The 144,179-nt window shown below is 45.1% G+C and overlaps 1 protein-coding gene and 1 long non-coding RNA gene across 5 annotated transcripts; both read right to left on the reverse strand.

Moving 5' to 3' along the window:
• Positions 1 to 16,140: 16,140 nt before the first annotated feature.
• On the reverse strand, positions 16,141 to 84,718 carry RabGGTa (Rab geranylgeranyltransferase subunit alpha). Of its 4 annotated transcripts, none has more exons than XM_050195075.3 (13): positions 84,412 to 84,718; positions 80,179 to 80,289; positions 79,978 to 80,102; positions 65,566 to 65,750; positions 64,727 to 64,921; positions 60,166 to 60,249; positions 54,435 to 54,517; positions 47,218 to 47,310; positions 43,756 to 43,910; positions 42,995 to 43,083; positions 35,678 to 35,806; positions 34,308 to 34,580; positions 16,141 to 16,874 (listed from the first exon to the last, which is right to left on the reverse strand). In XM_050195075.3, exons 1-13 carry the CDS (start codon positions 84,412 to 84,414, stop codon positions 16,714 to 16,716), a joined length of 1,686 nt encoding a protein of 561 aa, XP_050051032.1. In that variant the 5' UTR covers positions 84,415 to 84,718; the 3' UTR covers positions 16,141 to 16,713. The 4 variants fall into 4 exon arrangements, with proteins under 4 accessions (XP_050051032.1, XP_054918782.1, XP_054918781.1 ...); XM_055062807.2 differs by lacking the exon at positions 84,412 to 84,718 and adding an exon at positions 83,915 to 84,011; XM_055062806.2 differs by lacking the exon at positions 84,412 to 84,718 and adding an exon at positions 83,647 to 83,881.
• Positions 28,526 to 34,297, reverse strand: LOC140218482 (uncharacterized). Its single transcript, XR_011894751.1, has 2 exons — positions 33,180 to 34,297; positions 28,526 to 29,488 (listed from the first exon to the last, which is right to left on the reverse strand). It is a non-coding gene; the product is annotated as an uncharacterized lncRNA (long non-coding RNA).
• Positions 84,719 to 144,179: the final 59,461 nt, after the last annotated feature.

The following is a 144,179-nucleotide window of genomic DNA, read 5'->3' on the forward strand; positions in this document are numbered from 1 at the left end:
ACTCTAAAATGCCGGGTAGTCCATGTTGCTGTGTTGGCTGTGGCAGCAGATGCCTGCGTCACCCGATTGCTCCGCTATGCAAGTTGCTCATCTTCAACGGCAACTGTCGGTTCAAACAGGTGGGACACTCTGTCCCAATCTGCTTGCGCTGCTGGTTGTCCCTCATTACCAGACCACCACGTGTGACGAAGGCAAGCACAATGCCTCTAGGTAGGCGGCTGAATGTGCCGCAAACGACCCGTACATGTACGTGAATGCTCACTGTTGCCATATGGATCTTAGCCAATGCATTGTCTGAACCTCATGCGGTGATTGGTTGCCGTCTTATTTCGCTGTTATCTCACTCGGTTACGGTTGCCATGTTACGTTTCTCTGATTTGGCAGCCTGGTCATTTGCAATGGGAAGCGGTCTCTCGAGGTAAGCATTTGCTCCTGCAGTCCGCACAGCGACATAGACTCCCAAATTACATGCACCGTGATTAGTGTCCCCGTTCGTCCTTTCCTGCTGCAGCCGTGGGCAAATTGTTCCTGTGGCCTTTCTCGGCCGCAATTAGGCATGAACGGGGACTACAATACGTGCTCACATGATCCAACGTGTATAAAGTTGATAGCCACATGGGTGGAAAGGCCTGCAAAAGTGGCTGCTAAATGTGATGCCCACAAAACTGATTTGTCCGTATTGAGACAAAGTGGGGCACCAAGTGCGAGCCACACATTAGCGGCCCCCGAAAGAAACATGCAAGTTGGAAAGGAGTTAACGCTAAAATGCTGGGTAGTCCATGCCGCTGTGTTGGCTGCGGCAGCAGATACACGCGCCACTCGATTGCTTCACAATGAAAGTTGCTCATCTTTAATGGCGACTGTTAGTGCAAACAGGCGGGACATTCTGTCCCAATCTGCTTGCGCTGCTCGTCGCTCGTTACCAGACCGCCATGTGCGAACACCGTGAGCCCTTTTACGAGCTCGCGTCAATGATTGCAGCATATCTTGACATGCAAATTTTATTTCTGCTCTGACACAAGAATGTGGACTGCTTGTCTTCTGCAAATAAAGTCACGCATTCTTATTCTGTTCACTCACTTGCGGCTTGTTTGCATGGGCTTCAGTAGAGGCTCTTTGGTCTCCTGGCAATTAGAACGCACCGGCTACGCGGCTTCCAAGGCAATGAGGCATGCCACATAGCCAGCAGGGCGAGCATGGCGCATACCAACGCACGCTACTGGTGAAAAGCAACCATATTTAAAAAAAAAAATTCCGTTTCCTGTTTGAGCAGCGCCATCTGTCATCCACCTACACAAGTTCCATGCGCGTGGCGGCAGTTGGGGTGGCGGTTGATTGTGCAGCAGCTTGCATTTCAGCTTTTTTTTTCAGGGATTTCGCATTCCATTACCTTTCAGCATGGACACCCAGCAGCCAGACTTCATCGTTATAACCGATAATTCGGCATGGGGACATTGTAGTAAGTGGGTGATTTCTCCATAGAAAGCATACAAAAGTTGACGGTGCAGCAGCTTTTCATTGCTATAACCAATATATTGTTAAAACCAGTATCGTTATCAGTGGTTTCGACTAAAGTGCATAATTAGTGCATTGTTACCGGGATCAAAAATATTCGTGTTACCTGCAGAAGTTCATGAAAGAGGAGTAAAACTACCATTTCTTCTGCAACATGCAAAATATTTCCGACCAGCACTGCAGTCAGTTGCTCTCTTCCCCGCTTACTGATCATACCATTCTGTATGCCACACAGTATGCCTCAGAGCTACTAAGTGAGGAATACACTGGCCTTATGTGGAAAAGAATGTTGCCTTAACCTGACGCATGCTCGTGCAGTAGTGAAAATCAAAAAGCTGTTTGCTGTATTCGGAGTGGCATGGCCATGTGGCGTTATTTTACTGCAATCACTCTGATAAGAAGTAACAATAATCTGCTGCTGGAGTCAATGACACTTCTTTGGGTGTAGTGATGACAGAAGTAGGTTGCCTTCCCGAGTGACACCACTGTTAAGTAGTCCGCACGACTTTCTTTCACAAGCACAATGTGAAGCTCATTGTTCATTTTAAATACGATATGCTTATAGGACTCCTCCTTCACAAATTCCACTTATGTTTCGAATAAACCTGAGAAGCAGCTCTGAATAAATCTGTCTTATGTCATGCTAGAAAAAAAAAAGCACCAACAGCCGATTTCAAGAATCAGGCTAAGCATGGCTACATTTAGGCAGTCATTGGAGGTTGCTCACTGTTTATATTAAGGCATTAATAGTAGATCCTTTCCCTTTGTTTGTTCAGACAGCAAACATACTCTTAAAAAAAATGAAGCTGCATAGTGCACTTGGCAACAGATGGTTTCTTTGGTGAAGAATAAAAATTTCTCATTCTTTATTGCACCCTTCACATTTTATACGCAGATTGAAGAACAGTGGGTGAACAAGAACCTGGAGCCAACATTGGAAACTTGTCTTTTTCCCATTGTCGAAACCTTGGCGATGGGCTGAGGTTCCCCTTGTTGGGTTCCTGGTCATTGATCCAAGTCTCCATCTTCCTTGACCCGTTTGTATTGCTTGGCTAACACATCTAAAGTATGTTTACGCCTTACGGCTGCACACGTTACGAGGAACACTGCAGTGAGGGGCTCCAGATTAATTTTGACCACTTTGGGTTCTTTAATGCACACCTAAATGTCAGTACAGAAGCGTTATTGCATTTCACTGCCATGAAATTTCAGCCGCTCAGGCCGGGAATAGAACACAGGGTCTTGTGCTCATCAGCGAAATGTCATAGCTACTGCGCCAGGTTTTTCCCCCCAATGCCATCCACTAACCTGGCTCATCTAAATACCATATTTACTCGCATAATGATCGGACTTGTGTAATAATCGCACCCCTGAATTCTGTCGTCAAAATTCGTTTTTTTTTTTCTTTCCCGTGAAATGATCGCACCCCGAACTTGGTCGCAGCGATATGTCATGTGCCAAGTCTAGCTAATGATGATCGCGCTTACTATTTGTCGAATGCTGTCAAATGCTACGCGAACGACTCTTGAAGACATACCAAGCGGTCAACACGCACCAAACATTCTTAAGCAGATGCCCCATTTCATTCCTTTCATCACTTTCCGCACTTCCATGAAAAAAAAAAAGCTACAACCAAACTTGCCTTGGCTTTATTACTTATAGGCTTCATAATGGTTTTGGCCAACAACAAAAAAAGGCGCCTTTCGATTCTTCTCGTCTGCACTCGTGGGCACGCAACAAATCGCGAGCGGCAACTATAGTGGCCACATGCAGTTACACTAATACATTAGAAGTGTACCCTGTTCATACGCCGACGCTTGTAACACAGCTAAGATATTCGCCCACACTTGGCGGAAACGTGCCGTATTAGGATAGCAGTGAAGACATATGCCACAGTTTCCGCAGCATGCCTGCCATGTGTTCCTATGTCACTTGCAGCTATGCGCGCCTATCTCTGTTTCTGTCCCCTCAAAGTGGACACGGCTACGTTATTGTCGCAAACTTACCGATATTAACGATATCATTCATTACTGATATGGAAGAAACCGTTTCAATGCCCGTAATGTGCTCACAAGAACAAAAATCGCGTTCGGCTTGCTCCGCCGGCCGCCATATTTGTTTTGGTGTCCCGCACTGTTACTATGTCGTGTTCCTGTATTTCCTGCGTATGCTCCCACAGGTAGCAGAGTTGCGCATAACTTTTCCGGCGCCGCTCGCACCGCTATTCACCGAGCGCTTTCACATGGTACAAAAACGACGTCAAATGATCAACTGCGTTGCTGCAAAGCCAACTTCACCGGCACGGCGCCGGCTCGTTTCTGTCAGTGCCATCGAAATTGCAATCGGCAATCAAGCGTGCGTTGCACCGATCGGCTCCGGGTTGCAGGTACGGTGTTCGACAATATTAACTTAACTGGTTAAATGGTAAGAAACACATCATTTTGAAACTTGCATTCCAGTATGACGGGGTGCAGCGCACCAAACTGCACAAATCGCACGGAAGGTGGCAAAGCTTTTTACGCGGTGCCGTGCGAACGGAGACCGGCCAGCTCCGAAAGGGACCAGGATATGCCGAGGTGCGTTCGCCTTGTTTACAGAGGTGAGTTCGGCTTTACACTAAAGCAGCGTTTATATGGTGCAACACTCCTGTACACGCTGAAATGCGTACGTCTGGCATGAGAGGTTGTTCACTTGTGCAATTTTTGGAGCATATGTGCAGCGTGACACAGACGCGAGACAAAGAATGGACGACACGTCTGTGCCGCGCTGCACATATACGCCAACAATGTTAACTTACCAACTAGCCCAATTCGCTGTTTAGCTTGTACGATTGTTCTGACTATGCTGCTCTATAACAGTAAGTTCAAAACACAGTAAATACTAGCATGCAGATACAATTTGGCCGCTGCATCCTGGGTTTTCTGTTTCCTTTTGTCGGCGTTCTCATTTTTCATGTAAGGTCGATTAATGTACTCGCGTTCATTGTTTTGTAGTATACGAAAACATCGTGCGCTCCCGCTGATGAGACAGCTGTGATAGCTTCAGCATTTACCGCCCGCAATATGTTGTTTGTTCGATCAGCCTTAGTCGACGTGAGAAATGTAAAATTTTTGCAGGTTTAATACGTGCTGTGTTATAGTAATTTAACCTGAGTAGTATGATGAGATAAAGAAAATTGTGTTGTCATATTATAGTCTGCAATGTGTGAATAATTGCTTTGCAAGTTTGCCATCTTATGTGATTATAGTGCAATAAAAATAACCTGTTGTTACTCTTAATAACTTGTTACTTTTCAAGTGGCTTTGAATTCTGCCCCCAAGGCTCCAAGAACCAGCACTCATCCCCTGCTGCCACCAGCCATTGCTCATCCATTCCCTTGTACGAAATAAATTTGATCTAGAAGCTCGTGCATCTTGAATCTTTTTCTACTCACAAGTTTGCTGCTACGAAGCAGCTGTTAAGTTTGCGGTATGAATTGTAAAAATAAGCTCTGCATTTGAAATGCGTTTAAATATACGTGTCTGTACCGCATATATAAAAAACGTGCCGCAGCTGTGAATGACGGTCACGGTTAATGGTCACTGACATAACTGCAGGCACGATAGTTCTTTTGGCCACGATCATTATTCATCTGATTTCGGCAGGCAAAATGTGCTCACATAATTGTCCACCACACATGTGCGAAGTTTTCTTTAAACACCCTTTAAAGCATCTCTTGCCTTCCGGCCTCCGCGAGAAAACATTAAATGCATGCTGAAAAGCATTGCACCACTTTTCGTTGCAAGGTAATGTGCATCTACACGCGAATGTTTTAGCTATTCGAGTCACGGGAACACTGCGCTGCATTTGCCTCCTGCGCGCTCGAGGAGTTGCTTCACTGCAGAGCTGGAGCACAACGGCGGACCTCTGCGCAACTCTGCTGCCTGCGGGAACATATCATCATCATCATCATCATCATCATCATCATCAGCCTAGTTACGCCCACTGCAGGGCAAAGTCCTCTCCCATACTTCTCCAACTATCCCGGTCATGTACTAATTGTGGCCATGTTGTCCCTGCAAACGTCTTAATGTCATCCGCCCACCTAACTTTCTGCCGCCCCCTACTACGCTTCCCTTCCCTTGGAATCCAGTCCGTAAACCTTAATGACCATCGGTTATCTTCCCTCCTCATTACATGTCCGGCCCATGCCCATTTCTTTTCTTGATTTCAACTAAGATGTCATTTACCCGCGTTTGTTCCCTCACCCAATCTGCTCTTTTCTTATCCCTTAACGTTACACCTGTCATTCTTCTTTCCATGGCTCGTTGCGTCGTCCTCAATTTCAGCAGAACCCTTTTCGTAAGCCTCCAGGTTTCTGCCCCGTAGGTGAGTACTGGTAAAACACAGCTGTTATACACTTTCCTCTTGAGGGATAGTGGCAACCTGCTGTTCATGATTTGAGAATGCCTGCCAAACGCACCCCAGCCCATTCTTATTCTTCTGGTTATTTCAGTCTCATGATCCGGATCCGTGGTCACTACCTGCCCTAAGTAGATGTATTCCTTTACCACTTCCAGTGCCTCGCTGCCTATCGTAAACTGCTGTTCTCTTCCGAGACTGTTAAACATTACTTTAGTTTTCTGTAGATTAATTTTCAGACCCACCCTTCTGCTTTGCCTCTCCAGGTCAGTGAGCATGCATTGCAGTTGGTCTCCTGAGTTACTAAGCAAGGCAATATCATCAGCGAATCGCAAGTTGCTAAGGTATTCTCCATCAACTTTTATCCCCAATTCTTCCCACTCCAGGTCTCTGAATACCTCCTGTAAACATGCTGTGAATAGCATTGGAGATATCTCCCTGTCTGACGCCTTTCTTTATTGGGATTTTGTTGCTTTCTTTGTGGAGGATTACGGTGGCCGTGGAACCGCTATAGATAGCTTCCAGTATCTTTACATATGGCTCATCTACACCCTGATTCCGTAGTGCCTTCATGACTGCTGAGGTTTCGACTGAATCAAACGCTTTTTCGTAATCAATGAAGGCTATATATAAGGGTTGGTTATATTCCGCACATTTCTCTATCACCTGATTGATAGTGTGAATATGGTCTATTGTTGAGTAGCCTTTACGGAATCCTGCCTGGTCCTTTGGTTGACAGAAGTCTAAGGTATTCCTGATTCTATTTGCGATTACCTTAGTAAATACTTTGTAGGCAACGGACAGTAAGCTGATCGGTCTATAATTTTTCAAGTCTTTGGCGTCCCCTTTCTTATGGATTAGGATTATGTTAGCGTTCTTCCAAGATTCCGGTACGTTCGAGGTCATGAGGCATCGTGTATATAGGGCGGCCAACCTTTCTAGGACAGTGTTCCCACCATCCTTCAACAAATCTGCTGTTACCTGATCCTCCCCAGCTGCCTTCCCCCTTTGCATAGCTCCCAAGGCGTTCTTTACCTCTTCCGGTGTTACTTGTGGGATTTCAAGTTCCTCTAGACAATTCTCTCTCACCTTATCGTCGTGGGTGTTACTGGTACTGTATAAATCTCTATAAAACTCTTCAGCCACTTGAACTATCTCATCCATATTAGTAACGATATTGCCGGCTTTGTCTCTTAATGCACACATCTGATTCTTGCCTATTCCTAGTTTCTTCTTTACTGCTTTTAGGCTTCCTCCGTTCCTGAGAGCCTGTTCAATTCTATACATACTATAGTTCCTTATGTCCGCTGTCTTACGCTTGTTGATTAACTTAGAAAGTTCTGCCAGTTCTATTCTAGCTGTATGGTTAGAGGCTTTCATACATTGGCGTTTCTTGATCAGATCTTTCGTCTCCTGCGATAGCTTACTGGTTTCCTGTTTAACGGCGTTACCACCGACTTCTATTGCGCACTCCTTAATGATGCCCATAAGATTGTCGTTCATTGCTTCAACACTATGGTCCTCTTCCTGGGTTAAAGCCGAATACCTGTTCTGTAGCTTGATCCGGAATTCCTCTAGTTTCCCTCTTACCGCTAACTCATTGACTGGTTTCTTATGTACCAGTTTCTTCCGTTCCCTCCTCAAGTCAAGGCTAATTCGAGTTCTTACCATCCTATGGTCACTGCAGCGCACCTTGCCGAGCACGTCTAGATCTTGTATGATGCCAGGGTTCGCGCAGAGTATAAAGTCGATTTCATTTCTAGTCTCACCATTCGGGCTCCTCCACGTTCACTTTCGGCTAACCCGCTTGCGGAAAAAGGTATTCATTATCCGCATATTATTCTGTTCTGCAAACTCTACTAATAACTCTCCTCTGCTATTCCTAGAGCCTATGCCATATTCCCCCACTGACTTGTCTCCGGCCTGCTTCTTGCCTACCCTGGCATTGAAATCGCCCATCAGTATACTGTATTTTGTTTTGACTTTACCGATCGCCGATTCCACGTCTTCACAGAAGCTTTCGACTTCCTGGTCATCATGACTAGATGTAGGGGCGTAGACCTGTACAACCTTCATTTTGTACCTCTTATTAAGTTTCACAACAAGACATGCCACCCTCTCGTTAATGCTATAGAATTCCTGTATGTTACCAGCTATGTTCTTATTAATCAGGAATCCGACTCCTAGTTCTCGTCTCTCTGCTAAGCCCCGGTAGCACAGGACGTGCCCGCTTTTTAGCACTGTATATGCTTCTTTTGGCCTCCTAACTTCACTGAGCCCTATTATATCCCATTTACTGCCCTCTAATTCCTCCAATAGCACTGCTAGACTCGCCTCACTAGATAACGTTCTAGCGTTAAACGTTTCCAGGTTCATATTCCAATGGCGGGGTATACAGGGACACTATTACTATGGTGTATGGAATGGGGCAGTGTGTCGTCTATGGCGTCGTCCATACGGAAAAACAATGGGAGAACTGGGGAAGCTTCTGCGATGACGCCACCAACAGGGCGCTGCGATCGACCGGCGTGCGTAGCGCGCGAAATTTAAATAAGTTGTGCAAAGCTTTCCGTATTTATAAACTAAAACGCTCTTAAAACACAACTGAAATTCTTATAATATGCAAAAAAATAAATAATACAAACTGTTAAGAGGAAGCTTTAGCTCGGGTGCTCCTGTCTAAATACATGTAAACGGAGAATTCGTTTTTCTTGGCAACCACTGCACCAAATTTGACGAGGTACACTCTTAGGCAAAGTTACACCCTTTGGCTTGCCCCTTCTGCCACACAACAATAATCGTTATCTGCCTTGATGCGTTTCCTTTCTTTAACGCTGCGAGCCCGGAACTTTCCAGTAACGAACGGCACGCGCGTTATCAGAAGGGGCACTCCAAAGGGTGTAAACTGTTCTATGCTGATTTTTTTTTATATTCATGTGTAACATATGTTACACATGAATATAAAAAAAAAATTAGTAGTAGGGAAACACAACTTTTGCAGAACCCTTGTTACCAACGTAACAAATGCACGTAAGATGTGAAATGACATATCGAATTTGTCCGCTTTGAATGGTCTAATGGATGCCGTTTACAGAACCGCGATATCAGTTCTTTATGCAGAACTATGAATTTGGAAACTTCGTGCTTCTATTTTTTTTCAAACGGTCAAATATTTGAAAATCGTTTTAAGGAAATTCGAGCCCTAAATCGAAATTTCGCTTCCAACAGTCACTAGAATATAACTTTCTCTTTCAAATGCAACAAATTTCATTAAAATCGGTCCAGGGGTTATCATAAAAACGTTTTTTTTTTGCGTTTTACATGCATTTGAATAGGCCGCGTCGGAGTTGGGCCCGAGCTAAAGCTTCCTCTTAAGATACATCGATAACGCCGTCTATGCTTGCACGTTTCCGACCACAGATCATGTAGTGTTCCTGATCGTCTGCTCAGCCAATGGCTCAGCGTTTCGGTTGCAGAAGACAAACAAAAACTTGCCTTCTCGTTCCGTTCGGTAAGCACGCATATGCTTTTAGTATTTCGAAAGACACGACGATGAAAAGCCCGGAAAGAGCACCTGCACTGTGCCTGGTCGGTTTCACGGGATTCCTTTCATTTTGTATCAGCCAGAAAAGCGGTCGCCAGGTTTCACTGAAAAAAAAATACTGTTCTGTGACGAATGCAGCCGCTAACGTTTAGCTATTTCGCTCTGTAAAAGGGCGCCGAAGGGCAATACAGCCAATGTTCTCAATGTGCTCGACCTGAAGCAGCCCAGAGTTGTTGTGATCGTTATGCAGGAACCTCAATGCTTCCACGCGCGCACGCACGCACGCGCAAACACACACACACACACGCACGCACGCACGCGCGCGCGCGCGCACACACACACACACACACACACACACGCACACACACACACACACACGCACACACACACACACACACACACACACACACACACACACACACACACACACGCGCGCGCGCAAAGTACATTGTTAAGAACGGCCCGCTGACGTGCAAGTTTTGCCAGCCTGTTGCGACAGCGGGCGTCAACTTTTCCTGGGACGCCACCGCAAACCTCTAGCCACGGCGTCACTAAGTCAACTGTGTGTGGAACAATACGCGCGTCCTCGACTCTCCATCGCTGGAGCCAAGATGAGTTCGACGAAGCAGGCTTTGTGCCTGAAACCGCCACTGCCGACCTGGTCTGCTGTGAACGAGGGAGTCCCCGAGGGAACGTAGTTCGAGGCCCCTTCCCACGCGCCGTTCAAGACGCAAGACAATGGGCAACCGGCGGGCGCGCTGCGGGGGTCAGCTCGGGGAATAAAAGGCACCTTTCCTGACGTAAACCCAGAGTTCTACGAAGTCCGTCTGACGTCGGTTGAGGACCGTGAACCTGTGCGGAAGTGTGTGTGTGTAATCCCTGGCGCAGAGAGGAGACTTGTTTACGATGATTGATCGAACGTTTCCCTCAACTTGGGATCGAGGGAGGACCGAGTGTATAAACCGCTGTTGTGCGGCTGCTCAGTGTACTTTCTCTCGCAGTCATGCTAGACTGATGAACTGCATCGTCCTTATGTAAATACTGTAAATAAACCCATACTTCTCGTTCTCGATGAGCAGCAGTCATTCCCCTCAACAACGTCCTCAGCGTGGATAAGTTGGACGACGGCATGGGCCAGCTACCTTCTAATTCATGCCCGACTCAAACCTTGACAACTGATTACGAGCGATGGGATTGAGACCCCAATCCTTACATTTGCAAACCCAGCGCTTGCCGTGCACATAAAGAATGATGCGAACGCGGCAGGAAAAACCACCGCAAGCAATCCGCGAGCTCCAAACGTACATGCATTACCTCTGCGACAACCATAACTGCCAATCCGGAGGCCCTGGGTTGCACCATTAGTTTTCCTCTTGCCAACAACGACTCCAGGCTGCAGCGACAGATGGCGCTGCAGTAGACCGGCGTGAAGGTTGGTTTGGATTTTGTGCCGAATGGACGTGCTTTTGCTTTTCGGGGCTCCGTGGCAGCGACGAAATCATAAGTTTTTGTGCATGCTTTGAGCTTGCTTCTGTTTTTGATTTGCTGATTTTTTGCTTTTAAATAGTAATTGGGTGGGTTTTCTTTTTCTTTCCTTTTTGTCTCTTGTATTTCGGGTGCGCTGGTGTGTTTCGTGCACATTTGGTTTTGCAGGATTGTTAGAGCGTCCTTTCGCGCCAAGTGCTTCAACACGTGGCAGCCGGTTGGGACGTTGAGTGTTTGTAGTCTTTAAATGGTAGCTTGGAGGTGGCAAGATTAATAGCTATTAGGTGGTTTTACTGTGCGTGTTTTTGGTAGGAAAGTGAGAGCGTGGCAGCGTGGTTGAGCGCGTGCGAGAGCGTGTCATACCTTCGGTCTCCGCGGCTTGATTGCTTTGGAAACAGTGCTCAGAATTGCTTTGCGACATTTTGAGGATTTGGTTCCTGTGCGTATCGGTTCTGGCTAAAAGGCACGTGCTCTGCATTGATATAGTGGTACAGCATTGTAGTATTTGCATCAGTAGTAGCATTATTATAGTATTTGCAAAAAGCCGTGCAATACATGGCAAGAAAGCCGGGAAAGCAGGCAGTGCGCGGGGGGTCCCTCAAGGCAGATGAGGATACGGATGAGAATGGAGAGGGCATCGAACCAATCGGCACACAATGTGATGTCGATACTAGGCTGCAGAAAATGGAGGCTTTCCAGGAAGAGCTTGTCAAACAGGTGCAAGAGCTCAAAAATGAGCTAAACAGGGAGCGTGATGCACCGAAGGAAGTTGAAAAGGGACTTGAAGCAGCCGAGGAAAAGCTGAACAGGGCCGCCATTGTGAACGAGAATGTGCGTGACAATGGAACGCAGACCTCCGACGCGACAGGCGAGGGAGTGTCACCAAGGTACGTGGAATTCGTGCGGCATGATGAAGGTTAGCTGGAAAGAGCGGCAGCTACCTCGAGGCCGCCGCGCGGAAAAAGCAGGAGCCGAGGGGACAATGCCCCTTGACGAGTTCGAATCACGCGGAAAAGGACAGAGGGAAGCAGGGAGAGGTAGGAGAGTGAAAGGGTGATTATCGCCGGCGACTCAAACATGGCTAGTTGCTCAAAAGCAATTGTGGAGAGGGTGAAAGGCGATAAACGAGTGGCGGTAGGAACATTTCCAGGGCGGACACTGGGTTCTGTCATGGAGCGAGCAAAAGAAAAGCTCGCGGAAAATGCCCACGTGCGCAACCTTGTCATAAAAGCAGGTGGGCTAAATGACATCCTGAACAGGAAAGGGACAGGACTAGCCCAGTGCTTGGCGAAGGGGATGGACGACTTGCGCGAGCTATCCCCTCAGGTGCAGATCGTGGTGTGCACGGTGCCGGAGGTGCCTGTATGCGACAGTCATGTATAAAGAGCCGTAATGGTTGCTAATGAGGCAATATGGAAAATGAGTCGAGAGAGGCTTCGAGGTGGTCGAAGTAAACAGGGAAGTGAGAAGGTGTGGTGGTTTTAAACGAGGCGAGATCCGCTTCAATTGCAGGCTGGCACAAGTGGGCTGGCGAATTGGTGGTCGCGCTGTTGCTTTTTTAGGGGGCCCGCGGGCGCCCAGGAGGCCAGAGTAGATAGTAATGAAGAAGGTCCCCTTGGGGAACCTCGGAAGAGCATCACCGCCGATAGCAAGAAAAGGAGGAAAGCAAGAGAGCTTGCCATGCAACAGGCTACATAAATAGGCAGGGCCGCAGAAGGAAAAGTGGGCAGATATTGAAGAGCAGTTAAATAGAGAACAAATAGGGGTGTATGCGGTTACAGAAACGCACCTTAGAGACTCAGAAGAGCCGCCAGTTATTGAGAATTATGTTTGGGAAGGGTGCAACAGAACTAAGTCGGAAATAAAGGGAGGGGAAGTCGGAATGCTCATCCATCAGGGAGCCAAATGGAAAAGAGTAAATTCAAAATGTCAAGGGCATCTTTGGTTATCAGGTACAATGAGTGGGAAAAAAAACTTGGCTGGGCGTTACGTATTTGTGGACAGGAAATAATTGCACAGAGAAGAATAAAGAGTTAGTGGAATGCATAAGCGCTGATATTAAGGGTTTCGGGAATGGTGCTGAGATTGTCCTATTAGGTGACATGAATGCCCACATACAGGATTTAGATGGCTATACCGACAATAACGGGAAGTCAATGCTAGACCTTTGCGAGCAACATAACCTCGTGATCGTGAATACAGGGCCTAAGTGTGAAGGACAGATCACGTGGGAAGTGGGAAACCGGCAATCGACCATTGATTACTGTCTGATGACAGAAGGAATTCATGATAAGTTGAGAGAAATGGTCATCGATGAGGAAGGGTTTAACAGCATAGGGAGTGACCATAAACGCATCATTTTAAAAATGGAATATGAAGTTGGGAAAGAGAGCAAGGAGCGCAAAATGGCCAGTCCAAACTTGAGGGCTGTACAAATAGCAAATATGGTCACTAGAGTCGAGGAAGAAATTGGCAAATGGCCAAGTAAAGAGTGGGAATATGGTGAACTGCTAAGCGTAATAACGACAGAAATACGGAAAGAGAAACAACATGTTCGTTGGAAAGGAACAAAGAAACCGAAAAGCTGGTGGAACAGGGAGAAAGGAGAAGCGATCGCAGAACGACAGAAAGCATCTCGACAGCACAGGCAGGCAAAGAAGGAGCAGTTGCCGCAGGATGAAGTAATCAGTAAATGGGAAATATACCGGGAGAAAAAGTCTATGGTTCAAATACTGGTGCAAGCAAAATTAAAAGGTGAAAGTGAACGTTGGTTGTCAGAAATACGTGAGAAAAAGAAGGCCGCATCTAGAATATTTTGGAACCACATAAAATTATTAGGCAGGAAGTCAACAACAATACAAGAACATATCCTAGACGAAGATGAAAACAGACTGGAAGGAGAAGCGGCAATAAAATATATCCGAAAAATAATAGCCGAATGTCTCCAATGCAATGACGAGGTTGTATTTGAAGAAAAAAAAGAGCATGAAAGAAACCCAAGTGGAAAAGGAGCTGGTGCTGACAAATTTCAACTGGAAGAAAGTGGAAGAGAAAATGTTTAAGCGCACAGTCACAGGGCTAGACGAGGTTCCTGTTAGGCTGATAAATGAACTAAGACCAAAAAGTAAGGAAGCTCTGGTGCAAGCAGTGTAAAAAAAACTTTAAAACATAGACGAATGCCAGACAGTTGGCGACAAAGTAGGATTAATTTAATTTATAAAGGTAAGGGGGAGAAAGACAGAATTCACTCGTATAGACCATTGACCATTACATCGGTAATATACAGGCTAGCAATGCAGGCAATCAAATTAAAGCTTCAAGCATGAGCAGAGAATAACGGCATTTTGGGAGAGCTTCAGAATGGCTTCAGAATAGGTAGGCATTTGGATGATAACTTGTTTGTTCTTACTCAGTGTATTGAAATATCAAAAGTAAAAAGCAGACCTTCTTATGTGACCTTTTTATACATTACAGTAGCATATGACAACGTAGACCGCAATATTTTGTGGGATATTCTGGAAGGGGAAGGCTTAGGTGTCGATTGTCTACAGCTTTTGAGATAGATTTACCTAGAAAATACCGTTTGCGTTGAATGGGAAGGGATGAGAAGCGAGGAGAAAGTTCATATCAACAAGGGACTGAGGCAGGGGGGCCTTTTATCCCCGCTGCTGTTTATGATGTACATGGTGAGGATAGAGAGGGCGCTAGAAGGAAGTAATATCGGGTTTAATCTCTCATACAAACAGGCAGGTACAGTAGTACAGCAGCAGCTCCCAGGTTTATTTTATACGGATAACATTGTGTTGCTAGCTAACAAGCAAAGTGATTTGCAACGTCTGGCTAATATCTGTGGACAGGAAGGCAACAACTTAGGTTTGAAATTTAGTGTTAGAAAATCAGGCGTTATGGTATTCAATGAAAACAGTGAACAGACAGTGGAGATACAGGGCCAGGAAATACCTCGGGTAACAGAATATAAATACTTTGGTATATGGATAAACAAGGGCAATGGATACATGGAAACACAGGAAAAAACAATAACAGTGAAGGGGAAGAGAAATGCAGCCATAATGAAGCACAGAGCGCTATGGGGATACAATAGGTACGAGGTCCTCCGAGGTATGTTGAAAGGTCTAATGGTTCCAGGACTTACTTTTGGAAACCAAAGGTCAGTGGGTCGCCTCGCATTGGGCACTCACGGGAAGACTACAAATGAAGCTGTACAGGGTGATATGGGCTGGACTAGTATTGAAGTGAGGGAAGCTCGGAGTAAAATTGATTATGAAGAACGCCTGAGGAATATGGAAGAAAGTAAATGGCCTGGGAGAATGTTCAGGTATCTGTACAGGAAAAACATTGATTCACAGTGGAGGAAAAGAACTAGGAAGCTTACCAGCAAGTATGTGGCCTGTAGGGTGGGCAACACAGCAACAAAGACGGTCAAGCGGAAAGTCAGAGAGGCTGAAATAATCTCATGGGTGGCGGCAATGGAAAGGAAACCTGCCATGAGTAACTACTTAAGAGGAAAAAACGAAATCAGGAAAGAAACAATTTATGATAATTCAAAGGGGAGCTCATTACTTTTCGAAGCGAGATCGGGATGCCTTAGAACACGCGCCTATAAAGCGAGATATAAGAAGGAACAAGAAGCATGTGCTTGCTGCGGTAAAGCTAGGGAAACTATGGAGCATCTTTTATTAGAATGTGAAGACGTCTACCCAGCGGTCGATTTAGGCACCACTGGCCTCCTTGAAGCCCTTGGGTTCAGCGGGAGCAGTGAAAAGTAAACATGTCCGCAATAGGCATTAGTAAGAGGCGATTGCAGGATTGGTGGATGAAAAGTAGGGAAACGACAAAAAACAGAAACCTACAAAAGCACAGTTAGCAATGGGGGATCAGAAAAATAGGGTGTGGGATTTCATAGTGTTTATTTTTTAAATTTTTATTGTTTAACTTAGGTAGGACATTAGGCAGTATGATAGCAAGAGCTTGGTGGCGCAACCCACCGCCCCGTTCCAAAGGGGACGCTCATAACATCCATCCATCCATCCGTGCTCCAGCACTCCCGGCCGTCATCGCAAAAAGAAGCACGTTTTCACCACCGGACGACACACTACCCTATTCCAGTACACCATACTGCTACAGCAGCAGCCGCCTGCTTGTTGACCTGTTGTCATCCCGCAGCAAACACGAGATCAAAAAAAAAATTTTATTTTCACGGAAAATTTAACTTGCATAATGATCGCACCCCTGAATTTGCGTGAATTTTTTTTACACTAAAGTGCGATCATTATGCGAGTAAATACGGTATATCTCACAAATGCAACCATTCTCCACACATTACTGTGCCAACTCGTGAGGCCATCACACACATGCAATTGGAAAAATTGTGATGCCATCAAATAGCAGGTGCCATGCACCACCTGAATGCAAAATTTTCTGTCAAAAAATTCAAATTGTATTGTTTTGCTTTGGACTATACCTAACAAACTAAAATAATAAAAAAACTCAGCATAAGTTGTTTGTATATAACTTACATTGCATAAGCACCACCATTCACAAAGACTTCAGAAAAAAATTGAAAAAGTATGTTTAGATTCTGTCCATACAATAATAGCACCTCTTTTAAGGTTATTAAGAGAGCCACCCTCAAGATATTTTGTCAGGATAATAGCAAATGAGAGCACAAAACACAATGAGATATACCATAGAAGACAAAAGTTGCACCGTAGGTAGTCAGGCTGCAGAACCATTTAAACACTGTGGAACTAGACTCGGCCTGACATAGAAAGTCCATCCAGAAGTTTAACCTGAGGAAGCAAACTCTGAACATAATCCTTGCACTTGGAGATGGGGTTTCCCTCCAGGTTCAGCTCAGTCAGCAATAGGCAGGTCTCCAGAACAATTAGGCAGTCCTTGTTGCGAATCCCTGGGGAAGTTGTTAAGGCTTCTAAGTCACAAACAAAAATGTTGTTCCAGTGGCATAAACAATGTTTTGTGCATTCCCTAGAACTCGTAATTTCGGTTCAGTATATTTGGCTAAACCAAAAAAATACAGAAGTTATGCTGAACTTATTTGATGACATTCAATTCTTGCAAAAAAAAAAACAGTATGTTAAGCAATTACATAAATTTCAAGTTTCATCATTGGAAACAACATAGATTTAGCTTGGGAGTGGGAAGCACTAAAAGGCCAACAGCAACGAAATTTCACTTGTGCTTAACTTTTAAAAGTGCATAATATGCATCACAAAAGCAATCACGGCAAAGCTGTAAAGGTTGCAGATGCATGATATTTTAATTAGCAATGACTAAATAGCCTTCTACAAGTGAGGCAAACACCCTGGCTGAACGTGGTGTAAGCTTAATACAGTCAAACTTCACTATAGCTAACAGAGACATAACGAATTATCGGATATAATGAAGTAAATGTAACATTTAGTTGGTCATGCTTTATTTTATACGGGTGTCACACGGTACACTTCTGATCGCGATCAAGCCCTATCAGGATCGAATTTCTCGGTCGTGATTGGCTCCTTTGCACGAAATGCACGAGAGAGCCAATCGCAGTCGAGAATTTCGATCCGGACCTGTGCCGATTGAGATCAGAAGTGTACGTGTGACACCAGTATTAATGGAGCATTCTGCTGCTATAACGAAATCGAAAACGCAATATCTGACATGACATCGGTCATAGCGAAGCAAATTTTCGCTTGTACATGCCTCAAAATGTATATTTTGGTAGCGAAAATGTCAAATACAGCTACCGACAGCTTTTCAGAAGTCTATTTTTTTTGCCTCAATGATTCTTGCGGAACCACCCCCTACACCTAGCACGAATGTAAACAGCAATAACTGAAATTTTTAACGCGGCATGGTGTTTCGAATTTGAACTAAGCAAGCAATGCCGCAAACAAGGCAGCAATAAACAAAGTTATTGCCATGTCAACTGGTATGGAACTGCAACTTTGGTCGCCGACTCCCGACAAAGTGTTACTGGTTAGGCCTAGTGGTCTAAGAGGTGCTGCGGCTGGTGACAAGTCATCACAGGAGACTGTCATCGTGTTCGCCCTTGTAGACCTATCGGTGATCAAGCGTGAGATAAGACGCACAGGCTAGAATGACAGCCATAGTAGCAGAGTACAGATCCACGTGCGATCCCTTTCGTGTTCTAAAGTCTGTCACCAGCACGCACATTTTTACTTTTGCACTCGTAGACTTCATTAGAGATCGAGCACGAGATAAGATGCACTGGCTGCATGGGCCACTCCGTTGGCAATGTACACGTTTTGGCCAGTGGCTTGGCTTGGTTAGCTGCTCTCAGTGAGCCGATATCATGTGATAACACCAATGCATGGTTGCATATTCGCGGTGGTGCAGAGTGTGTGTATGTAATTCACTGTTGTTCCCGTGGCTCGCATTGGCATAGCAAGATGGCGACAGGTCATCAAAATCCACAGCAGACCCTTTGCATCGGAGGCACCCTACTTACGTTTCTTTCGCATAGACCTGATCCCTATCTTTCTTTTTGTCAATATCTGCTAGTATGCTTATAATGAACATCGGATATAATAATGGTATTTTCATATCCAATGCAACTTCATTATAACGGGGTACAACTGCATGAAAAATCCCAGAATGCACGGCTTCCCAGGCATGACAAGAAAAGCAGTTTGTGACAGTGAGTACTACACTGCTGTAAACTTTACATTTACGCTATATGGGAGCAAGTGGTGCTGGTGTCACCAGGAAAAACTTTACAGGTATCACAGAGCTATAAATATGAATGAAAAGCATTGACACTGCCCTTTGTGGTCCATATTCAAATAGCATATTTTTACAAAGCCTCCCTTGAGCAAATGTGCACCATTTCACACATTACATTGAAGGCTACAAGTTGATGTGCCATGTATCAAGGTCTCAGTTTCGGTATCACAAACATCAAAGGGACCCTGAAACAATTTTGACGATTTTGTACAAACATACTGAGTCGTTAGAGTAGGCCCTTCTGATCATTAATTGACGCATCTAAGTGCTCCGCGTAAAGCGTGTAATTTATTATAAGGTTTTAAAAATGCACATCGCTGCCGATCGCAGCACACTGCTCGGCGGAATTTTAAGCCGCCCCTACCCATATGATGTAAATCACCCATACGACGTCAGTGGGGCGAGCTATCCGATTGGCTGACCAGGGCACATGATCGATAATTTTTCCACCTTTATGGTGAACAAATGATCTTCGTAATAGTTGGAATGTTAGTTAATTTGTTTTTATAAAAGGAAAGTAACGGAAAGAGAATGCACAAGAAAGATTTTTCCGTACACTTAAGCACTTCCGGCACACAGCAAGTGTCGTCTGCTTGTGTTACAACGTGCTCCGTCTTTGACGAGAGCTCTGCCGTCAGTGTCGGTCTGTCTTTTCGCGAGTGCTATGATTAGACTTTGTTGCGTTGTGGACTGCAAACGTAGCGACTGGCAATATGTCAAGCTGCAACATGTGTCCCTCTGCAAGCCAGTAGACGAGCGGACTGGCTGCAGCGCATCGGACTGCCGCTATCCGATCGGCACCAGGATTTGCGCGATTGCGGCCGTCACTTTACACCGGAAGATTACTAACGCAATAGTGTTTCGTGAGTCCGGTATTAGGGTAAACGCAAGCGCAAGGGGACAGGGCCTGGCCGTGTCCCCTTCCGTGTCGTTTCAGGGGATGAAGAGAAGCGCAAATGTGAATGGTCTGCACGGTGCAGCCACCTGGCGGCACAAAGCTCAACCACACACAGTAGCAGTAACAGAATGTATTCTTCTTTGCTGCTGGTGTAAATATTTCGCATGAGTGTAATCGTTAACACATTGTTTTTGTAAATGTTTAAAATGCTTTAAACTTGGTTAGAGCAATATTAGCTCTTTCTTTGGCTGGTTAAGCTCAGCGCCAACGGGTGGCTGGACCATGGAGACCGATCAGGCAGCTCACGTACGTCTACGATAAAGTTCCTTCATCAGCTTGAGTTTATGTCTCCGCCGTTCCATCGAGCTAGTGTGTGATTACCGGAATATCAGACACATTCGGCGCTACGACAGAATGATCGCAACGCACGCTGCTTCGATAGCTCTCCCTTAGGGTCGACGGCCAAGCGGCTAGCAGAGAGGTTTCGCGCGGGTGGGGGCGGGCTCCAAAGCAACCGGAAGTGGACGATGTGACGTTGCATCATGACGCAGAACCAGTGAAGGCGGAGCTTAGCCCCGATCGCTCGGCGAACGAGTTGAGGGGGAAAAGCATGGCTAGGGAGGAGAGTAACTTGTAATCGCTTGTAGCTCCATTAATACGTAACGCTTCACTTAAATTGTCGTGTGAATGTTCTACTTAAGCTGTACCCTACGCGTCTACAAGATTTGTCCGAACCGTTTCAGGGACCCTTTAATCACTGCAAGCTTTCAGTGAAGTATCTATCTGCACTTCAAGTGAACTGAGCTTTCTCTGTATATCTAAATAATTAGGAACAACAATTTGTTATGCAGCACAAAATTGCTATGCGGTTGGCCTTCAGGCTAAATCATAAATAGTGCACTTGCAACAGCTACTTTATAAAGTGGTTGTGATTGGCAGAAAAATATCACCATGGTTACGATACTCCCTAATGTGAAATGTGAGTGCAGCTCTATATATGTTTTCATTTTGCGATATAGTATTATGATATATATGCATCTAGCTTTTGCTTGATATATAAGCATCTAACGATTTTATGCATCTAACATAATTATTGGGACATGCACTCCTTACTGTAGTTCAAAATTCGTTACTTGCCAATGCTACATGTTTTCCTGCTCAAATTAATATAAGCGCCAGTTAGTTTAGTCCAAGCGCCAGTCAATTTAATTCAGCTGACGCACATTTAATCCCAGTGCCAAATAATTTATTATACGCGCCACATATTTTAATCGTAACACCAGTGAATTTAACCCAAAGTAAAGATACATTTGTGGAAGTGTTCTAGGAAGTTGAAAATAACAATATGTTATAATTTTGTGCTGACCAAAGATAACTGTAGAGACTTCTTGAAGAGCGTTGTCATGTGACAACAAAAATGCCTTTTTCGTGCAATACAACAACGAAATAATGTGCTGTTATGGATATTATATTATTGCCATGAACAGGTCATGCAAAATGCAGCTATTTGATGACTTTGCTGACATGCATTGAAACAAAGGGGCATCCAGCAACAAACCGTTGATTTCTAAAGCTGATAAAAACAGGCTGAAAAGAGCATCACATGACATCTGATCATTTTGTTTTCTACAAGCCCCGTTGACATGAATATCAAATTAACAAGCTTTCAACAATCTCCGCGATTATAGCCATATCCCATCTCAGACGTTACATTCACCAGCCTATTCCAGATTCCCAACCATATTGACATGGATATCAAACGATTGGGCTTTGAGGGAGCTCTGTGATAGTACCCAAGCACGGCACGTCAGACCACGTGGTAAAGAATGTCACATGACCTTGTTGCATAACTTTCGGAAGCCCACATGTGATTCACAACACACTGACATGTCAAACGAACGGAAATCGCAAAAGCTATGCAATGGTACACACATAGCGAACATCAAACCAGATAAGAAACTTGAGAAAACGAGCGAAAAAATTGAGACACAAGCATGACGGAAAGAAGAGGCACCAGAACGCTGGATTAGCAACTCGCATATATTTGAAGAAACGAATCAACTCTCGAACATCAACCGCCAATGCATGCGCAATGTTCTTAGCAAGGTACGAAAATCTTAAAATAGACGAACACACCATTGTGCCCTATTTATTTCTATTTCTACTTCCTTGTCTTTAAAGCTCAACCTTTTAGAAAAGCTATCTCTTTATCACTCAGAGAGATGTACACTGATATAAAACGCCTCAAGTATCTCTCTTTTGGTTTTCGTCCTACCTCTGTCAAGAATCGTCACATTTTCAAAAACACTTTCAAAAACAAAGGCATCACATGAACTTTTATTTTTTCTTTGTTTTTGACGGATTTTTGGTCACCCTTGTTCTGTCTCTTAAGCTTTACACATAGGCTCTCAGCTACCGCCTTAAGCACTTGTGCAGGAAACCCCGCTGTAGTTAGCCTCTGAACTTGATGGTCAAGGCTTTCCACAATATCAAGAAACCCAACCGTGCCGACATGAATATCAAACGAACGGCAATTGAAGAACTATGTGGCGTTGCCCACATAGCGAACATCAGACTGCATGGCGAAGGGTATCACGTGACTTCACATAACTTTTGCAGGCGCATGGCTGCTTTCCAACCATATTGACGTGGATATCATATGAACAGGTGTCGTTGGAAGAGGTAGCCGCTGTAGCCACGGTTTATTTAGGCTGGCCAGCCATGCTACAGCGGGATCTCGGGAGCGGCCGATACGCTGCCCCCAAGGTCGAGCACACTAGGTCGAACACACTAGCGTGTTCTATTCTCGCGCTACCTGCACGTGGGCCCATCTTCTTCTTCGCCTGCTTCGGAGGCAATAGTCACACCCCTACAGGGCCCCCCTCCTAGTGCTAAGCACAACTGAAATAAAGCCCAATGGTAAAGTACAGGTAAACTGTGCAGATGGTTTGTCATTGGTAGCATCAGGTTCACGCAATCCAGGAGATGTACCAGGCAGCACCAGAAGCATAAGTTATGAGCGAGGCACAGCCACAGTGATGCTGTAGTGTGAAATCAGGACATTTTGCAGGTTCTCATAGATGCGCGGGCCTGGTAGAAGTCGGAGCTTCGAAAGAAGACCGTCTGGCAGCTCACCACTTGCGTGAAGATAGCACAAGCTTTGGTCACTCACGTTGTTGACGCAGAAGTGATCCTTGAGCTGAAGAAACCAGATGGCAGAGCTGCTTCTGCAAAACTTCAATAGGCCATGCATCCGCGGGAGGTGTGAGTACAGAACATCGGAAGGCTCACCTGCTGCTGCTTGCGGTAAAATCTCGAATGCCGATAGCATCAGGGTTGTGGTGGTCGCTGAATGCATCGCGAAGGTTGTGCTTGTGACGTTGCCATGCCTACGAGAGTGAAATTTGTGCCAAGTAGAGCTGGTGGGAGAGCCTCTGTATCGGTGATGAGTGAGGTGCCCCCAAACGGAAAGCGGACAGCTTATGGGAACGTCCAAGAAAGGAGAGCAGTAGGCCGTAGAATAGCTGAAAGAGCTTATGATTGGCCCAGTGAATTTCAGAAGAGTTGTTGCGCAGCTGGCTTTGAGCTCGGGAGAAGGCTTTGATGCATGTCGATGTGGAATTCCCAGACACCCTACCACCATGAGACGTCTGCCAGACTGCATGAGGCTATGTCACTCGCCTTGGTAGAGTCGGTGCGCTGACGCTGGCATGGCTGGGCTCAGTTGTTCGGTGTCACCAATTTGCGGGTTGATGCTGGCATGGCTGGGCTCGTTGTCTGGTGTCACCAATTTGTGGGAAGGCTGGGTGGGCTCGGTCACCCGGGTCACCAATTTGTGGGTCGACGCTGGCATGGCTGGGCTCAGTCGTCTGGGTCACAAAATTGCGGGTTGACGCTGGCATGGCTGGGCTTGGTCGTCCAGGTCAGCAATTTGTGGGAAGGCTGGGTTCGGTCGTCCAGGTCACCAATTTATGGGAGGCAGCGCGAAGAGGTAGCCACTGTAGCCACAATTTATTTAGGCCGGCCAGACAGGGTGCAGTGGGATCTCGGAAGCGGCCGACACTATGGCCGTCCAGGTTGAGCATGCGTGTTCTGTTCTCGCGCTATCTGCACATGAGCCCAACTTCTTCGTCTACTCTGGAGGCAATAGTCACACCGCTACAGTTCGATATCCATGTCAGTATGGTTGGGAATGACCCATAAGCCTAGTGAAAGACATGTAAGCTCACGTGACACCCTTTTCTGTCTGATTTGACGTTCGCTATGTGCCTACTGTCACATAGCTTTTACAATTCTCGTTTGTTTGATACCCATGTCAGTGTGCTTGTGAATCATGTGTGGGATTTCAAAAGTTACTCTAGGTCACGTGACACCCTTTACCACCTGGTCTGACAAGTCGTGTGTGGTTGCCATCACAGAGCTTTTTCGAAGACCATTCGTTTCATATCCATGTCTGTATGGTTGGGAAGGACCCATGAGCCTGGCGAAAGTTACGCAATGTCACGTGACACCCTTTACCACGTGGTCTGACGGGCCCTACGTGCGTACCCATTCAGAACTTCTTGTAAGCCCATTAGTTTGATATCCCCGTAAGGATTGTTGGGAATAATGCATGGGCTAGTGAAAGATATGTGAGGTCACGTGACACCCTTTCCCACATCATTTGATGTTTGCTACCTGGGTACGATCGCATAGCTTTTGAGCTTCCCGTTCATTTGATATCCATGTCTGCATGGTTGAGAATTAACCATGGGCTGGCTAAAGTTATGTCATGGCCGCTCGATGCAAAGCAAGGTGCGGCCAGCTACGTCGCGCCGCGGACAATAGGCGGGCGCGTCTCGGCCAAGTTTACAGTTGCGACCGCTTTTATTGGTGAGGGCGCCACTGCTCGGGGATGCTTTCGCGACTTCGCGCCGGGGCTAAGCGGGCGTTGGTTCTCGCATCAGAACGTGTTTGCTTCGTGCTCTATGCACTAATCTCGTGCTTTTTCGCGTGCGTGTGTGTGAGCAAGTTGGTTCGCGTCAGAACGTGTTTGCCTCGTGCGATATGCATTAATTTCGTGCTTTTTCGCGTGCGTGTGTGTGAGCAAGTCAGTTCGCGTCAGAACGTGTTTGCCTTGTGCGATATGCATTAATCTCGTGCTTTTTCGTGTGCGTGTGTGTGAGCAAGTTTGCCTGTGCTTGCTGTGCTTTGTTAAGGCTCTTCGGTGTGCGTGTGTGCAGTAGGCAGCCTCGTTCGTTAAGGCTCTTCGGTGTGCGTGTGTGCAGTAGGCAGCCTCGTTCATTTGGCGCGATGCCGCGCAACTGTTGTGTGCCACTCTGCGACACAAATGCCAAAAAGGACCCGACTGTGAAATATCAAGAGTTCCCCTGCGACTTGGAGCGTCGAGAAGCGTGGCTAAAAAATATCTCTCGCCAAGGAGTGTCGGGAAAAGGAAGCAAGTGGGAACCGAGCGATAGGTCTCTGTTATGTTCCCTGCACTTTAAAGAAAGTAACTATAAAAAGAAATGAAACATAGGCTCCTGTTTCCAAATGCGGTACCGACCGCGTTTTGCAAATATCCACAGTACCTGCAAAAAAGATAATGTGCAGCCCAAAAAACGCCATCGAAGAAACTTTACTGATCACACAGTAGTTGAGGCAAGCGATAATTGCGGCAGCTCAGGAGAAAGCCCCAACATCGAAAGTGCCTTGCAGTTTCTCAGCGATGAGGTGGAAGCTCTACTTCCAGAGACTGCCTTAGAATCATGCTCTGAACGTAGTTTTTTCTGTTGACCAGGCCTGCCAAACTATATTAGATATTGTGGACGTCCTAGAACAGTCAAAGAAAGCAGTCAAGAGATTGCAAAAAAAAGTTGCCCGTCAAGGAGATGAGTTGAAAAAAATTGCAGTCCGAACGGGACGAAATGAAAAATCGCCTCTTAGTTTATGAAAACAACAACGAAATTCAGTCCTTTGTTCAGGTATTACAAAGAGTGGAAAAAGGAGACAAAGCTGCTGTTTTTATCAGCAACCAAGTGGCCACTTCAGAGAAAAAAAAACCTGCCTACAATGAAAGAATCCTGCGGGAATGTGTTTTATGGAAAGCGTGCTCAAATAAAGGGTATGAGCATGTTCGAAGCAGAGGCCTTTTGAAGCTTCGTTAAAAGGGGCCCACTCCTTAGATAACCTCTAGCATCACTCAGTATGCTTCGTTTTCATGAGAAACAATCTACTGATGATTACTTGCAGTGATAAGCGTTTTTATTTAATCTAGGTTAGTTTGCATTACTTGGAAAACTCTGTACAAGTTCTCCCTATGTAAAGTTTTTACTTTGCGTACATGTTCACGAGAAGTGAATAAAAGTACTGATAGATTGCTTCAAGCAGAACCTCTCGATGGAAGTGCACCACCCGGTCGTGCATCGTACGGGCAACCGTCACGGATGGCGTTCAGGCGTATTCTAGAACAGGTTTCCACCCCTGTGACAATCTGTTGGCGTTTGTGGCGTAATCAGCACTTCCAATGACAACTTGAAAGATTTTGTCTGCAATTTCCAAATATAAAACACATTATTTACGCCTTGACTGGAGTGGAGATCGCGCGTGCCGACGCAGCTGTGAAGGCGCTCTCTATCAGCAGCCATCCCCGAGCGGTGGCGCCGCAGCGGGCGCACGGAGAACTAGGCCCGAGACGCCGTTCAGGCGCAACGCAGCGGGCCACACCTTGTGCTTTTGGATCGAGCGGCCGTGGTTATGTGATTTCACATGACTCTTTCACATGGTCTTAAGTACACGACATGAGTACCATTGTAGAGCTTGATTGAAGCCCGATCTTTTGATATCCTTGTCAATATGATTGTAGATCAGCAATAAGCTGACAAATGTTACGGGAGATCCTGTGACACCCTGAGAACAATTTACTTTAGCATATTCCATAGCCATCTATCCTACTGCATTGCATCTTGGGGTAATACGTACATTTCATATGTTGAACCTATCATACTTCTTCAGAAAAGGGCCTTGCGATTTATGACTTTTTCGGACTACAATGCTAAATCAATGCCGCTGTTTCAAAGTTTAAATATACTGCCTCTTAATTTATTACTGAATCTTAAAACTCTATTGCATACTCATAACAGCATAACCACTAACTGTCCTTTGAGTGTATCAAATTTTTTACATTCAAGAAGCAATACACGCAGCGCACTTAAGGGAAATTTTCTCTTGCCAAAAATGCATAATGTATATGGAAGGCGAAGGTTAAGCAACACTGGAGCACTCCTATGGAACAGCTTACCAACAGAAGTAAAACAAGCAAAATGTTTTTCACTATCAGTGAAATCCCATTATCACTCATTACTATTATCTGCATAGATTTCATCTGGATGGTGTACACATGTTTACCTTTTTCACTTGCAGTGTATAATTTACTAAATACAAATTCCTTTCTGTGGGTTTCTCGTAGCTAATACACGTACCCTGCCTTGTGTTTTAAATGAATGTTTATGTATATAGACTTACTTATACTTCTTCGTATTGATGTTAATATTGTGAATTAATAACTAGCATGGATCCCAACTAGCCTTGAGCTAGGGATCCAGATGTCCTGTACAACATTTCCTGTGTACTTTCCTATTCTGAATAAACTTCAATTTCAATTTCAATTTCAACCCTCTTCCACGTGACCCGAGATGGGCCATGTGGTTATAATAGCAGAGATTTTTTCGAAGCTCGTTCATTTGGTATGCATGTCAACGGGACTTGTGGAACAGAAATGATGAGATGTCACGTGACACTCTCTGCAGCCTGTTTTTACCAGCTTTAGAAATCAACGGTTTGTTGCTGGATGCCTCTTTATTTCAATGCACATCAGCAAAGCCACCAAATAGCTGAATTTTGCAAGACCTGTTCATGGCAATAATATAATGTCCATAACAGTGCATTATTTCGATGGTGTATGACGAGGGAAAGGCATTTTTGTTGTCACATGACAAAGCTCTTCAAGAAGACTCTTCAGTTATGTTTGGTCGGCACAAAATTATAACCTTTTGTCGTTATTTCGAACTTCCTAGAACACCTCAGCAAATGCATCTTTAGCTTAAATTCACTGACGTTAGGATTAAAATATTTGGCATGGAGATTAAATTATTTGCCACTGGGATAAAATGAGTGGCACCTGGATTAACTTGACTGGTTCTTGGGACTAAAATAGCTGGCGCTTGGATTAATTTGAGCGGGAAAACCTGTAGTTACCACATATCTAAATACATGAAATCTATTTCACTGTTCGCACATGCTGTGTCTCCTATGTCTGATGACACTACGACAGTGCCACTTAAACCAGCTTTTGGAACATTCCCTTGCATGTCACATGCCCACTACCTCTATGCATTCTGGCTAATTAGCAATTATATCCTGGTCAAGATATGGGAAGCAGCAGTTAATTCCAGCTGTAATGACGAAGATCGCCCAAACGTTACTGCGGCCACATGGCTCCTGAAGTGAGGAAGATAAAGACCAAAGGGTCGGTGTCGCTGCTTTGGTTCACGCTGTCGTTTGGCCGGGACTGCTCGGCAGCTCTCTGCACTGGACTCGCTAACCGTCAATAAATCTCATAGCACAGTACATGCCCCAATGCCAATATCTTAGTTTATCATTACATTTAACAATGAAAAGTTTGTCTACCATCATGTGTGCCATACAGTTACATATACATACAACCATTTTTTTTTAAAGGTAAGGCAGCAGTGAGATATTTAAGTAAAGCCAGTTCAGTATGTACACTTTCATGCCACTTGTCCTGCACTGAGCAAATGCAACAGGGGCAATAAAAATGTGTAATGCTGATATGCCAAATTGCACAGTGGGCATCACACTCACCTAGAGTTTTCCACCAGCACTGTGCTTCAGAATGAATGAATGAAGCTGTATGATTTTAGAGTGTGAGAGAGTAGCCTTTATCAACAGGAAGGATTAAGACGATTACATTCACGGCATCACAACAGCGGAACCGGCCATCGTTGCTCGGCTCCCGCGAATCACACAGTTGCCAGACTATTTAGTCACGGCAGGTTAAACACAGCTGTCTGACTGTTCTGACAGAGCAGTCTCACATCCCACCCCACCACAAGTCCAAGTCCTCTTGGAAGAAAGACACTACTCATCAGATAAGTCACAGTACAGAAGGTGTCGGGGCATGACACGGTGATGCCGGGGTCTTTGGTCCTGTTGGCTATCTTCAGAGTCAGGCTCCGCCATTTGGAGAGGAGTGGTTGCACCTGCAGTCTTGAAAACTTCTAGTGTCTGTGCTTGGTCTTCCCATGCAGATGCAGCAAGGATAGGATCGAAATATGGAGGATTGTACTTTTTCATTTGGCTTACGTGAGTGACTCTGGTTTCTGGTATAGACATTGTTGAGTTGGTGAAGCAGGAGATCTCTTATGTCAGTGGTGTCCTCTGCCGAATAACTTGATATAGGCCTTCGAACTTCGGCGCAAGTTTCTCACTAGCATGAAGTACCGGCTCCTGTCTTCGAATCCACACAAAATCGCCAAAGCTGAATGATACACTGCAAAGAGTTCTATCATAGATGATCTTCCTGTCTGCTTGTGCCTGTTCTGAACTGCTTATAGCTTCGCTACGTAGATCTGGAAGAGCTAAAAGCCTACCGGAGGAGTCAGAAGCTTGAGGTGGGCGAACTTTTTGGTGAGGGAGCTTGGGAAGGAATCCAAAAAGTAGCTCAAAAGGGGAAAACCCAGTACTGCTGTGATGGGTGATGTTGACGGCAAAGGTGTCCTCTTGCAGTTCAGTAGCCCATAGTGACTGGTCACTGTTGCACATCTTCCTAAGCACTGTCAATAGTGTGCCATTGGCTCGTTCAATGAGTCCATTGCTGGCTGCATGATAAGCAAGCAAGAAATGCAGATTGACACCATGTATATGCACAAAGTTTTTGAACTGACTGGATTCAAATGACTTAGCATGATCACACGAACAGTTATCTGGGGCTCCAAATCTAAAAAATACTGAGAGAAAATGCTGCAGCACATCTTTCGTAGATGTTGTTGGCACAGTGGCGAGGGCAATGTGCCTGGTCGTGCAGTCGATGGCGTTCAGAATATATTTCTCTTCCTGAACTGCCGTCATTGTGATGTGATCCAATGCCATGGCACTGAAAGGGATCTCGCTTGTTGGCATAATGCACATGGGGCCGACTGACTTCATTGTGGGTCAGTTATGTACTTGACAGATTTGACACGATCGAACGTACTCAGCTGCTGTAGTGGCCATTTTAGGCCACCAATAGCGGTCTTTCAGCTTGCTGAGTGTACGTGACATGTCCATGTGACCACTCGCATCGTGGGTGAGCTCAAGTACTTGCTGCTGCATTTTTGCTGGGACAACAATCATGCAGCGCTCAGGACTGGCAAACTTGCAGAAAATGTCATCAATGATGACAAAGTGTCATGTGTCCTCTCCTGACATCAGTCGAGGGCGGATGGCCTTACATGTCTCATCTTCAGCTTGCATTTTGATAAGCGTGGTGGTTTGTGACACTGTAACACACAAGTAACGTGATACCATTTCAGCTACCTGGTTTTGTCGTCCTGGTTGGTGCTTGACAGAGAAGTCAAACTCTGAAAGGTCAAGCAGAATCCTTGTAAAGCATTGGGAAGGCTTGAAATTCGTAGTTAGACAGGCCATTGATCAGTTATCAGTCAGCAGGTGGAAGCGTTGGCCCAGTAGGTTGTGTCTGAACTTTTCCGTAATTGACCAATGCAGCAGGGCCAAAGCCTCCCAAACATTGCTGTGCAGTTTTTGCTCGGTTTCTGTGAGCAAACTGCTAGCATATTCTATGACGTCGTCCTTTCCATTTTGCCTCTGAGTAAGCACAGCTCTCAGGGCTCTTGCTGAAGCATTGGTGGTGACTGCGGTAGGTGCATCCACGTCAAAGTGGGTCAGTATTGGGGCTGACGTGAGGGCCTTTCGAATTGCCTCGAAGGTGTGTTGGCACTCGGTGGTCCACTCAAAGTCAGTTTTCCAAAGTGCAGTTTGAAGTGGCGCTGCAATCTTCGAAAAGTTCTGGATAAAACGTCTATAAAGGTTTCCCATTTGGAGCCAAGATAACAGGTGCTTCAATGACTGTGGGATAGGCATACGCAAGATTGCTTCCACCTTCGACGGATCAGGCTGCTTGCCTTGCTGAGAGATGACAAATCCAAGGAATTTCACGGACAACACAGCAAACTTGCACTTTTGCAAAGAGACTTTGAAGCCAGCTTGTTGCAAAAGAGTTAGTGTTTCACCAAGAATGTCCCTGAACTCAAAAAAGTCATCAGCAAAGATGATTATGTCATCAAGGTATGTACAGACCCCGGATTTAGACTGTCGCGGCTCGAGGTCTGAAAATATCTTCTGCATGGCTTTTTGAAACGTCGATGGTGCGTTTTTAAGGCCAAAAGGCATCCGTGTCCATTTGAAGGTGCCTTCATGTGTTATGAATTGTTTTTTCTTGATCTTCTTTCACTCTAATCTGCCAATAGGCACAGCATAGGTCCAGGACTGCGAACAGGCAGCTTCCGCCAAGCTCGCCAAAAGTGTCGGCACGGGGCAGTGGCTGTAGGACATTTACAGTCATGCCGATTAAGGGGTACGTAGTTCACACAAAGCCTTTTTTTGTCCTTCTTAGTCACTACAATGGCTGGGAATGCCCGTGGTCCAGATGATAGTCGTATTATGTCCTTCGCTAGCAATGTTGCCGTCTGGGTCTCCAGAAACTGTCAACCATTCCTGGTGTAATGATAAGGCTGTCGCCCATATGGTTTGGCATCTCGTTGGAACTTTATCTCATGCTCAATGCCTTCATAAAGTCCAATGTCATCAGGACTAGCGGTGAAGAGAGAGGCATGCTGTTGCACTACACATTTCACAGCCTCCTGCTTTTCAGGTGTAAGTTGTGGGCCAACAGGGATACCAACAAGAGGCTCGCTAGTGGGATCTGTAGATAGTTGCTCTCCTCTGGAACTAGCTTGCACGATGGCAGTAAAAGGTGCCTGTTGCACGTCAGCTACGGTTGCATTATTGAGCTTGCTCTACAATAGCTCATTCTCATCTGGTTCGTGTTTCATTTGAAGTGGTTCTGCTCCACAACACGGAAGGTCGAGGTGTACTAAAGCTGACATGTTGATGATCACAGAATTTGCCATTCACGGCATCAGTTCCTCTTTGCATTGCACCGAGACATTCTTAGAAGGCTAGAAAATAACAGGTAGCTGAGGGGGCTTGATGTGGAGTTTCTCTTGCGCAGCAGCGTAGAACCAGTCCTCTCTTAGAATTAGTGGAAGGGCATTATGTCTGAGTACAGAAGCTTCAACAATTGCAGACAATGGGCTGATATTGTTCAGGAATGTACATTCTTCTGGCATCACTGAGCTTCCTCCCACAACAAATGGTGGTTTGGTCCACGTTTACACTTTGAGATTCGTTGGCAAGTGTGTGGCAATGATAGTTACATTCAACCCACTGTCTGGAAAGGCACTGACTTCTCCAAGGCCTTGCACATGCGCTGTTACTACGGCACATCTGAGCTTGGAGCCCAGCAAGATATCTCCAACATGGCCAACGTGTGCCATCGAGGTGACCTTTCTTGCTGCACTTGTAACAAACAGCATCTTTCAAGTCTTCACCTTTTCAATATGCTGGAGCACTATATTTGGATGAAATGGCCTCGTACCTGGCTTCCTGTTCAGATGGTGGCAGGTTGGCAATGCGCGTGTGTGGTGGTGATACAGGCTGAAGAAACGCTGGCTGGCTGCCGTGCTGGTTGGTGACAGAACGGTCCACCTTTGCTACTTGGGTGGTGTGTGGTTGGGTCCTTGGAAGAGACTCGGTGCTCCGCGAAGTGCGGGCGACGCGATTGTGGTTTATCACACGATTCACCTCTGTCACAGTGCTCATAAACTCATCCACGGTCCTTGGTCACTGTACCGTGATTGCCACAGTCACTTGGTCGTCGTGGATTCCCTGTATCAGATACTCAATGCGTTCCTTGTCAGTTAAGTGAACAGGGCACCTGCGGATAATTTTCAGTTTTGCGAGTGCATAGTTGACCAACGTCTCGCCTCTTGCCTGTGTACGAGCTGCTACACGTTCCAACTGCTGAATGAGCGAGAATGAGCGAGAGTTGCTCACCAAACTGATCGAGGAAGGCTTTCTTCCACTTGGGCCACGTTGTGAATTGGCTGCCCGTAGTGACTCTCCAGTCTGCTGCAAGGCGGCGGAGCTTCCCCAGTGCTATCGCCAGAAGCGTTGCAGGCTCCGAAGATGTGAGCTGTTGGGTGTGCTCAAGGTAGTTCACACAGCGATGAGCTGCGAGGCCTTCGTCACCGCTAAACGTAGGCAGAGTTATGGATAGGTCGGGTAGCGTCGTCACATTTAGAGTTTTGTTAGTCGTTTGCAATAAGGTCAAGGCTAATTGTTGTTGCATAAAGACAGTCAAAAGTTGCATGTTTTAAACAGGGTCGTACATGAATGCTGGCATCGTTAGTACTGGTGGCTGGGCATCGGCAAGGCCATGAGAAGTCTCACCCTGTTCTGGCATCATGGAAGCTGGTGACGAGCGGGTGCGTTTCGTGTCAATGTCGATGAGAAGGCGTTGAATAATGTCTTTAGAGCCCGTACTGTCGATATGGCGGCGTGATAGTACCTCTCTGATGAGCTCGGCGGTGAAACCGGCGAGATCAGTGGCGGTGGCTTCATCCCAATTGATGAGCGGCATGGCAACGGCATGGCAGGCTGGTTTGGCTTGGGCCGAGGCAAAATAAGGCTTGTGGCTAACCGTTTGCGAAGGCTACTTCCGGGTTCTTGAGGTCGACTGTACCATATGTGAGAGAGTAGCCTTTATCAAAAGCAAGCATTAAGACGATTACATTCACGGCATCACAACAGCGGAACCGGTCGTCATCGCTCGGCTCCCGCGAATCACACAGTTGCCAGACTACTTAGTCACAGCAGGCTAAACACAGCTGTCTGACTGTTCTGGCAGAGGAGTCTCGCAAGAGAAAATGCCTGAGAACGAGTGTAGCACCTAGTACTCAGCAGATGCTGCTGTATTTTGGTTTATTTTCTCTGCAATGCTATGCTCGATCACTCGAAGCAAGGATGGCACACACTGTAATAAAGCACATTGTGTACAGATGGTACTTGCCATCATGCGGACATTCCTACTTTTAGGCATGAGTGGCTTTTGCAAATGCTTACAAAGCACACACCTCGAGACCAGAAAAGTTTGCTTTCCGTGGAACGTTGTTATAGTTTGTTATTGTCATGGACCCTCGCCATATGGTAGCAAGTTGCTCGGTAGCAATAACGAACTGGAATAGATTATTGCATTAAATATTTATGCTTCTTTTGCTCTGCACTATGAACAAGAAGCAGGAAGTCACCATCCACAAGGTATACTAAGAGTATGAGTGAGTGAAAATGTGCTATTAAGTTTATCAAGTTGAAGTGTGTCACTCAATGCAACAAAAACATCAGCAGTCATAAAGCAAATCATACAAATTATGTTCAAAAGTAAGCTAATCAGCAGTAACAAGCAACTTTTCACAAGAAAACGTTGATCAGACATGTTGTGTATGCCCAATAATATGACTAATAAAGGTACGGCTAAACGTATCACGGCATGCCCATTCAAACAACCTCGAAAAAGGATACTGTTGTTTCGAAGCGAGAGGAGGGTCAGCGTGTGTAGTGAACCAAGGCCCTCACATGTCTCTATGCAGTTATCATCTAGTATAAGGTTGCGAATGCTCAAAAGGCATCCAAGTGGCAGTATTGACTTGATCTGGTTTCTGCTGAAGTCTACTTCACGCAAAAGGGCCAGGTGATTAGTGTGGCGTATGCTAGTCAGGCACTGGCCAGAAAAGTCTGCAGTCAAGTCATTTTCGTCCAACTGTTCAATGACACTCTCTGCAGCAAACTTTGAATCTGAAAAAGTAGGTGCCAATGGTAATACCATTTCACATTATTACTGAGAGGCATAGTTAAAAAGCAATAATCATGCGCACATTAAAGTGCACTTTCTGTAACTTCTTATACAGGTGTCCCATGGTGAGCTTTTGATTGCGATTGAGCCCGATCCAGATCAAATTTCTCCACCGAGATTGACTCCTTTCTGCAGCTTGCACTAAAGAGCCAATGGCAACTGAAAAACTTGATCCTGATCGAGCTCAATCATAATCGAATGTGCACCATGTGACAACCCTATTCCTAGGAGGCTTAGACATTTTTCATAAACTCTTCACAATCAGATTCTCTAGGAAAAGAAAAAGAGAAGAAGAACCGAGGTTTTAGAACCAAAGCCACAAGCTGGTTATGAGACACTATGAGAGATGCTCCAAATTCATTTTTACAACATGGGTTTTTAATGTGTACCCAAACAAAACTTGGTACATTAGTATTCTTGTATTCCATCACCCCAGCAAAATATGGCTGCCACAGCTGGGATTCAAACGCATAACTTGATGCTCAAAAGCAGAATGCCATAGCCACAGAGCCACTGTAGCAAGCCAATTCTCTAGCAACCGTTTTCCTAGGTACTCAGAGGCAGTTAAAATGAGGGCAATAGATGGCTGTAACTGAAGGTGTAAAATGCGTCTGTATAATTTGTGGAATACAGACTGTCTTGGAATTTCTCTCTGCCTTGGAGTATGTGCCCAGATTTAAAAAGTGCAATAGAAGTTTATGCCAGTATGGCTTGAAGCCTCCAGCTACCTGATCTTTAGAGCTGAGCACAGAGAACAGATTTTCACAAAGCAAAGCTACAAGCATGCTGCTATTAAAAGGCAGCTTTAGAGGAAAGATATTGACTCTCGAAGAAATTTAGCAATATTGGAAGGTGAACAGGCTGCTATAAAAAGATATGCATGCCACAAGACCTTTACAACAAAAGTAAAGGATCAACAACATAAGTGCTATGCTTTGAAAGATGCAGTCCCAGCATTACTTAAGGTGTGAATTCAACATGACCGTCATATACATAAAGAAAATGCCTGCCACACTGTTCACTTATTCAAGAAACTTACTTAGGTCATTGTAATAATTTCGCCTCATAGGATCAACAGCAGTCAACTTAACCAGGAAATTTTTAATATCCATTCTAAACTTGCATCCATCCAGCGCCCTCATAAGCAGCACACAAGTGAGGATAGGCCCTGAAAAGAAACAATATTAGCAATTATAAAAAAAAAAACTGTGTACAAGTACCAGTCCACTAAAATGCTATCTATGACCCATTAACTGTTGTACTGCCTACACCACTTATGCAAACATTTAAAAATATGTACACTCAGACATTATGCAGGAAATGTGGAAAAGTAAAATAAATTGTTGGGTTTGACAGCCCAAAACTCCAAAGCACTTAGGATTAATTTTGGGCAACTGGAGTTCCTTAACAAGAAATAAAATTAACTATACGAGGATTTTTCGCATGATGCCTCCATTGAAAAGCAGCCATTGCAACCAAGAACCGAACTCGCAGCTTTATGCTCAGCAGCAGAAAGTCAGAGCCACAGAGAGGGGCAGTGTGACAGTACAAAACAACATTCTCAAGAAAGATTTACAACGATGATGCCCATTTACTTCAAAAAAACAAATTTGTCTGTTTATATCCACTGTTAAAATTAAGTTGTAAATATGTGCATTCATGGTTCAGGTAAAACAGTTACTGCCTGGCTAAACATCACATTGCATTTTGCTAATTAAATTTATGATGACACTTAAATACTGTTAGTTGTGTTCAGATAAACGCAACATGCAGGCCAGTTGAAATGTTTAATTCATCTAAAAAAAATTATGGTCCAAATATTAAACCTGCGAGTACACAACTTTTGTAAAAAGTGCTACCCACCTACCAAAAAATTAAGGTGCAAAAGCCACCAACAGCGATATTACGTAAATTGCATTGATTTCTGAAATTTCAACGTTTGTTAATAAAGGTTGATTGATGTCTTAGCCAACCGAACCAGAGGTGAAATATCAATGATCACTTCAATTTCTCATCTTACAACAAAAATATCTCTAAGAAAAAAAATTTGCAAACTTAGAACAATGCTGATCTCGTCATTAATTTACATTTCGATTTTTGAAGACATGAATGCTCAAACTTAAGACAAGTTAGCTACAAATCCTTAACCTTTTTGTGTAAGGTGTTTCTGCCCACTGCATACAAGAGGTTTTAAAGTGATAGCACCAAGGGCCGCGTGTTGCAGAAAACCCGGTGTTGGTGTCGGCGTCTGGTGCCGGCGTCCCCATGAACAAAAATTCCCATACACTTCTAGGTGTATGTATATATGCCATGCCTTGCTATGCCACGCCTTGCTATGACATGCAGTATATATGGAGTATATATGGGTTATATTGCCACACCTTTTTTATCACTAAAGTTGCTCACACCTTGTCATATATTCTTGACAAAGTTATTCCTAGAAATTTTGAGAATGACAGCCCACAAACAAATGTTATGAAACAAAATATCAATAGCACACGCCTTTTAAGTTAAATCTCAGACTGAAATATTAAAAGTGTGAAAGAATAAACCTGAAAATGATGTAATGTTTTTGGCATGGCTGTTCATTACCTCTGGGGTCGGTCCAAGCAAGAGGCCGCGTTTCTACCAGAAAGCTCACCTTCAGGCATAGCGTTCGCCGCCAGTGTCTCCTGGTAAACATTATGGTTACATAAGCTGCAGTTGCAGGGAAGCATGAGAAGCATTCAGGAATCTTTGAATGCTATCGCGTACCACTATTAATGGCTAAGCTTAAGCGTCCTAAGAGTTTCTGTTAGGGTGAGTCAAATTCAATTTCTGTCGAAGTAACGAGCTAGCAGAATTTAAATTCAAGTAGTATTTATTGGCAATACATCACTGAACACTTCGCCAATTTTATTGATTCTAATATGTAAGCAAAAATAATGACAATACTAATAAAATACCTTAATAAGGGTATAAGTTCATGAATATTGTCATCACTTAAAAACTGCATGGATTTCTTGTGCGTCATTGGAATTGAATACTTTAATTAATTCTTTAATTAGAGTATGATAAGTTCATGAATGTCATCACTTAAAAACTGCATGGATTTCTTGCGCATCATTGGAATCTAGATGCGTGCTACTTGAGCAACACCAACTGATAAGCTTTCCACGACACCTGTCGCACACAAATAAAAGCTGCCATGAAATTTTACTTTAATCAACTTCTGTACAGATATTGTGATCAGTACATGGGGGTCTCGCAATTGTGAATTATCTTGAGAAAGGCAAGGAGTGAGGAAAATTTATTGCATGGCTTTACTCTGTCACAGCAAGGGGTGCGTACACAAACACCTAAATGAGACAACTCGGGTGACGCTCTTATCAGGGTGTCTAGGAAGTTGACATTTCCAAATTCCCTGAGTTTTCCAGGTTTTCCTTGAGTGCCTTTGCAAAATTCCCTGAGTGATGCAGAACTGTTTTATGTCAAGACGAGCTGAAACCATATCGCTCGATGCGGTCACTTTCTGGTAATCATATAAAAAAATTTTTAAAAATGACTTAATCCAATTTGAATACTAAGGAGTAGTGATCATGTTATTCAAGAAGAGTATAGAAGGGAGGGGTTAGTAAAATGCACAGAAAATAAAATGTCTTCGAAACAAATTGTAAATTGAGTCGGACATTGTCTCAAATACGAATAGAAAAGGAGATGCATACAAAAGCAAATATTTTCGAACGTGAACTATTTCTATCAACTGATCGCTAGCTCAGTGGTATGAGGCCCGAACTTTGTCACAATTGAGATTCTCTCTCAGCAGCTCGTAAGTCAACCTCAACTGTCCTGACATACTCTCAGCCCGTGCACGACGCCTCATTGTTGTGTTTAACTGCTTCAAAGAGTTTATTTTGGTTTGGATGAGGGACACTTGCATCTCGGCATCAGCTAACACTTTGCTTTTTGAGCTCAAGCTCCTTCAAAACGGCGGCAGCACACTTCCTTTCCCATTCATTCCTCAATGCGTAGGTCCTTTCTGTTCTTGTACTCCTTCCGTCACTCGTTCGCCCCACGGACCATTTGAAGCATCTTCTTGGTCAGTCGCACAGTCCACGTCCTAGTTTTCGAACTCCTTAGGGGCCACGAAAACGTCCGAAAAGTCGGCCAGTTGGAAAAATATAAATGTGTGTCATAAATACTGCCCTTAAGGGCTTCATGCCTCCACAGGCACATTCGAAAACGCTCTGAAGGCCTGTCGGTACACGTAGTAGGCATATCGGTGCTCATACTGTGACAGGAAATACGTGTGTATAATTAAGGAATACATACTGTAAGCTTAGCAAACGCTTTCAACAGGCGATAACCGAAACGCGCCACCATTCCTTGCCGCAGATTGCGATTGTATATGTTTTCCGGCCGCTAGATCCCATGTGAACAAGAAATGATGCAAGGCGCACATGTTCAAGAACAGTAGCTCGTCTCGCATGAAAACGACAGTGCGCAGTTTTTTATTCCGGTACCAGCAAGTCTCTGTCCATGTCTAAAGACGCTGCTTCACAGCTATCACCACCAAACCTATTGCCATAGATGCCAACTAAGGGGGGCCTCTGTGGCTCGATCCCCCTCCGGAGTTTACCGGAGGGGGCAGAGCATGCTAGCATGTGGGATGTAGCCGCCCAGGTACCAATTTCCAAGTCATCAGTTTGGAGGATTCTAAAGGACTCAGCCTTTCACCCGTACGACCTTAACCTGCACCATTAGTTGGAAGATAGGGAGCGGCGAAATTGTCTAAATTTCTCGAATTGGGTCCTCGCAAAAGCCAATGAGTCACTGAACTTTTCGAGCAACGTCATGGAAGGCACATCAGATTGGAAGGCACGGGCTTGTAAATTGGCCAACTAGGTCACCTGACCTCTCTCCACTCGATTTCTTTCTTAGGGGTTATCTGAAGGATTGTGTTTATATGATCAAGACGGACGTCAGATGAGCTCAAGGCAAGGATAACGGATGTCTGCCGTAGAATTGCAGACGATGTGAGTCACAGAAGGAGACCTATTCGAACATGTCCTCTAGGCAGCAGCTGGTATTCAACGGCACTTACGAATTCATAGATAATGAGGGCACACTGAAATCTGATGGTTTTAAATGCGTAAGCATTTCTATCCTTACCTAACGGAAAAACCGTCCCTCCATCCATCCCGTAAGGCGATAGCTTTCAGCACAGCGCCCGCAGCAGCAAGCGAATTCACCTACGTGCTGCCTCTCGTTCAATGCCAACGAAGTGGCAAGCACACAGCACTGACATAGCTGTCAGCACATGCCGCACTCTGTCGCTTTCACAGATTGTTTTCAAGATACGGGTTGTGCCAGACGTAGCTGCCAGAGCGCAGTTGATCACGGTTCTTAATGGTTCAGTGTACCTAATAAATGTTGCATACATTTTCTTCATTTGCTACATCTCCCTGGTCATTCCATCTCAAGTCTACATCCGATACAGGCTGTTTACAACACCAGTGAACATTGCTTCTGCTCGCCTCTTCTACGTTGTCTGGTGCAGGTCTCAAAATTTTGGTGTTGCAACCACGCTTCTCCGTTTCACAGTTCTAGCACAGTCGTTCTTGCAATTATACGAAACACACCAGCATGCTACCAAAAAATATCACGTCAGTACTACGAAATGCTTATGCATCATTCAGACAAATCCCAGAAAAGATTCTGTGCGGATTTCTATTTTTTTTTTTTTTTTTAGACGTTTCAGTTGCGAATTCGGCACATTTAGAATTGGTACAGTTACTTTCTTGAACGCATCAGTTTTGCCTTTTCTCTATACGAGGGTCGTTTCCCGGTCTGTTTATTTTGCTTTTATTCTTTTGCCATGAAGCTGTTTTTGCAGCACGTATACACTCTCATGAAAAATAAAACTGTCACTTTAATGTGACTTTGGTCCAGAGCAAGCTTCTGATGCAAAATATAGCTGCACGCACTCTTGCGATTCGGTGCGAGCAGAGGTGGGATTTTTAAACATTCTATATGCCTATCGCATTGCTTTTCGCGCTTCGTGCGTCATAGGAGCGGCACTTCAGCCATATTATCAAGGGACTTTTGTTATCAATGTGATCAGTCTGCTTTGAGACGGGTAAGTGTGAAGAAGAAATGAGAAAAGAAATAGCCGCCCCCCAAATAATGAAAACTTTCCATCTATGCCTATTGCAATAAGCAACTTCCCCTATCTGTTTTACAGCATGTGGTGCGTAGTGCCATTGGTAGCGTACTACATGCTTCCAGTAGGCGATAATGCAAAGGCACTGCCATTCCCTGCTGCAGGTGGCGCAATGTGGACATCACGTTTCACTTTGGTGGCATCCGGCGTCGCCCACCAGCTCAAGTTTGTTTCGGTTTCCCGTCGCCCTCTTAAAACTCCACACAATAGAAAAACAACAAAATGCGTCTTGGGCCGCTGGAGCACCACCAGCTCGATGTGCATCGGTGTATTGTGCTGCAACGATATGCACGGCGCTTCACATTACATAGATGTCAACAATATATAAGTTGATCAAACTTTTTTAGTTACTTCGGATCGTACGTTTGTCGGGTTTAAAGGTTTTCTTTCTCGCATTTTTTTTTTTCATGACATATGAATGAGCATTGCCATTTGTTGGGCGTGTTGGTAAACTGAAAGCATATTTAGCGCCAGCAAGCAAGGACGGAAGGGAGACAACACCACAATGCGCTAACTTCAACAACTTGATTTTCAGGAAATACACCTATATAACCCATGCACAGTGGCGCCACCTCATCCAAATCTTAACCACCCAAAAAAGCCGTCTCCTTATCTAACAAGTCAATCGAAGGGGCACTAACACACGTGTCACTATTCTGCCCGAGAGCCTGAGCCTCAATAATCTCTCGCACGTCTTTATCTTTGTGCTTCGCAAGAATGCGGCAGGATCCATACACCGGCGCACAGCCGCATTCCTGACAGTGGGTTGACAGATGACCGTATTGCTTATTTTTAACATTTAGGCTATGTTCCCGTAATCGGTCATTAAGACATCTCCCTGTCTGTCCGATGTATTTTTTCCCACAGGACAGCGGAAGCTCATATACAACAGCTTCTACGCAACCCACTGGCACTTTTCGATGATTCATAGAGCATCCGGCAGCTGGCTTACGGTACGGGTCCGTTAATCGACATATTTTTTTATACAAGTGTATTTCCTGAAAATCAAGTTGTTGAAGTTAGCGCATTGTGGTGTCGTCTCCCTTCCGTCCTTGTTTGCTGGCGCTAAATATGCTTTCATATGAATGAGGTTCTACTGTGTCCTTCTCATACTCAAGTGTTCCTCCTCATGGACATTGGCTTTCACCCTTTTCAAAATTAGGCCAGAAAAGATAAACCAAATATTCTGGTATAACACAAAGCTACATGCAATACACTATATGGCAAGTGTTTAATCACTTTGTTGTTACCGATTTTTGAGAAAATGGATACTTTGTGCAAGACATTGCTGCATCGTCACGGACAATAAATGAACGCGTAGTACATTTCAAATGCCACCAGATGATGCAGCCGTACAGAACGAAAAGTGAAGGCAATGAACTGTAACATAACGTTAAGCCAGTATCTATGTGCATAGGCAAAAGAAAAGATGCTTTTATCTGAACAAACTGGAGGAATTGACCCTTTGTCCACATACACGAGGGCGCTGATGCAAGCATGTACCTGGGCATGCCACCTGATCAAGAAAGTAGTTTTTCTTGGTTTTAAGTAACCAGGTGTCGATAAGGACTGATCTTAAGTGTTACGGTGTCACTAGGCTTTTGTTGAGTCTGAGGAAGGTATGCAGTGTTGGCACCACTCTATCATTATGAATATGTCACACATTCCTTAAAATGTAAAATAATGTGAAAAGCTTGGCTGAAAAAGAAGAAGAATGATGGTTTCTTCACGCCTGTGGCCTTTGCATCAAACATTCCTGGCAAGGTACATGAAGATGGGCTGGTGCACCTGTGGTGCAAAACCTAGGTGACCCAAATGCGGGCCAGAGAAGAAATTTGAAGTTGTGAGTACGTAACAAATGACCAAGTTGCCTGGCTTTCATTATTATCAGTTGTGGTTTCAGTTCTTACATTGAACACTGCTTGCAGTATACCCTCTATGATACTCCTCTATGCAAAATGTAGAAAACGAATCACACACACAAAAGCAAATAAAGAATAAACGAACAAACTCCATGACGGTTAATAAAAGGCAGATAAGATAAATAAAGATGGTGGGTTTCTTTTTAAAATTCCAGAAACCAAACAAGATTCTTTCTCAAGACAAACAGGACAGTGTACATTACTACTCTGAGACAATTTGTCGGGCACTTACACTTGTTGAGAGGCTCGAGGTCATGCAGCTGCCTACATGTCTTCAGCTCATTCTCCAACACAGAAGTGCGGGCTGCACTCAGTTCACAACTGAAGGCACAAAGTGAGAAAAGGAATACACACATGCATTTTCCAACCACCACATAAGTAAGTTTCAAGAGTTTAGAAAAAAAACACTTCTTATGGCCATGATGCACAATAATCCTGGCATGATGAAAACTACTTTCCTTTTCAACATGATTCTTATGATGAGTACTGCACGACTAAAAGATAATGTTTCTATGACCTACTAAAAAGAAGTCCTCATATCAAAACTGAACACCCACCATTTTCAAAGTGCAAGGAAAAGAAAATGTAAGGGAAAAGAACAAATTATGTGGTTTCATGCCCCAAAAAGAGTACTGACACAATTTTTTTTTTTGCTTTATTCAAGAGCTGCAGACTGCACAATATTGGAATGAGACCTCAATGCCTTGAACATGCAAAAAATCTTGAATAATATATTTTATGTGACTAATTTAGAACAAGCACCAAGCAGAATGTGGCTTGGTATGTCTACTTTCTGGGGCAAGAAATGAAAACAAGTAAAATATTTTCTGAAATTCTGTATTATATGCAAGCACGTTTTATGGGTATAATGACACAGCACATCAGTTCTCTCTGAACAGCAGCATAGTAAATGAAAGAAATGTAGCATTAAAATGTGACCTCATTAATGCCTGAAGCATTCTTCAGCTTTGAGGTACTCAAAACAAGCTGTACCTGAACAGATGATTGCGTGGAATGTTTCCAGTGGCCTTCGATTCATTTTGCGTTGATGATATAAAAAGACTAGCAACTGCAAATTCATCTTTTCCTTGCACTACAGCCTTCACTGTGCAATCACCAGGTAGTGATCCTTCATGCAGATGGCACCACTGAAAGCAACAGTAGATTTGCAATTATAATATAACATTTCTTGTTATTTCAACATACAGCATTATGGAAGGTACACATTTCCATATGTTACTAATGCCAATATGGCTGAAGTGCACCATTTGTACAATTAAATCTCGGAGGTGGGACGCTTGCTGGAGGCCATGTTTGATGGAACCTGCCTAATTTTAATTTTTTTTCATAAACTTCACAGTGCCAGAAAATTACAAACATAGCCAAACCTGAAAGAGTGATATCCAAGCTAAAAAGTGTGTGATGTTACTCAATTACAAGTACTAAATTAATATCTGGCAGAATACCAATAACCATCAGTCAAATTGGCCATGTGGTATCGTAAGAACAGATCGAACCACAAATGCACAAGGTATCAGGAGCAAGACCACACTACAAGTGCATCTCCAGGATATGTAATGAATCAGACCATATTTAGAGGCAGATACAATTAAACAATACAATGAGCGTTTTTCTTTTTTTACTGACCAAGTGTAGCTGTTCAAAAGCCACTGACAATTTCCTGTATTATTGTGGACACAAAGGAAGCAGTAACATTGTGGTACATACTTAAGAGCCTCAAAAGGACACTAAAGTAGAATGTTAAAGGGACAGGCTAAAGAGGAAAATAATTCGAGATGTAGTATAAGTAGTACAAATTACACATTGACAAATCAAAAAACCCACTTTTACCATGAAAGGAGGCTTGATAAGCCAGCAAGGATGGAAACATAAAAAAACGAGTGGCAATGCGAAAGTGAAATTGCCACACCAGCTTGCTGTGATGTCACAGAATTTGACGGCGTCTGCTCGGGCTTAATAAAAATTTTATTGGTAAAGTTGAGCTACACTGCATTCTAAAAAACCAAAAGACTGAACTTAGCAAATTTCGAGAACATATACTGTGCCACAACAGCCCAAATGCGAGAAAATACTTCGAAGTCCATGACGTCTTACTGATGCGCTGGCGCAGAGGTTATGGCCCGAAATTAATATGGAAGTTTGGCCTTCATTTTCTCTAGCATTAATCAACATCTTACCACAAACTTGTTGAAAATAGGGTTTTAGACAAATAATTTATCAGTCAAAGTGTTTTTCTTTAGTCTCCCCTCAAGTAAAGCTAGATTGGTAGATTACAGTCACAGAACAATAAAGGGGTCAGTTTAACTGTAGAGTTTCTTTAGACATTTATCGAGAGAATTCTGGCACTAGCGTCTATAGGAGCTCAAGTATGCAGTTCAGCCAGTATTGCAATCACGGGGCAGTATATGGATTTGCTTAAATTTCATCCTTCTGGCTTCAAATGACTTTGTGACTCCGCAAATGATCATTTTGACAAAATATTGTGTTATAAGTGCAACGATTCGTAATGACCATGCATGTGCTCAAAGACTTCTAGTGCCTTGCTGTGTTTAGAAAACTATCAAGATAAAACACAATAAAATAATGCCACAAGAACGTCTGAAGTCACAAGTACAAAAAGTAGACAAAACCCCCATTCCCTAGGTAGCTGAATAATTGCAGTACCAAAGTTCCCTCTATTACAGTTTTTGTAGGAAATTTAAAGTTTAACCACAAGCAGAGGCTTGATATACTAAGGATGGAAGAAATGAAAAGTGGGTGGCGATGCTACCTTGGAATTCCTACAACAGCTGCCCATGACTTTGGCAGTGTTTGCTTAAGGCTAGTTGCCTATTGATCAAAAATCCATTACATTGCTAGGCCTAGGAGCTTTTATGGACCTTTCGTGCATAAGACCCAAACATGTAAAAACACAGCCAAACTCATGACATCCCAATGACATTGCTTGGGCTTGAAATTATAAAAGGCAGGTTTGACATTTACTTTCTCGGGCCATAATCAATTGTTTTGCACTAAGGAAATGCAAACGCACATAAAACAATGATCTATCAGCATAAAGTGCTTTAGCATTTCTATCTAGTGTCCCTCTATAATTACACCTACTTAGGCCAGTTCTGTCAATTTCAAAATTTTATGAGTTTTGAAGTGTAAAAGAAAAGCAGTACGTTTTTTGGTCTTTAAAAGGGCCCTTCACCAGGTCTGGCCATTTTTAGCTGACAAGCGCAGTGTATACAATGCATGCTAACGATCGTGTCTGCTAATTATTACACACCCATGTGCTGCGGAAAGAGCTTAAATTTCAAACCATGCCCTTCTCCTCAAAGGTGCCGCGCTCCCAGCCGGAACGTCGACGTCAATCGCATAAGTGCACCTAAGTACACGGCGGTGCTGTGATGTCACTCACAGTGACATGCGACTCCAAGAATTATTCAAGGCAACATTAGTTATTTGTTTAATCTGTTGCTTCAATAGATGAATTAAAGTTTAGAGAAATACTAAAACATACAAACCAAATGTCTGTGCTTTTTTTGTTTTTCTCCGTACTGCTGCAAGAGATATGTACTTCCTTTTCGTCTGCTTGTTCCCATGTCATCCAGTCACGTGTGCAGAGGACGAAACTATGTCATTTTTCTACTGTGCTCCAGCACCGCAATCATGCTCTTTCATCCTCTCGTGTCTGCCTCAGTGCTCGTGATTGTGACACTGACTTAAAGCGCTAATCAGGTGTTCTCGTGCAGAGCACGCAAAATTGTCTGCTACGCGAAACGAGACAAACACAACAGCTCGCACACAAGACCGTCACCAGAAGTGCGCCACTCAGCAATCAACAAAAATGTGCAAGGAAAAAGAGAGAGAGAGAGTGGGGGAGAGGGATAGTGAGAGGGGGGGGATAGAAAGGACAAAAAAAAGGTGGCAGGGCTCGTGACTTATTTGTGACATGATCCTCCGGCTCTGGTATGGGAGAATACAGGGAAGGAATTCCGCTTGCAGAGGCTTGACTGGAGTGTGTATGTTGGTGTATGAGAGTGTATGAGAGAGTGGAGAGTGTATGTTGGAAAGAAAGGACAAAAAAAAGGTGGCAGGGCTCGTGACTTATTTGTGACATGATCCTCTGGCTCTGGTATGGGAGAATACAGGGAAGGAATTGCGCTTGCAGAGGCTAGACTGGAGTGTGTATGTTGGTGTATGAGAGTGTATGAGAGAGTGGAGAGTGTATGTTGGCGGTGATGCTCGCCTTCTGAAATCATGGGTTCACGGCACTTCAAATATTTCTATCTCTGCTATTAGTGAACTCATTTGAAAAATTCTTGCAATAGAACACTCCTTGGAGGGCACGTAACAACTTCCAGCATATAACCAAAATTTGCTATGCGGCCTAGTGAGGGGCCCTTTAACATAGTTTTGAACCTATGAAGCATGAATGTTAGTGCTTACCCAAAGTGATGAGCAAAGTGACTGGCATGGAGCTTCCCATGAGAGTTGAAGTGATGACCCATTTACAGTAATGAAAATATTTGTATCTGCGAGCTGTAGCAATGAAGAACAAAAAAAGCACATGCATGTCAAAGCTGCTACACTTCATAATCTAACAGCCCAGCACAAGGCTCATGAGTACTCTAGCTTACATACTGGATAATTAATGTATATACTATCAAAAATCATCAGTACTATCAAACTATCAACGAGTGACTCTTTACTTGGACAGGCAAGCACTATGTTTTGGGGAAGCAGACTGGTTGTTGTCGTCAAAAATGACACTGGCAGGCAGGTTTGATTCAATCAAATTCTCATAACTATTGCGGAGGAGGACAAAGTGTTTTAAGTAGTGCTGTACCACTTTACACAGGACATTGCAGGGGGTTGAAAGGGTGTGTGTGTGGCATCGTTCTGCATGACATGACATGAAAAGTGCATGGTTAACTAAGCTCTCCTAGGAATGTTGTCAAGCAAGAGGTGGTAGAACAATATGCATAACAGTCTTGGCACCACTGGCATAGTCAACAAGATCAAGAGGTGCAGCTGGTGATCAGTAGCAGAAGTTGCCAAGGAGCTGCGGTGTAGTGTAGAAGACAAGCTTTAACGGTCTACTGCAACGAAATTTCCCTTCAGTACTAGTATATATCACTGAACCAATCTTGGTGAAGCCATAGGGCTGGTAATTGTATAGTTTTCTTGTTAGCAGCCTTTAAACAGCACCTAAGCAGATGACGTGTGCACCTGATAGTTGTTGCTATGACTTAAGTCCCAGCACGCCACCTCCAAGATTTTTCAGTGCGTCACGAGTAGCTGCGTTTGCTAGGTGTTCGGGCTGGCTTGTGTCACTACAAGCTTGGAGCTACATCACCTACACAGACCAATCAGACCACGCAATTGTCCGAGCATCTCGACAACAAACAGCTCGTTGCGGCACTTCGCGGCGACCAAGGTATCTACGCTCCACAACAGCACGGCCTCGGAGATTGGGCAGCCACGCGCAGCAGATGCAGCTACGTGCAACTATAGTGCGTATAGTGCAATGCCCACTATGTGCACAGTCAAGCTGGAGTACGCACTTGTGCTTGTGTGCTCCAGTCTAACCATGCTATATGGTGCAGACTGGCTTTGTCCTGCACTTGACTGACAGCTAAGTCCAGCTAAGTCCAGTAGCAAAGTCCAGATTGCACATTTTGAAGCGCTATCAATAGGAAGTGTTCACGTGGTCTCGGCTTATCTCAGAGGTCATGGCAAGGAGCTGGGCATTCTAGGTAATACGTCACTTCTGGCAAGCAGTAATGGTGGTGTTTTTTTTTTTCCAGTTTCTGTATAGAAATTAAATTCTGGGATTTTACATGCCAAAACCAGAATATGATAATGAGGCACGCCATAGTGGGGGACTCTCCATTAATTTTGACTACCTGGGGTTATTTAACGTGCACCCAACATACAAGGGCATTTTTGCATTTCAGCTCCATCAAGATGTGGCTGCTGCAGCCGGGATCCGTTTCCATGCTCTCTGGCTTAGCAGCGCAATACCAAAGCCACTACACCACCACAGAGGGTCAGTTTCGGTACACAATAGCGGCTATTTTTGTTAGCTTTTCATGACACTTTCGATCGTATTTCAAACGTCAAATTTTGCAAGGAGGTTCCTCTATACCTACACTAACTTAAACTAGGCTTTTACACAGTCCAAAATTTCATTGCAGTTGGCCTTTTTATGTGCGACACCATACTAGTAGAGCAGAGCATTGAAGAGACCTTGGTGAAATGATGCTCGCAAGTAGGGGTGGTGGCAACTGGTAGAAGTCTGAAAATCGAGGTGAGGTAGGAAGAATGAGTGAAGACTGGTGTTCTGATCATTACAATGTAGTGCATGACATTACACATGTCATATGACAGGGGCCGAAAAAGCTTGACACATTCTGGGAGGATAGCAGACTATGGAGACGAGACCTTGCTATGCGCCTGAACAAAACACAGCAATGGCAACATTAATGTAATAACTTAAGGTGCTAAGTATAGCAGTCCAGGAGCCGGCAATGTCAGAGGTCAACAACTACTTGAAGTGCCAGAGTAAGACTGCACTGATAAAGGGCATGAATTAGGAAAAGTGAGCGAAAAGTCCACTGCAAGCTGTTATTTAGCGTCACTGACTATTGAACATATATATTTAGTCAACCCATTAAATATGGTGATGGGTAGCACTCCTCCAGCATAGGAGAGCTGATGCACACCTCAGCATCCATGGCAATGAGGTAGTAGATCTTGGTTAAGTTGTTAGTAATAAGGAACAGGGATCTGAATGTTGAGCAAGGCACTAGCCACCTTCAGTACATTGCCCAGGGCTTTGCTATGAAGTCACAGGGCTTCGGGCACTGCCAGGCATGTTCCCCATAATGTTCATGGCACCAGCACATAGCACAGGCCAGTGATCCGTTTCCAGTACAGGTTGTTGTGTCAAGGTCATCACACTGTGATGTGTGGTGCGCGACATGGTGCGGTGATCGGAACGGTCAGGAGCAGACGACAAGGAGTGCGCGCGCCGCAGCAGATGCCGTGCTGGAAGAAGGAAAACAACGACGCCGAAGAGCGTCCGGCACGAGAACGAGCGGCGCAAGAAAAACAACTAAAAGAAGAAAAGCAAACCAATTAGAAAAGACCACGGGGCATCAGGCAGCCAATCGGAGAATGCCTAATCGGCCAGAGAGAAGAAAAAGCGTGGTGCGCTGGCAGAAGTGGGAGACGCAGGGGAGACGCCAGGAGAGTCCCAGGAAGCGACGGCAGGAGGAGGTCAACCACCGGAGCGGGCGTTGAAGACGGGCCGTCGGGTTCCGGACCCGGACGCACAGGAACAGGTTGGCAGGAGGACCCGACCAGGGCCTCCTGCCAACCTGTTCCTGTGCGTCGCCCGTCTACCCGAGCGTGCCGCCAGCTCCTCAAGGCCGGTGAGCTTCTGTGCTCGTGGGTACGACGAGAACAGTCGGGCTTCGGGCCCGAGTTCTACGCCAGCTGCCTGGCCAGAACGCCGTCCCCGTCTTTCGTTCCGCCTGCTGCCCGAGGCCGGCGTTCGAGCTTCTGCGCCCGTGGGCAGGACAAGAGCAGTCGGGCTACGGGCCCGAGCTCTACACCCAGCTGCCCCGCCAGAACGCCGCCGCCATCTGCTCGTGCCACCAAGCCACCTGCTTTACTTCTCCGAGACAGAGCTGGCCAGCTCCGGTCGCCCGGTCGACCAACTTACACCACGACCTTTGGTGAGACCGGCGCCACTTCTTTCGTCAGCTTGTCGCCGCGTCGCCGCGTCGAGACTGTTGTGTGTCCCTGCCGTCGTGGCAAGCCCGGACTCGCGCACTAGGTAGCTCCATACTAGCCCCAAGTGTTTCTTTCTGCGATTATGTCTATTTGAGTGTTTCTTTTATGTTTTCTATTTTCTTCTATTTATTTTAAGCTTTTTTGTTTGTTCCATTAAAAGTTTGTGTGTGTGTTCAAACCAACGGCTTTGTCCTCAAATGGGTTCTCGGAGGCTCCGCCTAAGAGAACCGTTAAAACATTTGAGTGCACGAACCTTTGCCCCCATATTAGGGTCATGACAAATTGGCGTCCGCGACAGGACAAAGCCGTTCGTTTGGATTTTTTTCTAAAGGCTAGGAACTATGGCTGCTAGCACACGACAGCTGTTAGCCCTAGCCGAACGCATGGGGCTAGAAGGTGTGGAGTTGAGGGCATGGTTGAATGAACAGGAAGAGCGTGCGCGAGAAGAGCGCGCAGCCGAACGCAAGGCTAGGAGGGAGGAACTTGCATTGGAGGAGAAGAACTTACAATTGCGGCTAAATGTCTCAGAGGCTGAGGGCGCATATGTGAGCAAGAAACAGCCAGAAATTAGTTTGTTTGACTTAGCCACCGTGGCCCAGCGATTGGGTTTGCATGGGGCAGACTTGCACAGATGGGTGCAAGACAGATGGTTGTTAATATGCGCGAAAGCTCGGAGGGAGTGCGACAGGCGTGTGGCAGAACAGGCAGCTGAGAGGGCACGTCTGGAGGAGGAGCTTCGCAGGGTACACCTTAGTATCAAATGTCTAGATTCATCACTCACGGATGCTTGCCCCGCAGGGACAAGATCCGCGGTTGAGGATGCAGCACAGCAGTGCAGCGGCGACCTGAGGGTTCCCTCCGACATGGCCTCAGGCCTCGGCGAGCAAAAAGTGTCTCAAGGAGAGACAACTTGTGATCATGCCATTGTAGACAAAGATACTGATGTTAGGTCACAAGACAAGAAGCAGATTGCTTCCGTACCTCAACCAGTGCTGCGTGGGCCCAGCGCAGGCGATGACTGGTTTGTACAAGGTTCAGAGCTACCATGCATAAGCATGCTTGAGAAAACTAAAGTTAGAACTGTGAACCTCCCACAGGCTAAATATAGTATGTTGGAGTGTTTGCGCCAGGGTCAAGATGGACCTGAAGATATCAGGGCTCCTGAGGAACCAGGTTTGGTTTCAATAAAAAGTATTGAGTTGTCCTTACTGCGTTCCTTGAATTCAACAAAGGCAACTGCTTGCGACCCTATGCGCACTTGGGAGGGCTCAGGCATGTGTACCCAACCAACTTGTGGCTTTAAGGATTCAGAACATCCTTTGTGTTTTCATGCAGTCGTGCGTAGTTCGACCACTGGCACTGATGCGGCAACCACGCATTACAATGTTCACTACCTTAGAATGCAGGCAGTGACTTGGTCGACGCCATGCAAAGACATTAATGCCCAGAGCGATATGGTCACGAACTGGCCAGTGCACTCTGACAGAGAAGATAAAGGTCTAGTGCGCTTGATATGGGAAAGGGTCACCTAAAAGAGACGATGCTTTCCTTATGGCTCTTCATGGACTTTCGACCTCGGACTTGGTGACTTCAACTTGATGGTTTATAGAGTGTGTCGTGATAGCCTGTGATGCTACAGTTTCTTTTCAGTTGTTGTGGTTTCTTCGAATTAGTGTTTTCCTTTAATATTTTTTTCTGTGCGCTCAGTGAACTGTGCCATGGAACCATACAGTGAGTTCTTGTGAACGGACCATGAGTGTAGTGTTCGAGCATGCGTGAACTATGTCGCGCACTGAGCGGCAGTATTTCTTCTGAAAAACTTGTTAAAAAAAGGGGCTTATGTGATGTGTGGTGCGTGACATGGTACGGTGATCGGGACGGTCAGGAGCAGACGACAAGGAGTGCGCGTGCTGCGGCAGATTCCGTGCTGGAAGAAGGAAAACAACGCCGAAGAGCGTCCGGCACGAGAACGCGCGGCGCAAGAAAAACAACTAAAAGAAGAAAAGCAAACCAATTAGAAAAGACCACGGGGCATCAGGCAGCCAATCGGAGAATGCCTAATCGGCCAGAGAGAAGAAAAGGCGTGGTGCACTGGCAGAAGCGGGAGACACAGGGGAGACGCCAGGAGAGTCCCAGGAAGCGACGGCAGGAGGAGGTCAACCACCGGAGCGGGCGTTGAAGACGGGCCGTCGGGTTCCGGACCCGAGCCACCAGGACTTCACCCGACCGGGGCCTCCTGCCAACCTGTTCCTGTGCGTCGCCCATCTACCCGAGCGTGCCGCCAGCTCCTCAAGGCCAGTGAGCTTCTGTGCTCGTGGGTATGACGAGAACAGTCGGGCTTCGGGCCCGAGTTCTACGCCAGCTGCCCGGCCAGAACGCCGCCCCCGTCTTTCGTGCCACCTGCTGCCTGAGGTCGGCGTTCGAGCTTCTGCACCCGTGGGCAGGACAAGAGCAGTCGGGCTACGGGCCCGAGCTCTACACCCAGCTGCCCGGCCAGAACGCCGCCGCCATCTGCTCGTGCCACCAAGCCGCCTGCTTTACTTCTCAGAGACAGAGCTGGCCAGCTCCGGTCGCCCGGTCGACCAACTTACACCACGACCTTTGGTGAGACCGGGGCCACTCCTTTCGTCAGCTTGTCGCCGCGTCGCCGCGTCGAGACTGTTGTGTGTCCTGCCGTCGTGGCAAGCCCGGACTCGCGCACTAGGTAGCTCCATACTAGCCCCAAGTGTTTCTTTCTGCGATTATGTCTATTTGAGTGTTTCTTTTATGTTTTCTATTTTCTTCTATTTATTTTAAGCTTTTTTGTTTGTTCCATTAAAAGTTTGTGTGTGTGTTCAAACCAACGGCTTTGTCCTCAATTGGGTTCTCGGAGGCTCCGCCTAAGAGAACCGTTAGAACATTTGAGTGCACGAACCTTTGCCCCCATATTAGGGTCATCACACACACAGAGTGAGGCCGGTGAACAGAGTGAGCCGAGGTCAGTAGCCAGTTATTAAACATTGAAGCCGAGCTGCTGACTGAAGGTGATGCAGAGCTTAAGAAATGATGGAAATAGCAGTGAACACAACATCCACAATTCTGTGAACCACATATGCCAATGAGTCAAGCAACGCTGAGGACAACATGCTCAGAATAATGCCCATCTGCTAAAATACTTGCAGCAGAAACAGCTTGTGGAGAATGGAGGTGTAAAGTCAAGCTGTGTGATTGCCAGCAGGGGCAGCATGCAATGCAGTGGCCCAGTTGACTTCCGGTCATCAAGTTCATCCACAGTGAGGAGATGATGGAACCAACACTGCTCTGACTCGGTTGTGTAGCAGACTGTTTGGTGGGGAGCTAAGATTGTAAACGCCCTGAAGCCATTGCAGCAACATTTTCCATTTTTTTCGCTCAAGCTTTCAAGGCTCACAATATTATTTTGGAGTTTGGGGAAGGGGCTTCAGGTTTTCTTTTGTTCCCTCTATGCTTATTCAGGTTCATCTGGTAAAGAGAAGCGAATGGCACAGGCACCTATGTAACAAAAAAGTAATGAAAATGGTGCATAAAAATCATGGCAACATGAACAGCATTAGTTTAGTACATGCAGAAGCCCAAGCTGAGCACAGGTTCTGCATGTCTGCATTGTTGCTGACACCATTTCTTTGATATCCTAAGGTCCCATTAGTGTATGCAAAGTAATTGCATTCACTGTTCTTAAAACAATTTTAACAAAATGTTTGGCCATTAGCAATAAAACTATAGTAATATTACATCAATTCCAGTCTCAATCTTTTCGTGAAAGACTTGACACAGATGTTACAGATATAAACATACAACACTTGACTGTACAAAAAATGTTTTATGACCAATGAAGGCATGCTCACCGAGATCTGCCGGGTGAAGTGGAGAATAACCTTACGAGTCTCCCTCGAAATATAAAGTAAGAGAAAGTCCAGAGCAGGCCTTTCTATAAAAGGCACGAAAAGTAGTTCTGATTAAAATGTTGAAACACAAATTCTTACATGAGAGTAATTCTCAATGTAGCCACCAGCAAAGTAAAATAAAAATGAAAAATAAAAACATGCTAATCAAGCCCAGAACAAACAAATTTCCTAACTGCTAAAAATTCAACCATGATAAAGATTTCACCAAAGTTAACGATATCAGTTTTCACAATTGTAACCATTATTTTAAAGAGGCCGTGCAAGTTTATCCACCTGCACTCCTTCTGCCAACCTTTGCGCTTTTCTCTTACTGGACATTCTTCTCTCACACGCACACAAAAACGTCTAATGGCAGGCCATCATAAAGCCTTGCGTAGCAAAAAAAACATTATATGTTACAGAGTGTTACGGTTGTTTAGAATGATCCAATTACTATTTGACTGCAGCCATTTAAACAAAATAACAAGGCCACACATTTCGAAGGTTTTGGAACAGGTCCCATTCCAAGAATGCCATAGTACACCGATTATGATGGGATTCTAGTGGCCCGATCACACGGCTACTATGTCTGGCACTGAACAAACATATAGCAGTTTATCAGGATAAATGTGGGCACCACACTTTCTTGCCAATGTAGACAATAAAAATTTAAAAATTAAAAAATCTATAATCTGGGTTTTTACGTGAAAAAACCCTGACCTGCCTATGAGACATGGTGTGATGTACACTCAATGTACAATCAGGGTTTGCACAGGTCTCAGCAATAAAAATTCAAAGATATTCAAGGTCTTTCAAGGCCCTGTCAAAGTTTTTTCAAGGGTGCAGAGTGGCATCCCACGCACCAATTTTTTACTGCCAGAACATTTCTAAAACAGTATAGTTACACTTATATTAATGAAGTTGGTAATATTAGCCCTTTCTTTAGTAGAAAATTATGGGTGCCAAATGTGTGTTCTATTCTGAGACAACAGAATAGGACATCTGTTCGGCGTGATTTTGTAGTAGAGGGCCAGAATCCTAACTGTGGCTTTATCAGGTGGAGCTTCTTATTTGTTTCCGTGTCCCACATGCATTGCCAGTGGTTTCGCGGTTTCTTTCATAAGAAAGGCCTCAGATCTGTGACAGGCACCTCAGCGGTAGGGTTAACAGCTTGTGATGCGATTGACGTGGCCATCTCGTCCGCCAGAACGTTACCCTCGATGCTCCTATGGCCAGGCACCCAGCATATAATGATGTGCTGGTTAGATATGTACGCTTTACACAAGACAGAATAGATTTCATTAAGTACTGGATTTTTGTGTGTATAGAGTGACATCAAGGCCTTCACGATGCTTAGGGAGCCTGTATATACTATAGCTGATTTTTGAAGTTTTGATTTTCTTATATGCTTCACAGCAGACAGTAATGCGTAGGCCTCGACCGTAAAGATACTTGTTTCCGGATGCAGTGCATCGGATTCTGAGAAGGATGGGGCGACGGCAGCATAGGACACTCCGGCATTTGACTTCGAGGCGTCTGTGTAGAACTCTGCGCAGGAGTGCTTGTGCTGGAGTTCTAGGAAATGCATTCAGATTTCGATCTCTGGTGTGTGTTTTGTTACTTCTAAAAAGGATATGTCACATTCTATCACCTGCCACTCCCAAGGTGGTAACAGCTTGGTTGGATGCATTAGGTGAAGCTTGAGGAGTGGGACATGCATTTCATCACTAAGCTCCCTCACAGGAAGTGAGAAAGGCTGTCTTACAGAGGGACGGTTATGGAAAAGTGTAGTACACGTCATATCGTTAACAGTGTTAAAACATGGATGTTAATGATTGGAGTGTATTTTCAGGAAATATGTGAGGCTGAAGCAAGTTCTCTGTAGATGGAGTGACCATTCATTTGATTCCGCGTATAAGCTTTCAATAGGACTTGTCCTGAAAGTGCCAGTGGCTACGCGGATACCTAGATGGTGGACAGGATCTAGAATCTTTAGTGCGCTCGGAGTGGCAGAGTTATACAAGACGGCACCATAGTCCAATCGTGATCAAATTAGGCTCTTATAAACATTCATCAGACACTTCCTGTCGCTACCCCATGTTGTGTGGGATAGAATTTTAAGTAAGTTCATTGTCCTTAGACATTTTTCTTTAAGATAGTTAATGTGCTGAATAAAAGTAAGCTTGGAGTCAAGTATAATACCTAGAAATTTGTGTTCTTTGTTGATAGGTATTTGATGTCCACACAGTTGAACACAAGGATCTGGAACTAGGCCTCTCTTTCAAGTAAAAAGAACACAAGAACTTTTGTGGGGGTTGATTTTCAATCCGTTTTTGTCTGCCCACTTCGAAACCTTGTTCAAGCCCTGCTGCACCTGTCTCTCGCATACTGCGAGGTTATAGGATTTGAAGCCGATCTGAATGTCGTCCACGTAGACGGAATAAAGAATGACAGGTGGTAATGAAGCACAAAGCGTGTTCATCTTCACGATAAAGAGCGTACAACTAAGCACGCCTCCCTGGGGTACACCTGTTTCTTGTGTGAAAGGTCGCAACAATATGTTGCTGATTTTCATGCGCAAGATACAATTCAACAAACAGCTTTCAATTATTTTCAGCATATTTCCACAGATGCCCATTCCCGACAAGTCTCGCAAGATCCCGTAAGGCCACGTTGTGTCATACGCCTTCTCCATGTCAAGGAATATTGATAAGAAGAACTGTTTATGTACAAATGCATCACGAATATATTCAATGCGTACGAGATGATCTGTTGTTGACCAGCCTTCTCTGAAGCCACACTGATAGGGATCAAGTATATTGTTGAGTTCAAGGAAATGTATGAGTCTGCGATTAATCATTTCTTCAAAAAGCTTACACAGGCAGCTTGTAAGAGCTATTGGGCGATAGCTCGCCGCCAGGGATGGGTCTTTCCCCTGCTTCAAAACAGGGACTACAATTGCTTCTTTCCATGTGTGTGGAAGGTATCGGGCAGCCCAAATAGTGTTCAAATAGGTAGCCCAAATAGGTATCCGGCAGCCCAAGAGTGCGAGTAGTGTAACTTGTGTGTCAGCGTGCAAGTTTTTGATCATGTCATACATGACTCGGTCAGGTCCCAGTGCAGTGCTCTTGCATGAGATCAAGGCAGCTCTGAACTCGGCAATACTGAATGGCCAGTTATACGCTTCGTCGTATCTGCATTTACAAATGAATGGCTTAATTTTTTCTATTTCATTGTATTTAAGGAAAGATTCGGAATAGTGTATTGAGCTCGACACATGCTCAAAGTGTTACCCAAGAGAGTCTGCCCGGTCTTGCAAGGTATCCCCTTGGTCGTTCACCAGAGGCAACAGATGGATTTGTTGCCCTTGTAGCTTTCTCAAGCCATTCCACACTTTTGCCTCCTGCATGTATGAATTAATGCCGGAGAGGAACCGCACCCAGCTTTCTCTCTTTGCCTGACGTCGTGTCTGCCTTCCCTGTGATTTAATTTGTTTAAAGTGAATTAACTTTTCGGCATTAGGCGATCTGCGCAATAAGCCCCATGCCTTGTTCTGTCTCTTTCGTGCCTCTCTACAGTCTTCGTTCCACCAGGAAACACGTCTTCTTAGTAAACCACCATTCGTCTGCGGGATAAACTTTTCGGCTGAATCAATAATAAAAGCAGTAAAATATGCAATGGCATCATCTATAGTAAAATTATTTATAAAATCTGGTGGTGAATAAGATGACTCTTTAAAATGCTCCCAATCCGCCAATGCTAATTTCCATCGAGGAATATGTGGAGGGTTCTCATGCAGAGTTATCACATTTAAAATTACAGCGAAGTGGTCACTTCCATACAACTAATTGATCATGGACAATTCTAGGTGAGGCAGAAGAGAAGAACAGATTGCTAAATCTATTGCTGAATATGTGTTGTGTTGGACACTGTAATACGTCGGCTCCTTCTTATTGAACAGGCAGGCACTAGAAGTCAAAAGAAAATTTTCAATTAATCGACCTCTCGCATCGCATCGCAAATCTCCCCACATCGTGTTGTGGGCATTAAAATCACCCACGAGTATGTAAGGGTCAGGAAGCTGATTAATTAGGTTATGGAAATCGTTTTTTTTTTTTTTTTTTCGGGTGATAGTTAGGCGGTATGTATAAAGAGCACAGTCACCAGTTTGTTAAAAAGGATTGCCCGAACCGACACGGCCTCAAGGGGTGTCTGGAGGGCGATCTGTTGACAAGCTACAGATTTATCCACAACTATTGCAACACCGCCGGAGGCATTAGCCTCACCGATTGCCTCCAAGATAAAACACATTGACTGCACGAAAAAATATTGAGCCACTGCAGCCGTCCTTGTTCTGAGCACTCGCTGTGACAGAATTTCGCCGCATTTCTAGTCTCACGCGCCTTCCTTCTGTTTCTCTTCCACTTCTCTGTAACACGGGTCCGACAGCACCAACAGAGAAGGGGTGGTACGAAGAAGGGGGAGAGGTGCAAGAGGGTGTGACTACAACGAAAGTGTGCCATGCGAGGTGCATGGATCAAAGGTGAGTGTGGCAAAGATATGTGTGTGACACGTAGGAAGGTGTGACGGATCACATATTTTTCTTTTTTACTGTACTGTTGTTTGAAAAATAGCAAGTTTGCTGGGTCCCCACTTTTCCACCATAGAAAGCAGATCACAAAATCGATCTTAGACTGTATCACTCAAGAAATTTAAGGATGTTCAAGGGAAAAAATAATGAAATGACTTTCAAGGGCCTTGAAAACATACTTTTGAATTTCAAGGGTTTTCAAAGGTTCATGTATTGTGGGCACCCTGACAGTACAGGAGCATTTTTGCATTCCGCCTCCTTCGGTATGCGGCCACCATGGGGGGTGCCAGTGTAGCATTGCCATTGCATTAAACCAAAGGACAGCATTTATACAGACTCAAAGGCACATGAATCGTAAACTGGCCTGCTTTTTTTCTTGCAGCAATACCACATGAGAGCACACTTTTCTCCATTACCACAAATTATGAGTGGCTGCTCTGCCCCACCACCACCGCCAATTCATTCATATCCGCTATGAAAAACTCTGGGTTCCTTATGTGAACCTCAAGAAAAAGTAAGGGCATGGTCTAAAGTGCAAAGAAACAAGGTTGCAGAATTTTGTAAAATGTTTGTCATACATTTGTTAACTAGAAAATTGGCCACCATTACAAAAAAAAGAATCATTGGAAAAAATAAAGCATTACAAATAAGTAACAGTATATTGCAAGATAAGCAAAAAATAATTAAAAATGAATTCTGGGGTTTTACGTGCTAAAACCACAATATGATTATAAGGCACTGTGTAGTGTGGGGCTTCGGATTAATTTTGACAACCAGGGTTTCTTTAACGTGCACCCAATGCACGGTACATGAGCATTTTTGCATTCCGCCCCCATCAGGATGCGGCCGCCACAGCCGAGGTCAGCCTATGGTGTTGCTCAGCAGCGCAACATCATAGGCACTGGGCTATTGCGGCAGGTAAGCAATACAAATGGAAGGTAATGTTGACAAGGCATAAAGTGCAGCTACACTGCTTGTGCAGTTGGTAAACAAGCTGCAAACACAAGCTGTACAGCTTCTTTACCAACTAGGACATTCTATTAAGCCTAGTTTTTAGATTTGCTGAAAGTATGTATTTTGATATAGTATTGCATTATTTACCTCTTCCTGTCAACCACCTGTGGTAAAACCAGGCACTCTGATCTCCAGGATCCGTGAATGTTGCATTTTGGACCAAGTTGTACTCTTGTTTGAGAAGCCAAACAGAGAAGAGTGTAACAGTTAAGTGCACTGATGTCATTCAGCAAGAAAAATATGAGGGCGAATCAGAAATTCTTTGCCCCCTTTTTTAGCCAAATTACGGATGTAAATCCGAAGTCAACATACCCATTCCCAGCAGTGGACCTTTCTTGGACTGGCCCAGCCTTATCTGCTGGTAGCTCTGCGGCACAGCCCTGCTGTCAGCTGTTGAACGTGGCGGTTGTGCTTCACACGTCCACGGCGTACGAGCAACGAAGTGTGATTCGTTTTTTATAGAGCAAGGGACGAACGCCCATCGAAATCTACAGGGAAATGCACCCCACGTATGGGGAAAGGTGCCTCACTTTGAGAAATGGGAGGTGGTGGTATTGTGAGTTCGCAAAAGGCCCTGAGGACTCGCATGACAATGAGCGTTCGGGGAGGACGCGTGCATCGCTGATCGTCGACAAGCTCCAGTAATTTCACTGGGAGAGTAGGGACCACCCACAATACAGTCCGGACCTTGTCCCTAGTGATTTCCACGTTTTCGGTCCACTGAAGACGTTCATGGCAGGACAGCGATTCACATGCAACGATGAGCCAAGACAGCAGTCCAACAGTGGTTCCATAGACAGTCGGATGAATTCAACCGAAGGGGCATCTCAAATTTAGTGCTGCGATGGGACAAATGTCTGAACTGGTGGGGGTATGTTGAAATATAGTGTAAGGTACATAGAACAGTATGTATATATAGAATTACCTGCATGTACCTTATTTTGGCTAAGAAAAATAGAGGCAAAGACTTCCTTATTCACCCTCATAATTAAGTTCAGTTCTCCCACATAACAAGAAATACCAGAGTGATAACACATGGATCACTTAATGAGGAAGATGGGAAAAAAGGGTTCTACTTTGATGCACTCAACTAATTGCAGTGAAATTTTCAGCTCGTTCACTTAAAGGGCCCCTTGCCAGGTATGAGCATTGCGAACAGACAAGCATTGTGCATATATCAAACGGTGACAATCAGCACAGTATTAAACTGAATAATGTTGAAAAATGCACTGAAAACTCAAACAATGCGCACCCTGTCAGTTTGTATTCTCTCTTTTTGAGTCAAGCCACTCTCCTCCCAAAAAACGTCATACAAACACTGTCTGCAGTGGAAACAGCTGTTACAGAAGCGTTGTGTGCTTCAACACTGTAAATCTGCATTCAACAGCAGCAATTTTGGGAGAGCTACACATGAGCATTACAAGTAGTGGCTCCCAGAAGGCAAGAGAGAAAGACCAGCACCATAGAACCAGTTACAGTAATAAAAGAGCAGCCTTAATGGGACTCTGAAAGCTAATAAAAAAAGAGGCTTGAAGACGCAATGCACCCAGACTATCCATCTGGTGCGTTTCTATGCATTCTTGTTGGCTTTTTCTGCTAGAAATATGTTCACAAACATTTTTTCCTTGTTTTTTGAAATCCATACCTGCCAACCTGTAAACATTAACATTCATAAACATCCCACAGACATGGCAAGGGGGAAGGAATAGCACGAAATGTTAGAAGTACTTTGCTCTCAAGCACACACCTTTTGTGGGATACATACGCACTTTATTAACAATCAATTACATTTAGACACACAATGCAATAAGTGGCACACTTGGAACAGCCAAGACTGACAAGAACAAAATTTTTTAGATCACAGTGACTTATTCAGCAACTTTGATGTTGCTGATTTCGCCTGCTTCAGGAACTTGGATTGAAGCAAGTACCCCTCTAGCATATGGTGTCTTGTGCTGCCAAAAGAATGCAGTGTGGCTACCACCACATTTCCTATTTGTATGCCCTATTTGCAACCCTGTACCTCCACATCTTGCACTTGTAAACACTTTTTCAAGAACAGAACTTATTTTTCATAAAACATGATGCAACATTTGTTCAATCATAGAATGAGCTCAAATTCATAAACTTTACAAAAATTTAGGGAGAGCTGGCAGGTACACCAAAACAATTATTTTGGTGCACTTGCACTTTTGGAGGTACGGTACCGTCTGTACTATTTTGAATATCATATTTCTTCTTTCGCTGAAAGAAACTCGTGAAGCATGCAAATTTTTTTTGATCTAATGAATTTTCTTGAACCTAAAAAAAAAAAAGCTTTTTCTTCCCCGATTACTAAGCTAGAAATAATATACAGAAATTTTGATGACCCATTAGTACTTTAGTTCAAATTAGCCTAGAGCATTCGTTTATACCTTAATGCACTATGGAAGTTCTAGATTAATTCTGCATGCTAAGCTTTGTGATATGAATTATTGTTAATAAGCTTACTTAACATAAACAAAGAACCACATTTTTATATTATCTCAGAAACTAGACATCCTAGGACAAAAATATGTATTTGTTAAATCAAGAAATGTAAGTACACAAACATTGCAAGTTTAATCCAATTCACTCACGAAATAAGAAAACTACTTCTTAAGTTTCAATCATAATTTTAAAAATTAAAGTCCTTCACAATAGGAAGTTTTATCGAGAAGTATGAAACAGATAATTTTGCTCAATGATTCAAATAAGTAAAATATAATTTTCAATGAACAAAAATTATAATGCATCCTGGAGCAAATAAGGGACCTTAATATAGAAGTCACTGTTGACATGTGATGCCTGAATTCTAGCTTTCATCTTGCTTTGGTAGCTTTACAAGTGAATGTTCCTGGGCTCTGGCCATGCATATCTTCACTGACCACAGAGCACACTTTCCTCGGTGGAAATTGTTTTTCGAATTCAGATTGTTCAGAATTCGATCAAAACAGTTTTTGTTTACATTGAAAAATTACGTGACACCCTTGTGCCAATTCCAGGGAGAAATTCACATTGACAAACAATCAAAGATCCTGATATTTGAATCCAATCAGGAGGTTTCCAATGAGGAGAGCACACATTCTCTCAAGGCCATTTGTGCTCATTAAGCATGTGCTGGAATTCAGTGTTCACTGGTACTTTCACTGCAGTATGTGCAATGCACTCAAAGCTACATGCACATCAAGCTTGAACATGCCTTTTCAACACATCTGAATTAAACTTGGTGAATGTGTTTTTTAGATGTTAGCAAGTGCAAGTAGCATTAATTTAAAAACATATTTGTTAGGCCAAATTTACTGCTTTACTGGCATCATTAGCCCACTAAAGATGGCTTGAAACACCACTTTCAAGACCTTCCATGTCGCTCACTGACACACTGCATCATCAGACGTGAAGGAGGAGAACTATATTTTTGTTTTCTAAGCAGTTCAATCTTTTCCCACCAGGCAGTAATTTTTGAGCACGCTTGAAGTCTCACAATCATCAAAGTAGCAAGCAAAAATGGCTGCCTCCAGAAGAGGCGCACGGGCTTAGAGAGATCACAGATCTCATGATTCTAGTGCATCTGTGGCTGATTTTATCGATGGATCGAGCAGAAGCGAGCCTGAAGATGCTGCCTTTTCGTCGGACCTTAAGAGCGACGTCGATGGAAACCAGCCCAGAACAATAGCAGCTGCAGCCCGATCCGCCCAACTGTAGTGCTTGCAGTTAAATTTTTGTAGTGGAATAACTCTTCAATGAAAAAATTAGATTTTTTCGAAGATAGTGCCTGTTAGACGGCAATACATTTTGTATATCTTATAATTTTTTTCCATATTTTTCTTAGTAGATACAAGTGTGTCTTCACAAACATTGTTCAATTTTATCCCACCATCTTTATTCTGGCAATTTATATCTTTTTTTTTAAGACATACATGTCATTAATACAACTTTTATGCATGAAAAATGCATTTATTCTGTTTTTTGTTTATGTATTGCATAAAATATTTAGTGCAGTAGTTCCTTCAGAAAAAAAATTTGGCAGAACCTAGAAAATACACCTATTTTCCCCATGGTAGGGAAAGACTTAAGACAGGTTGTCATTATGTTGCAATTGTCTTACGATCAGCAGAATACATTAGTGGTTGCTATTTCCACTCTTTTAAAAGAGCATAAACAACTGCTGCAAAGGTTTACAAGGCAGTCACAAATAGTTCCAGCAAAAGGTGGTTAGTTCCAGCAGACTTGATAATCCCACAACCAGTTGCAAGAAAGACCTGGCAGTTGAAGCCATATTTAAATGTGCAATGAACGATATGCAGAATTCTGTAAGCAGGCTTTCCCACACACCTAACTTGACCCAATCAAGATAGCCATTTCCCCGCTAGTAGCACTGTCAAAGCCAAGACGTGTTTTGAAAGCTTGGATGATATGGGGAACGAAGGGCGGCGGGAATAATTTCACCAGCCCACATGCTGACAGCTTAATTATTATTCTAGCCTGGGTTCCACCATTTTGGTTGGGTCAAATGAGGTGTGGGTGCACCCCCAGGTTTTGCATACTGTCTATTCCTGAGGAAATATTCAATTCTCTAAAAATCGTGGCAAACCAGCACCTTAGCCCAGAAAATGTGTTGAGCAGTTACCTTCCAAAAGGACATCCTCCTGGACTGTCCCCTCCCTGTAACCAGGATGGACACTTGGCAACAATGAACTCCTGTAGTGCCAAGCTGAGTAGTTAGAAAAATTGGCTGCAATTCTGTCCATTGTAAAACCCAGCTCCATTTCAGCAGTCACCTTAGTATGGCTGCACACAAATCGCCGATAATCCCAGCAGTGAACTGTAAACAGAAATGAACACACGGCAATAGTTTCCTTTCAATAACACCATTAGGAATCACAGCTTTCAAGGGCTTAAAAATGCAAAACGTAGCCAAAGAGCATGTCAGAAGAAACAAGAAAAGAAACACTAGCAGTAAACATACACATTTTTTTAAAGCCTCAGTCAAACAGGAGATTAACAATACTGAATCAGGTAGTGGCAATGCAGTTAAGTTTTTAGATACATCTGATGCATGACCAGTAGTTATATCTTTTCACAGAAGATAGAGCTTTTTTTATTACTATTATGATGTTTTATGTGCCAAAACCACTTTCTGATTATGAGGCATGCCGTAGCGGGGGACTCCGGAAATTTGGACTACCTGGGGTTCTTTATTGTGCACCTAAATCTAAGTACATGGGTGCTTTCACATTTCGCCCCCATCGTAATGCAGCCACCGTGGTCGGGATTCGATCCCGCGACCTCGTGCTTAGCAGTCCAATAGCATAGCTACTAAGCACAGAAGATAGAGCTACCTAGCATTAAAGTGCTTCTGAAAGACGCCATTAGCAACACAATGCTTTTCAGGCAGTGCGCTCTGTGGCAGCAGTCACCATCTGCTGCATCTACAACATGAGAATTTTACAAAATCATTCAACTTACAATTTCGCTCATCTTGGTCAAGGAAAAGATTACACAAGCGTAGCTCTTTGGCCCAATCCATGTGTGGGAAATTTTCCATGGCCCAGGCTCGATGACTCCAAGCTCCATATGACTTTGGGTTTTTTTGCAAGGCTGCTTCGGTCAGAAGCAATTCTCCTGCACCATCTTCAGCCGTCTTTTTCAGGCTGCAAAAAAAAAAAAAAAAAAGCTGCATTGGTTGTTGCACGATCTTGTTCTCTAAGTGATATGCTGAGGAAATTGGTGTTTTCACTTAAGACTAGAGAGTGGATATTTAGACACTAACAAGTGCTGTTTTAGGCACCTACAACAAGCACCAAAGCTGTTATCAAAGGCATTTACAGGTGCCAAATACTGTCCTTTAGGCGTGCGATGATAAAATATGACTTTCTAAGAAACAGTCCACTAAACCCCTCTTTTGTGAAATTCCCTTTTCTCAATAAAACAGCACGAGGCAAGTTGCATAGGTTACCAGATTTATCTGAAATTTAGCATGACTAGAGACTGTGAGAAAAGTTGTGAAGGCAATGACAAACAAGCACCATCTCAAGGTTTTCAGGTTTCATGTTGTACCTTCTTTTCACTGAGTATTGGTTTGTATGCAGACAAGGAACGCTGAACATTCACCAAAGTTACGGGCACATATTTGTACTTCAGGAGGTTTGATGATCCAATGCCCTCTATAATTTCTGAATGTTCACCAGTCAGAAGCTTTGACTGTCACTTTAGGTAGTGAAAACCCGGAAATTTCATCCAAGACAGATTGAAGTTTCGAACTCTACTAGCAACAGGTCCATTTAGGATGCTGGCATACCTTTCCTGAATGTCCAAAATGAGCCTCACATTCTAGGTCAGAGTTCTGCCCAAACATTCAAGATTCTCTATGATGTTGGCTAAAATTGTGAAGTCAGTGCACAAGTATGACAAGTTATGCTCAAGTGTATCATTTTGCAGTGCAGTTCCAAGCCCTTCTCCCAGCGATGCTCTTATCTGCTGCAAAGCTGTTAATAACATCCTTTACACCAGCAAAGTCTTAGTGGTAGTAATCAGCTGCCTTCAGCCAAGTTCCCCAGCGGGTGACAACATTATAAACAAGATAAGGATAGAAAAAAACTGGAAAAAAAGGCTTTTTTTAGACTCTCTAAAGCCAATATAGGCACTGACATCAACATCCAACAGGCACCAGACAACTTGAAAACCACCAGAAATGCCAAATAGTTTGTTGTAAATTAATTTTTCATGTATCTCGGATATTCACCGCCGTCTAAAATTAGCTACTGCAGACATTGGCATAGCCAGGGGGTGGGGTCGAACCCCCCCCCCCCCCCCCCTGAAATTTTCTGACGAAACTCCCTCCCCTTTCCCACGGAACAGAAAAGTTTCAGGAGGGGGGCTCCGAAAGAGTGACACAGATGAAAGGGAAAGCTTGAATGTGAAAGCAAGGCCAGGGCTGGTGGCAGTCTGAAGAAGGAGAAGGGGGTAGTTATGTCACCGTACCTAGAACTTAAGTTTATCTAGCTTCCCCCAACCGCTGTCCTGTCTACAGTAGTAGTCTTTCCTTGCCTTCTCAAGTCACCCTTTCCCTATCCCCCCCCTTGTATAAGAACTGTTAGAGCGAAGAGTGGCAAGGCTGTTATTCACTCAGCAAAATTTTAAACTGTGCGAAGAAGACAGGGCATGAACAGAAACATAGATGCACACACAAAGCACAGACTTCCAACTGACCTTATTTCATGAAGGCAGAGAACTTATAATGTTCTAAGGTTTATAACATTCCCTGCCTTCACAAAATAAAGCCAGTTGGAAGTCTGCACATTGCGTGTGCATCTATGTTTCTGTTCACGTCCTGTCTTCGCACAGTTTAGAATTTTGCTGAATCTATGAACCGACTAGTCCAACAACATGCTTTATCGTTATTCACTCTTTTTGCGACTGCGTTGGTTCTACCCATTCTCTGCCTCCTCTCCCCCCTCTCTCTACCATTCTATCTAGCTTCCCTCATGAGACATTCATTAGAAGGATCGCCAGCTGTTTGTGCGCAGGCATGAGTAAGAGCGGGCACAAGAGAGAAAATCTGGGGGCTTTTGCTCCTTGAATATATGACTCTGCCTAGGCACTACGGAGGAGGTTTCTTAGTGCATGTTGTAGGCATGTCCGTAAGCGTGCCGACATTGCGGAGTGGGGTCGAGTTTGTTTACGCTCGGATGCTGGCTGCCGGCCCGGTAAAACAGGTGAAGCAGCGAGCACTGACGCCCGATGTGGCGACCGCCGTGTCGGACAGACTGAATCACAGCTGCGGTGCTCATGCTAAGTCAGTCATGGCAGATCATAGCTTTCTCGGGCCTCACGGCAATGAACCTTATAAATAACATCACAGATGTTTCTGTGGGAGCAGTAGCGACCGTAGTAGGGCCTGGGCCGCATATATTGAAAATCTAGAATTTCAATATATTGAAAATCTATTGAAGTACGCGGGTGTTTTCGCATTTCGCCTTCATCGAAATGTGGCCGCCGTGGCTGGGATACGATCCTGCGACCTCGTGCTCAGCAGCCCAACACCATAGCCACTGAGCAACCACAGCAGGTGCGTAAACAAACCCGATCGCACTCCGCAATGCCGGCATATCTAGGGGACAACCCCATACAACACAGGCTAAGAAACCTCCTCCATAGTGCCTAGGCAGAGTCATATTTAAGGAGCACAAGCACCCAGATTTTCTCTCTCACGCCCGCTCTTACTTGCGCCTGCGCACAAACGACTGGCGATCCTTCTAATGAATGTCTCGTGCTTCCCTCTGGACTTGGGTATATAGTAGAAAGGTGGGCACTGCAATTTCTGCAGTGGTTTTACGGGAAGGTCATGGATAATTACAGCTGTCAAGAGGCTAATGTGGCATTCGACGCCCAGGGAGCTCCAGAGGGCATTGTGCAAATTTGACATGGTGCAGAGGTCCAAACGAATTTCTAGCAAACTCTAGCGTCTTCTTACCTCTCTGCCACGCTTCTCCCATGTGTATACATCCTCTACCACCCCCAACGCACAGAAAATTTCGGGGAAAAAACAAAAATGCTTCGCTTTAAAGGAACGCTGATTTGTGAACGACAAAATATATCAAGGACGGGGGTGCTGGGCCAGGGAAGCTGAGAAACCATCCCAACAAACAGGCGGGAGGGCAGGTAGGAGAATGGCCTCGAGGTCCACACAGAAACAGAAATATAGGAATACATGTATTAGAGCGCCGCTGCGCTGTTCAAAAAACCAGTGAAGGTTGATGAGTGTGACAGTGACCAACGGAAAAGAATGTTAAGAAGGGGAGTGGAGTGATGGGTACGAGGAGTGGAAGAGGGGGGGGGGAGTAGTGCTTTAAATGCGTCAAGAACTAAGTTGGTGGATAATTGTGGGCATAGGGAGAGCGTCTCGTCATTGTCCAATCGCTCAACACCAGACAGCTGTGGCCAGTCGCCTAGTTGAGACTCACCTACCACATCGTAACAAGTGCTGCTTGCTTCGGAGAGCCCATTTTAACTAAACGTCTCGGCAATTTTCAGAACAGACGGGTGTCAGGAGACAACGCTTTCAAACCACTCGGAGGTACTGGCCCTTTTTTGTTGCGAACAACGGATGCCGTAATCTTCACAAAGGCTTCTAAACGGGAAGCAGCCCTGCTTCAGACTGTCTGCCTGATCATTTGTCAAGTGTGATCAAATAACAACATTCGTCGCGTGATGACTACAATACTATGATCGCAAGTTATTCCCAAACATCTCTTCAAACAAGTCAGACAGCAAATCATCGAAAGTGAGTGAAAATTGCACCATACGATACTATCGAAGTTCTAGCGCAAAGCTTTGTTCCTTTATTTTTAAATCTCGAATAATATAGCATGCCAACAATGCTGAAAGTGCGATTGAGTGATAGGAAACTTGCAAAATAGTGCCCGCCCTTTCCTGTACGTAGCCGTTGGCCATACTACTCACTAGAAGGTCTGGCTGGAAAACAACAGTGATCTCCACTGTTACCTGGGCTGTAATAATATGTACTGGCCTGCGAACAAGAAGACACATGATAGTGCACTGTCTTGTTTTTGTATAGCCCCGTTTTAAGCGCTGTTAGTTTTTCCAAGTCATGTACACACTAACACTAGGCCTTCGACATACATGCATCAATTCATAAATGGAATTTTAGAACAGTAAAACCTTATTAAATCATACCTGCTTAAACAGCAGTTTTGTTTAAAAGCAGTAAAATCAGATCCCTGACTCAGCAGCCATTAAACATAATGAGTTTTGTATCCGCATAAACTGTACCAGCTTATTGCGTACGTATCGGTTACCACGTAGTGCTTCCACTTTTCGTCGTGCCATCACAGCAGTGTGTCGTCCCCATTGGGTGGCCCGGCAGAACAACAAGCCTCAGAGATCAGAACAATGACCTCCAAGCGCCCTGTGCATTTGCGCGTTAAGCCACATCCACATCAACATCATTTTGGCACAGTGGCTGTGAGCATTGTGGCGTCATGCAAGCTAGGACTTGCATCATGCCGAAGCTCGGATAAAAAATACCAGGTGCTCAGCATAGAAGAAAATTGGTCATCGTTCGTGCTATCTAATGTTGTACGATGAAGTCGGTACTGGCACGTGACAGGGATCTACCGTTAACTACAGTGTGTGGCATTTGGAATGCAAAGAAGTTGCTCGGCAGCGCTGCTGTGACCCCAAAAAGATGGCTACAAGGTTAGACTTTTCACCATGGCTGCCTCTGTTGTTGCCGAAGTGTCGCCTAACGACAGTGATGAGGATGACACGGAAAGCGGCAACACGGGCAATTCAGGCCCAACAGTGGCAGAAGCTGCGCGTTACGTCAGCCTCACGAATGCAATCTTCACAACAAGAACAGCACCCTGCAATGAATAAGGTACCCCACGACTTCTGCAGCGCTACCACACCAGTACACGGAGAATATGCAATGCCAACGAGGAATCTGCCATGGTTTGCCGAGAAGAGGGGGCTGGCTGAAAAGCTGGCTCGCAGCTTCAGTAAGTTTGAGGCTGCTGTCGTCACTATATACCATCGCAGTATCAAACGAAAATAACACTTTTGTCGCATGAAGTGAATAAATACTGCATGTTTTTGCCCTTTCATCGCACTCTCTCTGAGTTCCGTTTTTGAAAGGTAAGTGGGCGATCTCATGCTATTTCGGTTAAGCAGTACTACCGTTTAGTGCATATTTCTTCCGAGCAACAGCCAACTACAGTTTAACGAGGTTTCAATATTTTTTAATACAGTTAAACCTCAGTATAACGAACTTCATTATAACGAAATTCTCGATATAACCAAGTATTTAACTTTTCATAACTTCTTGTCCATAGAACACCATGTATTTAGAACTTCAATATAATGAAGTGTTTGTACACGACTTCAATATAACGAAATTTCACTGTCACCGCGAAGGAATTCCGAGACAATATATGGGAACTTCCGTGAACGCAGATGGTCAAGATTGAATTACAAACAATTGCTTGCAAACGCACCGCTCAAATCGCACGCCATGCAACAAGAGCGACCGCCAAAGTGGAGCCACATCATGTTCCGTATGAAGTCCAAGTGCGATAAGATCCTATCACGCTCTGCGCACTGTGTGCTTTAGGTGCGAGTGAAAGAATGCGAGGGTGAGAGAAGAAAGAAGGTGGCATCGTGAGGACCACTTTCCCGCACGAGCAAAGGGAAAGAGGCACAGGGGAGCGAACTCACGGTAACGCTATCAAACGCACGTGAGGGGGTGGGGGGTAAGCTGGCGCACGTCTTGGTTTCTGGCGCGTCTCAGCCACGACTGATCATGCATGTAAGTGCAGCTGAGCGCACACGCAGCCGCACACCGTGCTTTAGAGAAAATCTGTTGCGTGTGGGCTTATCAAGAGGGCATGGCTCTTTGTAAGCTGTCTTCCCTCACGTTTAGTATTGGAGGTTGCATAATCTTGAGTTTCGGTTACCTGTTGGAGCAAGAGGCAGACAAAGCAATCGCTCCCTGCTGCCGGCGCTTTTCCTGATAGCGTCGTCCCAATGCGGGCAATGCTATCAGCCGTGTGGCCGAGTGCATGCGAAAGAGTGGCTGGCTTCGTTTAATTCGTACAGTCAATGTGAAGATATTGTCGACGTATATGCCATGAAACCATATTATTCGTCGCCAACTCCTAAATTTATCAATAAATTTTCTCATTAAAATTTGTTTTTGTTTTTCGATTGCCCGATAACTCGGAAAATTCTGCGGCCCCTTTCTGTGTAAGAAACATTGATCAGCGACTGTTAATATTTGCATAAAAGGTCGAATTTCAATACAATTAAATTTCTATATAATGAAGCAAATTGTCGATTTTACCGACTTTGTTATATCAAGGTTTAACTATCATTTTTGAAAATAGCACAAGCATGATAGCATAATCCCATGCAACGTGGCTGCAAAACATGCATCCTTGTTTTTAAGCATTCTTGCCCAGAGAGTGCCAGGAGTTTGTCTTTGCGTGGTGTACAACCTCCACACACACACACACACACACACGCATATATATATAGTATACATATAGAAAGAGAGAAAAAGGGGTTGAAGGAGGGGAAGGAGTGGTAGTTGTCGACGGAACACCCCCACCCCGAAATAAATTACTGGCTGTGCCGCTGATTGAAGAATGAGCTAAAACTTTAAATTATTAGCAAATATGATCGCATGCTGAAATGCGGACTCCATGTTTCAAGCATGAAAAATATTTCAGGTATGGGAACAAAATTGATCATGTCACATGTAGTGTAGCATTTGGAAAACATGGCCATTTCACACATTTGCCTGTTGTAATTTATTACTGTAAAAAAATGATTAAGAACATTACCAAACTGAGCACATACAGGTGACACAGTTAAGCATTTCAACATCTGCCTTTCCTGCCTTTTTTTTTTTAACTTTCTATATATTAAAACCTCGACTGCAATTTTTTTTTAAAAAGCACAGATCTAACCATAGTGGTGGGAGATTTAAGTGGTACATTTGAAACATTATTTTGATTACTGATTCGATTTTGAGGTGTTATCTTTGTGTGTAAAATTGTATACACCGCATTTAATGGGACACTAAAGAGAAAAATGATCTGCCATGGTTTCTTAGTTATGGTGTTCGGCTGCTGAGCATGTGTTCGCGGCATCGAATTCTGGCCACAGTGGCTGCATTTCAATGGGAGCGAAATTCAAAAACACCCATGTACTTTGATTTAAGTACACGTTAAAAAACCCAAGGTGGTCCAAATTTCCGGAGTCCCTCACTACGGCGTGCCTCATAATTAGATTGTGGTTCTGGTATGTAAAACCTCATAATTCTTTTAAAGAGAAAAATTATTCTGCATCATTAAATTACATTTCTACAATATCAAAAACGCCACTCTTACCATGATAAAATGCTTGGCAAGCCAGAAAAAGCACAACAACAAAAGACGGATGGCAACACCTCTGAATTTCCCACACCAGCTCACTGCGATGTCATGGATTTTGACAGTCTTTTAGGGCCTAGTTCATTCTTTAGCAGTAAAAATAGACTACATTGTTTTCTAAAGGAGCTAAAGATTGAACATGGCGAGTTTCAGGAACTTTTGCTTAGCCAACGTGCCAGAATACTTTGAAATCAGTGACGTCCCAGTGACGTACCGTTAGGTATTCAGCACGAAATTCAAGAACTGATACGTAATTTGACCTTAATTTTATATTTTAATAACCAACCTATTGTTTCAAAATTAATGACAACAATTTTCAAAGAACAGTTCATGCTTATAAACTGATTTAATGTTTTGGTTTAGTGTCTCTTTAAGAGCAGCTCCCTGCACGATTGGATAAATCCACTGGTATCCAGAAACACCTTCGCTGGTACGAACAAATTTTTAGACTCCGATATGGACGCACTTGACGAATGGGTACCCCCATTCCATTCCGAGAAATTACAACTTGCCGCAATTCCATTCCTTTCAATTCCTCAAAATGGAAAAACTTAGCCCATTCCCACTCCAGGAACGGCCAAGCAGTTCAATTCCATTCCTGTAATTCCTCAACATAGGAAAGGCATCATGGTAGTTTTATTGAGTTACCGATGAATGCACCATAAAGCTGATGTCATCAAACTTGTTAAGAACTGCAAAAATACGCAAAACAAGTTACCAAGGTCGAGGGATAGTAGTTTGGAGACATGTGCAGTACAACCACCCTACTAATTCCCATAGGGGCAGTTCTCCCGCTACCTATAGCATTTGCACAGACAGCATGTTTTACCGGCTTGTGATGTTTCCATATTGTTTAAGCTCAAATGTGTTAATGCTAAAATGACAAGATAGTGTATTTAGGTGTCCTTGTGATTCTTAAATGCTGCAATAAAGGTCACAAGCAGTTGAAGGTGCAAAAAGAAGCTTTATTTTGGTTTTATTCAACATAATTTTGCAACAAAATGTCACGAGCTAAATGGGCGCTTCGCCATTTAGTTTTGAAAACCCGAAATGTAAATGACGGTTGCTTCAACGATTAGTTCTAAAAACAACAAAAAAAGTGAGATAAAACAATTGCCTTCTACCTATGTGTTGCGCTTCAGAAACATGAACTGCTCAAAAGAGGTGCTTGACAGCCAATTTCGCTTCGCTGTCATTATCAGGGATGCCGTAGAAAACATGCGTTCCACATCAGATGATGTCGCATTCACAGCGAAAACTACCCTTGCGAGGCGGAAAAGCAAGGGAAAATGGCTAACGTTCGCTCTCCAATAGGTCAGAGACGTAACCACGTCTGCACAAGTTCCCTCTGTAAGGTAAAGAGAAATTTCCCCGGCAATGGCTCCAGGCATATTGTCTTGGTGGGCATTTTCATTTTGCCCGATGTTTTTAAACATCAGTCTGCTTGGCCCTGCTTCAGAGTCTGCATTCGCGATGGTGCTGGTGCTGTCCTGCTTTAACAAAAGAGGCCGCCTCCTTAGCACAGCAGAACGCATCTGCTCGGCTTTTGCAGCTGAACGCCAAGAAGACTTAAACCATCAGTCTAGACGGACACCCATCAAAAACAGAGTCAGTCCACGTGCTTGCGAACTGCTTCTCCAGGCTACCCTATAGGTCTTTAGCCGCCTCTTTGGAAAGAAGTGTGCCTTTGCTTAAGGTTTCCCCAAGGAAAACTTCGATATTTCGCAACGCGGAAAGCAAAAGCCCAGCTGTCTCATGCCTTTTTTTTACAGCAACTCCGTGGCTTCCTCTGCAGGGGAGAGAAGCTCAATAAAGTCTGCCGCCAGCCTCAGTTCATATTTAGACAGTTTAGCCTTCTTGCAAGCGTGCAGAGTTTCTGTCAAGCATGGATGACTCGAAAAAGTGGCAAGGAGCTTTCACATCATTCGCAGCTGCGAGTTCCACCTCGTCACGATGCAAGATTCCAAATGCACACCGGCCACATTCAACACTTATTCCGTGTCAGCGGTACTCTTGCGTATAGATGCAACGATGGCACGGCATTTTTGTACGATTTACTCGGCATTTGGGCCCTAAAATAGTGAATATTATCACTGCAAGTACAGGTAGCGCAAATGGCAAACATGCAAAGCACAAATGGCAAACATGCAATGCAATCGAGTTCCAGAAAGAGAATAATGACATACGTAATCGTACGGTATTGCACTCAACGAAACACTGACACTCTTCAAGACCGCATTAGACAAAATAAAGTGGGGACAGACAGCCGTTTTCTACAGCCCTACAATAAATTGGGTGCACATTAATACATAAGCTGGACCTTCCTGTTCTTTATGAGTAAATGTTTGTGCACACCATGGCTATGGCACTATGGCTGATATTATTTTAATGAAATGGGCTTCCTAATTCAAATAAACAGACTAGCAGCAGAGTGCCGCCTCGTTGACTGGTCTTATATGCCAGGCAACTGTGTTTACGGGCAGAGCGATTTGTACCAGAAGGAGTGACGCATGCAGGATTTCATTTTCGCAGGCGAGGGGGGGGAAGGGGGGTGTAATCAATAAAGGAGGAGAGGAAGATCACGAAAGAAGAAAAATAGCAAGGAGCACAAAATACAATAATACAAAAATAGCTTGAACAAGGAATCAACTAAATCCAAATATCTTAAAATGTAACTTCAGAACACTGCGGGCATTCTTTACATGATGTGCCTGTTTTGTTTTTGTTTGTCTTTCGAGGTATTTCAGAACGGTTGATTGACGTGGTGAGTGCAGACCTCGAAGTCACATAAGCTTGGTGCCTGGCCTGCGGCAGAAAAACGATCCGCAGCCACTATTTGATGGGAAGCAGAGTTCACGACCTCGGCCATGGCAGCGAATGCACAACGAATCCCCAAGATCAAAAAACAAAGCACACTCGAAAATTTAGCTGAACGGTAGTTGCATAATAAAGCTTTAAAGCACTGAAACTGTAACAAGCACAGTTGTCTGCCCTTACTATTCAAACTGCAGTTATTATATTCACACATTATTTGTCCATGCATTCATGGCAAATTATTTAACAAAGCTTAGCCCAACAATTGTCCATGAAAATAGTAATAAATGAATGATGTATTAATGCACATAAGATAAAACCAATATGTTAATTAATAGTGTATACCTGCCAAATGGCGTCTTTTACGGCAAGCTATGAGCTGTGGGCGGTGCAGCCAAACCAAAATTGCTCCAACTGATGGAATTCGCTTAAAAGCTCCTTGGTTAAGCGTTCCACGCAGTCATCGAAATTGTCATCATCATCGTCTTCTTCAGTCTCCCACCCAGTAAATGCAAATGCCTTTATCACTGATGTAGCGTTATCTGTCACCACACGAAGGACCTGGAAAATGAAATAAAAACAGTTCACGGAGGCAAAATTGTACGCAAATATATATTTCATCTTGCCAGCGATGTTCCACTGTAGCAATGCTGTGTCATACTCGGAGCGGATCCGAGCAGCTGCATGGCTCCCCGTCAGGCAAGTGGAACTGAGGATGTACGTGTCAGCCTTGAAGTTGCTGTCCAAATAGCGACAGCCCTCCGCAGACTGCGATGTCCACACGTCTAGTGCAATACAAACATACTCCACTTCCACCAAAGACGATATTTTGGTCTGCAGCGCAGATACTATCCCAGGCAGGAACTTCTCTCTGAGGTCATCCCGTGATGACAACTTGTAGCCCGGAATGGCGACTTGAATCTGAAAGAATACAAAGCAGTTACTTTGATGAAAGGCGGCTTATAATAGTGTCAAACTTACCATTACGAATCGCTTGAATCCCTCACTCTTGATGACGCGAAAGGGCTCCATATCAGTGCAAATCATGTCGATTATGGCATCGTCAAGAGCAGCCTTTTGATGAACAGGCACAGAACTGCACCCAGCAGTGAAGGCCGATGTTATCTTCGGCTGGCTTGCCAGCCCTTTCTCTTGTTGCGTGTACTCATGTTTGTGCTTTCTTTTTAGGTGCCTATCAAATTAGATGAAACTCCGACAATAGCATGTACAGTTTCGGAGCAAAGCTTGCAGTGTGCAGTTTGTTTGTTTTCTTCGCGGGTAATTGAAAAAGATTGTTTCCAATGTGCCATGTTGGCAGACTTACTGTGTACGTGAGCCGCTGGGCAAAGGAGCCAGTGTGGCAGTGCGTTATGGAAGCACTTTTTATTTGCAATAGAAGGCTGGAAAGGAATGTGGGGGTGGCAGCACAGAAAGCTGAGGAGGATACTTCGAAGCATTGTCTAGCATTCACAGTATGAGTGAGCTAAATGAACGATTGGGCTTCTTTAGCCACCAACAGGCGCCAGTGCAACGGTGGTGCCACCCAAACCACCCACCCTAGAACAGAAAGAACATGAGTTTTCTTCAGAGCAAATCGTCACGTTGGGACTCGGGGAGGCATCGCCATGGCCACAGTTATGTGGGCTCTCCTGCTTCAGCTGGCTTCCCGAATTCATGCTTTCAGAAGTTTATTCTCTCTCTCTCTGTATGGAGGGAGAGGGCACACAGTTCATCGTGTACGTCTGTGCGCTGCAATGACCTGCAGACCTTCAACGACAAAGTTTCGGGCAAAAGCGTCCGTGTCTAGAAAGGGGTGACAGTATTGCAAAAGAGTTTGGGGGAGGGGTAGGAGTACGAAGTGAGAGGGCGCACAAGTGGTATGTGAAAGCTTGCAGTGAACACAAGCATCGCGCCAGCATCAAAACTTAGATAAGCGCTTTTTCGAATATGTGTCTGAGTCGCCAACAGCGACAGAAGCAAATACAAAGAAGTGAAGGGTAGGGAGACAGCAGGCGGCCGGGGCGAAGGTGCCGCCAAAGTAAAAAAATTATCACAAGGCGTGTGGGGGAGGTATGCCATCACCGGAGTTCCGCACAACGGATACTAACGGCATAGAGCCATGGTTACGCGAAGAATCGAAACAAACTTCGGAGCAACTCAGTCTATAAGGACAAAATTGTAGTAGGCGCATTGCTTATAAATGCACTGTGCTTGTAATCACTAAAGCCATTTTAAAAATGATGCTTTATAGTTAAATTCGAGGCTCTGACTTAATGTTTGAACGTGGGCTGGTTGGTCCTTCGGCATATTTTGACAAAAAACAGTGCATAGACAGAAAAGCGCTCTATTTTCGGAAAAGAACATAGTTACATTCCCATTCCATTCCAGGGAAAATGTACTTAATTCAATTCCCATTCCATTCTTCCAAACGTTGTTGCCATTCCATTTCGGGGTCGCGCAAATGTGGAATGATTCCGGATTCATTCCAATTCCGGAGTGGTAACTCCGCAACACTGCACCTGACTCCTGCCACTTGCTCTCCACATACCTATAAGAACTTGTATGATATATGTTTTTATTTCATTTACTTTTTTTTATTCTACAAAAGAGGAAAGCCTTGCCAATTCATGCATGTGGTTGCATGCACCAGTTAATAAATACATATGAAGTGTTGTGATATCTGCCCACAGCTTCTATTTTGGAGAGACCCAAGCACGAAGATGCCATGAGAAAGAGAGAACGACAACAAAGAACTGAAAAACTAAGAATTTCAAAATGCTCCAAATGAAAGCACTGAAACTTAAAAATGTTTGCAAAAAATAAACTTCAAGAAAGATTAACAATAAACCCTCCAGTTTTACTTTAACAGGTCTCTAAACAATTTCTGCCATTCTGAACATGTATTAATACACAAAGTCATTGTGTACAGAATGCAGTAACAATCATCTTTGCTGCACAGAGCAGTTCTACATGCCATTGAGAAGACTGAAATTCAAGAATAAGCATGTGCCCCTCTCCGGGCTTTTGCAGTTCCCACTTGACCCGTCATGATGTCAACAGTGCCATGCATGTGGCGTCATCATTGTAAAAGCTGTCACTTGGTCGGTCTACAAGGGACATCAGTTCTGATCAGTACCCTAGCAAGCCTTTGCCATGAAGTTCCATGCCCATTTTTCCTCATCATGTTGCTTACCTGCCATGCACAATCAACTGGTTTCACCACGTATAGCAAGCATTGCATTGCATGCGCAGTGGTAACAGTGGGCAGCCAACAAGTGTGGAGTCCTCGTAAACGAAAGTAGACATTGTTTTCGATTAAAGAGTGTCATGGTGACATTCAGTACTGACGTAGTGTCAATGTGTCTCCATAAGAGGTGGCATGGAAAGCGTAGCAAAGGGGTGAAAGAAAGCGTAATTTGGCTGTGTACTTGCTAAAACATGTAACTTTGCCATTTTGGCACCATTTCAACAAATTCTAGTAGTTGTATGCTGATTCTAGACCGGTACACAGCTGCCACTGTATAACAAATTTACAAGCTCAGAGTGGTTTGTGGGCCCTCTAAACTAAACCTCAAAATGCAGAGCCCTTGTTTGGGACATGAGATGCTACTCTACAACCAAACTAAGTGAAAAAAAAAATGAAAAAGAAATGACATTCTGGAGTTTTCCAAGCCAAAACCACAATATGATTATGGCTGCATATTAATTTTGACCACTTGGAGATTTTTAATGTGCATCCAATGCATGACACACGGGTGTTTTTGCATTTCGCCCCTGTCGAAATGCAGCTGCTACGACCAGAATTTGATCCCGCGCCCTCAGGTTTCGCAGCGTAACGCCAAAGCCACTGCGCCACCACCGTGTGTGGCCAAATTGGATTGCTGCTTACATGTGCTGTTTAGACACAACACAACATGAAGACAAACACATGGATGACACAGTGATTCTGTTTGTACTGTGTTGTCTAACAGGCAGCACATGTTAACAGCGATTATGTATCACCAACTAGCGCACACAAAAGATATGCAGAACATAACCTGGAACAGTTATATGAAAGAACAAACAAACAATGGGGATTTTTCCAAGGAAAGGTATGCTGCTTAGCACTTGCCTTTTATTGAAGTGCACCATAAACACTTCCCTACGGATGTTCCACATGGTTGTGTAGTCGGGGTTACTTTGAAGGATCTGGCTGGTGATATGCAGCAGTTCATCATCGAGTTCCTGATTCTGTCGCTGCACAAGTCATGAACCAAGTGAATGACAGTATGAGTGAATGACTGGGTTTGTGAATGATAGTTCATGTGCTTACTTTTTCAATCACTCGCTGTGTTGCAGATTTGTAGATCTTCAGCTTTTTCTCCCTCTCTCTTCTTCTCTCCTCTTCTTGCTCAGCAGTGGTCTTAACCTTCACACGTCCATGCTTGAGAAAAAGATAAGGAAAGGTGTTAATAGTTGTCTGCAACCATTGCCATACTTCCAATTACAGAAAATATTTTCTAAACAGGCAATGCCTTTTTTTCAAGCAGTTGCAATGAATAACCAACCAGCAGTCACTCTATTGTATTGTCTGATCCTCGAGGAGAGCAAATTCAGTAGCTTTCACACAGTGCAACTCTTTATTAAGCTTATTTATCTTGATGTTACAAAATACACTAGTGCTAAGAGCTACTGGGGGAAAGCACATGGGCACTTAACCGGGAGAAAGAACATGGGCACATTACTAATAACTTCATCACTAATTAGCTCATAAGTGGTGGCCAATGATCGGTAGTTCAAGTAAACCACCATAATTCATACTAGAGGTGCACATTGTAACCATGCTATAACATGACATGAAGGCTGGCACACTTCACCACATCTCACAGTCCAACTGGTTCAACACACCAGAGAAGTGTTGAATCAACCAGCTACACCTTTATGTGTCAGTGTTAGCCCTTTTCCTACCGGTGTAATGAGTATAAGCATTTTGATTAAACAGTGCTTCCCAAATTGCTGCAAGAGACTGCCTATTGAGGGCTAGAAGTGATTTTCATCAACAATCTATGTCACTCCATGAATGGTTATACTGCAAGTGGCATTCATCCAGCCAGAACGACAGTGGACAGCATTGAGTTTCATTCAGATGGAACAATATTCATGCATATGGTGTTTCACCTGAATGAATCCTACCTGAACAGCCACAGTGTAGCACCCACATAATTTTAAGTTCTTGGCAGTGTTCTGCTTTGCATAGTTCTTATCTCTCATGAGATTAATCTCAACTTCCTGCTGAATCTGACAGGCCAATGCACCGTGAAATCATATAGAGTTACAGGACAGTGCAAGTAACCTATTCCCCTCTACAGCTGGCATGCAGAAACGCCTTATGTCTTACTATGTGGCAATGATAGCAGCAGGGGCGAACTTGGTACACAGGGCGCCAAAAGCAAACTGGCAGTTTCAGCCCACAGTAAAGAGAATTTTAGCTTGGTTTGGCACCTAGCAGTGGCTTGTACAGTACACAAAAAGGGCACGCTTTTACTATAACCAGTTTTTCATATTGTAACAAAACTAGAGGATCCTAAAGAAGACAAGTGGTTCGACAGTAGGCGGAGTACAGTAGGTAGTTGGAGGCTCTGGGCATAACATACAAAAAGTAGTCCCAGAAGACGTGCCCACTGTCACTTTGCAGACTGTTGCACTGCCTGTGACCCTTCTTAAGAACTGGCTAAATTTGTTACAATAAAAATTAGGGCACAACTCATCTTAAGATGAATGTCATGATGATGATGACTTATTGATTTTACTGGTGCAAGGGCCAGACATGATCAAAGAACGCCAAAATCAATACTGACACTAATGTGATTAGCACTGTAGCAACTCAATTGCTCACTTTTGTGAGGTAGGCTTTTTAATTTTCTGTTACCAACATCTTCACTTCTCTGAAGCTCAATGCTCCTTGCTCAATGTATCCTCTTTTATATGTCCATGCTGTGAGCACTTTCCGGGTTACAAAGTGGGAAACACATTGTCATAACAAAACCGTGGCATGTGTAAAAATAATAATTATGCGTTAACATAACAATTACATGTGAGGCATACATAGGCACAAGGCATATATACACTTAAGATTAGTAAAACAACATTAACAAATTTCTTTCTAAGAAAACCACAGATCCAACATTTATAAAAACCTTGGAATTAAGTTTGTTCTGGTCGGCAATTGTTTTTAATAAAAAAGAATACTTAAAGACATCAACTCTTGGGAATAAGACATGAAAGTATAGCTGCGATTTATTCTTGGAGATATTCTGCCAGGAGGTTGCAAGTACAAGCTGGGATCCACATGTAGGCTTTCAATGTGTAATTGGAACATAAATTTTGATCTAGCAACCCTCCAGCGCTCAGCAAGTGTCGGAAGGTTAGCCCTATTAAGTAGCTCTGTGACTGCATTCAGTTGTAGCAGGAAAAGACAAACCTAGAAGCATGATGCTGTACTTTTTCTACTTTATTAATGAGGTACTGGTGGTATGGGTCTCAGATTATACTTGCGTTCTCTAGACTAGGGTGAATAATTGCCAAGTATGCACTTAGTTTTATGTCAGAACTGGCATACTTCAATTTCCCGTTTAACAAGCCGAGCTTTGGCTGTGCAGATCCACAAGTGATCGCCACATGATGGCTCCATTTTAGATCATGTGTTATGGTTACTCCAAGATATTTCAGTTCTTTTGTATGTTATTAATGTACCAACACCAATAACACAAGGAAAATGTGAGGATAATTTCTTATTTGATACAGTCATGCAAGCAGACTTCTTAAAGTTAATTTGCATATCCCTTGAGGTACAGTAGGGTCCACTCTTAGAGGCAACACACGAGGGCGTGGCCAGCAGCCCGCATGGCGCTAACTGGCAGCGGGATTTGCAAATGCGGTGCATGGGCATGGAATCGTAAGGGTGGCGCGTGCCCCGCTTCATCTGCTACTTCTCCGCCCTGCACTCGGCAAGCACTGGACAGTACTTCCCTTCTTGCACGGTGCGATTTATCTAGCCGCCACTCTGCCTGCTACTCGGTGGGTAATCAGCAAACCAGGAAAAAATAGTTTTGTTTGTAGTTGCAGTCTTTAATCGACTCGATTCTTGCTCATTTAAACAATGTTTGCAGAAGCTCCATAGTTAAGATATTTGCAATATCAACTGGACATGCAGTTTATCAAAAATTATTCTGTTTCACCAACACGTACGTGCAATGAAATAAGTGGTGCGGAACTGTGGAATTCTGCGAAAGTGATAACAAAGCCTGTCACTTCTGCAATCTTATGTCAATGCTCACTGATAGCTAGTCATGTGTTTTTCACATAATGCTCGCAGCAACTGGTCACTTTGGATAACAGACAAGACAATTGAAGCCCCATGCAGCAAGCATACCAAGCTTGCCCTTCCAACCATAAAATGTCTGCCTATTTAACAAGCGGGAGGCAGAGTTTGCATCAGTTGCTTCACACTGCGTAAAAAAAAAAAAAAAGAAAATCCGGAAGGGCCAGCACTCGCCGAGCAATGGAGTGGAAAAGTATCAGATGATGCGGGGAATGCACCGCCCTTATGTAACTATATGCGCATGCTTCGCGTTTTCAAATCTCGCCAGCAGTTAGTGCTCCGCAGACCGCCGGCCATGCGCTCGTATGTTCCCTCTAAGAGTGGACCGTACTGTACACCAGTCATTCATAATCTGCAAGGACTCATTCAATAAGATTTGGTCACTGATGCTTTCCACCTGACAGAACATCAAATAGTCACCTGCAAATAGCCGTACTTCAATCAGTGGGTTAACGTTCACGGCTATATCATTAACGTATATCAGAAACAGTGCCGGCCACTCCGTTCACTTCACTTGTTTCTCCACAATCAGCTGCTTCTGATGCCAACTTTTTCACTTCTCTGTAGGTGACCTCTTCAATTTTCTATCGCAGACTTCTTTGCTTCTTGTTCTGCTTTTCTATCTGGGCACCTACCCAGAGGTACATACCCATTCTGGAGGACTGGCCAAGATCGAATGTTCACATACCTATGACATGCCCAGCTGCACATATTCAGTGGCCACAGTTGCATATTCTTGCACATACCCAGTGACGTATGCTTAGTTGCCCATACCAATGGCCCAAGTTATCTATTCGGGCACATACCCAGTGGCCCAAGCTGGCGTGAAGAGGTTGGATACGGACGAAAATACTGAAGTGCCTGAAGTTCCCAAAGAACGCTAATCGAATTAAAAAAAACTGGTAGCAATTATACCGAGTCTTTATGAGCTACTACAGCATCAACGTTTCGCAGAGGTTTAGAACCTTCGGTTCACTGCTGACGCAAGAACCCTACGCGCCAGGACCGCCCCTGCCGCTATCAGATGCTTATCCACCAAAGTCACTGCACGGCAGTTGCGACAGGGAAATGCTCGGTCCTGTGTCCCCGCAACGCAACCTGACAAGCTAGATCGGACGTGGATAAATTTTGTTGCAGACGACACGAACACTACTTACGGTGTGTGCCCTCTCAACAGCGACTTACCATGTTTTGTTACTGAAATGTCGACTGGCGTATCTTGCTGGTGAATTTTAAACGAACATGCGAATAGTGAGACTGATAGAAAGACGTAACGTGCACCTCCGCTTGAAGAACAATCAATCACTCAAGCTCGATTTTGACCACTGCTTGATCACGCTTGCAAGTAACGCAGAAGCCGTAGACAAACAAGCAGCCGGCACATGGTGTACACAGTGCACAGTCTGAAAGTGTCTGCATGTGTCTGCGTTCACCCGGTCGACGCGATCAACGGAACGCAGGCGTTAGGTTCACCCAAACGCACTTCCTCCGTGCCCAAACGCATAGCCCAAACGTCACGTCCGGGATGTGGCATTCGTTCTTTGCTATGGTTCTTTGCAGAGAGTTTCTCACTATAACACCTAGAGGGAAATCTGGCGCCACCGTCTATGGGCACAGAACACCTATACAAACTTATAGCGTCCTCGATCACCTTGTCCCGGGATTGCCCCGAAACCAAAAAGATGCGCTTTGCACCGCGGTGGTGGCGCACTGCGGAGGATCAACATCGAGGACAAAACTGCACCCCGTGCAGGGTGCTTGCATGCAGCGCCACTTTACCCCTGGCGCGCAAAACGTGCGCGAACACGCACGCGCGCACATTTTATTGTTTGCAAGTGCTGAGCATCCGCGGCAAGCGCTCGAACCTTGTCAAACGGCGTGCTCCGACATACCTGGTTGCAAGCAAGCACCAATAAATATTATAATTAATCCTGACGACCCGTTCCTGACGACCCGTTCAACGAACCTGTCCACTTTCGGTCGCTCTTCACCACATTGTTTTTGGACGAGGTCTATCAGCATGTAGGTCGTCTTCGCTGTCAGACGAACTTGAAGAAAGCTCATCGATTGCGGCAACTACTAGCGCTTCCTTTCTCATTGCCGACATCTCAACTAGCTAACTCCGTCAACTCCGTTGCAACCGCAGCTACCGGGCCAGAGCGTCTGCGATTCAGCAGTCTGCTGTGCGCGCGCGCGTCGCGCGTCCCGCAGTGCTTGCTGGGATTGCACCCCGGCGCACCGCCAATTTTCTCGGTGCGAGACGGGGCAACGGAAAACCGCTCCAACAGGGTGTGCTTCCGGTGATCGAGGATGGTCGGTGCGCACCGGTGCGGTTGATCGAGGATGAAAGGGCGCACCAAGGCGCCCCGGTGCGCACCGGTGCAGGTGTTCGAGGACGCTATTAGAGAAGGGGAAACTGTACCTTCCACAGTGCTACGGAAATAAGCGTAGCGGTGGCGTCGTGAACTAAAGTATGTGACCACAGGTGGCGCTGTACAACAGAAAACGGCTCACGGACGCTCCTGTGGACGAGGCTTCAGCGACTTCGTTCGTAGCTAAGTACTCTTTTATCTTTATTAGCTAGTGTTTTGAAGTGTTTTCTTTTGCATGGAGTAGGGGCGCAAATTTTGAATTTTTGGTAGGAGTAGGAAACGTAGCGGCTTTGTCTAGGTCTAGTCTAGTCTTTGTCTAGTCTAGGTCTGGCGGCTCCCTCGTTAGGCCTAGGGGGTATTTCTTTCAGCTAGCTCTTCGGATTCTTACATGGAGTAGGGAGTGATAATCCTTCGTTTTTGTTTGGGATAGCGGTCGAGGTCGGGTTTGCGTGAGTGATTTGGCGAACTTGCTCGTTGGGCCTAGGGACGTAGGCCTAGCGATGAAATCGAAAAACGTGAAGGCCGCGGGGGACGGGGAGCAAGTGCAGTGCGACGAGTGCCTGCGCTGGTGCTTCCTCGACGAGACTAAATTCCAGAATTTAGCAGACGTGGTGGGGTCTAGCTTCACGTGCAGGTCGTGCGAGGGCGTCAGGGAAGCCGTCCAAAAACTGGAAGGGAATTGGGCGGCTAAGTTTGAAGAGCTTAAGGCAAACCTGAGGGAGGAGCAGGAGACGCGGGTAGCACTGCAGGCGAAGGTTGAAAATTTCGTCAAGGTAGAGGCGGCCCAGGCAGCGCAGTTGGTGAGGACTGTGGCCGAGCTTGGGGAGGCGAAAGAAAGGAACGCCGAACTGCAAAGGCGGCTCGACGCTCTTGAGACTCGGGCAGCGGATAATCTCGAGTCAGGACACCAAAGCGAGGGCGAAGTGGGAGGCAGGGAGCCAAAGCAAGCGGTCACCAGCTCGCCGCCGGTGAATCGGCGTAGCTAAGCGAAGCAGCGCAACACGCCCCGAGTGAGGCGACGCTGCAGCCACAGGAAGCTGGGAGAGGTAGGAGAGAGTGAAAGGGTGATTATCGCTGGCGACTCAAACATGGCTCGGTGCTCAAAAGCAATTGTGGAGAGGGTGAAAGGCGACAAAAGAGTGGCGGTAGGGACATTTCCAGGGCAGACACTGGGTTCTGTCATGGAGCGAGCAAAAGAAAAGCTCACGGAAAATGCCCACGTGCGCAACCTTGTCGTAGTAGCAGGTGGGCTAAATGACGTCCTGAACAGAAAAGGGCCAGGACTAGCCCAGCGCTTGGCGAAGGGGGTGGACGACTTGCGCGAGCTATCCCCTCAGGTGCAGATCGTGGTTTGCACGGTGCCGGAGGTGCCTGTGCGTGACAGTCACGTACAAAGAGCGGTAATGGCTGCCAATGAGGCAATATGGAAAATGAGCCGAGAGAAAGGCTTTGAGGTTGTCGAAGTAAACAGGGAAGTGAGAAGTTGTGGTGCTTTTAAACGAGATGGGATCCACTTCAATTACAGGCTAGCACGAGAAGTGGGCTGGCGACTTGGGGGTCGCGCTGTTGCTTTTTTAGGGGGCCCGCGGGCGCTCAGGAGGTCAGAGTAGGTAGTAATAAAGAAGGTCCCCTAGGGGAACATCAGAAGAGCATCGCCGTCGATAACAGAAAAAGGAGGAAAGCAAGAACAAGAGCTCGCCATGCAATAGGCTACATAAACATGCAGGGCGGCAGAAGAAAGGAAAAGTGGGCAGAGATTGAGGAGCAGTTACATAGAGAACAAATAGGGGTGTATGCGGTTACAGAAACGCACCTTAGAGACTCAGAAGAGCCGCCAGTTATTGAGAATTATGTATGGGAAGGGTGCAACAGAACTAAGTCGGAAAGAAAGGGAGGGGGAGTCGGAATGCTCATCCATCAGGGAGCCAAATGGAAAAGAGTAAATTCACAATGTCAAGAGCATCTTTGGTTATCAGGTACAATGAGTGGGAAAGAAACTTGGCTTGGAGTTACGTATTTGTGGACCGGAATAAATTGCACAGAGAAGAATAAAGAGTTAGTGGAATGCATAAGCGCTGATATTAGGGGTTTCGGGAATGGTGCTGAGATTGTCCTATTAGGTGACATGAATGCCCACATACAGGATTTAGATGGCTATACCGACAATAACGGGAAGTCAATGCTAGACCTTTGTGAGCAACATAACCTCGTGATCGTGAATACAGGGCCTAAGTGTGAAGGACAGATCACGTGGGAAGTGGGAAATCGGCAATCGACCATTGATTACTGTCTGATGACAGAAGGAATTCATGATAAGTTGAGAGAAATGGTCATCGATGAGGAAGGGTTTAGCAGCATAGGGAGTGACCATAAACGCATCATTTTGAAAATGGGATATGTAGTTGGGAAAGAGAGCAACGAAAGCAAAATGGCCAGTCCAAATTTGAACGCTGAACAAATAGCAAATATAGTCACTAGAGTTGAGGAAGAACTTGGCAAGTGGCCAAGTAAGGAGTGGGAATATGGTGAGCTTCTAAGTGTAGTAACGACAGAAATACGGAAAGAGAAACAACATGTTCGTTGGAAAGGAAAAAAGAAACCGAAAAGCAGGTGGAACAAGGAGATACGAGAACCGATCGCCGAACGACAGAAAGCATCTCGAGAGCACAGGCAGGCAAAGAAGGCGCAGTTGCCACAGGATGAAGTAACCAGTAAATGGGAAATATACCGGGAGAAAAAGTCTATGGTTCAAATACTGGTGCAAACAAAATTAAAAGGTGAAAGTGAACGTTGGTTGTCAGAAATACGTGAGAAAAAGAAGGCCGCTCCTAGAATATTTTGGAATCACATAAAATTATTAGGCAGGAAGGCAACAACAATACAACAACATATCCTAGACGAAGATGAAAACAGACTGGAAGGAGAAGCAGCAATAAATTACATCCAAAAAGTAACAGCCGAATCTTTCCAAGGCAAGGACAAGGTTGTACTTGAGGAAAAAAAGAGCATGAAAGAGACCCAAGGGGGAAAGGAGCTAGTGCTTACAAATTTAAACTGGAAGAAAGCGTAAGAGAAAATTCCTAAGCGCACAGCCACAGGGCTAGACGAGGTTCCCGTTAGGCTGATAAATGAACTGGGACCAAAAAGTAAGGAAGCTCTCGTGAAAGCAGTTGAAAAAACTTTAAAAGATAGACGAATACCAGACAGTTGGCGACAAAGTAGAATGAATTTAATTTATAAAGGTAAGGGGGAGAAAGACAGAATTCACTCGTATAGACCGTTGACCATTACATCGGTAATATACAGGCTAGCAATGCAGGCAATCAAATTAAAGCTTCAAGCATGGGCAGAAAATAATGGCATTTTGGGAGAGCTTCAGAATGGCTTTAGAATGGGTAGGCGTTTGGATGATAACTTGTTTGTTCTTACTCAGTGTATTGAAATATCAAAAGCAGAAAGCAGACCGTTGTATGTGGCCTTTTTGGACATTACAGGAGCATACGACAACGTAGACCGCAGCATTTTGTGGGATATTCTGGAAGGGGAAGGCTTAGGTAACGATTGTATACAGCTTTTGAGAGAGATTTACCTAGAAAATACTGTTTGCGTTGAATGGGAAGGGATGAGGAGCGCGGAGAAAGTTCATATCAACAAGGGACTGAGGCAGGGGTGCCCTTTATCCCCGATGCTGTTTATGATGTACATGGTGAGGATGGAGAGGGCGCTAGAAGGAAGTAATATCGGGTTTAATCTCTCATACAAACAGGCAGGTACAGTAATAGAGCAGCAACTCCCAGGTTTATTTTATGCGGACGACATTGTGTTGCTCGCAAACAAGCAAAGTGATTTGCAACGTCTGGCTAATATCTGTGGACAGGAAGGCAACAATTTAGGTTTGAAATTTAGTGTTAGAAAATCAGGTGTTATTGTATTCAATGAAAACAGTGAACAGACAGTGGAGATACAGGGCCAAGAAATACCTCAGGTAACAGAATATAAATACCTTGGTATATGGATAAACGAAGGCAACGGATATATGGAAACACAGGAAAAAACCATAACAGTCAAGGGGAAGAGAAATGCAGCCATAATGAAGCACAGAGCGCTATGGGGATACAATAGGTACGAGGTCCTCCGAGGTATGTGGAAAGGGGTAATGGTTCCAGGACTTAGTTTTGGAAATGCGGTTGTTTGCTTTAAATCAGGGGTACAATCAGGACTCGACGGGAACCAAAGGTCAGTGGGTCGCCTCGCATTGGGCGCGCACGGGAAGACTACAAATGAAGCTGTGCAAGGGGATATGGGCTGGACTAGTTTTGAAGTGAGGGAAGCTCGCAGTAAAATTGAGTATGAAGAACGGCTGAGGAATATGGAGGAAAGTAATTGGGCTGGGAGAGTGTTCAGGTATCTGTACAGGCAAAACATTGATTCACAGTGGAGGAAAAGAACTAGGAAGCTTACCAGCAAGTATGTGGCCTGTGGGGTGGGCAACACAGCAACAAAGGTCAAGCGGAAAGTCAGAGAGGCTGAATTAATCTCATGGGTGGCGGCAATGGAAAAGAAACCTGCCATGAGTAACTACTTAAGGGGAAAAAACGAAATTAGGAAAGAAACCATTTATGATAACTCAAAGGGAAGCTCATTACTTTTCGAAGCGAGATCGGGATGCCTTAGAACACGCACCTATAAAGCGAGATATAAGAAGGAAGAAGAAGCATGTGCTTGCTGCGGTAAAGCTAGGGAAACGACGGAGCATATTTTATTAGAATGTGAAGACGTCTATCCAGCGGTCGATTTAGGCACTGGCCTCCTTGAAGCCCTTGGGTTCAGCGGGAGCAGTGGTAAAGCAAACAGGTCCGCAATAGACATCAGTAAGAGGCGATTGGAGGATTGGTGGAAGAAAAGTAGGGAAACGACAAAAGACGGAGACGTACAAAAGCACAGTTCGCAATAGGGTATCAGAAAATTTGGACGTGGTAGTTCATAGTGGGGTTTTTTTGTTTTTTCATTGGTTAACCTAGGTAGGATATTAAGCAGCATAGTAGCAAGAGCTTGGTGGCGCAAGCCACCGCCCCGTTCCAAAGGGGACGCTCATAACATCCATCCATCCATCGGAAACGGGGTTTTGCACTCGTGGCACACACTTTACCAGGTGTTCTGTGGCTTTACTGGGTTTCTGGCTGCTGCGGCTCGATAGTGCTCCCGCCAGGCCCCGCACACTCTCAAGTTCAACAAATGGCCACAGAGGGCGAAAAATCAATCGAGGCGTGTTTCAGCGTAAGCGCGCAAGTGGAGATACTGTAATTTGGTCGAACACTTTAATTTGTGCTTTCTCTGCTAGGGGCGCTGAACATGCTGAATTTTTTAATTTACACAAACCATTGACATGAACAATCGAGGTGTCTAAGGATGCTTTTTTACCTCAGGCAAATAGCCAGTTGATTTTTTTTAATTTGATTGTTGAAGCTGCTTTTTAGTCATAGCGTCAAGGTTTTTGTACTTGATTAACCACCGACAGCCTATTGGTATCGATGTATTTCCTGGCCGTTGGCGTTCGAATACTACGGCGGTAAAACATTCTGCGAGTCATTATATAGACTTGCTGTAAAAAGGTCTACTCTTGGCAAAGAAGAGTGCCTCATTTTGTTTAGGCGTTGATTATCATAATGAATGCGGCGGAGGTTGAGGGAGTACGCTTTAAGGTACGTTTTTATGCCGTTGATCTCCATAACACCGTAAGTACGCAAACCGATGTCACAGAACACCCGATGCATCATTGTGTGTTCTCCGTCATCGCTTGTTTGCTGTATGCCTACTAATTCTTCATTTCTTCAAGTGTTGTATCCTCCTTTTGTCCTTGTTCTCTTGTGCTTCACTTACAGTATGTCGTTCCGTCAGCTGTAATGCGCATTTGCAAAACCAATACGTTTGATAAGACGCAGTGGTTATCATAATTTCACTACACGTGTATTAAGCTGGCACATATGGTTCAGATACAGATACCTGTATGCGAACTTGCACGACGTTGATACGGAGATTAGGATAATTATGACACCCGTAAGGAAGAGGCAGCTGACGGCCGTATAAGCTGTTGCGTTCTTTCCGCCAAACTACCCGGCCTGGTAGTGCTGTAAAGATGCTGTATAAAAGTGACACGCGGTGACAGGGAAATTATTATACTTAGCAGCCGACCGTACGTTTTGTAGCTTAGGTCTTCTTTCTTGTGCGTTTGTGCTACCCTTATTAATGAGCCATTTCTTGACTATGTAGCGTAGACGTGTGCTTTTTGTTGTACTTGTAAAATGCAAATAAAATATTTTCAGGCTTACTCAATCTTTGGTGTCGTGTGCGTTTATTCCAGTCGAGGCCATCGTGCCACCTGGAAATCGCATTCTGTCAGTAGCCCTACACGAAATGCAACAGCTGGAGCGCGGCGGCACAATTTAACTCAGGGTAACGGCGGCGGGGGATGCCCTTAAAAGTCAGTTCAGAGTGTGCCTTAACTCGATATGACTCAGCGCTACATGTATTCTGCTGCGCCTCGATCGTGCTCCCGCCAGTTTGGTTGCTGTGTGGCAAACGTAGCGCCTACATAAATATGTAGGCGCTACGTTTGCTACACAGCAACCATGCAGCAACTAAACTGGCGGGAGCACAGAACACCTATACAAACTTAGAGAAGGGAAACTGTACCTTCCACAGTGCTACGGAAATAAGCGTAGCGGTGGCGTCGTGAACTAAAGTATGTGACCACAGGTGGCGCTGTACAACAGGAAACGGAAATGGGGTTTTGCACACGCTTTACCAGGTGTTCTGTGGCTTTACTGGGTTTCTGGCTGCTGCGCCTCGATAGTGCTCCCGCCAGTTTCGTTGCTGTGTAGCAAACGTAGCGCCTACATATTTGTAGGCGCTGCGTTTGCCACACAGCAACCAAACTGGCGGGAGCACGATCGAAGCGCAGCAGAATACATGTAGCGCTGAGTCATATCGAGTTAAGGCACACTCTGAACCGACATTTAAGGGCATCCCGAGCGGTTTTTCGTTTATTACGCCGCCGTTACGCCGAGTTGTGCCGCCGCGCTCCAGCTGTTGCATATCGTGTAGGGCTACTGACAGAATGCGGTTTCCAGGTGGCACGATGGCCTCGACTGGAATAAACGCACACGACACCAAAGATTGAGTAAGCCTGAAAATATTTTATTTGCATTTTACAAGTACAACAAAAAGCACACGTCTACGCATCCACACAAACGCGGTTACATAGTCAAGAACATGGTCAAGAAGTGGCTCATTAATAAGGGTAGCACAAGAAAGAAGACCTAAGCTACAAAACGTACGGTCGCCTGCTAAGTATAATGATTTCCCTGTCACCGCGTGTCACTTTTGTACAGCATCTTTACAGCACTACCAGGCCGGGTAGTTTGGCGGAAAGAACGCAACAGCCTACGGCCGTCAGCTGCCTCTTCCTTACGGGTGTCATAATTATCCTAATCTCCGCATCAACGTCGTGCAAGTCCGCATACAGGCATCTGTATCTGAACCATATGTGCCAGCTTAATACATGTGTAGTAAAATTATGATAACCACTGCGTCTTATCAAACGTATTGGTTTTGCAAATGCGCATTACAGCTGACGGAACGACATACTGTAAGTGAAGCACAAGAGAACAAGGACAAAAGGAGGATACAACACTTGAAGAAATGAAGAATTAGTAGGCGTACAGCAAACAAGCGATGACGGAGAACACACAATGATGCATCGGGTGTTCTGTGACATCGGTTTGCGTACTTACGGTGTTATGGAGATCGCCCTCGTCAGCAGCAGTCCTTGGTATAGTTATTCTGGCGGCTAGCTTCCCACGCTATGCGTGCCGCCATCGCACCTGGTTAAGCTTTTCCTAGACGCTAGAGTTATGCTTTGTCCGCGCAACCTTGAGCGATCGGAAAGCGCGTTTTCCCCTCTTGGCCGGCGGAGAGGGGAGGCTTCGTTCCGGCCGCGAAGCTCTCCACATCTCTGTAAGGTGCCTTGTGGTGGTCTCGTGCTGACGATGCCCTCTCGGTGAGCGCATATTTCCCCCCCTCATCTTTTAAGAGGTTCAATACATACAAGCATTTGTCTCGCAAACCAGATTTTTTTTAAGGGAATTTTCCACGTCTCAGTAATTTCTCTCGTCGTATTCGAGTGCTGATTGCCGTGTTATAGTTTGTTTACGAAGCTTTCCCTCAAGTCTAAATATTTTAAGGCAGTTTGTCGTGTGCGTATCATGGCCACGCACGGTTATATCGCCTTCCGTTTCTCTACCACGGTTGCGCTTTAAAACCACGGCGCTGCAAGTTTGCTTCAGAGACTTTCCTTTCCTTCCCACTTCTCCGCCCTTAAACTGGCTCTCTCAACTACTACACGCAGAGACAAAGCAACAGCGCGCGCATTAGATCCCATAGATGAGATGAATATTTACAATTATTATTAGGGTTATAATTATATTCGAGTGCTGATTGCCGTGCTATCGTTTGCTAACGAAGCTTTCCCTCAAGTCTAAATATTTTAAGGCAGTTTGTCGTGTGCGTATCATGGCCACGCACGCTTATATCGCCTTCCGTTTCTCTACCACGGGTGCGCTTTAAAACCAAGGCGCTGTAATTTTGCTTCAGAGACTTTCCTTTCCTTCCTTCTTCTCCGCCCTTAAACTGGCTCTCTTAACTACTACACACAGAACAAAGCAACAGCGCGCGCATTAGATCCCATAAATGAGATGAATATTTACAATTAGTATTAGGGTTATAATTATATTCGAGTGCTGATTGCTGTGCTATCGTTTGTTACCGAAGCTTTCCCTCAAGTCTAAATATTTTAAGGCAGTTTGTCGTGTGAGTATCATGGCTACGCACGCTTATATCGCATTCCGTTTCTCTACCACGGGTGCGCTTTAAAACCACGGCGCTGCAGTTTTTGCTTTTCTTTCCTTTCTTCTTCTCCGCCCTTAAACTGGCTCTCTTAACTATACTACACGCAGAGACAAAGCAACAGCGCGCGCATGCGATCCCATAGAAGAGATGAATATATATATATATATATATATATATAGAAAACTATCAGTCATAGCTCTCGTAGTATAGCCCTCTGGGCCGTTTCCTTTTTTTTTTCGAAAGTAGTCCTATTAGGGTTACTATAATTACACGAAGGTATTTCGCCCTCGTCAGCAGCAGTCCTTGGTATAGTTATTCTGGCGGCTAGCTTCCCACGCTATGCGTGCCGCCATCGCACCTGGTTAAGCTTTTCCTAGACGCTAGAGTTATGGTTTGTCCGCGCAACCTTGAGCGATCGGAAAGCGCGTTTTCCCCTCTTGGCCGGCGGAGAGGGGAGGCTTCGTTCCGGCCGCGAAGCTCTCCACATCTCTGTAAGGTGCCTTGTGGTGGTCTCGTGCTGACGATGACCTCTCGGTGAGCGCATATTTCCCCCCCTCATCTTTTAAGAGGTTCAATACATACAAGCATTTGTCTCGCAAACCAGATTTTTTTTTAAGGGAATTTTCCACGTCTCAGTAATTTCTCTCGTCGTATTCGAGTGTTGATTGCCGTGTTATAGTTTGTTAACGAAGCTTTCCCTCAAGTCTAAATATTTTAAGGCAGTTTTCCTAGCCTCTAAAGCCGCTCGAGTTCGCTCTTCTCCTCGAGCGGCCATTTTTCCTAGAAAGTATGCCTTCCAACTACTCGGAATCATGAGTCTCTTCGGACAACATGAGTCTCTTTCCACGTAAGTGTGAGGCTCGGAGCAGGAGCTGTGGCGCTTGAAAGTAGCCTGGGGCCTGACGAACCAACCGACTGGGCTATCTTTCCGGGCAACATCGAAGGGTCACGAGTTCAAATCACCTGTTATGTTCCTTTTTTTTTCGCCCCTTTTTCTTTCTTTTTTTTCTTTCTTTTAATGACTTTTCCTTTATTTTATCACTGTACGGGAACCCTCCTAAAAAAAAAACGAAAGATATATATTTTCAAATATGTATGGCCTCACATGTGCAGGTCATAAATACCAGGTTCTCTAGCCGAGTGCCATCCATGCGGTATAACCGAGCTCAGATTGGTCCACCTTGACTGATCAAATAGGGCACCACTGTAGGTTAAATGATGCGTACAACTCCTGCGGGACCCGTCGTGGTTGCTCAGTGGTTATGGTGTTAGACTGCTGAGCACGAGATCGCGGGATCGGACCCCGACCACGGCGGCCGCATTTCGATGGGGGCGAAATGCGAAAACACCCGTGTACTTAGAATTAGGTGCACGTTAAAGAACCCCAGGGGGTCGAAATTTTCGGAGTCCTCCACTACGGCGTGCATAATCAGAAAGTGGTTTTGTCACGTAAAACCCCATAAATTAATTTTTAATTTAACTCCTACGGGGACGGTAGAGTATCCGTCTCCAGTGCAAGAGGACCGTGATTCAAATCCTGGTGCCGCGCAATTCTCCACCGGAAAATACAAAAAAAAACCGTGTGTTGAGAAAATTGCACAAACAGGCCTGGAGTGCGGCCTGATCCCGGTGACCAGAACCGGTAACGCACTCTCTCACCAGAGCAGGATTGGCCACCCTGGTGCAGTACTTGGCCACAACCTCCTATATGAATACAACAATCGAACCCCGGCCCTCAGTCCCCAGCAGCCGCGAAGCAACTGACACGGCGGCGGTCAGATCTGTGACGCTGCAGAGGGTGCTAAGAATACCTGGCTCCGGACAGGCCGCCATTGGAATCTGAACCTGGCAACGTTTAACGTTAGAACGCTATCTAGTGAGGCGAGTCTAGCAGTGTTATTGGAGGAATTAGAGGGTAGTAAATGGGATATAATAGGGCTCAGTGAGGTTAGGAGGACAAAAGAAGCATATACAGTGCTAAAAAGCGGGCATGTACTGTGTTACCGGGGCTTAGCGGAGAGACGAGAACTAGGAGTCGGATTCCTGATTAATAAGGAAATAGCTGGTAACATACAGGAATTCTATAGCATTAACGAGAGGGTGGCATGTCTTGTTGTGAAACTTAATAAGAGGTACAAAATGAAGGTTGTACAGGTCTACGCTCCTACATCTAGTCATGATGACCAGGAAGTCGAAAGCTTTTATGAAGACGTAGAATCGGCGATGCGTAAAGTCAAAACAAAATACACTATACTGATGGGCGACTTCAATGCCAGGGTAGGCAAGAAGCAGGCTGGAGACAAGTCAGTGGGGGAATATGGCATAGGCTCTAGGAATAGCAGAGGAGAATTATTAGTAGAGTTTGCAGAACAGAATAATATGCGGATAATGAATACCTTTTTCCGCAAGCGGGTTAGTCGAAAGTGGACGTGGAGGAGCCCGAATGGTGAGACTAGAAATGAAATCGACTTCATACTCTGCGCGAACCCTGGCATCATTCAAGATGTAGACGTGCTCGGCAAGGTACGCTGCAGTGACCACAGGATGGTAAGAACTCGAATTAGCCTAGACTTGAGGAGGGAACGAAAGAAACTGGTACACAAGAAGCCAATCAATGAGTTAGCGGTAAGAGGGAAACTAGAGGAATTCCGGATCAAACTACAGAACAGGTATTCGGCTTTAACTCAGGAAGAGGACCTTAGTGTTGAAGCAATGAACGACAATCTCATGGGCATCATTAAGGAGTGCGCAATAGAAGTCGGTGGTAACGCCGTTAAACAGGAAACCAGTAAGCTATCGCAGGAGACGAAAGATCTGATCAAGAAACGCCAATGTATGAAAGCCTCTAATCCTACAGCTAGAATAGAACTGGCAGAACTTTCTAAGTTAATCAACAAGCGTAAGACAGCGGACATCAGGAACTATAATATGGATAGAATTGAACAGGCTCTCAGGAACGGAGGAAGCCTAAAAACAGTGAAGAAGAAACTAGGAATAGGCAAGAATCAGATGTGTGCGTTAAGAGACAAAGCCGGCAATATCGTTACTAATATGGATGAGATAGTTCAAGTGGCTGAGGAGTTCTATAGAGATTTGTACAGTACCAGTGGCACCCACGACGATAGTGGAAGAGAGAATAGCCTAGAGGAATTCGAAATCCCACAGGTAACGCCAGAAGAAGTAAAGAAAGCCTTAGGAGCTATGCAAAGGGGGAAGGCAGCTGGGGAGGATCAGGTAACAGCAGATTTGTTGAAGGATGGTGGTCAGATTGTTCTAGAGAAACTGGCCACCCTGTATACGCAATGCCTCATAACCTCGAGCGTACCGGAATCTTGGAAGAACGCTAACATAATCCTAATCCATAAGAAAGGGGACGCCAAAGACTTGAAAAATTATAGACCGATCAGCTTACTGTCCGTTGCCTACAAAGTATTTACTAAGGTAATCGCAAATAGAATCAGGAACACCTTAGACTTCTGTCAACCAAAGGACCAGGCAGGATTCCGTAAAGGCTACTCAACAATAGACCATATTCACACTATCAATCAAGTGACAGAGAAATGTGCAGAATATAACCAACCCTTATATATAGCTTTCATTGATTACGAGAAAGCGTTTGATTCAGTCGAAACCTCAGCAGTCATGGAGGCATTACGGAATCAGGGTGTAGATGAGCCATATGTAAAAATACTGGAAGATATCTATAGCGGCTCCACAGCCACCGTAGTCCTCCACAAAGAAAGCAACAAAATCCCTATAAAGAAAGGCGTCAGACAGGGAGATACGATATCTCCAATGCTATTCACAGCATGTTTACAGGAGGTATTCAGAGGCCTGGAGTGGGAAGAATTGGGGATAAAAGTTGATGGAGAATACCTTAGCAACTTGCGATTCGCTGATGATATTGCCTTGCTTAGTAACTCAGGAGACCAATTGCAATGCATGCTCACTGACCTGGAGAAGCAAAGCAGAAGGGTGGGTCTGAAAATTAATCTGCAGAAAACTAAAGTATTGTTTAACAGTCTCGGAAGAGAACAGCAGTTTACGATAGGTAGCGAAGCACTGGAAGTGGTAAGGGAATACATCTACTTAGGGCAGGTAGTGACCACGGATCCGGATCATGAGACTGAAATAACCAGAAGAATAAGAATGGGTTGGGGCGCGTTTGGCAGGCATTCTCAAATCATGAACAGCAGGTTGCCACTATCCCTCAAAAGGAAAGTGTACAACAGCTGTGTGTTACCAGTACTCACATATGGGGCAGAAACCTGGAGGCTTACGAAAAGGGTTCTGCTGAAATTGAGGACGACGCAACGAGCTATGGAAAGAAGAATGATGGGTGTAACGTTAAGGGATAAGAAAAGTGCAGATTGGGTGAGGCAACAAACGCGGGTAAACGACATCTTAGTTGAAATCAAGAAAAAGAAATGGGCATGGGCCGGACATGTAATGAGGAGGGAAGATAACCGATGGTCACTAAGAGTTACGGACTGGATTCCAAGGGAAGGGAAGCGTAGCAGGGGGCGGCAGAAAGTTAGCTGGGCGGATGACATTAAGACGTTTGCAGGGACAACATGGCCACAATTAGTACATGACCGGGGTAGTTGGAGAAGTATGGGAGAGGCCTTTGCCCTGAAGTGGGCGTAACTAGGCTGATGATGATGATGGAGATCAACGGCATAAAAACGTACCTTCAAGCGTACTCCCTCAACCTCCGCCGCATTCATTATGATAATCAACGCCTAAACAAAATGAGACACTATGTTTTGCCAAGAGTAGACCTCTTTACAGCAAGTCTATGTAATAACTCGCAGACGAAGCCAGCATGCTATCGAAAATGTGTTACCGCCGTAGTATTCGAACGCCAACGGCCAGAAACACATCGATGCCAATAGGCTGTCGGTGGTTAATCAAGTACAAAAACCTTGACGCTATGACTAAAAAGCAGCTTCAACAATCAAATTAAAAAAAAATCTACTGCCTATTTGCCTGAGGTAACAAAACATCCTTAGACACCTCGATTGTTTATGTCAATGGTTTGTGTAAAGTAAAAAATTCAGCATGTTCAGCGCCCCTAGCAGAAAAAGCACAAATTAATGTATTCGACCAAATTACAGTAGCTCCACTTGCGCGCTTACGCTGAAACACGCCTCGATTGATTTTTCGCCCTCTGTGGCCATTTGTTGAACTTGAGAGTGTGCGGGGCCTTAAGGGGGCACCGTGCCGTCATGAGGCTCGTGTTGGCTGGTGTTGTACGAGGCTTCGTATAAAACGTGGACATGGCTACACATATAACGCGTTGTCAAAGTAAGATCTTCATAAAATGTTTCCATTCACGCATATTACGTCTTTACTCACCCACAATGCACGACCAAGCGAAGAAAAGCAAGAACAGACGACCAACTGTTTCAAGGCGAGCGCGAACCTTGCCGTCTGTTCTCCAACTTTAGCGGCCCGCTGATACTTCTTACGTAACATGTAGTCGTACACACAATGACAAGTTCTCATAGGTAAACAAAACATTTTTTCGCGTAATAATAAAGCTAAAACAGTTTTTCATGTGCTGTTCTAGTAGAAAATGAATCACTGTGACAGACGGAACGGTACTTGCCAAGCGCGTCTTCAAGGGGCCGAATCTTATAACGGTTCGGTTGGGGAACCGTTCCTTTGGCCTCACCTGATTGGCCGAAATTTTGATACGTCACAGGTCGTCAGAGGCAGCGGGGCGGTATCGCAATTGTTTGATACGTCACGCATGTGTCAATCATCTTCAAAGCGAACCGGTCGTAGGAACCGGCGAAGGGGTAGTCCGCTTTGCGTGCGTCTATTTGTGGTACAAAAATCCCTCACGTGACCTGATCCTAGGTGCCTAAGGACAGCATCGTTTAGGGATTTTTGAGAAGGCGCGATGCTGGCGCCGAGCGACACCGTGGCGTGTTCGTCCTCTGCGTGATCGTTCTCTGGACCGCGCGTTGTTCAACATTGCTCATGTAATCGTGCGTACGTTGCTTGTGCGTTGGTTGTAGGTTCTGTGTTACTTGGCGGAAAGCCGTGAGTAGTGGCGGTGCGGCAATGCGGCTTTGGCCTCGACGAGCTCTGGCACTACAGAATCTGCGTTGTGCGACCCGTGCTTTCTTGAGAACCCGGCGGTGGTGACAATTGAAATATCGAAGTGGCCTAGCGCCTCGGCAGCGAAGTTGTGCGAACCGCGATGTGGCGTCGCCGTGTCCGACTTTGCTTAACGGACATCGAGTCATGTAAATGCAACTGCGTCGACCGCCCACTGTACAGCGCTGAATGTGCGTTTGGTGTGCTGTGCTTGAAACGAGTGATGCAGCCATGCAGTGGGGGTGGCGGAGGAGCAGAGTGGCTCCGTTTGGGTGTCCACAGACATGTGCTCCCGTCTTGGTCTCATTAGCGGCTGTCGCGGGACTGTGGTGTGCTAGCTCCTTGCCTAGTATGAAGTTTACGACGCTAACACACAGCATGTTCACGTATTTCCGCGCTATATGTCATTTGCATGACGGCCGAGTTGAAAACGAGACATATAGTGTTCTTCGCGTTTGTGTGTTGTAAATTACTTTCTATTGTGGAAGTTCTGGGAGTCTTATTACGCAAGGAGTGCGAACGTAAACATAAACACATATGTGTGTAAAATTTTGAATTACCCATAATACCCTTTACGACTGATAAGTGGGCTACACGGCCTGTGTGAATCAGCTACCGTATGTTGCGACGCTCTTCCGTGTGGTAGACTGATGCATGGTGCGCGTTTATTTCTGTACTGTTGTAAAAACCATTTGTTTATTCACTCAATACAAATGTACGGCTTCTTCGCCGCAGTACGTTTTAGTTACGCGGTGAAGCATACTAAAAGTGGGAGGGGGCCACTATCAGCCAGCATAGTATGTCCACTTAGGCGACCTGAGAGGCGGCGGGTTCGCGAGTGTATGATTAAAGAACTCTTATTATGTCCAGTGACAGTGGCCCCTTTTCACTTTTAGTGTGCTTCACCGCAGTACATTGTTTAGGCTTCACCGCGAAATAATAGTGAATTGCGAGAAAGATAATCGTAAAAAGCCTAATTATGCAACGTTTCTTTTGTAGCTTGCTACACCGCAATACAGGGGCGTAAATAATCATCGTGCAGTAAAGCATACTAAGAGTGGAAAGGGCACATAGGTTTACACTGTGCTCATTACTTTCAATTGTGACATAATTTGCAAGTGCATCTGTTCTCGTGGTAAGCTTCATTGACAATTCTTTGTACATTACAAATTAATATTGCAATGAAGCTTACTAAAGCACATTCGCCATTATGGTACGTGTTATTCACCTTCAATGCAGGAGCACAATGCAGATTCTTGCCCCTGCTTTTGGCTGGACTGCACATGCTTTTTGAGAATTGATTCATTGTTCATAAGTGCACTGGTACTTTACTCTAAACTGGAGGGCTCAAGTTAATATGGAAGCACAATTTTTATTAAAGGGACAAGATGTTGCCGAGATGGTTGCAGCACAGCTTTTTCTTTCTTCCAGGCACCTTTTCTACTTGAAGCTTCCATTGCAGTGTTTCGAACCTCATTGAACCAGCACATAGCGTATATAAATATTGGACACCGATTAGGAACATCACCTAAGTTCATGCCTATATATAGTAAAAAGATGTAGCACAACCAGACAAAATAAAAGTAGGGGGTGGGCTGTAGCAATACTAAGTGTTAAATGGTGCTTTATCCTTTCCCTTGAGTTTTCTCTTTTTGTGCTTTTTATGCATCCTCCGCAGTAACCATGCGAGTGCTGAGCTTGAGCTTGTTGGTTTCAAGTCTCATGGTTGTTACTAACAGAACAGTGTGATAAACGAACAAGGGCTTGGAGGCATCCATTGACCTTGCTTGCCTCATGGTGCTGCTTCATAAGCACCGTGAGCATCCAGGCCAACTAGGAAGGGAGGTTTGTTATAATTGCTTCCGAACTTCATTGCCACCAAACCAACAGGGCTCTCAATGACAGCTTTTGGACAGTAGAATGCTTGCACCCAGCAAAGTCTTAAGAAGGAAGCATTCAGGATGTGCAAAATAGGCTTTTGAAGCTGGCAGCATTACTGAAGGGGCTTTGCCCATCTGCCCTCTTTATGGATACACAAAGATGATTTCCTCTTTAAGAGGGATTGTTTCAGAGGTCGTTACATGGCAACAGTGTTGGGTGTTTAGTAGCTTGTCTTTGCCCACTGTTAATAACCTGTTCCTTCTCCAGTGTCCCTGTGAAGTGCCTACTTTTTGGACACTATGTGCTCTCCATGCATGCATGCATTTTTAGCTTGTAAAGACGTCTATTACCCCTTGCCTCAAGCTGGTCCTTGCTGATATCACCCATGAAGGCATTCGGGAGTATGGCAATGTACGCTTACTGTCGATACCAGTGAAACTAAATTAATGGAGCTTCTGTTCTTTTTTTGTCCACTCCATCCTTGTTAGTTACAATGAGCAATGTCCGAACAGAAGGCATATGTAGTTGGTTGTGCATAGCCTGCGCAATAGGACTTGTTGGCATGTTATGACCTTAGCACAGTGTTTATATGTAAAAACCTTCTGATGTGTTGATGACTTCCTTCTCTTTATCATACTTTGCCTGGTGGAGCCAGCAAATGGGTCAACCAGATGTTCAACAAGCTTCCCACTGGTTTTCCCAGAGTCTCCTTACCAGGGTGCTGCTCATAGATATCTGTTTTCTTGACCTTGCACTGCACTTCAACCATGGCCACACCTGCTAAACCTGTAGCATGCGATCAAAAAAGTGCTATATATCATATTGCTCCAAACTCGTAACATGTGCTACAAGGCCTTGAGGAACGCCCTCATCATACTGTATGAAGCTTCGCATGATAAGTGCGACAATTAACATCTGCTGGTTTTTCAGTGTTCCTGTCCAGCTTGCTGAAAGCTATCCTGAGTGTTTCAAAAGCAAACGACCGCTGCTGGACAAGAAGTGCTTAAAACAAGGGTCGCTATAACCACATATGTCACACGAAATGAAGGCGACTGAGTATACAGGCGGTTTACTTCATATCCGACAAGCTTGGTTCTCCCTTTGCTAGTGAGTGAACTCAACTTGCCCCGAATACATGGCCTGTGACAAACTATGTGCCAGATGCTGTGTCCCCTGCAAAGCTGAAGATGTGTATGATATCCTGACACCCTGCAGCGGCTTCTACACTGGGCAAACAGGCTACTATAAAAACGACTGCCTTTACTAATATGCTAATAACATGAAAACGGGCAGAAATTTGGCTATTCATTGGACCCAACTGCAGGTGCAAGCCACCCTTCCACCAGATGTGTGTTGTTCACAGAAACTGGAGCTATACAGATGCAGATAAAAACAATGATGTTTGAAAGTAGTAGAGCTGCACTATATTCTGCACAAGCAGTGCTATCTGCAGCGCTGGTACCTTATAGCCACAATTCATGGCTGTACCACCATGCAAAAGCACTATTCTTGAATGATTAACTTCTATTATATTTATGGTGGCCACATATTGCAATTCCATATCATCCAGATTGTGTGCAATATGGTTAAATGTCAATTATGATAGCCATTCCTGATCTGAAATGCAACAAAAGAGCAAATATAGGCAACAAATTACAATTCAAAGAGACAAAACGCAACCAGTGCACAGGATAAGTGACAGACTTCCTTTTATTGAAAAAGAAACGTGACATGTGTCATGCCACCACCAGTGGGTAGCAATCTTTCAAGCTTGGGTGACAGAGGCAAAACTTAGCAAAATGCTACGATCACGCTGTAAAACGGCCTTGGACACAAAAAACCGACATCATATTGTACAGAATGAAAGGGCAAGACTTCATCTAAGAACAGTCTATGGCACCACATACTTGAAATGGTGTAAAAAATGTTGACATGCCCTACCCATAAAGAAAAAGCAACAAACACAAAAAACGCGCCATAAAACGCAATGTGCAGAGTCTGAAACCAAGAAAAAACAACCTGAAAAAGGTTTCGCTAAGTCTTTCAATGATTAAAATTGTATATGTATCATCACTTCTTAATGAACCTGCACAGCTGAAAAGGAAGGAAGGAAAGCTCAATAGCAGGGCTGCAGAAAATGTCACCGAATAAATATACTTTGCTTACCAACGATGCCTGTGGTTTAGTTGTGGTCTGTGTATAAACTAATTGTGTATAAACTTTTCTTGTTTAGAATGGCTGAGCGGATAGGGAAAAAATGACCATAAGAGCACCAGGTGTATGCATAGTCTACGCACAAAAAGCCACTGCTTTCTTACTTTTTTTTCTTTGTATTACTATTCATGGGAGTATTTAGGTGCCTTATTAGCACTGCTAACATCCCACTCCAAACACAAAATTGGGCAAGTTGTGGCATAAAGAAAATTGCAGTTTCATTCATAATGTGAAACAATGATGCAGTAGCTGGTGAAACATGCACAGGAAGCTTACTTCATGCAGTGTTTGCTGAAATGAACACTTGCCAATGCAAGTCGGTAATCTCCTTAAAAAAGTAAAATAAGTAAGAGTCCTATTTATTTGTGGGAGTTGTGCCTCAGTGTTGAAGTGGAAAGACTCGGCTTTTCTTCCTCCTCTTTCATATTCGGACTTAGCCACTGATCTACACCAAAACAACCCTTCAGCTTCTTACTGCTGAATTCGTTTTGGTTTTCTCAAATCTATATTTGGGCTACACATTGCTATGTCTCGCGCTTTGCTTGAAGAAAACAAGACACCAACAGCTCCATCCAGTAAATCTGAGAAGCCAAGCACTAGAAGAAGATTAATGAAGCAGATGCACCCAATCATTGTCATCACATGCAAGAAGAAAACTTAACATAGGACTGCCTTCACAAGTGGGAAGGTGATGTGCAAGAACTTGAAGGTGTGGATGCCAGCTCTATATACAGTATGCAGACATTGAGCAGGTGTTAGCCAATCTAGGCACCTGTTGGCTAGATCACGCTCTCCGGGATCAGTATTCACCACGACTGTACCTTCAGCAGAGTGGCTGAAATGTAGAATTGTGGACTGCCACTCTTTTGATCGTATGTTTAAATCCTCGCAGCACAATGAGACCTTTATTTGCAATACTCTAGCAAGAAATTCGGGAATTCCAGTGACAACACCAGTAGACATCAGAACAACCAGGGGAGTTAGCCCATAGCAGCTATTGCTGTAAAAAATAAGACTGGCATAAGCACAAGAATTGAGATGGGCATACTACAGGCCTTTGTTCTGGTAGTGGTCCACTACTTTGGTGCTACAGTTAATGATCTCCACTGTCACTGGACATAACAAGAGTTCTTAAATTATACACTCGCGCACCCGCCGCCTCTCAGGTCAACTAAGAGGTCATACTAATTCTGGCTGATAGTGGCCCCCTCCCACTTTTAGTATGCTTCACCGCGTAACTAAAACGTACTGCGGCGAAGAAGCCGTACATTCGTATTGAGTGAATAAACAAATGGTTTTTACAACAGTACAGAAATAAACGCGCACCATGCATCAGTCTACCACACGGAAGAGCGTCGCAACATACCGTAGCTGATTCACACAGGCCGTGTAGCCCACTTATCAGTCTTAAAGGGTATTATGGGTAATTCAAAATTTCAGACACACATATGTGTTTATGTTTACGTTCGCACTCCTTGCGTAATAAGACTCCCAGAACTTCCACAATAGAAAGTAATTTACAACACACAAACGCGAAGAACACTATATGTCTCGTGTTAGCTGCTGTGTGTTAGCGTCGTAAACTTCATACTAGGCAAGGAGCTAGCACACCACAATCCCGCGACAGCCGCTAATGAGACCAAGACGGGAGCACATGTCTGTGAACGCGCAAACCCTAAACCACACACATCGCAAACCCAAAATACACATTCAGCGCTGAACAGTGGGCGGTCGACGCAGTTGCATTTACATGACTTGCAGCGAGCAGCACATCCCTCGATGTCCGTTAAGCAAAGTCGGACACGGCGACGCCACATCGCGGTTCGCAGAACTTCGCTGCCGAGGCGCTAGGCCACTTCGATATTTCAATTGTCACCACCTCCGGGTTCTCAAGACAGCACGGGTCACACAACGCAGATTCTGTAGTGCCAGAGCTCATCGAGGCCAAAGCCGTATTGCCGCACCGCCACTACTCACGGCTTTCCGCCAAGTAACACAGAACCTGCAACCAACACACAAGCAACGCACGCACGATAACATGAGCAATGTTGAACAACGCGCGGTACAGAGAACGATCACGCCGAGGACGAACACGCCACGGCGTCACTCGGCGCCAGCATCGCGCCTTCTGAAAAATCCCTAAACGATGCTGTCCCTAGGCACCTAGGATCAGGTCACGTGAGGGATTTTTGTACGACAAATAGACGCACGCGTCCGCTTTGGGTTCCGTTGCTGTGGCTTGGCTTTGGCTTGTGACCCTGGCCGCGCGCGCCGGTCGCGCGACCCCGGAGACATGCGGGCGTCGCGCGCGCGTGCGTTGGTTGCTTCGGAGCATAGAGTTTCTCACTACATTATAGTGAGAAACTCTATGCTTCGGAGGCTATTACTTGCCTTCGTCGTCTGCTTGGCGTTCCTCTTTCGGTATCGACCACGGCTGGAAGCGCGATACGCGTTCGAAGAAGTGACGGATAATGAGTTGCACCGCCCTTGCTGGCTTTCTAAGTAAACCTTTTGCAGGCTACGCTATCAAATGGAGGGGACTCGGGTGCAAGCGTACGAGTGGCCATTCCACGCAGAGGAAGGAATATTGCGCGCTGCGGTTCATCGCCACCGGCCTGCAGCTCCCAGAGGTCGGTCGGACGTGAAGCATTCATCGGAATGACCTAGATCTCTGCTGCCGACACTGTCCACAAAGTTGCTCTCGCAATTACTGTGTTGGCCGGTTGAAGGGCTGGGTCAGCTTTCCCGTGACCTCAGCTTCAAAGCCAATGCCAAGGATATATTTGCATGGTGAGATCGAATTCTCAGTGCTATCGCCAGCGTGAATAGCTCGCAGATCGCCGTTCAGCAGTCAGAATGGTTCAACCTAGGCTGGTTCAGCACTTCCTTCGTTCGGCTGATAAAACTATACAGTCAGGACGGGAAGATATTGTGGAGATCTCTTATTTGGCTGCCTTCTTTTTCTCTGGTTCGGGAGTGCCGCACTTTGTTACTCAATTTTACGGCACAGCGCGCACCGTCAGCACCACACTCTTCGATTTGACTTCGCGCAGGCAATGCAGGGCCCGTGTATCGTAATGTTCGATTTCAAGTTCCATTGCTTTTATCACGCGTCGCGCCGTAGGGCTTATCGCAGGGACAGCGGCAGCGCGGCGGTGAGTCATGTCCCAGCCGATGACGAAGGGCGAAAAAAGATGGAAAATTGATATAGTCGGCTAGTAAAGGTGTCCCTAAGAACCAGTTCACCGTTTTGTCGCGCTCGCTACTTGAGAAGTGCCGGCAGTGCGTTCCTGTTGCGTGCATCGTGCGAGCTCCTGGTAGCAGACGACATAGCTTTAACTCATTTACGCTTGCGATACCACCTGTGGGCTGAGAATAAAAAAGAATGACATTAATAAGTTATTCCTGCATTGCGTAAACGCCCGGCACCACACGTTTATATTTCAGAACTTGGCGTATAATATTTAATTTATATTTTACATTTATTTAGCAAGCAGAAACATTCTGCAATTCCTCGATTAGCTCGCCATATAATGACGTACACTTCAGAGGTGGCACCCTCTCATCTATTGGTCGCATCCTCCCCTTCTTCCACCGCCGGCTTGGGAGTGGCACATCTAGTGACGTAAGCGGCGAAGCGAACGGTTCGTATTCCGAACCGTTATAAGATTCGGCCCAAGGTGTCCTGTCTCTACGAAAACGATGCCAATCCGAATCCACAATATACCGGCATTCCCATGCATACCACAGCGCAGCAGCGCCAGATTTCCCTCTAGGTAATGTAGGGAGAAACTCTATGGTTCTTTCCAACGCCTCCTATAATATTGGCGGCGAGGAGTTACGGAGTCGCCATCTATCGGAAGCGCCTCGCTGGCGTAGTATGAGGGATCACGCGGCGCGCTCCTCATAGGTTTTGCTGTCAGCGCTCACTGAAAACACCACGCGGGAGCTCTCCCGGACATTTCTGTAAGTACTTTCGAAACGAGAGAAGTTTTTTACTGTCTAAATAATAATCTTGGGCAAATTGAAAGCACAGAATCGTTTACAGACGTTATCTCTTTGCCGAATACGTACAGTGAACGCCACTGCGCGCGGTCGCCGCGATGGAGTCTCCCGAACCGGCTTCTTGCGTGAAAGGTAGGCAAACGCTGAGAGCAAACTATGTGAGATATGGTCTTTTAGTGTTTGTATAACTAAATGGAGCGTAATAGAATGAAGCCTCAATGCAGCGATCGTACAGGTTCGCAACGACCGACTGCGCGTCTGCATGCTTGTCCGCGCACTGTTTCGCTTTCGCCGCGTGCGCGTTTTCGCACCGTGCCATGAGCTTTAGGCCGCAGAATATCAGCATTTGACAGTATACAAGCCACCCTTGTTGCGTGGGTGCTATCAGAGCTGTTCAAGAATAATTTCATTGTAGAGACTTCGACGCCTACGGGGTCTGTGATGTGCCGTCGCGACGATTCAATCTTCTTTTTTCTTCTAAATTATTGGACGTTTCAATATTATTTCTCGAGTTGCGTCGTGCTGTATGTTTATCAGTGCTCTCAGCATGCGATTTCCCGCTGCTTCTTTTTTGTAATGCAGTGCATTAATTCATAACACAAACATGACCATATGAACAAGGCTGACAGTGGGCTGCATTGCGTACTTCCGGCACTGCGGCACCGAGCAGTAGCCTACCATGTTGCGCGCTTTCAAAGGCAGCCACTACCTAATGTAGTGCTTCCAATCGTTGTAAAGGAGACACTCGAAGCGGGAAATTCTCGCCACTAAATGAGGACCGCAGCGTACGAGGGAATTTAAACTCTCGTTTTCAGCTCGCTTGGGCGCTCCCGAAGCAGCCGACGCGGCCGCTATGTCCACGTGATCCCTAATAGTACGTCACGCCGACGGTGGCGCCAGCTTTTCCAGTGGTGGAGCTCGAGGCCAATAGTTATAGGAGATTTAGTAAAGCAATGAAGGGGGCTAGTTGGTGAACGTTCATGGTTATATTGCGCTCAGTTTTACAAACACGATATTAAGGAAGGACAGGACGTGGACGGATGTAGCGCAAACTACCAACTGTTTAATACTGGTAAAGAACGCGCTTATATACAAGGAGATATGGAGCGGGGGGGGGGGAAGGGTTACATATAAGATATGACAAGGTGACGACGTGTGATCATAGTTCGGGTCAGGCATACATTGTTCACATGCACCCGTTCGCCCTGGCAAACTCGACCTCAGCTTTGATAAGCGCGATGGACGGAGTGCTTACGCACATCTCTTTTTCTTTAGCTATCGCAAGCGCCTCCCATATTTCTCGCTCCGTTTTTGTTTTTGATGTTCCAATGACTGACTAATAGAAAGCACCACAGTCATTGGAACATCAAAAACAAAAACGGAGCGAGAAATATGGGAGGCGCTTGCGATAGCTAAAGAAAAAGAGATGTGCGTAAGCACTCCGTCCATCGCGCTTATCAAAGCTGAGGTCGAGTTTGCCAGGGCGAACGGGTGCATGTGAACAATGTATGCCTGACCCGAACTATGATCACACGTCGTCACCTTGTCATATCTTATATGTAACCCTTCCCCCCCCCCCGCTCCATATCTCCTTGTATATAAGCGCGTTCTTTACCAGTATTAAACAGTTGGTAGTTTGCGCTACATCCGTCCACGTCCTGTCCTTCCTTAACATCGTGTTTGTAAAACTGAGCGCAATATAACCATGAGTTATAGGAGACGTTGGTTTTTCGCGTCGAGCTTGGTGGCGCAACCCACCGCCCCGTTTCAAAGGGGACGCTCATAACATCCATCCATCCGTGATGTCACATCCGCCTTTGGTTTTGGCGGCAGAATGACAAGCTCAAAGAGGAGCCTCAAACAACTGCACAAAGATGTGGATCGTTTATTTTTTGGGGCTTGTGCTAGCGTAAGCTATCGTAAGTACTTAGCTTTTCCATTCGATGTGCATCTACTATGCAAACCTACGCTTTCGCCAGGTTACTTACCAGCTTATTTTCCTTGTGACGCATCCCACGGACCGCCGCACCGATCAGCAAGTGCTACAGTGTACTAGCGCCGAGAATGCATATTAACGACACTGTTTATCTTAGGTTCCTTCAGACTTCGTAAGAGCCTTTTTCACAATCACTCAAACGTAACATTACCTGGTTACGGTGCTGCTACACGGCAGAATGTGTAAATGGCAGATGACCCAAGTGCGGCATGTGCGCGGACTTGTTTGGAGAAAATAAAGAGTATTCATCATTTATTTCGCAATGTAAACGCACATTCCTGACGCATGGTTCAGGTCTGCCGTCCGCCGACTAAGGGTGGTAGTGAATGAAGTCGCTAAATGAGTGCTTTGCGGCGTCATTGCACGCGCGGGAAACAGCGTTCGTTCTATAGCCATAGTAATATCGCTGTGCTGTCAACAGCCATTCTCTGGTAACCTTTCTCCGCAGCGTAACGCTCGAGCGCCCTGTGCAGATGTGACGGAGGTTGTGTGTGCGGTCGGTATTTGTGATTTTCTAGAAAGAAGCTTCATTACAAAGTGCATAATCAGGCTGCGTGGTCGTCCGTTCTACTAGAGCGCAACAATCAATAAACGATACAAGCATGGACATACACATGCTGTTTCTAAATAAACCTTAAATTGGGTCCATTTAAAGGGAAGCTGAAGTCTGTCGAATTCAATAAGACGCTCATATACGGATGCGGGAACCTTATAAACCATGAAGGTAAAACTTTGGGGTGGATTTTTCGCTTAGGAGCGACGCAATCGTCGGTTAAAATTGCGCTGTAGCTCCGCCCCCCGTCGAGCGCCGCGCGCTGCTGCTGACGCTGACGATGCGAGCGGAGACCGGAAACGGCGGCGTAGTGACGTCAACACTGGTGTTTCGCTCCTTCGCAGCCTCCGCGACCGTGCCTGACCGGGCTTATTTATGCGTGCGTGCCGTCCTAATCTGCTTCGCTCGACCCTACATTCCTTTATTTGTGTGTATATAGGAGTGGTAGTTGACGTGCGCAGCATCAATTGAACTTGTAGGCCGATCATGCCGGCGTTCTGTGCAGCCTACGCTTGCACGAACACCACCGGCTGCGACGATGTTCCGATGTTCCATTAGTTCCTGCAAGACAAGAAGCTTTCAGCTAAGTGGGAAGCTGCTGTGAAGCGAAACAACTTCAAGCGCTCAAGAACAAGTGTTGTGCTCTAACCACTTCTGTGACGATTACTACAGGAGTTTATCAATAATGCGTGCTTTGGGTTCTCCTAAAAAAAAAGATAGTTAGCACGCTGAACGGAAGGTGCATGTTTATCGCCCACCCTTGACGCAGGTTTCGTCGCCAAGCGCCGCGAATTTTCTATTCGCACGTGTGTTGTGAAACAGCCTGCATGCAGCTACCATAACGCAGTGCAAACGTAAAGTTTGCATGTGTTGGAAAGCCTGCTCACGCCAATACGCTGCACTCCCCCTTCTCTCGCACACATAAGAAACCGACCATCTCACGTAGCCGACGGAATTCGCCGGTTACGAGTAGCGTGCGGATGGCGCGCTGATGAAGGTTCTATACTACACGTGCTACAACAGCCGGTAAACTTTTCCCGCGTTTAAACCGTCTGTGTAGATTGCCGACAGCTTTGGGGCAGCGCACAAATGCTGAAGATCGCATCACCGCTTACGTTCTACGAGGAGGCATGCAGGAACATAACACTACAGCTGTTTGCCCGGAAACGTACTCACTGGAACGCTGAATGCAGCTTAGCAAAATAACATACTCGCCAAAGAACATTTCTAACACAAGGAGATGCTAACAGTTCGCCTTCGTTCGCGTGGAAAGCAGTGCTTGCACCAGCATTTTTTGCTTCTTGGAGAGGCCGGCTCTTCGCAATCGGCTCGTACATGTAGTATGTACAAGTATGTACGTACGTGTAGTATGTACAAGTATAAACCCCTTACAAGTGATCTTGCACGCGACAGCGACAGCGCTACAAGCGAGGCGATGGCTGTCGCGTTCACTCGTCGTCTGCAAGCCGAACTCCACGCGAGCGACGGCTTTGAGCAACGGCTTTGAGCGACGGCTTCCCGGAATGAGGGCAGCAATATACGCGCCGAAACTAGCGTGACGCATGCTTTATCAATTTAAGTTGATGTATTTTACTGAAGAAGGAGCATAAAATATTTCTGAAGGTCTTGCACTAGGTTCTTATTCTTGCACGTGTAAAATTCAATAGTTTGCTCGTTCCGTGCGACAAACAGCAGTATTTGAGTTATGTACATCCAGTTTCGGCTTCGCACAATTGGCTAGTCGCTCATAGCATTTCCGGGCGACGAGCGACGAGTTCTAGATTTCTAGAAACGAGCGATCGAGCGACAACACCGAGCAATTTGTTCAAGCGACGGCCCGTTTTGTCGCTCGAAGCCGTCTCCCGTCACCGTCGCGCGCAAAATCACTCTCGTAGAGTTTGGACTTAACGCCGAACTCCTCAGAGAAACGCAAGCTCTCGAAAATTTCCATGACCGTCTCAGCCAGACACCACCAAACTACTTTGCGCCGTGCTTCGTGTGTAGCGGCAGCAGTCGGTCCGGACGAACACCGTTGTTGACGTCACGAGGCGCCCGACCAATCACAGGCGGAAACGAGGCGCGCGAGCTGGGCGTGTCTGCTGCAGCACTTTTCGTCGAAATAAAATATGTTTGCGCTTTCTTTCGCTCAATTTCGATGCGATATTCAAATTAAAAGGGTTGAAAACCACGGCGTACTGCTCTTCACTCATTTTTTCTGGAAAACCTTTCAGCTTCCCTTTAATATTGGTGGTTTAATCATGGATGAAAGACTGGGATGTTCTCTTTATGTGCTTGCGTCAAAGTAGCATAAATCGAAACTTGGCCAACCAATTTTACTAGTGTTATAAGGTTTTGTGAGAAAGGGTGTTGTGTGTTACTTTGTAATGAGTGACTTTAAGAGTGTGGCATTGTCTCCCATCGCACGTGTATTATGCCGGCTGGAAGTTATGTTCATGTGCTCAACAGCGCTTCAGGAACCCTCTGAGCGCTTACATGTTGATATTACGGCCACCTGTGAAATCTGGTCCTAATGTAAGCATTAAGGGGTTTTAGCACTCATTTTAGTGATAACTTTAGACGTTAATGCTATGGTGTGTATTGTTGACTGACAAGAGAAGCTTGGTCTGGTAAGTTTTACATCTTGACACTAAGAACCTGTGGCATGATGAGTTTACGCAAAAGAACAGTGCAGGTGCCATCATATATACGTTCATTGCCCTTACCTTGTTGTGCTTTGAGTCCTGAACATCAATGTCAGATCTTTTCCATCTCGTCAAAATGTTAAACATCTATGGTAATTGATGTCTAAACATTGTAGTACATATGCCTTTGTGCTACCATCAGTGAGAAACAGGGGTCAAGGTTCCTGAACAAGAACAAACTTTAATTTGGCTTGTTTGCCATTGGGTGCACACTCAATATCTGCTGAAGAATCTTCCCCGAAGCCCACTGCGCAGACTGCTTTGATAGCCTTATCGTAGAGTGTCACTCAGTGATGCACACAGCTGTGGCTGAAATGGCTGTGGCACTTTGGCATGCTGCAGACATGGTGGTTGATATACTAAATAATGTGTGTCTGATTTATGCACAGTTTGCTGCACCATGCGCACCAGTCATGGTGTGCTGTCCCATAGCCCTCATTTCTTTGGTGCAAAAGCATGCCTCTGCACCACAGTTGTCAATTGTGGCATGGTGCAGGCAATGTGCCACTGCGTTGCAGGGAACCGCTGCACCTGCTTGTTAGCTGGTGCTGCTGAGGTTCGCAGCACCACGCAAACGATGCTCACTGGGGTGATGTTTGCAGACCCAGTGGGCACTTCCAGTGGGTGTGCATACACTCCGTAACTTCTTTGACAGTTTCAACATGCAGCCAGAAAAGTGTCCAGCACATTGATATTCGTTGCGGGCACTGTTACTTTAAAACCTCGTCAATATGTAGTTGGCAGGTAACGTGGATCAGGTATGCACTAATCGATGTACTAATTAGCCGACAATCACAGATGAGTGGCTGTAGACTTACTGGCTAAAAAAAACATGTTAATTCTCACTCCAACACACACACAGACAAGCTTTATTTGCGGGCAGGCAGCAAAAAACTTCTTACTTTCACTTGCCGCCGTAGCGACCTTGCAGTGGTGACAGCATCCTAAAACACGGCAAGTCTGCCAGCCAGTTTCTTCATCAGTCCCCACTTCTCTGCAAATGCCCTGATGATGGTCAACACACTAGCCATGTCAGATACGGAAGGGCCATCATCCATGTCGTCATCCGTGACGATGACGTGGAAGTGCTAGAAGCTATGGGAGCAGGAAACACGTCATGGCTACCGTGTTTTGACTTCACTATCGGTGGCAATGCAGTACGGGAAAGGTCCGTGTGCCACAATTTTGCTATCTATGATCTGCAAGCACAACATTTTGCCAATGTCACACTTGTACACGCCGAAAAATGAAGTAAATGCTACGCATTAACCACTTGGCATGCATCAAATGACTATGGTTTAAGCAGTCATTCGTCAGTCATGCTTGTACCCTCTGAAAAATGAAGTAAATACTACACATTAACTGTTTGGCATGCATTAAGCAACTATAGCTAAGTGCTCAGCCAATAAATCAGGTTGAGTGGCGACAGGGCAGGGGATTCATTATGGCTACATTTAAATTGGAATTGCTTATTAAGTGGGTACATGCATATTGCGTGTTTCTTGTGGACGATGCACGCAGGCGCCCCGACGCAGACGACGAACGCTCTCTGGCTCTCGAGCTGTCGGCTGAACTGGCCAGCACCGCATTATCCTTTGTAAGTAATCTCCAGTTCTTAATCCTTCATTTGCGCAACATTTTGGTGGAGGGTGCCGTTCCCCGTCCTCGCCACGGAGCTCCGCAGCGGCCGCACCATCCTGCTTTCCGCCATGGCTCCCGGTGACGACACCTCATCTGCTTCTACTCCTGCGACCCTGCCAAAAACTTGCTTTACGGTTACTAACCCCTGGTGACAATCCCTCGTCTGTTTCTACTCCTGCGACTTTGACGACAACGTACGTTACGGTTACCAATCCCCGCGATCCTGGTAATTTCTCTGGCCAAGATAACGTCGACGTTGAGGACTGGCTCAACCTGTATGAGCGTGTTAGCCAAAACAACCGCTGGGGCCCTACTATTATGCTAGCAAATGTCCTATTCTACTTGGGTGGAACTCCTCGTGTCTGGTTCCAGACACACGAGGACGAGATCTCTAGCTGGGATGCTTCAAGGAGAAGCTCAGCGACCTCTTTGCAAATCCCACCGTTCGGCAGCTGGCTGCTAGAAAAGAGCTTGCTACCCGAGTTCAGTCTTCTACTGAATCGTATGTCTCATACATACAAGAAGTGCTCACTCTTTGCCGGAAAGTCAATGACAAAATGTTTAAGGTTGAGAAAGTCGGCCACATACTCAAAGGGATTGTGGATACAACTCAAAGGCTACAAGTCCTGTGCCGTTCCATCCACACCCACTTGACCCCACCATTGACCAACCAGCCCTAGCGATCTCTCTCATTCAGGCAGTTGTGCAGCAAGAATTTGCCAACCTCGGTTTTCCTGCTGCCTGCTCCGTCTCCCAACCTGACGCCCGACTGGTGCCGACAGCTATGCGTCACAGCAATCTGTATTCCCCTCCCAGGTACCGCAACCCTACCCAGTGGAGAACTCCGGAAAACAAGCCCTTTTGCTTCCACTGCCTCCGCATTGGCCACTGTTGCACCTCCTGGACGTCACCATATTCGAGCTCCTTTTCCCCGTCTCCTTGCCCATGTGCCGACCCATGCCGTTACTCGCCTCACCGTATGCCTCCTACCTCAGGCATCACCTCAGCGCCGTCGGTCCCCGTCGAACCAGCCACACTGCTATTCATCGCCGACCAATTATGGACCCATTCCCGGACAGAAAACTAGACCATGCAGCTCCTGGGGGTAGTGCTGCATTATCTTCGTTGTGTCGAAATCCTCCATTGACGCTCCCAGCGAACCAGAACTTACTTGATGTTCACGTCGACCGTGTCCCTTTGACGGCGTTAATAGATACTGGCGCCCAGGTGTCCACAATGAGTTGTAAGCTCCATAGTCGACTGAGGAAGGTTCTCATGCCTCCTACTACTCGAGCCGTACACGTGGCCGATGGTAGCACTGTTGACGTTGCAGGAATGTGTACTTCCCTTATCAGTATCGCCGACTGCCACGTTTCTGTTCTTTTTACAGTGCAAATCAATTGTCCCCATGACCTAATCCTTGGACTCGACTTTCTTACGGCGCATTCAGCTTTGATCGACTGTTCTGCCGGTACCCTTTGCCTCGAACTTCCTCTACTCGTGCATATTCGTGCCGAACTGCCGAACAATTTTAGTACGACCGCTTTCGTCCGCCTGTCGCCTAAAGCCTTGACTTTCGTCGATTTGCTATCATCTTTTCCTGTGCCAGATGGTGATTACGTCACCACACCTGTTCCTGATGTCCTTTTGATGCGCGATATCGCTGTGCCCCACTCTGTCATAACCCTCGCCGATAACCGGACATGCCTCCCCGTTGTCAATTTTGGCCTGACAAAGGAAGTTCTACCCCAAGGCATATCGGTTGCAACACTGCATGCTATAGGAGATGACCACGTCACAACGTTTTCAGTAGACGTCTGCTCAGATTCTTCACCATGTCTACAGGATGCTATTTGCCCTGACGCAACATTTTGTCCCATGATTGCTGCGGACCTATTGCCTGAACAAGCAGTAACTCTGTGTCGCCTTTTGGTTTCCTACCATGACATCTTCGACCTCAACAATCTCCAATTGGGCCAGACTTCAATTGTTAAGCATCACATAAATACTGGTGATGCCAGTCCTATTCATCGCCGGCCATATCGAGTTTCTGCTTTAGAGCATAAGATTATTCAAGATGAAGTGAACAAGATGCTTGCAAAAGGTATTGTTGAACCTTTGTCGAGCCCTTGGGCGTTGCCCATGGTACTTGTTAAAAGGAAAGATGGAACATGGTGTTTCTGCGTAGATAATCGTCGTCTAAACCGCATTACCAAGAAAGATGTCTACCTCTTGCCTCGCACTGATATGCCCTCAGTTGTCTCCATGGTGCCAAATACTTTTCATCAATAGACCTTCGGTCTTGGTTATTGGCAAATTTCTGTGGATGAAAAGGACCAAGAGAAGACCGCGTTCGTCACCCCTGATGGTCTATATCAATTCAACAACAAGGTTTTACTGTACATTGGTAGTATTTATTATTGATTTATTTTTAATGCTCCTGGCAGATTTGCTTGACTGTGCTCCAGGACGAGCAGGCAATGTCGTTTATGGCACAACTTTGTGGAAGCATAAAAAGCTCGCACTGATTCAAAAAAGCAGCCATAAGCACGAGTGTGGTATCCTGTGTTAACTTCTGGTTTTGGTTTTGGGTCGTTTACGTCAGGGCGCTACTCAGCGCCAAACGCTGTAAGTTGCCTCCTGTAAGTTGCCTCCACAGAAATAAACATTCATTCTTTGTCTGGTCCCCAAATGAAGCAGTCTGGCTCTTTCTTGCAGCGCTGCGCGCCCCGGCCGTTTAGGCCTCGTGCTGTAAACCTTTCGTTCAGCCGCCCCGTCGAAGCTACAACAAACTGGCGACGAGGATGGAATTGGCAAGTTGAGGAACTTGTGGGAAACTGCTTTGTGTGCCAACAAGCAGATAAATCTGCCAAACCATCTTTTGCTCCTTTACAACCTGTCGAATGGCCATTAAGACCATGGGAAAAGTTAGCCATAGACACAATAGGCCCTCTTGATCGTGCTCCACAGTATGCACGTTTTGCTTTGGTCATGGTTGGCTATCATTCCAAGTGGCCCGAAGTTGCTTTTATGCCTTCCGTCACATGGGAAGCAATCATGCACAGTCTCATGTCCATATTCAGCAGAGAAGGATTTCCTGATGCTAGTGTCAGACAATGGACCACAGTTTGTTTCTGCACAGTTTGAAAACTTCCTGAAGGAAAGAGGCATTAAGCATTTCTTGTCTCCTCTTTACTACCCACAGGCCAATGGCCAGGTAGAAAGATTTAACCGTGTCTTTAAAGAATTCATACAGATTGCTGTTTTGGAACAGCAAGACCTCAGACTTTCGGTCTTAGAATACTTGGCAATTTACGGGTTTACTCCACATATGACTACCGGTGTGTCTCCAGCTATGCTGCTCCATAGTTGAAAACCACGAACTCGGCTGGACGTTGCAAACATGCCTCCAATTCATGCTGAATTTGCTTCTCCAAGTTTACGTCAGGAAGTGCAGAGTAGAGTACGTGAAAAACAGGAAAATACTAAAAAGTATGTAGATCGTCATCGCGCAACCAAACGTCCTCAGTTTCAGCCAGGCGATTTGGTTAGGATACGTACTTCACGGAAGTCTGGTCCTAAATACTTTGGTCCGTTCAAGATTTATCGCAAAGTAGGTCGAAGTACGTTCCAGCTTGAAAATGGCAAGCGTTGGAATGCGTCTAAACTGGTGAAGTACTCGGTACGTCAGGGTGAAACAACAAATGAAAGGAGTCATTTCGATGACGGGACATCCTTTGACGACAGTTTTCCACCTTTTCTTCTAGTTCCTACTGGTACCCATTTTCCTGCTGCAACCACTTCTTTGCAACCACCTGTCTCACCACCACCACCGGGTTCACCCCATGCAGAAAAGTCTCCTGAACGTCCGTGCGACACTGCCCCTGAAGGCACTCGGGACTCTGACACACCTTCCAGTCCCTGTACGAGTAACACTTCTGCTGTTCCTCCTCTACAACCTGAACCAGTCCTCCATAGGTCTACACGCCATAGACAACCTCCAGAACGGTTTAAGTATTATGTTTCCAAGTAGATTTCTGCCTTGGGTTACTGTCTACAGAGGTTTCAACCCTCCCATGCGAATTCGGCTCGTAATGTCAAAAGTCTTTCCTTACATGTTTGTTAGGTAAATAGGACATAAGTAGTATCCTTCAAATGGGGCGATTTCTGGGAGCATAAAGGGTGCTATGTGCACGCTGAACTTACTTCTATACTGCAGATTTATCAGTGGATCCTAGTGATAGGAACACTTTTCTTCATTTCTTAGCATCCCCGCAGAAGGGATACCATACATTTCTTGTACATTACATTTCTTGCAGCATAAACGCGTAGCATGCACATTTTCACTACGGTAATAGCCGCCATACGAATTTGTCTTTTATGCCACATTTTTTTTTAACAATAAGTTAGCATCCTTACGGGGGGACTATCCCAACCTGGGAGTGTAAAGTGCTTGTACGCACAATCTCCAATCCACGACAGCCACAAAGACTGTCTCGAGTCAGGCTCAGGGCAAATGAGTCACCCATCAGTGCTGTCCCCTGGTACTGTCTACTTTTGTACTTTGTGAATCTTTTTCATGTGTGATCTGTGTGTGCAAGGCTGCATCTGATCGTCTTCCCAAGACGGGTACTGAAACTGCAGAACTGGAGTGCAATAATTCATTTTCAGTTTTCATGTTGTGCGTTTTTCTTAAATGGGGAAGCCAAAGGTGTCATTTGCTATTGTGTAAAGATGTCATCACTAAACATGTGTGTTACAGTGCTAACATGTGTTCTTCTTTGACTCATGACTTACTTTTGTTGCGAGGAAAGCGAGTAGCGCATTTTCCTTTCAAGGGAGACGTGATATCCTGGTGTTAACTTCTGGTTTCGGTTTTGGGTCGTTTACGTCAGGGCGCCACTCAGCGGCAAACGCTGTAAGTTGCCTCCTGTAAGTTGCCTCCGCAGAAATAAACATTCATTGTCTGGTCCCCGACTAAAACAGTCCGGCTCTTTCTTGCGGCGCTGTGCGCCCCGGCTGTTTAGGCCTCATGCCGTAAACCTTTCGTCTGGCCGCCCCGTCGAAGCTACAACAACGAGACCATTGAGTGATCCAATCAAGCAAATAACACGGCCTATACCTCATCGCTTGATAGAAAAGTGCGAGTAGTGTGCTGCATCAGCACCCATGGCACTGTTTATCTGCTGCACTGGCACCACTGCCCCTTTTGCACCTGTTCTGTGTACCGCACGAGTATCTATTGCATCAATAGCGATGTCTACATTGACAGCTTTCTCAATCACCTCTCAGCATCAGCACAGGGTGCCATTGTTTCTAAGAGTGCTTTATTGAATCTTTCTATGTTGTCAAAAGTGATTCAAAACAGGATTTCACTTGGAGTTTGGTTGTTCTTCATTGACCATATTTGCCCTGTCCGTTTTAGTGTGTGTGTCATTTTATGGCTGTTTGATTCACCAGCACCATTTCAAACAGTTCACATGGTGCTGAACCCTACCATTCATTTCAGTGCCTCATTGATAGTGCCTTCTAACCCTTGCTATTCATTTCAAAAGGTGCTTGGTTGGTTAACAATTTTTCAGCGCCATCCCTCGGTGCAGCATGTTTCATGCATTGCTACCTTGGTGCAGAAGTACAGGTGCTAATCAGCGATGCAGCAGAAACCCCACTTACACACATCTTCTGCATCTACGGCATGCTAGTGTACATGCTTTGCATGCATGTACACTGTACACACACACACACACACACACACACACACACACACACACACACACACACACACACACACACACACACACACACACACACACACACACACACACACACACACACACACACACACACACACACACACACACACACACACACACACACACACACACACACACACACACACACACACACACACACACACACACACACACACACACACACACACACACACACACACACACACACACACACACACACACACACACACACACACACACACACACACACACACACACACACACACACACACACACACACACACACACACACACACACACACACACACACACACACACACACACACACACACACACACACACACACACACACACACACACACACACACACACACACACACACACACACACACACACACACACACACACACACACACACACACACACACACACACACACACACACACACACACACACACACACACACACACACACACACACACACACACACACACACACACACACACACACACACACACACACACACACACACACACACACACACACACACACACACACACACACACACACACACACACACACACACACACACACACACACACACACACACACACACACACACACACACACACACACACACACACACACACACACACACACACACACACACACACACACACACACACACACACACACACACACACACACACACACACACACACACACACACACACACACACACACACACACACACACACACACACACACACACACACACACACACACACACACACACACACACACACACACACACACACACACACACACACACACACACACACACACACACACACACACACACCCTAAAGTGCCATTACCATAGCTTTGTAACCCACTTCGTTTGAGCTTTCTTTTGACTTTCCTCTACCTTTTCACTTGAAATTTTACAGAGCTTACTGCGTCATTGTTGGTGTGGACGTGCACGGCTTTTAATTCATACTTTCGCTTTATTTCTGCAAGTCCTGACAATAGGAGGACACGCATATTAGAAGCACTAGCGGCGGCTGCTTCATACATATTTTCTCACTTCAACCTTGTTTTAAATTTCCACGTTAAACACCATGCATATACGCCATATATTTAAATATACACACAGGACAAAGTTTATTATATTTTTTTTAAATGGAGGTAGCCAATTAAACATTACTTTTAAAGGTATAGATAGCCTATGCCTAGAGAATGAATATGTTGCTGTATGTTCACCACGCTTCAAATTGCTTTGCATGCTTTTTTTGACCATGAAGAATGACTTCAGTGACCCCTTCGGCAGAGTCTTTAATCAGTGGCGTGTGAAATGCATGTAAATGTTATGTGTCTCAGTATTCCTTCTCTTTCCACTAAGCAATGCTAATGACTCATGAAAAAAACATTTCTAATAATTTACAACATATATTAGGGAAGGAAACATCGTCAGTTGCACGCAAAGGTCATAAATATATGCAGGGTGTCCCGATTAACTATCATGCATCAATATTTTAAAAAAGGGCAATGCGTTACTAAAAGAAACCTAGTGCATATTGTTTACAGTACAGTGGAGTAGCTGCCAGTAATTTTTGTTTTTAATTCTAATTAATTATCTAACTTGAGACGTACTATCCTAATTATTAAAGTGTCAGTGAAGCATTTGAAGGCACAGCCAAGGGGCATCTAACTACGGTATTTTCAGCAACAAACTAAATTGCATACTATTTTTTTTCTGACTGATAAATAAACCCCGCGAAATATGGAGAATACCAAGTAACTGCGCTCCCACCCAGATCATAAAGCAGTGCCCTCGGACAGGCTCCTTCCGAGTTAGCCAGAACGAAATAAAGAAAAACATTGTGATCGAGCAAGTTCCTTATCTGCCGTGTCCCGGCAGATAAGTTGAGGTTAGTTGGAAAACAGTTGTGATAGCTGTTGTCTTAGCATCGATAAAGTGCACGGATGTCTTATTTATTCTCTTTTTTTTTCCCCACAAAAGCGAATTGACGTCGGTGCAAAGGTTTAACTGTGCGTTTTGTTTTGTCCAAGTCTCCATGTCTTTCTCTATTGAGCAGAAAGTAAACATGATTGTTACCTTAGGATCTGCAAGTGGCAAAAAGAGGAAGGCTGCAAATATATGTATCAGTCATGGAAGGGTGGTGGTAGACCAAATGCATCGACTATCATCAGAAATTATGAATACCTGAGCCAAACCGGCAGCTTCAAGAAACAGCAGCGGAGGACTCCATCTTAGAGTCCTAACCTACGCACGGGTGTTCTAGCATTTATGGCCTCAAACCCTCATGCTAGCGTGCAAGACGTGACCACCGAGGTACCAATTTCCAAGTCATTAGTTTGGAGGATTGTAAATGACGGCCTTTCGCCCGTACCACCTGAACCAGCACCAATGCTTAGAAGATAGGGACCTGTAGAATCGTCTAGATTTCTTGAATTGGGTCCTCACAAAAGCCTATGAGTCTCCGGACTTTTTGAGCAAGATCATGTGCACAGATGAAGTCAGTTTTCGCAGAAGCACCTAGGTAAATTTGCATAATTCACACTATTGGAGGGACTCCAATCTACATTAAGTAAAGCGCAATCGGCGCCAGTACCAGTGGTCGCTCAATGTGTGGTTTGGAATTTACGCCAGTGCAATAATCAGTCAATCAATCAGACTGGACAGCGTTACGCGAACGAAATCCTTGAAGGAGTGGTGGATGAGTTTCTCAGCAAAGTCCCACTGTCACGTCTGCCACTTCTGCGGTATCAGCAAGACGGGCCACCTGCATGCAGCAGCAGCCGAGCACGAAACTGGTTGGGTGCGACTTTTCACGCGCAACAGATTGGAAGGCACGAGCCTGTAAATTGGCCAGCTAGGTCACCTGACCTCTCTCTGTTCAATTTCTTTCTTTGGGGTTATGTGAAAGATTGTGCTTACATGATCGAGACGGACGTCAGATTAGTTCAAGGTAAGGATAACGGATGTCTGCCGTAGAATTCCGGCATCGGTCATCAAGAAAGCCACTAAAGGTGTGATAAAATAGACAGCACTGCGTAGCTGCAAAAGGAGACCTATTTGAACACGTCCTCTAGGCTGATGTTCAACGGAGCTTACGAATTCATAGATAATAAGAGCACACAGTCTTTTGTTCTTTTTTTGTCTGTGTGTGTGTGCCGACATTCTGATTGCCAGTTCGGCTCATAGAAGTGGTATATTTAATTTCGTGAACGCCTTGGTTTTGTCTTTTCTCTACAAGTTGGTCCCTTTCCAGTGTGTTTATTTCGCTTTTATTTGTTGACACGAACCTGTTTTTGCAGCACGTATACACTTTCATGAAAAATAAAACGCTCACTTTATAATGGCTTTGGTCCGAAGCAAGTTTCTGGTGCGAAATATAACTTCGCCCGCACTCTTTCGCTGCGGTGCGAGCAAAGGCTGGATTTTGAAACATTCTGTGCCTATTACATTTCTCTTCACATTTCGTGTGTGGTCAGAGCTGCACTTTGGCTGCGTTATCAAGGGGCTTTTGTTATCATTGATCAGTCGGCCTTGAGAGAGGGATAAGTGTGACGTAGAGAGAAAGGAGTAGCTGCGAAGCCGCGAAACCTGCTGTTGGGGCTCCTTCCGTACCATTATCAAGGTGGTGCGCTGTCTCTTCGGGTTTGCGATAGGCAATGCAGTTGCTTTCAATCAGCTTATTTGAGGGCACTGCTTTATAATGCGGGTGAGAGTTCACTCACATGGTATTTTTCATAGTTCGTGAGGTTTTTTTTGCCAGCAAAAAAAATTGTGCGCAATTAGTATGTCGCTGAAAACACTGCAGTTAGATGTCATTTTGGGACGCCAACAAATGTCTCATTGACACTGAAAATTAGGACAGTACTTGTCGTGCAGGGTAGCAAATCGGACATGCGTCTGGTTAACCTTTCTGTCTTTCCTCTCTTCTATTTCTCTCTCTCTGTATAATTCACTCAGTAACCGAAATGAGGCCAAGCCAGATTCACTCGAAATCAGAATCAACAGCAGTCATGTGCGGCAGCACTTATGCTTGGACTAGCAGAAAAAAAAAAGGAGAGGCTGCAGTTTTGCAGAAAGGCGAAGCAGTGTTAGTGATAGCCAAGTATGCGACAATTACACGAAGGAAGATTACACCACCAAGGGGACTCGGGCTGTGAAATTGAACTGTCTCCTTCTCTGAGGTCTTGTATATACTTAGCGCCATCACTTCAGTGCTCAAGTCTTCGAGGTCACACAAAGTTTCTTGAAGTGCAAGAAATATATATATATATATATATATATATATATATATATATATATATATATATATATATATATATATATATATATATATATGTATCGTAAGGAACCGCTTTATTCCAGCCAAGCTCAGGCTACTACCTCGAGGATTAAACTGTGCTGCTGGTGACGATATATGCAGATGATGAAGTTGAAAGTCAGGCATGTGTTGCGCCCACACTAATTCTCTCTCGCTGTGGAAGCGGCCGCCTGACTGCGCGCAAGTACTATAAGGTGTGTCAAGTATTTGGTTTTAAGCGGGAGACATGCACTATCTCTGTCCCACAGCAATGGGAATCGGATGGCCTTCTAACGAGCGAGGCATGGTAATTGACAGGTGATGTCTGCTCAATGACCATGTAAAGTCGAATAAAACATATGAGAAATTTTTTGTATAAGCCAGGAACGCGCACAGGAGTCCAAAGAAGAACTTCGTCACTAGGAGTCAGCACAGTGGGTCGAGTCATAATGAACTTTGCGAGGCAACGGCAGTCCGCGAGGCGAGACCCAAACTGTTCCGAGAAAGGAGCTGATGGGGGTACAGGAGTCGAAAGGAACGATACATCAAGAACGAAACTTGGTGAACGGCCATAAATGAAGAAAAAAGGTGAAAAGCCAGTAGGACGTTGCGTAGCCATGTTATAGGCGAATGTCACGAACGGCAGGATTGCATCCCAGTTCGTGTGGCCGGGGCGGATGTACATCGCAATCATGTCAGAGAGGGTACGGTGAAAACACTCCGTCAAGCTGTTGGTCTGCAAATGGTAACTGGAAGTCGTCTTGCAAATTGTGTTAGAGGCGCACAGAACTTCGGTAAGGATAGAAGAGAGGAAGACTGCTGCGGGCACTGAGGAGAATGCGCGGAGCGCTGTGGTGTAAGATAATGTTGTGTAGAAAGAAATCGGCGACTTCAGCAGCAGTCCCGGATGGTAGAGATGCTGTCTCCGCATAGCGTGTTGGATGGTCTATGGCCGTTACAATCCAACGATTGCCATGTAAGGTCGTGGGAAGAGGACCATACAAGTCTATTCCAACTACTTTGAAAGGCAAAACGGGACAAGGCAGAGGTTGTAAAGAGCCAGGAGGAGCTGTTGGTCGTTTGCGGCTTTGACAATGAACGCAGGATGCAACATACTTCGCAACGGCTGAAGACGGGCCAGGCCAGGAGCAGCGACTTCATATTCTGTTGTAAGTCTTGTGGTAGCCTAGATGACCAGTCGTCGTGTGATCGTGAAAGGCTTCGAGCACCTCGCATTGCAGAGAACATGGTATGACCGGGACCCATTTGTTGCCATCGATGTGATAAATGTTGCGATGTAAAGCCCCATTGTGCAGCTTGAATTGATTAAGCTGTCGACGAAGTCAGGCATTTGGAGGTGACGAAGAATCTTCCATGCGTTGGTGGGACACAAGGACAGATGGGCTGTCATGTCTTAGCCAATCGAGGGTTACAATGGGTAAAGCTGATGAAGAGGACTCAGGACGTACACAATTACGGAGAGGTGATGGTGAATCGTCATGATTCGGCACAGGGTAGTGAGAGAGAGCATCGGTGTCTCGATGTTTCTTTGCAGCCTTGTAGGTGACATTGAAATCGTACTCCTGTAGGTGAAGCACACAGCGACCCAGGTGACCTGATAAATTCTTTAGCGATGAAAGCCAGCACAGTGTGTTATGGTCGGTAACGACTGTGAAATGGCGGCCATGAAAATATGGGCGAAGTTTTTGCACTGCCCAACAGCAAGGCACTCCTGCTTGGTTATGGCGTAGTAATTCTCTGCACTGGTTAGTAGTGCACAACTAGCATAAGCAATTACTCCTTCGCGAAACGTGTTGTCACGTTGCAGTAGAATGGTACCAAGACTGACTGCTAGCGTCGGTGTGAAAGATGGTGGGCGCGGTCGGATCAAAGTGGCACAGTACTGGGTCTGACGTCAGGGCATGTTGCAAAAGCAGGAAAGCATGTTCACATTCGTCGGTCCAAACGAAGGGTGCATTACTGGCAAGGAGTTGATGGAGCGGGGACGTAAGCCTAGCGAAGTTGTATATAAGTGCCAGAAGAAGCAAGTCCAAGAAAACTGTGCATGTCTTTTTGATGCAGTGGACACAAAATTCGAGGATGGCAGCAAGCTTCTCGGGGTCCGGTCGAATACCTTCTTTGCTGACTATGTGCCCCAGAACTTTGATGGTCTTGCTGGCGAAACTGCATGTGTGTGTGTGTGTGTGTGTGTGTGTGTGTGTGTGTGTGTGTGTGTGTGTGTGTGTGTGTGTGTGCGTGTGTTGAGCTGCAAACCAGCATTTGCAAGACAGGCAAGGACTTCATCAAGACGTTGCAAATGTTGTGAGAACGTGGTTGAAAACACAATGTCGTCGAGATAGCACAGACACGTTTTCCATTTCAAGCCAGACAAGACTTATCGATCATGCGTTCGAAGGTGGCAGGCACATTGCAGTGTCCAAAAGGCATCGCATTGAACTCGTAGAGCCCATCAGGGGTAGCAAATGTCGTTTTTTCTTTGTCGAATTTGGACATCGGTATTTGCCAGTAGCCTGGTCTAAGGTCAAGGCTAGAAAAATATTCGGCATCGTGGAGTGAATCTGGTGCATCATCCATCCGTGACACGGGGTAAACATCTTTGAGCATGATTTTGTTCAGCGCACGGTAATAGACGCAAGAACACACTGAGCTGTCTTCGTGACAATTGCAACGACATGAGTGTCAACAGCTCAAGTGACAGTTGATCCACGAGGCAACAGTTGGGGTTCGAGAGTTTGGTTTATTGCGGTAAGCAATGCAGACCCCTCAGAGAAGCGAATAAGGCCAGGGGTAATCAGAATTGCTCGAGATAGGGTATGGTCATAGGGCAGAATGAGTATGTCACCATCCACAATGTTACAGGAGTTGACACTTATAATCTCTTCTCTAGGTGGCCAAAGAACGTAATTGGAAGAGGTCACGAGACGAATGCGTTCTTCGTGGTCAGGAAGAGAATTGCCAGTGGCATCCAGTTGTGTGAGGCGCTGACGACAAGAGAGAGAAGCGGACACCAAAGATAAGAAGTCCCACCCCAAGATGAGTTCATGGGTCACTCACGAAATACCGCAAAAACAATGTGGTGACGAATTTTGTCTATGGACACACGAACAGTACACTGTGTAATTGGACGAATAATAACGTTGGTCGCTGCACAAAGAGAAAGGCCGGAGTAAGGCAATTCTTGTGTTTTATAGAGTCCCGAACAGTCACATGACAATGATCGCCAAGCCTCTTGTAACATGGAGCCACCTCAGAATTGCACTAAACAAAGATGATGGATGCAGCCAGTCTTGCTAGATAACTACATTTTGACTATTCTGTATTGTTTGCATTTCTTGTGCAAAAGGAATTCTCGCAGAGAGTTTTATCTTCAGTGGCCTTCAGTTGACGTCATCTGCTACAACTAGCACATAAGTTAACTCCATAGCACTACTAGGATGGAGACACTGTGTTGTGGGATGCTTCCTTAAAAGTGGACAAGAAGATTCTAAAGGAAAAGTGTGAGATGGTCACAGTAATAACCAAGGCATTTGGCATGGGAATGACCCAGCTATAAAGGTATTATCAGATATGTACAGGCATATAATCCTAAATGGCACCTTGCACGAGTCCCAAGTGTCAAATGTAATGAGTATTGTGCATTGAAAGGGCCAAGGATGTTTTGTACATGCAAGGGAACACTATAGGCATTTGATAGCAGTGATAGCAGGCATTTGATAGCAGTAAAATGATAGGAGCACAGCGTAGAATCTTAACGTTTGCACCGAAGCTTAAAATTATTTTCTTAAAAAAAAATTATGAGGTTTCACGTGCCAAAACCACGATCTGATTACGAGGCACGCCATGGTGGAGGACGCCAGAAATTCAGACCACCTGTGGTTCTTTAATGTGCACCTAAGTCTAAAGTACATGTGTGTTTTCGCATTTGACTGCCATCGAAATGCGGCAGCCGTGGTCGGGATTCGATCCCGCGACCTCGTGCTCAGCAGCTCGACACCATAGCCACTAAGCAACCACAGCGGGTAAAATTATTTTCGTATCCCAAAATATAATTACCCTATGCGTAGAAGGATCCTCTTTGGGGGCCGGAAATCTAACGGAGGCACGGACAGTGAGGGACAGAATGACCAGGTACTGTGACATTGCAAAATTTTATTATAACTCCAGGTGTGTTTATTCACCCTAACCCCTCGACAGGGCCCAAGCGGTAGACCAGAGGCAGTTACAAATCAAGACCTTCCGCAATCCCGTTCATCTCAGGAGGATATATCCAGACATCTATTCAGACGATAACTGCAAACTATGCGGCAGGGTTCATGCATTTTAGACACATTCTCTGGGAATGTGAGGTTATAGGCAGAGCAAATGCAGTGCCTCCAGACAAAGCTGCGGCACGGTGGGCGGCTGCACTGCGAAACTCAAACCTCCAAGATCAACTATCGGCCATCCAGCAAGCACTTGAGGCGGCGAGGAGACAGGATCTCCGGACCTCCTTGGGGGCCGCCTAGGCCCAAGCCACGAATTTGCCGGATTTTCAATAAAGTTGTTACTACCACCATGTTTTGCATGTAAACTAACAATTCGTAGGAACATACAAGTGCGTTACGGGAGTAAAGTTTACTTCAGGGTAAGATTTTGCAGCAAAATTATAAATAAACCATAGGCGACCAGCAATTTGAGGCACAAGAATATTTGAGAATATTTGAGGCACAAACACAGATGTGATGAAAAAAAAAATTCAGCTGTAGAACCCCTGAATCTAATGTTTAGGACTGCTATGTCTAGGACCACACTCATTGTGCCAAAATGGGCACAAGCAGTGCACCACTTTTGCAGTGAAAAGTAGGAGAAAGAGGTTGCCCAGTAAATGTAGCAGGCAGGCATTGTGGCCCCACCAATGGTGCCTCTCTACCTCATTACAGATTCTGTTAACCATAACTACTGAGGGGGGATGAGCGTTAAAATTCTACACAGACAAAAATGCGACAAGCACATGCTTAAAACTTAGATCAGGCCTTCGTGTCGTCGAAGAGCTTCTAATTTCTGGTACTTCCCCGAATCATCGATCACACTGTGCAGAAGGAAAGCAATATTGCAACTTGCTTGTTTAGAAAACTCATAAAAAACACTCCCCCCCACCTTTTTTTTTTCTTCTTTTGCTTTCCATTGACTCTGACTTTCATAATGTTAATAAACTTCAGATGAGCTTGCTTTCAGGCTAGTTTGTACACACTGCTAAGAATGAAAAAATGCAAAGAAAACAGGACAAGAAAGAAAGGCCTAGAGAACATTGATTTGCGTGCGGCAATTTTTATCAAGGACGGGGTGCTGGACCAGGGAAGCTAAGAAGCTACCACAACAAACAGGTGGGAGGGCAGCTAGGTCAATGGCTTTGATGTCCACACAGAAACAGAAATATAGGAATGTTGGAGAATGCTGTGTAGTTCAACAACCCCGTGAATGTTGAAAAGTGCGACAGTGATTGGCTGAAAAGAGTTTCAGTGAGCTCCAGGGAGTGGGGAGGTGGATACGGTAAGGGGGCTTGGGTGGTGACGCGCACTAAGGGCGTCAAAAATGAAGTTAAGTGAAAAATTATGGAACATAGGGGGATTGTCTCATCACTGCTCGATCGCTCAACACCAGATGGCCGTGGCCAGTAGCCTTAGCTGAGGTTCACCTAATCTGTCATAGCATGTGCTGTGCTTGCTGCTCTGCAGTCTTTAGAATAGCCAGGTGTCAGGGCAGCATGCCCATAATGCCTGCAATTAAGTAATAGGCGACTTGCAAAATAGTGCCCGCTCTCTTTCATACATAGCCATGGCTGAACCACTCACTAGCAAATCTGGTAAGAAAATAACGCTGACCTCCACTGTTACTTGGACTGCAACAAGTCTGGGCTGCAAACAAGAAGACACAAGACAGAGCGCTGTCATGTTTTTAGCACAGTTTTCTTTCCTAAGTAATGTACCAACAAGGTCATAATATACATTATATAAATACATCAATTTGTAAACAAAATGTTGTTTTTAATATAATCATTTTTAAAAACAGCGCAAGGATGATAGCATAATTTTAAGCGTAGTGGCTGCATGCCTTAGCAATGAAAAACTTTTGTCGGAAGTTAGGCAAAGTTGTTTTGGCAACGTAAAAATGTGCATCCTCGTTGCTAAAGCATTCCTGTCCGGGGAGTGCTAGGAGTTTGTCTTGGCGTGATGTAAAACCCTCCACACATTTATATAGTGCGAGAGAGAGAGGTGATGGGGAAGGGGGAGTGGCCAGTGGAGAATCCCTCCCTGAAATAAATTTCTGGCTACCTCACTGAATGTCTGTAATGCCTTGTAATAGCAGTAGGTCTTGGATGGAAACACTATAGATGATACCAGTAAACCTATTGAGCCTATTCCTGTTCAGCGAGGTGATGGATGTTTTCCCAAAGAATTATAGAAACTGTACAATGGAATGTTTTGTACCACCTGTAATAACTATGCTGTAAGAAAACAGAAAGGCTGAGCTTAAATGTTGTAGGAAATCTCTTAAGAGGCTCGAGGATAGGTAAAGATGACTAACTCCTGTATTCTCCACTCAACACTCCACCTGGACTCAAGTGCACAGCAGCCCCGCTCCTTGACAGAAGCGGTTGCTTAGCTTTAATCAAACTTCATGTCAGTTACTGTGAAACACAGCGTCGTCTTCAGTCGAGGGGTGGCGCTGTGCTCAGCTCAGTGGAAGGTAGGACATTAGGCAGTATAATAGCAAGAGCTTGGTGGCGCAACCCACCGCCCCGTTCCAAAGGGGACGCTCATAACATCCATCCATCCATCCATGGAATGAAGCTTCCAGTCATAGATGGTTTCAGAATACAGGGTAAGTGACCTCACATTTTACTCTCTTCGTCGTGAAGTCTAGACACCAATGCCTCGGTTTGAACAAGTAATGCTTTAAGCGCTCTCTCACGCATATGTTTGCTTTAAGGCAGAGTAAGCTTACTATTTCCTGCTTCTGCCACATGCAAATGATACAAAAATATCTCAATAAAATTTTTGTGATCTAAGTGGTACACACTCTCTGCAAGGTGATTAAATGTTTGTAATAGAACAAGCACTACTCATGTGCTGGTCAGCATCTGCAGCAATATGTTCAGCAAGATATCTTTTTTGTCTCAATATATTCGATATTGGTGCAAATTTAAGAGGTTATGCAGCTAACATGTAGCTGTTTACTTGTGTCTCGAGAACATACAGCTTTAGGTGAGAGGAGCACTACATTGCATGATACAAAGGAACATTTTTAGACTGCTTGTTGTTTTTTGTGAAAAACAATTGTGAAGGTTTTAATTGCAAAGTAATACAGTATGTGTTGGCAATGCGAACAAGCCATGCAAAGTGTATGCATTAGAAATGAACTACCCAGATGAGGACCCCCCCCCCCGGATATATTGTCAATGCTATAATATCAAATGCTATGACATTTAACACATATGGTGACTAAAAAGAAAAATGATAACTAAAGCAAGATCAGCATTAATAAAACAACAATATCAACTACAAAATTTATATAATTTTTCTCAATACTTTTCTATTATCTTTCCATAAACTGTGGCCTCACACACTGCAGACGCCTTTGCCAACAACCTTCACATTTCACCAGTGCCAATTCTAGCTTCCCTTATACTCAACTGCAATGTCTTGAATGTCAGGGCATGTGGGTCTGTTTCTCTGCCTGAATAATAGGGAGAGGAGGGCAATATAATTGCCTGGAGAACTTTTAGGCAGAAAAAGCATGGTGGATGAGGAAGAGCAGTGGCCAGGATAAAACATTTCAGGAGTTCAATGTAATAAGGATACAGAGTAGTACGAATAACTTTGCAAGCATATGAGGCCATTATAACACTAGGAGAAACAGACTGACCAATCACATAATAAATTTTCAAATATTGGAACTGCTCTAGAACACCTTGCACGACTGCTGTAATTAAGAAAAATATGTAGCATTGTCTTCAAAAGACAGCTTTTTTGTTTGTTTTGTTTACTCTGCTATGCCACTATACACATTATTACTTTTACTTTCTTTTGTTTTGGAACAGAAAGTCACCATATGCCTGGAGGTTTTAGATCACCTTCTTGGTGTGCTCCCGATAAATGAACTGTTTGAAAACATTAACATTGTTGCTTGGTTTATTGCCTACGTAGACCGGCACGTAACGACTAAGGAAGCAGGCATGTAATATGCTCACCCTGTATCCAATCAACCCCTATATCAATCAATTTTGTACAATTAGACCTCTATATATTGAACTTTATTGTAACAAACAGTTTTACTTTGCAGAACTTATTTGGTGTGCATATAGAATTAAATCTTCAATTTAATGAATTCTGTTACCTGCGATTTAAACTTAATGAAATCATAAATTCTTCTAAAATTTAAATGAGGATATGTGTTGCATTTAAACTGCAAAGTCTATGGACGTACAAGCGCGTTTCGGGAGTAAAGCTTGACGGTTTCCTCCCCAAGTTTATTCGACTTAAGGGCAAAATTCTGCAGCAAAGTTATAAAACGACGACAGGCGATAAGCAGCTGAATGCGAGGTATCTGGTACAGACAGACGGGGGAAAACTTACAAATCACAATAGCTCACATTCAGGCGAGTATGTGAACAGGCGAACTGAGCAGGAAACATAACACGGCATAACAAGCACGCATCCGTAGATAACACGGGCTCCCACCGTGCATTGGCCAATACTTCGAGGCTGACGCCTACACGATCACCGGGGGAGTTGTGCGTTGCAGGAGTCGATTCTGTGTGGAGTCGTCTGGGGAGCACCGCGTTGCCCCGATTGCACCATGTTGCACCAGTCATGGTGGCGGAAGCAGACAACAGCAGCGGATGTGACGTCACGTGCAGTCTGCTTGAAGAACAAGAAAAATATTTATTCTCCTAAGGGAACCGTACCATAACATAGTAGAATGAAAATCGACCCTGTGGCCGCAATTCACGCTCAATCACCGAGTGGCATTAGAAAAAGATAAAATGAAATAAAGAAGAGAAAAAGGAATATGTTGCTAAGGCATAAATACTTGTCATATCTAATTATAAGCACAGTTTATGTGGTCTGAACGCGTATACCAGCGCGCGAAGTAGTACGAATGACCCTTAATTCCGAGAAGTATAGACGACCGCACGCCAAGTTTCATCCTAAACGCCAGCGCTCGTTTCTCCCCTGGCGGAACGATTTCATCTCCAACGGGTGTAGGTTTCCGCCGCCGCTTCCCTTAGCAGTCGCGCCCGCGTTCAGTTCGCGCTGCGCGCGAAACGTCTCTTGTTTGCGAGGGCGCCTCTTCGGATGACCGGAAATTATTATTGTGTTGTTAACTGTCACGACAGCAATGTAAACACGAAATGGTTGATGCCACCAGTGAAATTCTGCCGATTCACAAGAAAATGGTACGAAAAAAGCAGACGACACACATGGATTACTGCGGTGCGCCGAGCGAAGTAAACAACTGGCAAACGAAGCGAGCTCGTTCATTGATCACTCCTGAGTGTATGACGGTTTTTATATGTAACCCACATGAATTTAATAATTACTCGGTACATAATACTTTTATTCATATAAAAACTTTTGTTCGACGAGCGCTTGTCCTGTCTTCTTTCTCGTGTTTCGTTTATGTGTGCGCTGCCCAAGAATGGAAACCACTTCTGCTGTATGCGCTAGCAGTGGCCGAAGTTCACGCGTGCCGAGAAATTGAATATGTGCACGTTGCATTGAACATGACCGGAGTTCATTCCCGCTTCGCCACTGCACCGATCGATCGAGTTACTGGACGATACACGCCCGCGTCTTGGTCGCGCCGGCAATGCTGAAGCAGGAATGATTACTAATACTTTCAACTTCCGTCTCTTGAGCACTGTTAAAAAATGGCCAAGCTGTCTACATTGCTGCTTCTATTCCATATTGTAGGGGACGCACTAGTTAAAGTTGTGTGCGCATGTCGTACTTGTGCTATGCAGCGATATATTTTGTTTATTTCCGCACAGTGTCGATGGAAGACCGTTGTCGCCATCAGAGACAACACGGATTTGTAGCAAGCATATTGTGAGAAACTGCAAAAATGACTTTAGCTCGTATGTGCCGTATGTATGTGCCGCATCGTATGTGCTGACGATTTTTCCGGCGGTACATACGATGTCGTTTCCAATCACCTGCTCAGCGTCACTTACATGGTTAAGCAGACGCTGCCCTTTCGCCGCATTGCAGCCATAAAAATAATCGTCAAGCCTACCGATCTTCTTAAAGGCAAATAGAAGCGTGTACAGTCTGTTTCACACTTAGGGGAAAACTGGGAACGTATTGCATCGCGATGCGGCAAGCAATGCAGTCGTGCGGTGGCAGCAGCTCGAGCAGGCGCAGACGCTCGAGGGGCGGAGTCGTGATCTGCGTCGTCTGCTACGGCGGCGCGCGCTGGCCGCATTGTCGGGAAGCGTGCTACTGTCAGGGGCAGTGTACGTATATTTCTTCACTGTGTGTGCTACCGTAATAAGCAGCGACAAGACGCACCAAGATATGCGCGCAACGTGTTCAGTCTTTGTTTGACTCGAAAGGAAAACAAAGCACTCAGCAATGAAAACTATGGGAGTCGAACACGATGAAACAAACGGATACGATTAAAGGAATGTTTTAGGTTCAGACAATGAGCTGGAAATGGCTTTTCTCGACAATCATTCGCTACACCAGACAGACTCTGCCCGCCGGCGGGGAATTGGACACGTCACGCTCGGAACTTCAGTTAGTATCTCGTCATGTCCCCAGCGGCAGCGATGACAGCGCTCATCCTGGAAGGCAGTGAAGTGCAGAATGACTTGATCAGGGATGTGTTCATTTGCAGCACGTCTCAGTCACTGACGATGGTGGATCGAAGCCTATCCTCGGGCGACTGATAGAGGGGACGGTGCGCCAGCGATACTTTCAACGAGCCCCAGACATTTTAAATGATGTTGGCGCCCGGGGATTGAGGCGGCCACTCCAAGAGAGTGACTGCGCGCTCTTCTAGCAGTTGTTGCACCACACGAGCAGTGTGGATCGGCGACCTATCGCGTTAGAATATATAGTCGCCTTCCAGAAACGGGCCGTCAAGAACCCAAGCAACCTTGGCCAACTGCCGCTGCTTGGCCGATCGTCGGGAAATGATCGTCAAACGACTATATTGGCCAGCGAAGGTTGGCGAGAGGTCGGTATGACAACGGCCGCCGCCTTTACCGGCGGGCAGTCGGCAGAGGGCGTCTTGCCAACCTCTCTGTCAGACTGACTCCCGACCCGCCAGTTGGTCGCCGGCTCGGTACGATGGCAACGCGTCGGACCAACGCCCGAGGCCGATGAGTAGCATGATTTAATTTTTATATCAATTCCTGTCTCTCGGTCTATACTTATAAAATTCTCACTAGGGAAATTTATTATAGGTGAAGGTAATACATTGTTATGCTTACAGAATTTATACTTTTCGTGACTATACACATACACAGCTGCATTAATATTATAAGGTATAGCGCAATGCGTTCAGAAACAGCGATATATGCGTGTGGGACCGTTTTCTGAAGCAATATGAAACTCGTCGTACGCGTAAACATGTGAATTAACCTGCCATGTTTATTTAAGGGAATTAAATTCTCGGGATGCTTGCAAGGATTAATTCTGTAAACATGCGGAATTTCACGTGGGCTGTGGTATATATTATGAATTTTCGCTAATCCTTTTTTACTGTAATTTAAACACTAAACTTCTAGAAATACTTGGGGTTTAACAAAGCAAACGTCACTAAATTAAACTTGTACCTACCGCCCTAAACATGGCCTCCGAGATGCCATCATAGAGCGCCGACGAATCTCTGGGGCGGAGCGCTGAAGCGGTTAGTGCGACCAGACCTCGCATCGCTCTGTTAGCGCTGCCCTCGGCGCGCTGCCACGTTCGCTGCTGCACTGCTAGTTTTCCTCCTACTCCCTCCCACAAGCGTCTCCTCTCCACAAACGTCATCCCTGTCTTCCACCCGGACTCTTCGCCTCCGCGCCAAGAGCTGCAACACAGAGGCGCTTTCCCCACCCACTGCTTTCAGCCACCACTAAAAAGAGACGCGTTTTACGATGCTTGGCATCTTTCTTTCAATCCCTCTAGCTCCTTTTTGCATCAACTAATAGCGCTTTCACTCGTGTGAACGACAAGTGCACCAGAACATACGTATGATCAGCCTGAAGTTAACTTATGCGAATTATTACAGACTGTGGAGCTAGGAGGCAGTACCGAGCGGTGATGCTTTCATTTCCAAACAGAAAAACTAATGCAGGCCTTGCTCCACAGTGAATTTTTTATATTTCATTTATCACGGCAAGGCTATTCGTATCCTCCTCTTTTGGATATTTGACGTAAGGAAAGTGTCAGAAAACTAGTTAAACATCTCTTTACTACAGCGTAGATATATTGTTTACTCAAAATGAATTGGTCAGATATGAATTCACAATTTAAAATTTTGGAAGAACATGCGCGACGAGGTGATAACACTGAACGCACGCTGAGCATTTGCCAAAAGGCGAACGCGAATTGAACCAAGAATAGAACTACGGTTAGGAAAATGCTTATGTGGAAACCGCTGGAAACAAAAAACAGTGGCGCAAAAAAAAGAGGACTAGAAACAGAATGAGCCCTGTGTCCTCGTCTTTCACGTCATGATGTTTTTCATGAGCCAAATAGCCCAAGCAAACGTTATGCGACATACTAAGAATTAACTTCCCCTAATAAAAGTGCTGATGTCTTCATTTTGCAGGAAATTACTGGTGAGCGCCAGGTGTTTTCTGTTCCTGCTTTGCTACGGGACTGTGAAACGTAAATGCATCAATAGTATAACTGCGGTGTTGCACCTACAGCAACACAATCTCGAAATCTTCTCAGCCAATCTTTTCTTCCTTTTAGTAGAAATAATTTGGCTGCTACGACGGCGCAATTCATCTGCTACGGCACCGAGTCCCACTACCCATTCTCTAAATTTTTGTTTCTTCTTTCAAGAACTGGTTTGCCAAAGGCTCGAGGATCCCTTTTTACGAGTGCGCCCCAGCAAGACTTCCTCTGTTGCACGCTTCTGCAGCAGCACTTCGCGCTCGCCCAGGTTTTCTCGCATAGTTTCCGCGTGGGTGATTTTCAAATAGCAATGCAAGGTTTTCCCTCATGGTGCTGGCTGCCGATTTCACACTCGGCACGCCGCTTGCCGGTTTTCCAGTTGGGCTGGCAAGCGCTCTGTTAGGCACTCATACATAACAGACAACTGTATCCTCGCAGTAAGCGCGTTTCTCTTCGGTGCAACAAAAAATGCGTTCCTTCATAAAAATCTAACACGTATGATTTCGGCTCATATGTATACCTACAACACACCGACCTCTTAATGGAATAGTGCTTTATGTTCAGATTCATGATTTATCATTCGCTATGTGCCACTGGCTGCACGCAATTCAGTCTAATCCTTCAGACTGAGCATGTGCCATCTTCTTCGGGTGATTCGTGACGGACGGCGCGGCGCTGCTCGAGACTGTGGTCTCCTTTCTTTTCGAACTCGCGCTGCTGCTTGCGGACGGAATGCTTTCCTCCGGAGCCTGAGGGGACGAAACTTGTTCTGGCCATTTTTTCTTTCTTTTATCAGCTTCTTCTTGGATCACTGGTAAAGAAAGTTGTGAGTTCGGCGGCAAGCGAACCGCCTGGTTTCCGCGACCCCGAATGTAAAGACGAACACAGCCCCTTTCACTCCCCCACCAACACGTCGCGCGAGAGCAAGCGGGGACCATTCATGCCGTGCAGGCGGCGATCATAGGCTGGGGAGAGGAGCGGGCTCCCTGCCGCCGAAACGCGCCGGCGCGCGTTATACTACTCCTTGCCCCGGAAAACACCCAGTGGAAAGCGCGTGATATACCCTAAAAATTTGAAAAGGTGGTAGCGCAAGAAGACACGGACGGAGACGAGAGGACAAGGACGGGTGCTGAACTTCCAAAAACATTTATTGTTAATGAATCACGAATATATACATGCTGACCGAGCCCGGTGTAATCATCTGCGCATTCGTAAATATGCCAACTATTTGTCTGACAGCGTGATGGATGCCATGTTGACACATCCCTATGCTTACACAGCTTTTTTTCCCTCTCCTCCATCGATGATGGAAATAAAGTTCAAGTTCACTTCTAGAAATCCGTTCAGATTCTGCGATTTCCCGTATAACACGAGTTTTACTCTTAATAACGAAAGTGTTTACAAGGTCGGGCGAACAGTCCCTGCAAGTCAGACAATGACTTGCCAGAAAACCTTCGAAATCTTTTCCTTCACGCGGATTTTTTACATTGTTTGCGTCCTTCCTTAACCTATCATTAGCACATCTCCCAGTATGGCCAATGTACACTATTCCGCACCTTAAAAGAATTTCATAGACTGCCCCTTATGCGCATTCAATAAAAGGCGGCCTGTGCTTTATGCCGCAGTCACGTTACTGGCTTGCTTCCGGGTCGGTCATCCTACAAAGCTTTGACAGCTTATGGGGAGCAGCGAACACTCGTAACGCTGAGCCACCTTTTCCAAATTGTGGGATAGTGTGTGAACGTAAGGTATTACAGCTACATTCTGCCTACGCTGTGCGCGGGCTTCGCACGTTTGTGGCTTTGTGCGCATATTTCTCAGCAGGTTCCCTGCAGTATTCTTAGCAAAAAAAAAAAGCCCTCCTCCATTGCACCCTGTGAAAGTGGGTGTACAAAGAAACGATTGCCGACGTTAGACGACGTTGCTCAGAAACCAACCACCACTAACACCACAAGCGACGTACGTAACGCGGGCACGCATGTCTACGGAAGTGCAGCATACATGGCCCCCGCCAAGCGCAAGAGCCTTATGGAACTAAATGAATGTTTGAGGGTAAATTGTCAGAAAATGCGTAAAATACAACTTAAGCACAAGCTTCAGACATGATAACTTCGGATTGCAAATCGAGTATGCGGGAAAACATAATTCTGTTACGCGGAAACTGAAAGACAAAGCCCTTTTCTATAGCTGCCATTTGAGGTCTGTCTGAGTGGCCACGGCCGGTAGGTGGCGCTACCTCAGATTAGTACCACACAGAAAGGCGGAAAAAAAAAAAGCGAGCTCGCCATGTAATAGGCTGCATAAACATGCAGGGCGCCAGAAGAAAGGGAAAGCGCTTATAAATTGAGGAGCAGTTAAATAGAGAACAAATAGGGGTGTATGCGGTTATAAAAACGCACCTTAGAGACTTAAAAGATGCACCAGTCATTGAGAATTATGTTTGGGAAGGTTGCAACAGAACTAAATCGAAAGGAAAGGGAGGGGGGCCGGAATGTTCAAATGGGAAAAAGCATATTCAAAGTGTCAAGGGCATATTTGGTTTTCAGGCACAATGAGTGGAAATAAAACTTGGCTGGGCTTAACGTATTTATGAACGAGAAAACATTGCAGAGAGAAGAACCAAGGCTTAGCGGAATGCCTAAGTGCTGATATTAGGCGTTTCGGAAATAATGCCGAAATTACCCTGTTAGGTGACATGAATGCCCACATACAGGATCTAGACGTTTATACCGACAACAACAGGAAGTTATTGCTGGACCTTTGTGAGCAACGTAACCTCGTTATCGTAATTACGGCCCGTAAATCTGATGGTCAGATCAGATGGCAAGTTGGAAATAGGCAATCGACTATTGGTTACTGTCTGATGACGGAAGATATTTATGATAAGTTCAGATCAGTTGAGATAAGTTGAGCCATTGGCGAGTAAGACTGTAGTAACACAAGGACTGGCCATAAACGCACCATTTTGAAAATGGGATATGTAGTTGTGAAGGAGAGCACGGAGCGAAGAATGGCCAGTCCAAATTTGAACGCTCAACAAATAACAAATATAGCCGCGGGAGTCGAGAAAGCCAGTCCAAATTTGAACGCTCAACAAATAACAAATATAGCCGCGGGAGTCGAGAAAGAACACGGCAAATGGCCAAGCAATAAGTGGGAATACAGTGAGCTTCTAAATGTAATGACGAGAGAAATTAGGAAGAAGAAGCAACACGTTTGTTGGAAAACAAAAATGAAGTAAAAAAAGCTGGTGGAACAGCGTGATACCCGAAGCGATCGATGAACGACAGAAAGCATTACGAGAACATAAGCAGGCATAGAAAGTGCAGTTGCCACAGGTTGAAGTAGACAGAAAATTAGAAGTATACCGGGAGAAAAAAAATCTATTGTTATAATACTGGTTCAAGCAAAGTTCAAAGGTGAAAGTGAACGTTGGTTGTCGGAAATACGTGAGAAAAAGAAGGCCGCGCCTAGAATATTTTGAAAACACACAAACTTATTAAGCAGGAAGTCTGGAACAGAACAACATGTCCTAGACTAAGATAAAAAAACATGGAAGGGGATGCGACATTAAATTACATCCGAAAAATAACGACCGAATCATTCCAAGGCAATGATGAAGTAGTTTTAAAGAAGAAGAGCGTTAACGAGAACCAGAGAAACTTCTAAAGCGCACAGCCATAGGGTTAGGCGAGGTTCCCGTTAGGCTGATTAGCGAACTAGGATCAAAAAGTAAGGAAGCTCTGTGGGAAGCAGTAGAAAAAGGCTTACAAGATAGGCGAATACCAGACAGCCGGAGACAAAGTAGAATGAATTTAATGTATAAAGATAAGGGAGAAAAGAATTGAATTCACCCATATAGACCGTTGACCATTATATCGGCAATATACACGTTAGCAATACAGGTAATTAAATTACAAGTGCAAACATGGGCAGAGAATGGTATGGGAGAACTTCAGAACGGGTTCAGAATAGGCGTCTGGATGATAACTTATTTGTTCTTATTCAGTGTATTGAAATATCCAAAGAGAGGAGACTGTTTTATGTGGCTTTTTTAGATATTACCGGAGCGTATGACAACGTAGACCACAAAATTTTGTGGGATATTCTGGAAAGCATAGGCAACGACTTTATATAGCTTTTGACAGAGACCTACCTAGAAAATACAGTTTGCGTTGAATGGGGAGGGATGAGGAGCGAGAAGCAAGTTGATATCAACTAGGGACTGCTGTTTGTGATGTACATGGTAAGTATGAAAAGGCCGCTAGAGGGAAGCAATTTTGGGTTTTATCTCTCATACAAACAGGCGGTTAAAATAGTAGAGCAGTAGCTTCCAGGTTCGTTTTATGCCGACGACATTGTGTTGCTAGCTAACAAGCGGAGTGTTATGCAACGCCTGGAGAATATATGTGCACATGAAGGTAAGAATTTAACATTTGAAATTTAGCGTTAGGAAATCAGCTTTTATGGTAAACAGTACTCAATGAAAACAGTGAACAGACAGTATCAATACAGGGCCAGGAAATACCTCGAGTAAAAGAACACAAATACCTCAGTATACACTTAAAAAAAATCCACGCTTAATCTCACGCTAAACTGTGAGTTTTAGCGTGACGCGCATGTAAATGAGGGGCGGACAAAGACAATTGCACACGGTAATAACAGGTGTACAATAATGAACAAGTACAAAGGGAAACAAAACAAGATTATACAATATTTATGCAATACTCCCAAAAAAGAAAACAGAACCTACATGCTAACGTGCATAGCACCCAAAGTACTTTTCGACTCACTGAAGAGGTCAAAATTATTGATTACATAAGCTATATACATATTCGTATAGAGCTACCAATACATACAAGCATTTGTCTAGCAATTTTTTTTTTTTTTTTTTTTTTTTTCAAGGGAATTTTCCACGTCTCAGTAATTTCTCTCGTCGTATTCGAGTGCTGATTGCCGTGTTATAGTTTGTTAACGAAGCTTTCCCTCAAGTCTAAATATTTTAAGGCAGTTTTCCTAGCCTCTAAAGCCGCTCGAGTTCGCTCTTCTCCTTGAGCGGCCATTTTTCCTAGAAAGTATGCCTTCCAACTACTCCGCCCTTGAACTGGCTCTCTCAACTACTACACGCAGAGACAAAGAAACAGCGCGCGCATTAGATCCCATAGATGAGATGAATATTTACAATTAGTATTAGGGTTATAATTATATTCGAGTGCTGATTGCCGTGCTATCGTTTGCTAACGAAGCTTTCCCTCAAGTCTAAATATTTTAAGGCAGTTTGTCGTGTGCGTATCATGGCTACGCACGCTTATATCGCATTCCGTTTCTCTACCACGGGTGCGCTTTAAAACCACGGCGCTGCAGTTTTTGCTTTTCTCTTCTTTCTTCTTCTCCGCCCTTAAACTGGCTCTCTTAACTGTACTACACGCAGAGACAAAGAAACAGCGCGCGAATGCGATCCCATAGATGAGATGAATATATATATATATATCTATATATATATATATATATATATATATATATATATATATATATATATATATATATATATATATATATAGAAAACTATCAGTCATAGCTCT

The sequence above is a fragment of the Dermacentor andersoni genome, chromosome 1 (genome assembly GCF_023375885.2).
Source record: "Dermacentor andersoni chromosome 1, qqDerAnde1_hic_scaffold, whole genome shotgun sequence".
In the NCBI taxonomy this organism is placed as follows: domain Eukaryota; kingdom Metazoa; phylum Arthropoda; class Arachnida; order Ixodida; family Ixodidae; genus Dermacentor; species Dermacentor andersoni.

Excerpts from the sequence above, each read along its gene's own strand:
- RabGGTa (XM_050195075.3), bottom strand. Across the intron at positions 64,922-65,565 it reads TGACCAAGATGAGCGAAATT|TTCACTGCTGGGATTATCGG; the intron begins GTAAGTTGAATG and ends TTCTGTTTACAG. Across the intron at positions 16,875-34,307 it reads CCTCTCGCTTCGAAACAACA|GGATTCGCAACAAGGACTGC; the intron begins GTATCCTTTTTC and ends CAACTTCCCCAG.